Genomic DNA, 144,179 nt, shown 5'->3' on the forward strand with positions numbered 1-144,179 from the left:
CTGTCTTCTGTTTACACTAAAGGGAAGACAGACAAGCCCTAGCAACGGTCTTTTAACCCTTTCAGGACCCTGCCATTTTTCACCTTAAGGAAGAGGCCATTTTTTATTTTAACCCTTTAGGTGTTACACAAAAATTAAAGGAAAATGTAGATGAAATTTTAGAATTTAACTTTTTGGCAGATTTTCCATTCTAATCCATTTTTTTCCACTAACAAAAGCAAGGGTTAACAGATAAACAAAACTCCATAATTATTACCCTGATTCTGTAGTTTATTGAAACACCCCATATGTGGTCGTAAACTGCTCTACGGGCACACGGCAGGGCGCAGAACAAAAGGAATGCCATATGGTTTTTGGAGGACAGATTTTACTGGGAAAATTTTAAGTTGCCATGTCACATTTGAAGACCCCTCCTGATGCACCCCTAGAGTAGAAACTTCAAAAAAAAGACCCCATTTTAGAAACTACAGGATAAGGTGGCAGTTCTGTTGGTACTATTTTAGGGTACATATTATTTTTGGTTGCCCTATATTACACTTTTTGTGAGGCAAGGTAACAAATGATAGCTGTTTTGGCACAGATTATATATTTTTTTGTTATTTACAATGTTCATCTGATAGGTTACATCATGTGGTATTTTTATAGCGCAGGTTGTTACGGACGCGACAGTACCAAATAGGACTACTTTTTTTGGTTGTTTGTTTAAGTTTTACATAATAAAGCATTTTTGAAAAAAATTATTTTTTAGTGTCTCCATATTATGAAAGCCATCGTTTTTTTAGTTTTTGGGCAAATGTCTTATGTAGGGACTCATTTTTTTCGGTATGAGATGAATAGGTAGGGTGCATATGACTTTTTGATTGCTTGGTATTACACTTTTTGTGATGTAAGGTGACAAAAAAAGGCTTTTTTGACACACATTATTTTTATTTTTTTACGGTGTTCACCTGAGGGGTTAGGTCATGTGATATTTTTATACAGAAGGTTCTTATGGACGTGGCAATACCTAATATGTATACTTTTTTATTTATTTATTTATTTAAGTTTTACACAATAACAAACTGAAAAGAATGGCTTGGTATTAAACAGGCAGGAAGTGCTCAAACCCACATGCAGTTGTGCATATATATACACAGGGAAGCAAATCCTGCACTTGTGGCCCGTTGCTAATGGCAATCCCCAGCAAAAATGCATACAGTGGAGGATGCCCGCAGTGAACCACAAGTACCACAATAGACATCCTACACAAGATAGCAATTATGTGGATGTGATAATCAATATAACAATAGCAAAGACAGGTGCACTCTGCAGACTTACTAAACCCTCAAACTGATTTTAAAATTGAGAGATTAGTCAACATGTCCTACGGTGTAGGACATGTCTGAGCCCGAGCACCGCGCCAAGGTTTCTCAAGTAGCTCGGGACCTTACACTCACCTACCTGTGCCGTATGGGCAATACCAGGGGCCAGTGGGCAAATTACAGGAGCATGAGGTCCGACTCACGAACAACTCACCAGTTACCTCCAGCATGTAACCATGCTAGCAATGGGAGGAGTCTGCGAGTCCCATTCAAGACTGGCTGGTATGGCCCAGGCCTCACAGGTGCACCTAAATGTAGCCTGTGGATGGAAAGCAGGCACATTAAAATTGGAGTTTATACACCTCCAGGCATCTCTATATATACAAACTGAAAAGAATGGCGTGGTATTAAACAGGCAGGAAGTGCTCAAACCCACATGCTGTTGTGTATATATATATATATATATATATATATATATACACACAGGGGAGCAAATCCTGCACTTGTGGCCCATTGACAATGGTGCTCGGGCTCAGACATGTCCTACACCGTAGGACATGTTGGCTAATCTCAATTTTAAAATCAGTTTGAGGGTTTAGTAAGACCGCAGAGTGCACCTGTCTTTGCTATTGTTATATTTTTACACAATTACAGCATTTTTAAAACCCCAAAAATCATGTTTTAGTGTCTTAATATTCTGAGAGCCATAGTTTTTTTTATTTTTTGGGGGATTGTATTAGGTAGGGACTAAATTTTTGTGGGATGATATAATGGTTGGATTGGTATGATTTTGGGGTGCGTATGACTTTTTGATCTCTTGGCATTACGCTTTTTGTAATGTGAGGTGACGGTGTTCACCTGAGGGGTTAGGTCATGTGATATTTTTATAGAGCAGGATGTTACGGACGTGGCGATACCTAATATGTATACTTTTTTTTATTTTATTTAAGTTTTACACAATAATATCATTTTTGAAACAAAAAAATATAAAAATAAATAAAAATCATGTTTTAGTGTCTCCATAGTCTGAGAGCCATAATTATTTTATTTTTTGGGCGATTGTCTTAGGTAGTGTATCATTTTTGCAGGATGAGATGACGGTTTGATTGCCACTATGTTGGGGTGCATATGACTTTTTGATCACTTGCTATTACACTTTTTGTTCTGTAAGGTGAAAAAAATTGCTTTTTTGGCAGTTTTAATTTTTTTAAAAATTACGGCATTCACCGGAGGAGTTAGGACATGTGATATTTTTATTTAGCAGGTCGTTACGGATGTGGCAATACCTAATATGTATACTTTCTTTACATTTAACACAGTTAAAGCATTTTTGAAACAAAAATAATAAAAATCACGTTTTAGTGTCTCCCTAGTATGAGACCAATATTTTTTTTTATTTTTTCGGCGATTGTCTTAGGTAGAGGCTCATTTTTTGCGGGATGGGGTGACGGTTAGATTGGTACTATTTTGCTGGGCAAACGCCTTTTTGATCGTGTTTTTTTAGCACAGTTTTTATTTTATTTTTTTGACGGTGTTTACCTGAGTGGTGAGATCATGTGATATTTTTATAGAGCCGGTCGATACGAACGTGGCGATACCTAATATGTCTACTTTTTTTTTTTTTTTTCTATTTTTTACAATTTTTTTAAACTTTATTTTGGGGAGAAAAATTTTTTTACTTGAAATTTTTAATTTTTTTGTAAATCTTTCTTTTTTTTACTTAGTTTTTTGCCCCACTCTGGGACTTCAACATTTAGGGGTCTGATCCCCTTTACAATGTATTACAATACTTCTGTATTGTAATGGATTGTCTGTAAGTGTATTTACACACTGTAATACACTTACAGCTTTCTGCCTCTGAGATCCCAGGGGGCTGGATCTCACAAGTTGTCACGGAAGGCAGCTACGATGCCTAAGGAAGGCATTGGGCTGCCTTCCTTGCCATCGGGTCCCCATCACAGCAGTGCGGACCCCTGCCGCTGATCGGGAGGGCGCAGCACCTGCACCCCTCGTACATGTACGGCGCTGGTCCTTAAGTCACGTCCACCAGCTCCATACACATACAGTGCGGGTCTTTAAGGGGTTAAGGGACAGGGGATATTAATGAAAACTGTTATAAGGTAATTACAGATCTTTTGACAATCATTGACAGACTAGCTAAGGTATACATGCCTAGCTATAATAAACGAGCAAATAAAAAAAAAATGACAGTTACCCTTTAATATAGTGCCCAGTGGCGTAACTAGAGTTCTATGGCCATAGGGCAAACTTTTAGTTGCCCCCCCTACTATCGCTTTGATTGAGTTGTAGTACAATATTAAATAGAAGAGGTAGTTGTTTAATTTCTTATTGTTACCATATAAAATATATATTCCATTTTGTCTCTCTCTCACTGTATATATTCCATTTGCCCCCTCTGTCACCTTATATATTTCCATTTGCCCCCTCTGTCACCTTATATATTTCCATTTTGCCCCCTCTCTCACTAAATTGCACAACATAATTCATGTTTGACCCTCTCTCCCTGCTGTGAGCTGAGGAGGAACACAACTAGAACTCAGTATTAGCACCAAACCAGAGGCAGAAGGTAAGGCTGATGTTTCTGTCTGATATTTATTTATGGGGAGAACTTACAAACTTCATGCAGATATTGCCCTTGGTCAGATTCGAACCTAGGACCCCAGCGCTGCAAGGCACCAGTGCTGACCACTGAGCCACTGTGCTGCTGCAGCGTCCCACTCAGGACACGTGGGAACTGCAAAATAGTTTTAAAACTGCATTATTGCATTGCATGTTATTAGCATTATATCACCTGTTGTATCCCTGTTCATAGGCTGGCTAGGTGTAATTTATACATCCCACCACTAGATGGGGATAGCACTACTCTGGGATATCCAGCCCAGCTCAGGTCTGATCTGTGGTCAGTCTGTTAAGTTTGAGAGATCTAAGTTTGTGCAGATCAAGCACCAAACTGCTTAGGTAAAAGTCTAGTCCAGGAAGGGACAAAGAAAAGAAAGACTAAAAAAAACAAAAGGATAAAAGCCACTATCCAGGCAAAGACCTTTGGGAATCCAGGTGAAGGATACTTTAGCCACGGGCAACCTCACCAAATTACACTGGTTTAGAAAGGACCTTGAAGCCAAGTTAAAACCCAGCCAAACCTATTAGGAGTGGATCAACAGAATTCCTCTAAAGAACAAAAGACTGTATTCTGTCTGATGTATATGCCGCAACTGGAACTGCAGTAAAAAAGTTGTGAGTTGTATCCTACCACTGTCTACTTCATTCTTCTTTTTAATTACAACTGGTTGTACCACCATTAACGGTACTGGCGTCACGACAAATACCACCAAGGGACCCAGCCGCCACAAGCACCCTAAACACCGCCGTCATCAAGGGCACCTCAACCTCCATCTAGGCTGGTGCTTCCCTACCACAGAGTGTGCCCCGGAGGATTTCGTGCTGTCTTCCTCAACACTGTGCTGCCGGCCCAGGGAGGCTTTCTGCTAACCGTGAGTAAACCGATGAACTGTATTATTTCTCTCATCGGCCCACCGTGCACCTCACGGGTCGCCCCTGCGGTTCTGGCTGGCTGCACAGCCCTGAGCTACAACCTGTCAACCACCACAGTGCTCCTTGTAACATACAATACTTACCTTCACAGCACGCCTTCTTCCACGTCCAGCCGCCAATCCAAAGAGGGTTTGGGTCGTCAACTCGTCATCATCATCACACCTCCCTGCTGCGAGTAGAGCGCTAGAAGGGACCTACTAAAAGGAATGACAGAATGGAATGCCCATAGACTTTAACAGGAAAGTGGAATGCCCATTGAGAATAATGGAAATGTAATATTTGAATTAGAGACAAAACCATTTGACATATCTAATAATTATTTTGCAGACTTACTCTCCAAGTTCAGTGGAATTATTTAATGTTCAGATTAAGTGAAATTATCACTTTTTTCTGCAGAATGACGAGGGTGACTGACACAAAGGAATGCCCATAGACTATAATGGAAAGAAAACTATGAGCTCATTTGCAGGTAAACCTGTGTTATGTAGGACATTAACCTTTACCGCAAGTGTTCCCTGGGTAGAGTAGCATATTGTAAAATGAAAATTACCTTGGATTATAACAGTTTTTCTATAGAATGCAAAGGTGATGGAATGCCCATAGGCTATACAGTAATGGGAATTAAAACGTGACTTGGTGCCTGAACCATTCAACATATCAAATAAATCTGTAGCAGGTTTACTCTTCAAGTTCAGTGGGATTATTTAAAATTGAGATTAAGTGGGATTATCATTGGTTTCTATGATATGAGAAGGGGGATGACACAATGGAATCCCCATAGGCTATATTGGGAAGTAAAACGTGACTTGGTGCCTGAACCATTCAACATATCAAATAAATCTGTAGCAGGCTTATTTTTTCTAAAAAAGGAAACGTTCCATTTTTAACATATGCCTGACTTTGTGAATGTTATGTACTGTATACATATATTTATTCACAATAAAAAAATTATAGAATTGTATCACTTTGCCTGAGTGCTTTTCTGGTCAGGGATTATTCAGGATACCCTTGCTCATGGAACTAAAACTCTAGGGACTCTTCCTGGGACCCCCGGGGATTGTCATGTATTTCTACCCCTTGGAACTATCATCCCAGATTTATGTGTGGAGTGGAAGTGCTGTGTCTTCCCTGTGGTGTTTTGTTTGTCACCCCTGTGTCCAGGAAAGGTACAAGGTGTGAATCCTGCAGCAATTAAGGGATTAACTCTGGACTTTGACTCCTGTTTAAGGCCTCTTTCACACTTGCGTTGTCCGGATCCGGCGTGTACTCCACTTGCCGGAATTACACTCCGGATCCGGAAAAACGCAAGTGTACTGAAAGCATTTGAAGACGGAACCGTCTTCAAAATGCTTTCAGTGTTACTATGGCACCCAGGACGCTATTAAAGTCCTGGTTGCCATAGTAGGAGCGGGGAGCGGGGGAGCAGCATACTTACCGTCCGTGCGGCTCCCCGGGTGCTCCAGAGTGACGTCAGAGCGCCCCATGCGCATGGATGACGTGTCCAATGCGATCACATGATCCATGCGCTTGGGGCGCCCTGACGTCACTCTGGAGCGCCCGGGGAGCCGCACGGACGGTAAGTACACTGCTCCCCCGCTCCCCACTACACTTTACCATGGCTGCCAGGACTTTAGCGTCCCGGCAGCCATGGTAACCATTCAGAAAAAGCTAAATGTCGGCTCCGGCAATGCGCCGAAACGACGTTTAGCTTAAGGCCGGATCCGGATCAATGCCTTTCAATAGGCATTAATTCCGGATCCGGCCTTGCGGCAAGTGTTCCGGATTTTTGGCCGGAGCAAAAAGCGCAGCATGCTGCGGTATTTTCTCCGGCCAAAAAACGTTCCGTTCCGGAACTGAAGACATCCTGATGCATCCTGAACGGATTTCACTCCATTCAGAATGCATTGGGATAATCCTGATCAGGATTCTTCCGGCATAGAGCCCCGACGACGGAACTCTATGCCGGAAGACAAGAACGCAGGTGTGAAAGAGCCCTAATTTGTTAGTCTCTTTGTCCATTTGTTTCATTTTGTTAAGGATGGGATTAACACAGCTGACTGTGTGTAGGTGTTAGACACTCAGTATTTAGTTAATCCCATCATATGTGTCTTCTCTCTTCCTATTCTTTGATTAGGGCACTGGGGAAGAATTTGTGTTAATGTCTGACCTTGCATTGTGTTAATGTGTGATTGCATTATGTTTATAGACCTCCAGAACTGTATTAATGCTGTGCTGGTTGTCAAAAAAAGTCCGTTCTTGGTCCTACCCTAATATGTTCTAGTTCTGCCTGGGTATTAGCGGAGGTTTGGGCTGTAATTATGATCTTCTGGTTCCAGAGTGGAGGAAGCTGGATTCTGATGGAGGTAAGCGGTCTGGATAACAGCTGGCCCATGATACACCCTACATATGATTATTATACAAGATTTATATAGCGCCAACAGTTTGCACAGCGCTTTACAATATAGGGAAGACATCACAATCACAATACAAATCCAGACAAGATGGTAAGGAGGGCCCTGGCCCTGAGGGCTTACAATCTAAAAGGGAGGGGGAGCTGCGTGGGAATGAGTTGTTTGAGAATGTGATAGTTGAGCGGTTAGTTTAAGGTGGGATAGGCTTCCCTGAAGAGATGAGTCTTTAGGGAATGCCTAAAGGCAGTCAAGGTGGGCAACAGACGGACGGGTTGGGGTAAAGAATTCCAGAGGATGGGAGAGACTCTAGAGAAGTCCTGGAGGCGAGCATGGGAGGAGTTGACAAGGGAGCTGGAAAGCAGGAGGCCTTGGGATGAGCGGAGCCGACCGTTAGGGTGATGCTTTGAGACCAGGTTTGAGATATAGCTGGAGGCGGAGTTGTGGATGGCTTTGTAACAGATTGTTAATATTTTGAATTTGATCCTTTGGGCTATTAGAAGCCAGTGCAGGGATTGACAGAGGGGGGTTGCAGACACTGAGCGGTTGGTTAGGTGGATGAGTCTAGCAGCTGCACTCATGATAGACTGAAGGGGAGATAGCCTGTGTAGCGGAAGGCCAATGAGGAGGGAGTTGCAATAGTCAAGACAAGATATAACAAGTGAGTGGATGAATAATTTTGCAGTGTCTTTGGTGAGGAAGGGGCGTATTTTGGAGATGCTACGAAGGTGAAGGCGGTAAGATTTGGATAGTGATTGGATGTGGGGAAGAAAGGTGAGGTCCGAGTCAAGGATGACTCCTAGGGCCTTGGCATGGGAGGAGGGCTGGATAGTTGTGTTAACAATTTCAAGGGTAAAGTTGGGGGAAGGTGCACGGGCAGGAGGAAATATCAAGAGCTCAGTTTTTGAAAGATTCAGTTTTAAGAATTGTCGTGACATCCAGACGGATATGTCAGTTAGTAGATTAGTGACACGAGGGGGTGAGTTGTGGAGTAGAAAGATAGATTTGAGTGTCATTGGAATAGAGATGGTATTGGAAGCCATGTGAGGTTATTAACTGACCAAGGGAGGAGGTGTAGCTAGAGAAGAGAAGGGGTCCAAAGACAGAGCCTTGGGGGACCCCTACAGAAAGAGGAAGGGAGAAGTTAGATTTGTAGGTGACGCTAAAGGAGCGCTTAGATAGGTAGGAGGAGAACCACGAGAGAGCAGAGTCTTGTAGGCCAAGTGAAGGGATATGGATATAACAATATAACAAATATGGATTTAACAAGAAGCTTGCTCAAAAAGGTGAATTTAACCTTTAATATTGCATATGCTTATGATTTTATAATAATCTGTCATTTCATACTCTAGCGTTTATCGGAATTCATGCTCAGTGTACATGTATCTTTTTTATGTAATCAAGTTCTCTTTAAGTCCCCATTGCTTAAGTGAATTCGGCTTTCATGTTTCATATAAATATGTTTTTTTCTCCTTACAAAATAGCTGTCGGTTTTGGGCTCTACTGACTTATGTCTTGGACAAGTGAGATTTTGAGTAGCAGAACAGACAGTTGCTATATGGAATACTGCAACCCCCTGGGCTTAGAGGTCATTCTCCAGTGCTGCTGTCTGTAATCGAGGATGGAGAAAGAGTTCACTATCCAGAACTAGCTTCTTACGGGTCTTGTCACCGGCGAAGCGGAATCAGAGTTGTATGTCACACCCTTGCTTTTTCTTCATTGAAAGAAACCCAGCATTTATTAAGAGTGGTCTTTCACACCAGAATAAGCAAGGGATTCCACCTGAACTCTAAAACCCTTCCCTCTTGAACGACCTCGGTACTGCAATGGCTTTTTGTAACAAGGCATATATGAGTGGCCGTAATGATGACCTATCAATAGAAGAAGTCTCCAAAATTCTGTGTAACACAGAATTTCAAGAAAGTCAACTGATTTCACTGCCACCTGTACTACCAAGAGGTGGAGAGGTGGATGTTTATTGCCCACCAAATACTAATCCTGATCATGAGCATGACTTCCGGTTTGATCAGTACAAATGGATATCCAAAGGATCAAACTTTCATGGTAAGCGCAAGTATCTTCCGGAAGTACTTAAAAGATACTACTACTTAAAGGATCCAAATGGAAAAAAAAAAAGATTCTCTGCGTGGTTTTCGTAAGCACGTTTACTGTTTACGGGAAAGTAAAACCGCAAGGAAGCTGTACATTCTACATTACTTGGGTGATGAGAGTTTACATCGTACAGTATGCCATGGAAACAGCAAACACTCCAAGAAACCTTTTGTTGCCACTATGAAAAATACCATCACAGAAATAAAGGAGTCTGTGCTACAGAAAGAGCCAATGAAAACTTACAAGCACATGCTAAGCAAATATTCGTTCCAAGGATCTAACAAGCACATGAGTGTGGACCGTCCTAGAAACTTAAAGCAGGTTCAAAATTTCTCCTACCAGGAAAAGAAGAAACAAAGAATCTGCAATGATGAAATATTTAGCCTTCTTGAACTGGCAGTCCACCTTGAAGATTACATTAAAAAAATATAACAATTTTCCAGATCTTCTGGTATCGTTTGGCCACCCGGAGATATTAAGTCGAGCTAGGAAGCTTATTTGGATATCTAATCAAGATCTTTGCCGCAGCTTTTATCCTATGATACCACATTTAATGTTGGCGACTTTTGTCTGTCCACAATTGTGATGAGAAATGTCACATTAATTGGTAACCCGATTTTTCCTTTGGTTTTTCTTGTTCATGAGAGAAAATTTAAAGCGTGCCATAGTGAATTTCTTTGTGACCTTCTAAACTGTTTGGATGGGAACAGGATTACAAACATTCCATTCGTTACTGACAGAGAAAGGGGTATTGCTGAACCTCTCCAGACATATTTTCCAAAGATACCTTATATATACTGCACAAACCATATATTGAGAGATGTAGATGCCTGGATAAGGAAACATGGTGGAAAAAAGGATGACTAAACATAACACAACTGATTGACTCAGGATCAATGTCAGCTTTTGACAGTCTTTACCATTTGTTCAGAAGGACATGGAGTAAAGAATTTAGAGACTATTTTGATAAACAGTTAAAGGATTGCATCTCCAAATATTCAGCAAACGTCTAAATTTGCCGCCTTTGTAAACGACAAAAACGCCACAAACATCAGCAAGCGTTTCAATAAAGTTATAAAGAACCAAAACGAATGGAAAGAACTGCCTGCTGATGTAGTCGCGCTTGCGATGTTTTACATGCAGTGTTATTACATGAATGAATTTGAAAGAGCATATTGTGAACTGGGAAACTATGAATTGAAAAAACTATTTTCACATTTGAGAAAGTGGCAGATGTAGCATTTCCTGCCTTTTACCCACTAGAGACAATAATTGATAAAATCAAAAATTCTGATCCAGAGCCAGTCAAAGGAGTGGAAAAGGGGAAACATTACTGAATGAGTCAAAGGTCTCTTGCAAAATACTGCATAGAATCTGGTGGTATTACACTCTGTCCACAGTCCTCAATATTTGTTGTACGCAGCATTTATGGCAAAAGAATACATGCAGTAAAACTTCTTCCAGAACCAGCTGTTTGTTCTTGTCCCAGCACAGGGCTGTGTTATCATATCATAGCAGCTCAAACGTCAGTTGGATTGAAGGAGGCAGTGGACAAGCAAACATACTCATTGTCTATGCTTTGCAAGAGAAAACAACGAGGCCGACCAAAGAAATCCGGAAGGAAGAAACCAAGGAAAGGAGATTATGATTATGATGTGGAGCCAGCACCAGATTCATTTCTTTACTTTTCACCGGAGAAAGGACATTTACAAGAGAAAAATTCTGGAGAACAATTATATCAATCAAAAGTAAAACAGGAGATGGGTATTTCTGACAATCTTTGAAAACCAGCCCAAACATTCTACAACAAAAAAAGAAACGACTCGAGGAAATGAAACGGTCGCACACGATGAATTGTCTCCATGGGATGTGCCAGCAACAGATCTGGATAACAGCCTGTTAGGCAGAGTGGAAAAAAAGTTTTTGCAGACATTGGATCCTGGAGAATGACTTTGTGATGAGGTGATAGAAGAAGCCATAAGCTATTTTATTTGTCAGAGGACGCTCACCGAAAAGGTTTTGATGTGTCCCACTTTCATATCCCAGAGTATGGTAAGAGGCACGGCAGACTATTACAATTTTTGGTGGAAAAATGTTGCTCTAAATAAAGACATTCTCTTGCTTCCTTTCAACATGGATGCCTATGGTCCTGGACAGCACTGGTGCCTCTCTGTTGTAATTTTTAGTACCAAGGAAGTAATATTTTTGGATTCCATGAAAGAAAAAAAAAGAACAGAGGAACATGCTGACATTGCTTTATCTATTGTTGCTGCATGTTACCAGTTAGCAAACGTATCTTTCTCCAAAGAGGAATGGAGAGTATACCTTTGTGAAGATGCAGTACAACAAAACAATAATTTTGACTGTGGTGTCTACACTGTATTGAACGCTTATTCGATTATTTCTGGACATCACTATCATAATGTTGTTAGTTAACACGTTCGAAAATGGATGGCTGAGTCAGAAGGGGGACTGTCACTCCCTTTTTTTCAAGGGTACTTTTTTTCTGCGCAGGTACAAAGATGTTGTTATTCTGGAGAGAATGCACTAGGGCAGTATTTAACTAGTGTAACAGGTAGGTCAATTGAGAATATTTTTATGTATTTAGAAACGGCACAGTTTGGTGCTTTGGACACTAGATGTTTAATCCCTAGAACTCTACAGAGGGTCTGGGATACATTGAAAACGATTTTGCAGGTGTCACTTGCTTTTCATTTCACCCCGTTGTGGGATAATCGGAATTTACTGGAATTTTTTTAAATAACTGATTACACTTATTGGAGTTGTAGGGGTATTACTAGAGTGGCACATTTGTTTGTTGCAGATCGTTTTAAAGTTTTAGGGGACTTTAATTTCACAAACACTTTTTATGTACCACCTATTTATGTACGCACGTTTAAAAGATGCACACGAAGCCACACTTAATAAAACATACATGATCAGTCAACAACACTCATTCTTTGATTATTGCTTCCTTCACTTAGGGAAAAAGATTAAAATGGCACAGATTTATTCGAAAATGCGAGAATCACTGTCCACTGTGTTCCCTTTTAAAAGTATACATAAATGGGAGCAGGAACTGAAAACCTCCCCTGGCCACAGATTTTTTAAAACATCAAAAGGGTAGTATCTGCATCCAGCTATAGATTGATTCAGTTTAAGATCTTACACAGGTTATACTATACACCGCAAATGCAGGCTAAGTTCGCTAACAGAGGTCGTGAATTTTTCTGTCAAAAGTGCGGTAGTCCCAATGTTGGATATACTCATCTTTTATGGGAATGTAGTGTGATAAAGCGCTTTTGGGAGCAGGTATTTACAGCATTGCAGGGGGATCTCCCCCAATCTTGTGCACCGGATATGATCTCCGTAATTCTGGGTGTCTCTATACCAGAAAATCCTAACTCTTCTACACATCAATTGAGCAGGCTGAAGGGCTGCCTGATCGCTAAGGCTTTGATAGTTAAGAGATGGGGCTCCCCCATTTCTCCGGTATTTGAGGAGTGGAGACGGATTATGTCCCAAATAAAGATCTATGAGGAGGTTGAGAGGCAGAGAAGGTGAGGCATGCGACTCTTTTCTGTTTTGTAGAGGTGAGATGGACTGACTATGTCGGTTTGACGGGCGGACCATCAGGACGGGTACGGGGAGTATGGGGTTCGGGCTACCAGCGACAGCAACTAAGGGAAGGGAAAGGGGGGGGAGTGGATGGGCTCAAAGGTATTAGGTTTGAGTCTATAGAGATGGATTTAATGGTATTGTTTGTAATGATGTTTAAACTATAGTAATATGTTTTTTTATATGTGTATAATCCTTCTTTGGTATCTTTTTGTTTCCGGCTCTGTTGAAAAGTTTTTGTAATAACCATTGAAGAAAATAAAATATTTAATAATAAAAAATAAATAAAAAAATGTAGCAGAACATAAGCAGTGCAACTGCAAAAGGCTGAAGACAAAAAACTCAAAGGTTCGCATATTAAAAAACACAAAACACTTCTACAAATGAACATGAAAACCGACGTCATCGAGAAGCCACTTTCTACCTACGTTTCATCTCTTCTAGATAGGGACAGCAGCAGATGGTCGAGGTGTGGGCAGAATACCTGCCCTGGGTCATTCACCCCCACCGACTGCATGGTTTTATGTTGCAAATGTCGCCAATGGTATCATGCATCTTGCCTGCTGCAAATAGCGTCAAAGCTCCCAACGTATTACCTATGCCACCAGTGCTCAGAATAAAGGGTCCTGCTGCTGCTCCTCCCAAGGACCCTTTTCTTCTCTCCCAAATACTTCCGTATTAACTCATGTTATTCCCTAGAAGAAAACAATTCTCTCAGACAATTTCAATCTTAGCACTTGACTCTGCACTTGGGGAACATCTGTAAATAAAAGCTACATTTTATACGCCACACACATTTGCCTGGAAATGAGCTAATTTTTTATTTTTTGCTTTCGCTTATACTCTATGGGCATTCCATCGTGTCACCAGGCTTGCCTTTCCAAAAGAAAACAATGATAAACCCTGTTCATCTGAATTCTAAAACATGCTAATGTGCTGAACAGCACATCTGCTTAAAAGTTATTTTAAGTGTCAAGTAATTATATACTTAAATTGTGAATTATAGTGGCTCACTCTATTTGACACCGCGGTAATGGTGCTCTGCTGCAAGTGATTCACCCAATCTCTTAATAAGTAAATAAATATAAAATAATCAGCAGGCACTCACCATCTGTATTTTACACATATATAACACATTTATTATTATTTAAAATTTGAAATATTAAAATAGATAAAAATGTTAAAAAATAAAAAATGGGTAACAATATATCTTAATTTTGCACACAGTATAGAAAGTTAATAACCATATATCAATATACACTCACCTAAAGAATTATTAGGAACACCTGTTCTATTTCTCATTAATGCAATTATCTAGTCAACCAATCACATGGCAGTTGCTTCAATGCATTAGGGGTGTGGTCCTGGTCAAGAACTCCAAACTGAATGTCAGAATGGGAAAGAAAGGTGATTTAAGCAATTTTGAACGTGGCATGGTTGTTGGTGCCAGACGGGCCGGTCTGAGTATTTAACAATCTGCTCAGTTACTGGGATTTTCACGCACAACCATTTCTAGGGTTTACAAAGAAAGGTGTGAAAAGGAAAAAACATCCAGTATGCGGCAGTCCTGTGGGAGAAAATGCCTTGTTGATGCTAGAGGTCAGAGGAGAATGGGCCGACTGATTCAAGCTGATAGAAGAGCAATGTTGACTGAAATAACCACTCGTTACAACCGAGGTATGCAGCAAAGCATTTGTGAAGCCACAACACGCACAACCTTGAGGCGGATGGGCTACAACAGCAGAAGACCCTACCGGGTACCACTCATCTCCACTACAAATAGGAAAAAGAGGCTACAATTTGCACGAGCTCACCAAAATTGGACTGTTGAAGACTGGAAAAATGTTGCCTGGTCTGATGAGTCTCGATTTCTGTTGATTCATTCAAATGGTAGAGTCCGAATTTGGCGTAAACAGAATGAGAACATGTATCCATCATGCCTTGTTACCACTGTGCAGGCTGGTGGTGGTGGTGTAATGGTGTGGGGGATGTTTTCTGGGCACACTTTAGGTCCCTTAGTGCCAATTGGGCATCGATAAAATGCCACGGGCTACCTGAGCATTGTTTCTGACCATGTCCATCCCTTCATGACCACCATGTACCCATCCTCTAATGGCTACTTCTAGCAGGATAATGCACCATGTCACAAAGCTCTAATCATTTCAAATTGGTTTCTTGAACATGACAATGAGTTCACTGTACTAAAAGGGCCATTCTTAAGCCACTGAGGAAGAGGTGAGGTCACCTCGAAACGCGTCTGGCGGACTAAAGGAACCAAACTACAGACAAAACTATCCTGCAGGATTAAAGATTAAAGAATTGAAAAAGTAAGGATCATACAAGACTTTCAACAACTTCATCTTTTTTCATTCAATACCATGTGAGACGCTGACAGCTGAACGAAATCAACATACCACACAGACAAGCGCTCTAGACCTGGGTGAGTAGCTTAACTGTGAGAGGGACGCCTCCACAGCAAGCACAATCGAATTTTATAAAAAGACTATTTATATTGAACTATTAATTCGAAAATCACCCACTGATAAACTATATAGCTGCAGTGTTCTACTGTGAATACCAGATCTTTCATGGTACAAATCAAGGAAATGTATGAAAAGTGATCGACCGAAACTAGAGCGATTATAATATATTATGAACATTCTGCAACTAACTTAGTACTGGATTACGTTGGATTACCCATAAGAATAAAAAGACAAGTATACTTAGCGAATTTTCAAAACTATAATCGAATAATATCCGAAAATTATATATGAAATACTCTAAGGACACTTCTCTGCTATTTATCAGATTTTTATTCGACCACTTATCCGATTTTTTATCTGACTATTCAATAAATTTTTTACAAATTGACTCTAGCACATTTATTCATTATATATTGATATATGGTTATTAACTTTCTATACTGTGTGCAAAATTAAGATATATTGTTACCCATTTTTTAACATTTTTATCTATTTATTTTAATATTTCAAATTTTAAATAATAATAAATGTGTTATATATGTGTGAAATACAGATGGTGAGTGCCTGCTGATTATTTTATATTTATTTACTTGTCAAGTAATTATGCCTACATGGTAAATCTATTCTACCATTATAGACCATGGGCATTTCATAGTGTCATCCACACTTGTCATTCACTCAAGAAAGTAATGATAATCCTACCCAATCTCAATACAGGGAGTGCAGAATTATTAGGCAACTTGTATTTTTGAGGATTAATTTTATTATTGAACAACAACCATGTTCTCAATGAACCCAAAAAACTCATTAATATCAAAGCTGAATATTTTTGGAAGTAGTTTTTAGTTTTAGCTATTTTAGGGGGATATCTGTGTGTGCAGGTGACTATTACTGTGCATAATTATTAGGCAAATTAACAAAAAACAAATATATACCCATTTCAATTATTTATTTTTACCAGTGAAACCAATATAACATCTCAACATTCACAAATATACATTTCTGACATTCAAAAACAAAACAAATCAGTGACCAATATAGCCACCTTTCTTTGCAAGGACACTCAAAAGCCTGCCATCCATGGATTCTGTCAGTGTTTTGATCTGTTCACCATCAACATTGCGTGCAGCAGCAACCACAGCCTCCCAGACACTGTTCAGAGAGGTGTACTGTTTTCCCTCCTTGTAAATCTCACATTTGATGATGGACCACAGGTTCTCAATGGGGTTCAGATCAGGTGAACAAGGAGGCCATGTCATTAGATTTTCTTCTTTTATACTCTTTCTTGCCAGCCACGCTGTGGAGTACTTGGACGCGTGTGATGGAGCATTGTCCTGCTTGAAAATCATGTTTTTCTTGAAGGATGCAGACTTCTTCCTGTACCACTGCTTGAAGAAGGTGTCTTCCAGAAACTGGCAGTAGGACTGGGAGTTGAGCTTGACTCCATCCTCAACCCGAAAAGGCCCCACAAGCTCATCTTTGATGATACCAGCCCAAACCAGTACTCCACCTCCACCTTGCTGGTGTCTGAGTCGGACTGGAGCTCTCTGCCCTTTACCAATCCAGCCACGGGCCCATCCATCTGGCCCATCAAGACTCACTCTCATTTCATCAGTCTATAAAACCTTAGAAAAATCAGTCTTGAGATATTTCTTGGCCCAGTCTTGACGTTTCAGCTTGTGTGTCTTGTTCAGTGGTGGTCGTCTTTCAGCCTTTCTTACCTTGGCCATGTCTCTGAGTATTGCACACCTTGTGCTTTTGGGCACTCCAGTGATGTTGCAGCTCTGAAATATGGCCAAACTGGTGGCAAGTGGCATCTTGGCAGCTGCACGCTTGACTTTTCTCAGTTCATGGGCAGTTATTTTGCGCCTTGGTTTTTCTACACGCTTCTTGCGACCATGTTGACTATTTTGAATGAAACGCTTGATTGTTCGATGATCACACTTCAGAAGCTTTGCAATTTTAAGAGTGCTGCATCCCTCTGCAAGATATCTCACTATCTTTGACTTTTCTGAGCCTGTCAAGTCCTTCTTTTGACCCATTTTGCCAAAGGGAAGGAAGTTGCCTAATAATTATGCACACCTAATATAGGGTGTTGATGTCATTAGACCACACCCCTTCTCATTACAGAGATGCACATCACCTAATATGCTTAATTGGTAGTAGGCTTTCGAGCCTATACAGCTTGGAGTAAGACAACATGCATAAAGAGGATGATGTGGTCAAAATACTAATTTGCCTAATAATTCTGCACTCCCTGTATAGATCAATGCTACTGTGCATGAAGAGTATGCCTGCTAAAGAATTATTTGATGTGTTATATGGTTCTTGTCTCCATGGCCCATCTTTTTTCCCAATATACTCTATGGGCATTCCATTGTGCTATTTACCTGTCACTCCATAGAAAACAGAAAAAATCTAAAGTTATTTCAATTGCAAAAGATGTTACTATACACGGGGAAGATCTGTGGTGAAGGATAAATTGATATTAACTCCTTTACGACCGCCTAACACACGGATGCGTCCTGGCGGCGGTCGATTCATTCCCCCTGGACGCATCCGTGCGTCATCTCGCGAGACGCGAGATTTCCTGTGAACGCGTGCACACAGGCGCACGTGTTCACAGGATCGGAAGGTAAGCGAGTGGATCTCCAGCCTGCCAGCGGCGATCGTTCGCTGGCAGGCTGGAGATGCGATTTTTTTTAACCCCTAACAGGTATATTAGACGCTGTTTTGATAACAGCGTCTAATATACCTGCTACCTGGTCTTCTGGTGGTCCCTTTTGCTTGGATCGACCACCAGAGGACACAGGCAGCTCTGTAATAAGTAGCACCAAGCACCACACTACACTACACCCCCCCTGTCACTTATTAACCCCTCATCACCCCATATAGACTCCCTGATCACCCCCCTGTCATTGATCACCCCCCTGTAAGGCTCCATTCAGACGTCCGTATGTTTTTTACGGATCCACGGATACATGGATCGGATCCGCAAAACACATACGGACGTCTGAATGGAGCCTTACAGGGGGGTGATCAATGACAGGGGGGTGATCACCCCATATAGACTCCCTGATCACCCCCCTGTTATTGATCACCCCCTTGTAAGGCTGGCTCCATTCAGAGGTCCGTATGTTTTTTTGCGGATCCACGGATTGGATCCGCAAAACACATACGGACGTCTGAATGGAGCCTTACAGGGGGGTGATCAATGACAGGGGGGTGATCACCCCATATAGACTCCCTGATCACCCCCCTGTCATTGATCACCCCCCTATAAGGCTCCATTCAGACATCCGTATGTTTTTTTACAGATCCACGGATACATGGATCGGATCCGCAAAACACATACAGACGTCTGAATGGAGCCTTACAGGGGGGTGATCAATGACAGGGGGGTGATCACCCCATATAGACTCCCTGATCACCCCCCTGTCATTGATCACCCCCCTGTCATTGATCACCCCCTTGTAAGGCTCCATTCAGACGTCCGTATGTTTTTTACGGATCCACGGATACATGGATCGGATCCGCAAAACACATACAGACTTCTGAATGGAGCCTTACAGGGGGTGATCAATGACAGGGGGGTGATCACCCCATATAGACTCCCTGATCACCTCCCTGTAAGGCTCCATTCAGACGTCCGTATGTTTTTTACGGATCCACGGATACATGAATCGGATCCGCAAAACACATACAGACGTCTGAATGGAGCCTTACAGGGGGGTGATCAATGACAGGGGGGTGATCACCCCATATAGACTCCCTGATCACCCCCCTGTCATTGATCACCCCCCTGTAAGGCTCCATTCAGACGTCCGTATGTGTTTTGCGGATACGATCCATGGATCCGCAAAACACATACGGACCTCTGAATGGAGCCTTACAGGGGGTGATCAATGACAGGGTGGTGATCACCCCATATAGACTTCCTGATCACCCCCCTGTCATTGATCACCCACCTGTCATTGATGACCCCCCCTGTAAGGCTCCATTCAGACGTCTGTATGTTTTTTACGGATCCACGGATACATGGATCGGATCCGCAAAACACATACAGACGTCTGAATGGAGCCTTACACGGGGGTGATCAATGACAGGGGGGTGATCACCCCATATAGACTCCCTGATCACCCCCGTCAGGCTCCATTCAGACGTCCGTATGTGTTTTGCGGATACGATCTATGGATCCGTGGATCTGCAAAACACATACGGACCTCTGAATAGAGCCTTACAGGGGGGTGATCAATGACAGGGTGGTGATCACCCCATATAGACTCCCTGATCACCCCCCTGTCATTGATCACCCCCCTGTCATTGATCACCCCCCTGTAAGGCTCCATTCAGACATTTTTTTGGCACAAGTTAGCGGAAATTGATATTTTTTATTTTTTTGTTTTTTCTTACAAAGTCTCATATTCCACTAACTTGTGACAAAAAATAAAATCTCCCATGAACTCACCATACCCCTCACAGAATCCAAATGCGTAAATTTTTTTAGACATTTATATTCCAGACTTCTTCTCACGCTTTAGGGCCCCTAAAATGCCAGGGCAGTATAAATACCCCACATGTGACCCCATTTTGGAAAGAAGACACCTCAAGGTATTTTGTGAAGGGCATGGCAAGTTCATGTAAAATTTTATTTTTTGTCACAAGTTAGCGGAAAGGGAGACTTTGTGAGAGAAAAAAAAGAAAATCAATTTCCGCTAACTTGTGCCAAAAAAAAAATATTTCTATGAACTCGCCATGCCCCTCATTGAATACCTTGGGGTGTCTTCTTTCCAAAAGGGGGTCACATGTGGGGTATTTATACTGCCCTGGCATTTTAGGGGCCCTAAAGCGTGAGAAGAAGTCTGGGAACCAAATGTCTAAAAATGGCCTCCTAAAAGGAATTTGGGCCCCTTTGCACATCTAGGCTGCAAAAAAGTGTCACACATCTGGTATCGCCATACTCAGGAGAAGTTGGGAAATGTGTTTTGGCGTGTCATTTTACATATACCCATGCTGGGTGAGAGAAATATCTCGGCAAAAGACAACTTTTCCCATTTTTTTATACAAAGTTGGCATTTGACCGAGATATTTCTCTCACCCAGCATGGGTATATGTAAAATGACACCCCAAAACACATTGCCCAACTTCTCCTGAGTACGGCGATACCAGATGTGTGACACTTTTTTGCAGCCTAGGTGGGCAAATGGGCCCACATTCCAAAGAGCACCTTTCGGATTTCACAGGGCATTTTCTACACATTTTGATTTCAAACTACTTTTCACACATTAGGGCCCTTAGAATGCCAGGGCAGTATAACTACCCCACAAGTGACCCCATTTTGGAAAGAAGACAACCCAAGATATTTCTTGATGGGCATAGTGAGTTCATGGAAGTTTTTATTTTTTGTCACAAGTTAGTAGAATATGAGACTTTGTAAGGAAAAAATAAATAAAATAAATTATCATTTTCCGCTAACTTGTGACAAAAAATAAAAAGTTCTATGAACTCACTATTCCCATCAGCGAATACCTTAGGGTGTCTACTTTCCGAAATTGGGTCATTTGTGGGGTTTTTCTACTGTCTGGGCATTGTAGAACCTCAGGAAACATGACGGGTGCTCAGAAAGTCAGAGCTGCTTCAAAAAGCAGAAATTCACATTTTTGTACCATAGTTTGTAAACGCTATAACTTTTACCCAAACCATTTTTTTTTTTTACCCAAACATTTTTTTTTTATCAAAGACATGTAGAACAATAAATTTAGAGAAAAAATTATATATGGATGTCGTTTTTAAAAAAAAAAATTACAACTGAAAGTGAAAAATGTCATTTTTTTGCAAAAATTTCATTAAATTTCGATTAATAACAAAAAAAGTAAAAATGTCAGCAGCAATGAAATACCACCAAATGAAAGCTCTATTAGTGAGAAGAAAAGGAGGTAAAATTCATTTAAGTGGTAAGTTGCATGACCGCGCAATAAACGGTGAAAGTAGTGTAGTGCAGAATTGTAAAAAGTGGTCTGGTCATTAAGGGTGTTTAAGCTAGGGGAGCTGAGGTGGTTAAAGGAATGACAGAGTGGAATGCCCATAGACTTTAACATGAAAGTGGAATGCCCATAGAGAATAATGGAAATGTAATATTTGAATGAGAGACAAAACCAATTGACATATCTAATAAATATTTAGCAGGCTTACTCTCCAAACTCGGTGGGATTATTTTAAACTAAGATTAAGTGGGATTATCATTGGTTTCTATGGAATGACAAGATGAATGACAATGGAATGCCTATAGACTATAATAGGAAGTAAACTCTGAGCTCATTTGCAGGTAAATCTGTGTTATGTAGGATATTAACATGATAATCCCACTTAAAATCAATTTTAAATAATCCCACTGAACTTGGAGTAAGCCTGCTACAGATTTATTTGATATGTTAAATTGGTTCAGGCACCAAGTCACGTTTTAATGGGACCTACTAAAAGGAATGACAGAATGAAATGCCCATAGACTTTAACAGGAAGGTGGAATGCCCATAGAGAATAATGGAAATGTAATATTTGAATTAGAGACAAAACCATTTGACATCTCTAATAATTATTTAGCAGACATACTCTCCAAATTCAGTGGGATTATTTAATTAAAAAGGGTTTCTACCACCAGATTTTGAGATTTTTCGCTGACTGACACGAGCGATCTGCTAGTGTCTGCACTACCTAACAGTGCTCTTCTATCACCTTTGTCTGCTGCCGTTAAGCTTAAAAACATACTTTTATTGATATGCAAATGAGCCTCTAGGTGCTATGGGGGCGTCTTTTCAGCACCTAGAGGCTCCGTCTACTCACTATTTCTGCCACCCACCGCGTCCCTCCAGCCCGCCCCGCTCCTCTTGATAGACAGCCAACCTCGCTCCATCTCGAATTCCAGCACCTGCGCCGTGCGCTTCTGTATTCGGCACAGTGACTGTCGGACAGCAGTGAAGATGCCGGCGCAGGGAGCGGTCCGACAGTCACTGTGCCTGCGCCGAATACAGAAGCGCACGCCGCAGGTGCTGGAATTTGAGATGGAGCGAGGTTGGCTGTCTATCAAGAGGAGTGGGGCGGGCTGGAGGGATTCGTTGGGCGGCAGAAATAGTGAGTAGACGGAGCCTCTAGGTGCTGAAAAGACGCCCCATAGCACCTAGAGGCTCATTTGCATATCATTAAAAGTATGTTTTTAAGCTTAATGGCGGCAGACAAAGGGGATACAAGAGCTGACTGCGGATGCTCCGGACAGTTTGATTGCGTGCGCGGCCGGCCGTCACGCTATAACAGGCAGCGTACCGCGCATGCGCTAGAAGAGCGCGATACCGGCAGCATGTCCATCTAATTGTAGAGGAGGGGTAAGGGGCGGGCTTAGCTTTACTTGAAGCAAGGAGGCCGCTGCCGCCTTGACTTCAAGCCTGACTCGGAGACAGCGCCAACCGACATTAAAACAGCGTTTTTAACAAGTATGAAGAAACACAAAGATGAAAGAAAAACATGATTAGCAACACACTGGGGGATACTGTAAGGTACTGTGGTCGGTTTAATATGCGTTTTTCAGGTGACAGGTTCCCTTTATAATCCCACTGAACTTGAAGAGTAAACCTGCTAAAGATTTATTTGATATGTTGAATGGTTCAGGCACCAAGTCACATTTTAATTCCCATTATAGCCTATGGGCATTCCATCACCTTTGCATTCTATATAAAACGGTTATAATCCAAGGTAATTTTCATTTTACAATATGCTACTCTACCCAGGGAACACTTGCGGTAAAGGTTAATGTCCTACATAACACAGGTTTACCTGCAAATGAGCTCATAGTTTTCTTTCCATTATAGTCTATGGGCATTCCTTTGTGTCAGTCACCCTCGTCATTCTGCAGAAAACAGTGATAATTCCACGTAATCTGAACATTAAATAATCCCACTGAATTTGGAGAGTATGTCTGCTAAATAATTATTAGATATGTCAAATGGTTTTGTCTCTAATTCAAATATTACATTTCCATTATTCTCTATGACCATTCCACTTTCCTGTTAAAGTCTATGGGCATTCCATTCTGTCATTCCTTTTAGTAGGTCCCAAGAATTTTACAGGTTCTATCATTTACAGCCCACTGATATGAACAGCACCCAGATGTAATCCTTGTGCTGTTTTCTTTTGTACTAAAAAAAATCCGTACAAAATGCGAGATCGGACACGGAGCAGAAGTACGGTCGTGTTCATGAGTCCTTAGGCTTCATTCACGTGACCGTATTTTCAGTCCACGTCCGATTGCACACAGACTCATTCATTTCTATGGGGCCACAAAAACCATAGAAAATGTCCTTGGACTAGAACAGGCCTTTTGACAATAGGGCCTGTAGTTTGCTGACCGCAGACTACATATGGTTGGGTGCATGACGCCTTAGACAGGTCGGGGTCCCTACAGAGAACGGCACATAGACGGCTGCTGTAGAAACAGTCTGTTCACAACCTGACCACTAGGGGGCAAAGCAAAAGAAACTTCCTCCCAGTGACGGGAAATAGTTGCTGTATAACGGAATTTGCCATCACTGGTAAGGGCGAGTCCTTATGAGAGATGTCCGGCGAAGGCTCTATGGCCATTACTTATGACGTCACTATCCGCCGTTTCTTATTGGCAGCGGCTTCTTCCCATTTTGCTCTCTCGGCACCCGTAGTGACGTCAACAGTGCCGCCAGGTGTGGGAATGCTCTATCTCTACACGTGGTATCCAGCAGTGATGTGTTAGAGCAGACTTGGGCGCATCCTCTGTTATACTGTTCATCTCTTCCCTAGGGACTTCATTGCCGCAGAGATATTCACACGTCGCGGGTGTCGAGTTCTGTGCAGGGTGATGGGGCGCAGAAACCGGCGCAACCGTAAGAGGGATCAGCGCCCTGCGGTGCAGAGGACACCCGAGGAAGAGGAGGAGAGGCGCAAGGCCAGAGAACAGGCGGTGAGGGCTCCCGTGCCGAGCTCTACCTCAGCAGCCTTCTTCCTTCCTGGTTGTCAAAGGAGAAGAGCTACCCAAGCTGTGTGCCAACCACATCCGCTTCTGTGGAGAAGACATTGGCATGGGGGGGTCATCAAGACAAACTCACTTTATGTAGTGTTCTGACCAATCAGATGCCACCTTACTGAGGAATCCTCAGCAGTCTGACCCTTGGATTGCTGTCACATTGCAGTGTGAACTGTTATCCAGGTCCTATGTGACTTACAGGATAGCGGCCTTACATCTGGTGGCATCCCATCCCTGTCTTCCCAGAATTCCAGAGGAGCAAGAATGGCCTTTAAGTCTCCTCATGTCACTAAGACACACTGCACAAGGAGAGATAGTACCCCCACAAATTCTGATTTAGGCCTCTCACCCAGTTAGGGGTCCATTCACACATCCATAATGTATTGTGGATCTGCAGATTGCAGATCCACAATACACCCGGCCAGCACCCCCATAGAACTGCCTATTCGTGTCCACAATTGCGGACAAGAATAGGACATGTTCTATTTTTTCCGGAGCCGCGGACCAGAAGATCGGCGGTGTGCTCCGGAACTGCGAATGCGCACAGCACACTGTGTGCTGTCCACATCCATTCCGTCACCATAGAGAATGAATGGGTCCGCACCCGTTCCGCAATTTGTAGAACGTATGTGGACCCTTTATTACAGACATGTGAATGGAGCCTAAGGGTACTTTCACACTAGCGTTTTTCTTTTTCGGCACTGAGTTCTGTCCTAGGGGCTCAATACCGGAAAAGAACTGATCAGTTTTATCCCCATGCATTCTGAATGGAGAGAAATCCGTTCAGGATGTCATCAGTTCAGTCACTGAATGGCGTTTTGGGCGGAGGAAATACCGCAGCATTCTGCAGTATTACCTCCGTCCAAAATTCCGGATTAGTTGCCAGAATGCCGGTATTAATTGAAATGTATTGGTGCCGGATCCGGCATTAAAAATACTGCAATGCTGGATCCGTCCTTCCGGTAAAAACGTGAAAAAAATAAATAACGGATCCGTTTCTCCAGATGACATCCGGAGAGACGGACCCGTCTACAAATGCTGTCTGTTTGCATGCAGATTGCCAGATCCGGCAGGCAGTTCTGGTGACGGAACTGCTTGCCGAATCACTCTGCCGCAAGTGTGAAAGTAGCCTAAGCCAGTACTCTCTGCTCTGCACTGATGAGGGGCAATCGCCCGAAATAGCTGTCCTCAGATGAGGTGCTGGCTTTTTTAATACCCAAGTCATGTCTCAAGGCCTGTTTAAAGGGTCGCACATTGACTTGTAGGATAGCTGCCTTACATCTGATGGCATTAGAGGCAGAGCTTAAAGTGTAACTGCCATTCTATTTTTGTTTGTGTAATGTGTAGGGCCAGTGGTGTGAACCATTTTAGTAATATACTTTAATTACTGAAATCGTACATTTCCATTAGAAAAATAGCTGTAAAGTGGCCCATTTTGAGCCTTAGCAGCGCTCCTGTCTTCTGTTTACATAACTGTGGAGACTCGCTCAACACTGACTGTGTTATCTAAACAGAAGACAGGAGCGCTGCTAAGGCTCAAAATGGGCCACTTTACAGCTATTTTTCTAATGGAAATGTACGATTTCAGTAATTAAAGTATATTGCAAAAATGGTTAACACCACTGCCCCTACATATTACACAAATAAAAATAGAATGGCAGTTACACTTTAAGAGCTCATTTGCATTCCTTCAAGGAATATGATAAAGACCTCCACTCCCGTGACTCCTGGCCCAGACAAGGCATAGCCCCCACGTGTGGACGTACCCATTTATGTACATTCCATGTGTTGTCCAAATGTAGTCCCTAAAGTAGGTTTTGTGTTTGTCTCTAAGGCCTGGGAAAGTGGCTATGCTGAAATCATCAAAGAAAACAAACTCTTTGAGCATTACTACCAGGAGCTGAAGATTGTACCAGACGGGGAGTGGGAGCAGTTTATGGCTGCCATGCGGGAGCCTCTTCCAGCTACAATAAGAATCACTGGCTACAAAAGGTACGTGCTGCTTTACACTGCATCACACCACATGGGGACACTAAAGGTCTAATTCTATGTGGCAATGATCGCCATCTGGTGAGGCCATACACGAACCACTGACCACTGTTTTCAACGTATGATTGGCAGAGGGGGAGCTGGTGTTTGGCAGAAGTCTGTGGACTGCTATTCCCTGTTGGGTGTTTGCTGTCGGAGCCGTGAGAACTAGATTTCACTGTTTTCACGCGATTAAAGGCGGTTTCTAACGGCTGAACTATTTGTTTGGATCATATCCCCTCCACCGAAGAACCTCATCATTTGGACAGTGAGTGCAACCCCAGTTCATCTAATTTATCCTCAGGATAGGTTGTCGGTATCTGATCAGTGTGGGTCGGACTCCTGGGACCCACAAAGTGGTACTGACACGTTGAGAGCTTGCAGTAGTGCTGTGGCCTTCTCTCTGCTTTTCCTAGGCCAGTGATGACACGTTCATGTGCCACGTGGCTTAGGCGCAGATCAGCCCCATAGAAGTGACTGAGGCTGAGCTGCCATACCAAGTACAGCCGCTATACGATGTACGGCACTGAGAGAAGTCGGCAATGGTGCATTCTCAAATAGCTGATCGTCAGGGGTCCTGGAAGTACATATACAGTCAGGTCCATAAATATTTGGACATAGACACAATTCTAACATTTTGCGCTCTATACACCACCACAATGGATTGGAAATAAAACAAACAAGATGTGCTTTAACTGCAGACTGTCAGCTTTAATTTGTGGGTATTTACATCCAAATCAGGTGAACGGTGTAGGAATTATAACAGTTTGCATATGTGCCTCCCACTTGTTAAGGGACCAAAAGTAATGGGACAGAATAATAATCATAAATCAAACTTTCACTTATTAATACTTGGTTGCAAATCCTTTGCAGTCAATTACAGCCTGAAGTCTGGAACGCATAGACATCACCAGACGCTGGGTTTCATCCCTGGTGATGCTCTGCCAGGCCTCTACTGCAACTGTCTTCAGTTCCTGATTGTTCTTGCGGCATTTTCCCTTCAGTTTTGTCTTCAGCAAGCGAAATGCATGCTCAATCGGATTCAGTATAGGTGATTGACTTGGCCATTGCATAACATTCCACTTCTTTCCCTTAAAAAACTCTTTGGTTGCTTTGCAGTATGCTTTGGGTCATTGTCCATCTGCATTGTGAAGCGCTGTCCAATGAGTTCTGAAGCATTTGGCTGAATATGAGCAGATAATATTGCCCGAAACACTTCAGAATTCATCCTGCTGCTTTTGTCAGCAGTCACATCATCAATAAATACAAGAGAAGCAGTTCCATTGGCAGCCATACATGCCCACGCCATGACACTACTACCACCATGCTTCACTGATGAGGTGGTATGCTTAGGACCATGAGCAGTTCCTTTCCTTCTCCATACTCTTCTCTTCCCATCACTCTGGTACAAGTTGATCTTGGTCTCATCTGTCCATAGGATGTTGTTACAGAACTGTGAAGGCTTTTTTAGATGTCGTTTGGCAAACTCTAATGTGGTCTTCCTGTTTTTGAGGCTCACCAATGGTTTATATCTTGTGGTGAACCCTCTGTATTCACTCTGGTGAAGTCTTCTCCTGATTGTTGGCTTTGACACACATACACCTACCTCCTGGAGAGTGTTCTTGATCTGGCCAACTGTTGTAAAGGGTGTTTTCTTCACCAAGGAAAGAATTCTTCGGTCATCCACCACAGTTGTTTTCCGTGGTCTTCTGGGTCTTTTGGTGTTGCCGAGCTCACCGGTGCGTTCCTTCTTCTTAAGAATGTTCCAAACAGTTGTTTTGGCCATGCCTAATGTTTTTGCTATCTCTCTGATGGGTTTGTTTTGCTTTTTCAGCCTAATGATGGCTTGCTTCACTGATAGTGACAGCTCTTTGGATCTCATCTTGAGAGTTGACAGCAACAGATTCCAAATGCAAATTGCACACTTGAAATGAACTCTGGACCTTTTATCTGCTCATTGTAATTAGGATAATGAGGGAATAACACACACCTGGCCATGGAAGAGCTGAGAAGCCAATTGTCCCATTACTTTTGGTTCCTTAACAAGTGGGAGGCACATATGCAAACTGTTGTAATTCCTACACCGTTCACCTGATTTGGATGTAAATACCCTCAAATTAAAGCTGACAGTCTGCAGATAAAGCACATCTTGTTCGTTTCATTTCAAATCCATTGTGGTGGTGTATAGATCCAAAAATGTTAGAATTGTGTCAGTGTCCCAATATTTATGGACCTGACTGTATATTTACTCCATTGGATCACACAAAATGTAGTGCTTTTAAGAAAAAAAAAGCTCCTGTCTACCGCGCTAATCCATTCTGTTTTTAATGCCGTGCACTGATGTATATGACGCTAAAAGGACTCTCTTTTGGCCTCCTGACTAATGTAACTTTATGGACACGTTGAGCGTGTGCGTTGGGAGCTAAAACTAGATCCACAACATCATGTGAGCATATCCTATTGTGTCCAGTGACGGTGGTGACATGGGCTCATTAGCTTAGTCCCACCACCTCGAGTCACGTGTATAAAGGTAGAATTATCCCTGCCGATAAGAATCGTACTAGAAGCGGCTTCTTCTGACAGCCCTGGACATATTGAGGGCTGTTCACTAAGGGAGGGTTCACATCACGTTTTATGCCTCCGTTTGACGTATACATTCCAAGAAAAGATACAAAAATGCAGCTAAGGCTACTTTCACACTCGTTTGGTGCGGATCCGTCATGGATCTGCACAAACGCATCCATGATTCAGATAATACAACCGCATGCCTCCGTTCAGAACGGACCCATTTGTATTATCTACAACATAGCCAAAACGGATCCGTCTTGAACACCATTGAAAGTCAATGCAGGATGGATCCGTTTTCTATTGTCAGTGAAAACGGATCCGTCCCCATTGACTTGCAGTGTGTGCCAGTTTGGCTCAGTTTCGTCAGACGGACACCAAAACTCGGCGAGCAGATTGAGCGGTATGGAGACGGAACGGAGGCAAATTGAGGCAAACTGATGCATTCTTAGCGAATCCTTTTCCATTCAGAATGCATTAGGGCAAAACTTATCAGTTTTGGACTGCTTGTGAGAGCCCATGACGGATCTCACAAATGGAAAGCCAAAACGCCAGTGTGAAAGTAGACTAACCACGTTCTTGTATCCTGCACAGTCCAGTAGAAATATATATTTTTTTTTCAATAGAACAGTGGTGAACGGAGGGCACTGTATGGCATCAGTCTGATGCAGCTGTTTAATGTATATGTTAAAAGGATGGGAAAAACCTCATGTGAACCCACCCTTAGGCCTCATTCAGACGGCCGTATGCTGTCAGCAAAAATACTGAATGCTATCCGTTTTTTTGCGGATCCGTAGAAAAATGGATAGCATTCAGTATTTTTGCGGACCCATAGACTTCAATGAGGCCATGTTCTGATTTTCACGGACAAGTATAGGACATGTTTAATTTGTTTTGCGGAACCGTGGAATAGAAAAGGGCCCCATGAAGTGAATGGGTCAGCATCTAATCCACAAGAAAATGGATCCACATTTTTGCGGATAGCATACGGCCGTCTGAGCCCTTACACTGGTGTTTTATATGCCAGCGTTAGTCTTTCTCTCGCTGGCTTATTGCAGTTGTTTTGTATTATGTATGTATACGCCTTTTCATATGAACAGCGCTTTGATTATAAATAATAATGTGCCGCCATTATTACTCTGTTCACAAGGCAGTTTCAGAATTGCTCCATTCTGATTATTGGTGCAGGGTATCTGTATGTCGGTGGTCAGAAAACTTTCCGATTGAAGGAGACTGCATCGTCATACTAGAAATCCTAGCGAAATGGGAGTTAACACCTTAATGGAAAACTTTCCTTAGAGGGCTTCTGTCATCAGAAACGGGGGTAATAAACCAGCTGACGTTAGACATGTGCTAATGTCAGCTGAAGTTAACAAGGTTGGTCTCTTCCTCCTGCGCGGCCTTGTTTTTTAAGAAATGTAACTTCCATTTTATGAAAACGAGCCTCTAGGAGTAATGGGGGCTCCGCTCTCCCTCCTCCTGCCGAGCCTTGCTCATGTTGATTGACAGGCCCAGGCAGTGTTCACACCATCCTGCCTGTGCCATACCGTTCAATGAGGTGCACAGGCTTGTTAAACAAATCTTTGAACTTCCCTCCTGTGCCCGCGGCACATTGGTCACAGTGCACAGAGAAAATGTATGTGGCAGAGTAGGGACGTCCCATTAACAATGAACACTGGGTAGCCAGTCTATGGAATACTGCCATATCACGTCCACCGCATTTGGTTATAGCCATATAGTCAGAGCAGAGAACAGATGCAAAGAGCGTCTCTTGCTGTAGAACAGTGGTTCTCAAGGGGTACACATTGCGGGATGAATGCTGCGTTATGGTGGGCTCTACTATTACTGGGGGCATGCCAGGAGAAATTATTACTACTGGGGTGCATTGTGGTGGGCTTTATTGCTGCTGGGGGACCATGGGGAACATTAACGCTATGGGCACTATGGACAAATCAAAACATGTGGGGCACAATGGGAAACATTACTACAGGGGCACTCTTACGGCTAAGGTTGCCATTATTTTGGGCGTACACTTTCTGGCACTATTTTTTGGGCAGTTATTTTTGAGGGCACTGTGTGGCGATAATTATTGAAGTAGGCAGGCGTATTAGAGACCATCCATCCGCTCAGCACTCGACTGCTAAAAGAACACTTACATAGCGCATGCGTGGCGGCTTCCTCTTCCTTTCAGCCATCTGAGGTCGCCATGGCTCCTTTGAAAAAGTCCACAACCAAGGGTAGCAAGAAGAAGCAGCTGCAGAAGTTCACCTTGGACTGCACACACCCTGTGGAAGATGGCATCATGGATGCTGCTAACTTTGAGCAGTTCTTGCACGATGGCATCAAAGTGAATGGGAAGGTTGGCAATCTAGGTGGTGGTGTTGTCACCATCGAAAGAAGCAAGAGCAAAATCACAGTGACGTCAGAAGTACCATTTTCCAAGAGGTACTTAAAATACCTGAAGAAGAGCAGCCTGCGAGATTGGCTGCGCGTGGTTGCCAACTGTAAGGAAAGCTATGAATTAAGATATTTCCACATCAACCAGGATCAGGATGAGGAGGAGGAAGAGGACGAAGATTAAACTTTTTAGATATGTTTTGTATTACCCACAATAAACATGGGAACTAAAAAAAAAAAAGTAGGCACTGTATGTGGTACTAGTATTTTCAGAGGCTCTGTCTTCTGCTTCTATTGGGGAGCACAGCAAGGGTGTTCAGAAGGTGGGTAGGATGATGGAAAAGTAGGAACTTAACATGTTTGTGTGACAAACTTTGCATAGATGAGACGTGGCTTTCTGGTCTGAATGGAGAAGATGAGGAAAGAGAACATGTATATCAGAAGAGACCTCACTGGATGTAAAGGCCCCTTCACACTGCTCAATTGAGCACAACTGCCTGCACGTCAATTTAGGAGACCATTGTATTTACATGCAGCAATCTCCTCCACAGTATGGGGAGGAACGATCGCTAATGCCATCACTCATCCCCATACAGAATAATTGTTTGCAGGCAGCAGAACGTGTTTAGACAGCGCAATCTGCGGTGATTTAGGAGTCCGCACAAACTATTCTCTTACCCAATGAATGAGCGTTCTTGCTTGTTAATTGGCAGCACCTTTACTTGCGAGAGATAATCTGCAGTCCAAAGGGGCCTTTGAAAGGGGTTGTGTCACCAGTTACAGGGAGAGCTGCAGCAGAAAGGACACACCCCTGAGCTACATGGCTGAAGATAATCTAGCAGAGCAGTGAATGTCACTGTGCCCATCTGAGGTACAGGGCTGTTTCTAGCTGTGTTAAAAGGTATTGGCATGTACTAGGTGTCTGATTTTTTTTTTTTTTTTCCATTTTTTACATCATTCGTGGCTTAACCCATTTGAGGTATGTGGTGCTGTATCCTCCTGTATGTTTGGTAGTGCAGGATGTAATTAAAAAAGTAATATGTCACTTGGACAGGAAGATTTCAGGCTGAAAGGCTTTCAACAGAGCCTGACAGCGGCATGAGAATAGCGTTATTTTATTAACATTGATCACTGTTCGATTCCTTGGGGGTACTTGGTTCGGACTTCATGCCAGTAGGAGGTACCAGGCATGAAAAGGTTGAGAACCACTGCTGTAGAGGACCAAACCTGTTCATGCATAAGTCTTTATTTCAGTAGAAGCTAAGTAATGCTTAATTTCCCCTGTGGTGGCGCTGCAGGGAAAGTGAGTATTTGCTGCCAAGTTCACTGACTCCTTCTGATCACTGGGGTGCCAGCAGGGGCACAGCCTGTGATTATTTTGCCGTTGGGGCATTCTTCTGAAATACACATTCAAATGGAGAGGATGAAGTCGGGCTTGAACAAATAATACACTTGTCATAATTTTTCCCCTTAGAACCCTATTCTGTTATGATTGTTCCTTATTGAATACAGAGTTTACATAAGCGGTTATATTTTTTGTTAATATGTTTGACCTATGGATCTTCACCTCTTTATAGTCATGCTAAAGAAATCCTACATTGCCTGAAGGAGAAATACTTCAAAGAGCTGCAGAATATAGAGGTTGACGGCCAGAAGATAGAAGCTCCCCAGCCACTTAACTGGTAAGACCGTTTTACAGTGAGATTTTTAATTTAAGATATACAAATAAATGTAAAACAGTTTTCCGACCTGAGGATATGCAGCCATTGTGTGCTCAGTTGTGGTTTGATCACTGGTGCCTTCCCCGATGAAGTCTACAGCTTTTCTAAGGGTACTTTCACACTAGCGTTTATCTTTTCCGGTATTGAGTTCCGTCCTAGGGGCTCAATACCGGAAAAAAAACTGATCAGTTTTATCCTAATGCATTCTGTATGGAGAGAAATCCGTTCAGGATGCATCAGGATGTCATCAGTTCAGTCACTGTACGGTTTTTGGACGGATAAAATTCCGCAGAATGCTGCGGTATTTTCTCTGTCCAAAATACCGGAACACATTCCGGATCCGGCATTATTTTACATTGAAATGCATTAATGCCAGATCTGGCCCTAAGTGTTCCGGATGACAACCGGAGAGACGGATCCGGTATTGCAATACATTTGTGAGACAGATCCGGATCCGTCTACAAATGGTATCAGTTTGCATACAGATTGCCGGATCCGGCAGGCAGTTCCGGCGACGAAGCTGCCTGACGGAATCCAGCAACGCTAGTGTGAAAGTACCCCAAGACATGTTAGATATGTTTGTGGCATTGCAGCTTTACCTTACCCACTTGTACTCCTCTGCAATACCAAATGCCACCCATGGGCATATGTGGAAGGGAGCAGCAATGTCTTTTAACCCTGAACAACCCTTTTTATGCTTTTGGTTGAGAGCAGGGATTTGACTGGAAAAAAACAAAGCTCAGTGTCTGTGGTGCATCCCATGGGTGATGTGATTATCAGGGGTTTGCTCTTTTATATATTCGACATATGGCCTAAGTAGGAACCACAAGGTTGTCATATGCTGTACCCATCCCTGTTAGGCTGTCCTATGCATAGGAATAATTTGCTAGCCTACACATTATATATCTGAGTAAATCTGTAGTGGTTAGTCCTTAGCCATACACACTACATAAATGTTATTCGGATTGGCCGGCATCTGTGTTTAGGGGTGGTCCGACTGTTCCCTGGAGATCTGGCATTGAACGAACAAAAGATTGGGTGTGTTTGAGTGCCAATTTTATGTATTTGAATGTATTTTTTGGGAAGTCATGGCTGTTGGGTGAAAGATCTCTTTAGTGTATGCCCCGAGCGAATGGTAGTGGTGGTGTGCACTTGGCTTTCTCCAGCAGGTCCGTAGAAGTGAATGGGAGTGGTGGTCACACATCTGCACCACCTCCATTCACACAGGAGTCTGGGGGACCTGAATTCTCATGATTTATGGGGGTCCCAGCAGTTGGTCCCCTATCCTGTGAATGGGAAAACTCCTTGAAACGCTGGTGTACTTCTTAGAACACATGCACACGACCGTATATATTTAGCAGTCTGCAAAACACAGATCTGCAAAAAATACTGATGACGTCGATGTGCATTCTGTATTTTGCGGAACAGAACAGCTGGCCCCTAATAGAACAGTCATATCTTTGTCCGTAATATGCACAATAATAGGACATGTTCTAAATTTTCACGGAATGGACATATGGAAACAGAATGCACGAGTCACTTTGTTTTTCTCGTGAACGGCATTGGGGGGACACAGCACCATGGGTATATGCCCAGCTGCCACTAGAAAGAAATAGTGTTGGCTCCACCCAGATGGGCTATACCCTCTGCTCAGACACTAAACTAACCAGTTTTAGTCTAATGTCCGTAGGAGGCAGACATGACCTGCTGTTTTTTTGCAGGTCTTGCTCCTTATTGTTTATTTTATTTTATTATTTTTTCTTCTCTTCTGCAGGTCTCGGCCTGCTGCAGTATGGGGGTCCATCGTGGGTATCCACTTTAGTTGCACCCCCTGCGGGCGCGTTCTGAGTACCTCACCGTTCACCCAGTCCCCCTTTACTGCATCCGCAGTGGCATGCCGGCAAACCCACATCTGTGATGAGTTTGCCAAAGGGGTGAACCTGCGGCGCCTGAAGATGCTGGGCACTGAGTATCTCCCCTGTCCCTTCTCTCCACATGGGGGGGGGGGGGGGGGGGGGGGCAGCCTTGTTCCCCCCTCTCTTTATTAGTATTATCCCTGGCCACCCCCTGCCACTCTTCTACTTTAGTCTTCGGCTTCTGCCAGGGACTAGGCCGTATCTTCCCTGCCCTCTCCTCAGTCCCCTGGTGCTCTGTTTGCCCTGTTTTTTCCCTCCCTGAGCGTCGCTTCTCCCCAGGAGCCCCCCTCACCTTGTGACCTAGCCCTGTCCTGTTGGACTCTCCTCTTCCGCGGTCATCCTGTCTGGATTCAGACAGACAACTCCACTGCGGTGGCTTATTTGAACCACCAGGAGGCACCAGAAGCACGCCAGTCCTAAAGGAAGCCTCTCGCATCCTGCGGTGGGCAGAGGGCCACATTCCCGCTCTCTCCAGTCGACAATTGGGTAGCCGACTTCCAGTCACCAGCGTCCCGACCCGGGCAAGTGGTCTCTCCATCCAGAGGTGTTTCAACAGCGTTGGTGAATCCCAGACGTGGATCTCTTCGCCTCCCGTCTGAATCACAAGCTCTCGCTTTACGTCACCAGGTCTCGGGATCCTCAGGCTCTGGCGGTAGACGCCTTGGTGCTCCCGTGGTCCCAGTTCAGTCTCCTGTATCTTTTGCCTTCCGCTTCTTCCTCGGGTACTCAAACGCCTCAAAATGGATCGGCTTCTGGCGATATTGGTGGCTCCGGACTGGCCCCGCAGGGCGTGGTACGCAGACCTAGTCTTCCTGCTCGCCGACGCCCCATGCCGGCTACCTCTGTATCCCGACCTCCTTTCTCAAGGTCCGATATTCCACCCGAGTTTACCTCGGTTTCATTTAACGGCGTGGCTGTTGAGGTCGTGGTCCTGAGGTTCCGCGGTCTCTGAGTTAGGCCTCATGCACACGGCCGTGTTCCGCGGCCGAGTGAGTATAGTGTATTACTGTAGTGCAGCGGCGACATGAAGCGCACGGGGTCATAGCAACCAATGACGCCGTGCGCTCCTGCTCTCAACAGGAATCCAGGCAGTGTTACTACGGACCGCTCTCGGCCGCGGAACACGGCCGTGTGCATGAGGTCTAAGTCATCCAGACTATGCTTCATGCACGCAAACCCAGTCAGCCAGGAGTTACCATCGTACCTGTAAGGCTTATTTTGCTTGGTGTGAATCTGGCGAGGTTCACCCTCTCCTTTTTTCCGTCCCTAGGATTCTTGCCTTTCTTCAGGCCGGCTTTGAGAAGGGTCTCCGCCTGGCCTCCCTCAAAGGTCAGGTCTCGGCTTGTCTGTCGTTTTCCAAAGGCCCTTGGCTTCTCGTTCCCAGGTTAAGACTTTCCTTCAAGGGGTGGCTCATCGTGTCCCTCCCTTCCGTTCTTTAGTGGAACCCTGGGATTTGAATTTGGTCCTAGATGCCTTTCAGTCCTCTCCCTTCGAACCCTTGAAGGAGGTCTTCCTTTCTTATGTCTCCTTTAAAGTTGTGTTTTTAGTCGCGATTACTTCCATTCGCAAAGTCTCCGTGTCAGTCCCCCTTTTTGTTTTTTTACCAGGACAATGTTCTCCTCCACCCAATTCCCTCTTTTCTTCCCAAGGTGGTTTCTTCCTTCCACATTAATGAAGATTGTCCTAACTTCGTTCTGTCCGAACCCCTCTCATCCCAGAGAGCGGTATCTTCACCGTCCGGATGTGGTTCGGGCGCTTCGGCTGTATCTCCAGTTATCTAACTCTCTTTGTCGTCCGAGGGCTCACGTAAGGTTCACAAGCCTCCAAAGCTACCATCTCCCGCTGGATTAGGTTGGCTGTCAAGGAAGCCTATGTGGCGAAGGGTCGTGAGCCCCCCTCCCCCCTTCCGGTTGACCTCTCACTCCACTAGGGCGGTCGGGGCATCATGGGCGGTCCTGCATCTAGCCTCTGCTTCCCAGGTCTGCAAGGCCGTCACCTGGGCCTCAGTTCACACCTTCTCCAGATTCTACCATATTCATTCCTTGGCCTCTGTTTATGCCAGTTTGGGTCGCAAGGTTCTGCAAGCGGCTGTGCGCTAGGTTCTTTGTATGTCTGTTTCTTCCCACCCTTGGGGACTGCTTTGGGACGTCTCATTGTGTCCCCCAATGCCATTCCCGAGAACTAGATTTTTGTACTTACCGTAAAATCCTTTTCTCGTTGGATGCTTTGGGGGACACAGATCCCTCCCTTGTTGTTGTTTTTTTTTTTTTTCTTCGTTCAGGTTTTCTGGATTTCCTGGGACCCTTTGAGAATGGTCCACTTTCTGGTTTAGGACATGTTGGCTTCACTGTTCGTCTGGTTTTTTGATGCTCCTACTGCTTTCAGACCAACTGGTTAGTTTAGTGTTTTAGCAGAGGGTATAGCCCATCTGGGTGGAGCCAACACTTTTTCTTTCTAGTGTCAGCAGGGCATATACCGATGGTGCTGTGTCCCCCAATGCATCCAACGAGAAAAGGATTTTACGGTAAGTACAAAAATCAATTATTTAAAATTTTATTTTGCGACCCTATTGAAATGAATGGTTCTGCATATGGTCTGCAAAAAATACAGAATGGACACAGAAAGAAAATAAGTTCGTGTGCATGAGGCCTTATTGGTACACCAGTATATTTCTGTGTTTGATCCCCACTTGCATCAGACTGAGGCATGAAGTCATAATTGTTAAAGCTGTTTTTTTTTTTTGTTTTTTTTTACCCGCCCTATAGGTACCCTGATGAGCTTGCCTGGCACACAAACTTGAGTAGAAAGATCATTCGCAAGTCCCCTGAATTGGAGAAGTTTCATCAGTTTCTTATCAGTGAGACAGAGTCGGTAAGATACCTTCAGAAAACCGTTAAATGGTTTTTGCAGTTTTATAATATTGATGACCTATTCTCAGTGTTGTCATCAATATCAGATTGTACTGGTCTGATTCCCGCCACCCTGCCCAACAGCTGTTTGTAGGGATCGCGGCACTCACGCGAGCACATTGTCTTCTTTAATGTTTAAGTGCACATCCTATCTGCTCTTCCCATTCCCTTTCAACTCCCAGCACCCCCGCCAATCTCGTATTGATGACCCATAGTGAGGATAGGTCATTAGTATTATACCACTACACAACTCCTTTGATCACCAGCAAATTCACTGTTAAACCAGGCACCGTGCCTTGTAGGACCAGCTCAGCTGAATGTGATGATACACTTTACTTAACGATCCTCTGCTTCATTCTGGAAAAGGAGAAAAAGTACTTTTATCCATATGCTAATAAGCAGTTAAGTGCATGGAGGACAGCCCAAACCACTCTGTGTACCCTGCACCTCCGGATTCCTCTGCCAGTCCCTCCTTTTTAAATGATGTGGCCAGACGCGACTACATTTACACTGCCCAAAGCGGTGTGGGCGTGGCCAACAAGGAAAATGAGCAGAGCTTTTGGTGCAACTGCAAAGCTCTTGTTGCACCAAGGGGCTTATTTGCATGAAATGAAAAGCTTTATTTCTCGCCCCTATTCATTGGGGGACACAGAGACCTTGTGTATAGCTATGTCCTCTAGGAGGCGTTGACACTAGTAAAAGCTGTTAGCTCCTCCCCTGGCAGCTATACCCCCTCCAGCCTGGAGAGAGAGCTTCAGTTTTTTCTAGTGTCAATAGGAGGCAAGACCTCCCTGCTCTGCAGGGATCTCCTGAAGATTTTTTATTTGTTTATTTTTTTCCTTCTTTTTCAGATGGGACTACAGTGGTCGCCTCGCCTCCCTGTTCTCCCGGGGTCGAGTTGCGCCAGTGCTGGTCATCCGCACTGCTGCCTCCCCCACAGAAGACAAGGTGGACCAGGGCAGCCTCGTTCCCCTGCATCCCGCCAGCCAAGGGGTCACCTAAGTCCGCCAAAAAGAAGACCCTCCCGCCATACCAGACTCCTGCCATTCTGGTGCCAGCTGCTGAGGAGGTGACCCTGCTTTAAAAAGGTACCTTACGGGCCCACTTAGGGAGGGTGAAGAGAAGAGGAGGAAAATAGGTGAGTACGGGACTAGGTGAGTATGTTAACCCCCTACCTCCCCTTCCTATTAACGGGTTCTACGGAAAGGCTCCCTCTTTGGCCAGACAAGGGCTTCATTTATCACTAGCCCAGCTCCAAGTCTTTCTTCCCTCCCCCTCTGTAAAGTTTATATTCGGGCACATAAAGGGGTTAATGACCAGCTCCCCGCAGGCGCTATCATATTATACAGCGGGCTCCGTGCGCACCGCTTTGGTCGAGTGTGGGGACCGGACGCAGAGTGCCTGCGCAACTCGCTGACACAGGGGTCGTTTATAACCTCTGCTCCCCTGTGATATTCATCCCTGGAAGCGGGCGCCTAAATGCGCAACGCTCCAGTAACCTAACGCCAGCTTGGCTCCGGACACCACTAATCTGGCTCCGCCTTCACTCCGACCTGCGCTCCCATATGCGGGCGCATCGCTCTACAGTCTGGTGCCATTCTAAAGCGCTACCTGCGCTTACAGCGATGTGTGTGGTACACGCCGGACCTTTTCAACTGCGCATTCCGATTCGGCCGGCGGCGGTCATACACACATGTTGTCCCCACAGCCCTCGGTGCACTGACGGTACAGTCGGCCGGGTCCCATAACTTTAGACCCCAGCTTGCGGCCTACTAGCCCACAATTCTTCTTCGGGGAGGGGGGCGGTCTGGCGCGAATTCTTCCCGCCTTGCCTTGCCTTCCCCTCCCCCTGTAGCTCGCAGAGCCCGCCCTCGGTCCTCAGGCATTTAACCCTTCCTGGTCAGCCTTTTCCTGAAGCTGACACAGGGTTATATGGGGTTCTGGCTGAGGGGCTTTACTGTTGAGGGACTTATCTCCTCTGCCTCTTGCTCAATTGAGGTGAGCATCCTAGTTTAAAAAAAAAAAAAAATTATTAAATGAACACAAAAAAGGCCAGTCGGGTCCTCCCTCTCAAACTGTGTCAGACTGGGCCTGGGTCCTATCACGGTCAAAAGAGGACCCTTCAGTTTTTCCACACTCACCCTCTGGGGCCGTGTGGTTGCCATGCGCTGCCTGCGCAATCCAACGGTGTACATACGGACCTTCCCACTCACCCTCCGGGGTCGTTTGGTTGATAAAACGCTGCCTGCGCAAATCCAATTGTGTACATCTGGACTTCCCAATCACCCTCCGGGGTCGTTTGATGAGCACCACCTGTGCAATCCAATACTGGACATCCGGACCTTCCCAATCACCCTCCGGGGTCAGTTTGGTTGATAAAGCGCTGCCTGCGCAATCCAATGGTGGATCTCTGGATCTTTCCAATCGCCCTCCTGGGTCGTTTGCTGGGATATGCACCGCCGGCATAATCCAATGGTGGATCTCCGGACTTTCCCAATCCACCCTCCGAGGTTGTTTGATTAAAGAACAAATGGAGGACCTCTGAAAATTCCCATTTCACCCTCTGGGGTCTTTTGGTTGATGTACCTGCGCAATCCGGTGAGTGAGCCTCTAGACGTTGCCATTCCACCCCAAGTAATTTGGTTGATAGATTCCACCGGCGCAGTCTCAGCTGCCATGGGCGTATTCTTGTGAGGCAGGATTGCACATAGTGGGCCAGAGCGCGTTATATTCCTCCTCTGTCACCTCCACACCCCCACCCTTTCTCCCTAGGGTCATGCTCAGGCGCACCCTCCCTCCCTGGAGAGGTTTGGTCTCTGCCGTGATTCCGGTGCGATCTTCCAAGATGGCGTCCGAGGAGACAGCAGTACTTGTCGTATGCATTACCCCCTTCCTCAGGCGGAGTATTTGCACTACTACTGGATGCAGTACTCCCTTGGTTGTTACCTTCGTCTGTTGGGGTCTAACCGCCCTAGCATGGTTTCAGTGCCGGCAGGAGGCGGGGGAACTGTTTTCCCACTGGGGACAGTACTTATGGTAGGCATTAGCCTCTTGTATAGGTGGCGCTATGGCATTGTCCCTGGTTCAGTGTTTGCTGTATGTATTACCCCTTTACGTAGGTGGGGTATGGATACGGCACTCTCCTTATGCCTTGCCCTTTCCGTAAGAGGCGTACTCTCTCTACTTGGATTCAGTTCCTGCTAGATGCATTACTGCATCGCCACCCTCATGATGGAGTATTTGCACTACCACTAGTGTAGTGCTTGCCGTAAGCATTACCCCCTTTTAAATGGTGGGATCATTGCAACATCTTGGATGTTGCACTTCAACTACGCCACGGTTATAGTTGTCTTGGCTTCTTTTGCAAGTGGAGCGTAGCGAGTATCGATACACTCTGGGGCCCTGTATGCTTCTTCTAATGGTATTTCGGTGCCGCCAGGGATACTGTGGCTGTTTCCACGTTGTGTCTTGTTCTTGGTACCATTTTAGGGGATGACTATGACAACCTCTCTCCAATATGGGTCTTCAACAATAGGTAGTGCGTACACCATGGCACGTAATGTTGTGATTACGTTTCAGCAAGTTGAGTGTTAGACTGACTCGATATTCCCTATCCACCATCTTTGATATGGAAAGTAGTGGTGCTGGCACTCTGGTTTAGCATTGCAGCGTGTTCTCCTCCGCTGGTGCAGATTTTTTACGCTGATATTAGCGTTCGCAGTCGCTGCAGTGGGTCATTCTCTCCGGTAGGGGTTCTACTCGGACGCTGGCTTGGCGGTTGTTCCTGTCTAACGCCTTTCCCTGGTGAAGTATTTAAGGTTAGCTCTCCTTCCTGAGGCAGTATGGTACCATGGCCTCTACCTGATCCCTCTAGTCTGCCCCTCAGCTTGGGCTGGCGGGCGCCCTGAGACTACTACAGTACGGGGGTCCTGGAGTAGCCATTACATACTCTGGCTCCTCCTACAAGGCTCCTCCGTCAGTTGACGAATTCTTCTATCGCTAGATTTGGTGGCGTGCGCTGCATGGCCCCCTCTTTAGGCGGAGTGTGGCACTGCCACTATCATCCTGTGGCTACTTCGGTGTAGTGCTACTCTCAGATGGGGAATGGACTTCGCCTTGTCTCTTTATTTATTTATTTATTTATTTATTTATTTATTCCGATTTTTCTTTTCCTTTTCTGGCTCAGGGTTCACGGCCACTCCGCAAACCTTGGTAGCTCCTACGCTACTACTTCCCCTCATCTATGTGGATGCAGGGTATTGATTCCGTTTTTTTTTTTTTCCTCCAAGTCCTGTTCCGGAACGACAGTTGGGCTGTGATGTTTTTTTCCAACTCCTCCTACCTGTTGGTCCTGGGTGTACTACCTGTATTTACAACTACCTCTCAAGTCTTGACTAGTAACTGCCATGTCAGTCTGATGTAGTCATGCCTTTTCACTGCACGTTCCGTGGCTAGACTACGAGACTCGCAACGCCAGGCTGAGCAAGGGTGCTGTCACGACTGTTGATGGAGTTTTGTTTCTGGAACGGAACACCCCTTCTTTTTTTCCTCTTCAAGGCAGGAGTTTTTTTTTCTCTCGTATTGGTCTGTTCGAAATTTCCTGTCGAGCAGTGTTGCTACTCCGTTAATACACCGTCGTTGACGGAACTCCACCGCCGGTGATTCTCATATCGCCTCGGATTTTACCTAGCCAATGTGTTGTTTCCTGGGCATATGCGGTTCCTCCATACCGTTCTCCTTTACCGCCTTGGGATCTGACCTTTAGTCGTTTCAGCCATCCGGAATTCTCCCCTTGAACCCTTGCGGGACATGTCTCTCCGACTTCGGTTCTGGAATGTGTTTTTTTCCTGTGGCTATCACATCCATCAGATGGGTGTCCGCGTTGGGGCTCTCTCTTGTGGAGAACCTTCTGGTCCTAACAGGGATAAGCGGTTCCCCGGCCCGTTCATTCCTTTCTCCGACGGTGGTCTCTGAGTTCCATTTCAATGAAGAAACTGTCCTTCCATCACTGTGTCCCTCCCCTTCTCCCCCTAGGGAACGGGAGTTAGATCATTGGAAGTTGTCAGGGCTCGGACAATTTATTGCTACCCTCTAATTCCTTCCGGGGTACGGACTCTCCTTTTTTTTGTCAGCACGGAGGGTCCTCGCAAGGTATTGGCGGCCTCCAGGGGGCAATTGCACATCTACATTTGCTTAAGCGTACTGCACCCGGGGCAGGGTCCCGCCCTTCGTTGTCACGGCTCACTCCACCAGAGCAGTGGTGCTCTTGGGCTCGGATGATTCAGAGTTCGGCCGCGCAGTTGTGCAGGGCGGCTACTGTCCTCCTTGCGCACATTCACAAAGGTTTGCCAGATGCATGCTTATGCTTCGGCGGGCGCCGCCTTTGGACCACTTGGTCTTACAGGCGGCAGTTCTTAGTTATCTGCAGGGGTGTTTGCTCCATGGGTCTGTGGTTTTTCCTCCCTGTGGACTGCTCTAGGACGTCCCAAGGTCTCTGTGTCCCCCAATGAATAGGGGCGAGAAAACGAGATTTTTGTAAAACTTACTTGTAAAATCTTTCTCGCTCTTCATTGGGGGACACAGCACCCACCCAATGTTGTTGTTCGACCACAGTTGTGGCTGTTGCTGGTTGGAACCTGGTTCGGTTCTTGGCATTGTTGCTGTTCCACGTTTTTTCGTTGGTTTACTTGCTTCTCCTACTGCTTCTCACAAACTGAAGCTCTCTCTCCAGGCTGGAGGGGGTATAGCTGCCAGGGGAGGAGCTAACAGCTTTTACTAGAGGACATAGCTATACCCAAGGTCTCTGTGTCCCCCAATGAAGAGCGAGAAAGAGATTTTACAGGTAAGTTTTACAAAAATCTAGTTTTCTCAAAATAGGGGGTATGGATAAGGCTGAGTCAAAGAGCACATCTAAACATGCAGCTAGTTTTAGTTCCAGCTGTGTGGTGACAGATTTCCTTTAAATCTAATTAGAAAAATTAACATTTTTTTCCCTTCAGACGCATGGGCTGTTATACAGTGCGTGTTGTACAATATGTATTAAAAACTATATTTCTTATATCTAGAAGTACTAGGACTAGAGTTAGTGTGCAATAAAGATTTATTATATTGTCTCAAAGTATAATTTTCAAACTCCTGCTTTCGTCTTTAGGGCAACATAAGTCGTCAAGAAGCAGTCAGCATGATTCCCCCTGTTCTTCTTAATGTCCAGCCACATCACAAGGTGAGATGCAATCTGGTTAGTAATCTAGTGAGAGAGTACTGAAACACAACTTTTACATTTTTCACCTTATTGCTCTTGGAAATGCAATTGTTTTGTAAGTCATTACCTTTCTGTAATGTAGTTCTTCATATTGGTAATAATAATTGTTTTTCATGCCTAGATCCTGGATATGTGTGCAGCCCCAGGATCTAAAACAAAGCAGCTTATTGAAATGTTGCATGCCGACATGGATATTTCATTTCCTGGTATGCCTAGCTTGCTCAGTCTCGCTTTACCCGAAAGTTACCTTTATATCTGTACCGATTTGTATGCTGAGTTTATTTTGTTATAAATTAATGCCATTTAATGTGTAGTTAAAGGGCTTCTGTCACCCCACTAAACTCATTATTTTTTTTTTGTCTACTTATAATCCCTATCCTGCCATATTGCCATACATTATGTTATTAATAATTTTCGTTCAGTAGATTTAGCAAAAAACTTACTTTTATGATATGCTAATTACCTTTCTACCAGCAAGTCGGGCGTCTACTTGCTGGTAGCAGCCGCAGAAAACCGCCCCTCCTTCTGTTGATTGACAGGGCCAGCCGCGATCTCCTCCTCCGGCCAGCCCTGTCAGCATTTCAAAAATCGCAGGCGCTCTGAGATAAAGAGGCTCGCCTCCTCGGCACTCCCTCAGTGCGCCTGCGCCGATGACGTCACCGAAAGAGAAGACGTCATCCGCGCAGGCGCACTGAGGGAGTGCTCAGGAGGCGAGCCTCCTTATCTCAGAGCGCCTGCGATTTTTGAAATGCTGACAGGGCTGGCCGGAGGAGGAGATTGCAGCTGGCCCTGTCAATCAACAGAAGGAGGGGCGGTTTTCTGCGGCTGCTACCAGCAAGTAGACGCCCGACTTGCTGGTAGAAAGGTAATTAGCATATCATAAAAGTAAGTTTTTTGCTAAATCTACTGAACGAAAATTATTAATAACATAATGTATGGCAATATGGCAGGATAGGGATTATAAGTAGACAAAAAAAAAATAATGAGTTTAGTGGGGTGACAGAAGCCCTTTAAGATTGTGTCTATTCTGTTAAGATAATGCACTGATCAGCGACAACATTAAAGGAATTTTCCCATCTCAAAATTTGTGACCTATAGCTAGCTAGGAGATTCCACACTGCTCTGAGCGCTGCATTCACTTGACATTGCTGAGATGTTCTGTCAGGCTGCTCAGCCTGACAGTATATTCCATGTTCAATGGCTTCATTACTACCTATTGTAGAGCAGGAACACTCTCCCTTTACTTGTGTGGCTGCTAAGCCATGACAGATGGTCTCATTTTTTAGCATCTATTTCTTTTGTAGAGCAGAGTTCCTGCTTTACAACAGGTTGTAATGGAGCCATTATACAGGAGATATATGCCATCAGGCTGAGCAGCCGCACAGCACATCACAGCAGTGTGAAGTGTATACAGTGCTGGATTGCAGTGTAATAAAGCCCCACCCCTCACCCCTCACCCCCCTAAACAGCAATGGCAGTGGTAGCAACCCAGCCTAGTCATATTCTAGGATGAGTTGCTGGGAGTCGTCATTATATTCCTGGAGAACCCCGTTAATTCTTTAGCTGCAGACTCGTCAGAGTGCTCATACTGACCCCTTTCCACTGCCAAAATCATAGGTATCGCCGCCTGTGAAAATGCTCGTACTATTAAAATATAAAAATATTTATCCCATACGGTGAATGACCTAATGGAAAAAAAATATTAAAATGTTTTTTTAATTCCACCCCATTTTAAATTATTTTCCGGCCTCCCCACTACATTGTATGCAATAATAAATGGTGCCATTAGAAGGTACAACTTGTCCCGCCAAAAACAAACCCTCATATGGCTATATAAATGAAAAAATAAAGTTGTGGCCTTGGAAAAGCTGGGAGTAAAAAAAATAGAAAATGGTCCAGTCTTGAAGGAGTTAAGCTGAAGAGCTTGTTTCATATTTATGATGTCAGAGAAGGTTTGATTTGTAACGCTCTCCTGGACATATGCTTTAGCCTCTGAATTCTGTCACTGTTCTGATCTGCATAAAACTTTTACTGGATATGCTGCAAACACCTTCAAAATATGTTCATAAAGCAGCATATTTTACCTGACTGGTTTAGTTTAACCCCTTGCTAACAGCCGCCATACATGTACAGCGCTCCAATCAGGTGGGTGCAGAAACTGCGCCCGCTTGATCAGAGGCCTGGCTGTTGCTGACAACAGGGCTGCTTCTGCATCTGCTGGCATCGGTGAAAACACTGATGCCGGTGCATTAATGTTCTCTATGCCGTGGGCACTGTGCTGCAGTAATGGGGATCCCCAGAAGTTGATGTCCCACGGGGGGACAAAAATAAAAAGTAAAAAACTGTGTTTTTGAGAAATGAAAAGTTAAAGGGGTTTTCCGGGTTCAGAGCTGATCCCGGAAGCCTCCGCCTGGCGTGTGTTAATGTAATTAAAGAGCCCTTGCCCTGCGCGATGCAGCGCAGGGAAAGGGAGAGCATCGGAGCATGAAATACTCCAATGCTAATAGGGCTGCATGATATATCGAAAAAATTATCGAATCACGATAATCGCCAAATGCGATATGCCGACCCGAAAATGCAGCGATTTATATATGAAGGGGCCCTGCGCACATAACTGGCTTTGTGTGTAAAGTATTTTACTACTGTCTGAAACAAGCTCTCTCCTATTGATAAAATGGCCAGCCTCTGTACTCACTTTCACTATGAATGCACTGCAGCGAGCGGAAGCGAGCTGGCCGGCCGGCGCATGACTGACGTCACTTAGTAACGCTCCTGCTTCCTGAATTAAGTGGGAGGAGCGTTACTAAGTGACGTCAGTCACGCGCCGGCCGGCCAGCTCGCTGCAGTGCATTCATAGCGAAAGTGAGTACAGAGGCTGGCCATTTTATCAATAGGAGAGAGTTTGTTTCAAACAGTAGTAAAATACTTTACACACAAAGCCAGTTATGTGCGCAGTATAGGGCCATGAGGGGGACCAGCATAAGATGCTATATGTGTGTCTTATGCTGGCCCCCCTCATGGCCCTATGTGTCATAGCACACATCCCCTATAACAGCGTCATCCACAGGTCCCCCATAAGTGTCCTCCACAGATCCCCCCCTAACAGTGCGTCACCCGCAGATCCCCCCTAACAGTGCGTCACCCGCAGATCCCCCCCTAACAGTGCGTCACCCGCAGATCCCCCCCTAACAGTGCGTCACCCGCAGATCCCCCCCTAACAGTGCGTCACCCGCAGATCCCCCCCTAACAGTGCGTCACCCGCAGATCCCCCCCTAACAGTGCGTCACCCGCAGATCCCCCCCTAACAGTGCGTCACCCGCAGATCCCCCCCTAACAGTGCGTCACCCGCAGATCCCCCCCTAACAGTGCGTCACCCGCAGATCCCCCCCTAACAGTGCGTCACCCGCAGATCCCCCCCTAACAGTGCGTCACCCGCAGATCCCCCCCTAACAGTGCGTCACCCGCAGATCCCCCCCTAACAGTGCGTCACCCGCAGATCCCCCCCTAACAGTGCGTCACCCGCAGATCCCCCCCTAACAGTGCGTCACCCGCAGATCCCCCCCTAACAGTGCGTCACCCGCAGATCCCCCCCTAACAGTGCGTCACCCGCAGATCCCCCCCTAACAGTGCGTCACCCGCAGATCCCCCCCTAACAGTGCGTCACCCGCAGATCCCCCCCTAACAGTGCGTCACCCGCAGATCCCCCCCTAACAGTGCGTCACCCGCAGATCCCCCCCTAACAGTGCGTCACCCGCAGATCCCCCCCTAACAGTGCGTCACCCGCAGATCCCCCCCTAACAGTGCGTCACCCGCAGATCCCCCCCCTAACAGTGCGTCACCCGCAGATCCCCCCCCTAACAGTGCGTCACCCGCAGATCCCCCCCCTAACAGTGCGTCACCCGCAGATCCCCCCCCTAACAGTGCGTCACCCGCAGATCCCCCCCCTAACAGTGCGTCACCCGCAGATCCCCCCCCTAACAGTGCGTCACCCGCAGATCCCCCCCCTAACAGTGCGTCACCCGCAGATCCCCCCCCTAACAGTGCGTCACCCGCAGATCCCCCCTCTAACAGTGCGTCACCCGCAGATCCCCCCCCTAACAGTGCGTCACCCGCAGATCCCCCCCCTAACAGTGCGTCACCCGCAGATCCCCCCCCTAACAGTGCGTCACCCGCAGATCCCCCCCCTAACAGTGCGTCACCCGCAGATCCCCCCCCTAACAGTGCGTCACCCGCAGATCCCCCCCCTAACAGTGCGTCACCCGCAGATCCCCCCCCTAACAGTGCGTCACCCGCAGATCCCCCCCCTAACAGTGCGTCACCCGCAGATCCCCCCCCTAACAGTGCGTCACCCGCAGATCCCCCCCCTAACAGTGCGTCACCCGCAGATCCCCCCCCTAACAGTGCGTCACCCAGCCGCGTCAGCGGCTTATATGGGAAAATCCAAGCAAATAGACCTCTAGCACAATTCCCTTAAAATATCGCATCGCATATCGTTATCGCAATTTTTAGGGCCCTAATCGCAATCGCACAATATTCCCATATCATGCAGCCCTAAATGCTAACATCAGGGGGGCTGCCTGGGTGAAATTATGGGTTTGTCTGGGTTCTGCCCTGAACCCGGACAACCCCTTTTAAGTTTAAAGCAAAAAAATAAAAAGCCCTTTATTCTAATCAAGCTATATAAAAAAAATACACATTAGGTATCACCGTGTCCGTAATGACCGGTTCTTTAAAAAATATCACATGGTCTACCCCTTCAGATAAATGGTGTAAAAAAAATAAATAAAAAAAAAATACAAAAGGCTGCAAAAGAACATTTTTTTCGTCACCTTGCCTTACAAAAAGCATAATAGCAAATGGTCAAAAAGTACTATGTACCCCCCCAAAATTTTTAGCTCCTACACAAGACAATCGTCACAAAAATAAAATGTGGTTCTCAGAAAATGGCAACACAAAAAAACAGCATAGTTTGAAAAAAATATAAAAATTGTGTAAGATTGCAAAAAAAATTAGGTATCGACATGTCCATAACGACCAGCTGTATAGAAATATAATGTGCTCTACCCCATCAGATAAACGCCATAAAAAAGCAATTTTTTTTGTCACCTTGCCTTACAAAAAGCGTAATAGTGAGCGTTCAAAAAGTACTAAGTACTACCAAACTTAAAGTAGACATATGGTAAAAGTATTTAGAGGTATCACTATCCGTCTTGAAAGCAAGTTTTTCCAAATTTTCTGTACACTTAGAATTTTTTTTATCGACTCAAATTTACCGGGCCTTTGTCATAAAGTACACTGTGTCACGAATACAAACGATCTCAGAATGGCTTGGATAAGTAAAAGCGTTCTAAAGTTATTACCACATAAAGATTTTCAAAAATAGGCTCTGTCAGGAAGGTGAAAAATAAGTACACACAATTTTAAAGTCTTGTTGTCTGTCTGCTTTATTTAGAGGGATTTGTGATTGCCAATGACGTGGACAACAAGCGGTGTTACCTGTTAGTTCATCAAGCTAAACGACTCAATAGTCCTTGTGTCATGGTTGTGAATCACGATGCCTCCAGCATTCCTCGACTCCTGGTTGAAAACAACGGTGTCCGGGAAGTTTTGTTCTATGACCGGATACTCTGTGATGTGCCGTGCAGGTATTTCGGTATTTTTCTTTTTTTTTCTTTTCTTTGTAACGCTGTGCTATCAAGGGACCATAGAAACGTCAGACAGTGGGCAAAGCGATTTGCTGATTCAGAAATGCATCTGAAATCTTGCAGTTGATTTATACATGGCATTTCAGTTGCCAGTGCCAAAAAGTCGAACGGGTAAAACCATTGCCTAGTCTTTAGTGAAGAGGTATGCAGCGCAGTAGTAATCAGGGTTTCCACAACTGGCCATTTAACCTCTTCAGCTTTAGGGTATTTTTACGTATAACGAAATTTCTATGGATTCTCTGTCTGGATTTTTGGTTGGAAACTCTACACCAGAATACAATAGTAACAAACTGGATGAGATTTAAAGGGAATGTGTCATCAGAAAATAACCTATTATTTAAATCATGTTTTTATGTTTAAAGGGGTTGTCCGAATTATGAAAAACAATACATAGCACTGTAAATCTGATGGTCAGCAATATATAAGTAAGCTAAGCAACTTTTCGGCAAAAAAATATTTTCTCATTTCACTGGTTCTCTTCTGGCCCTTTGTTTATCTGCAATAACAACAATCTCTGCCAGCACAGTGTCATCTAGTGTACAGACTCATATCTGATCTCTCAGGCTTGTGCACAAAAAATCATCAGAGCAGGGAGAGAAGCTGACATCACAGGTCATGTGACCCTCAGTGAAATCTGAGAAAGCAGCAACTGGAGATAAATGAAGTGAATTGTAAAGCCCTTACATTTGTCTAGTTAGAAACATACAAAGAACAAAACAAAAAAATTGCTGGCGGTCCTAGATAGGGTCCATCACGAGAGAGGGGAAGACCCCAGCCATGCTCAAATTAGACGCTGAGAAAGCATTTGATAATGTCAGGTGGGCATGGCTGGGGGCGGTCCTGGATAAGATGGGTTTTTGTGGACCTTTCAGGGTGTTCCTGTCCAAGTTGTATAGCAATCCTAGATCGAGGGTGTAAACTCAGGGTTTCCTTTCCAAGCCCTTTCATCTTCAGAAGGGTACACGGCCGGGGTGCCCTTTATCGCCCCTTCTTTTTCACTTGGCACTGGAACCCCTGGCAAGGAGTCTGAATCAATCGGATTTATTTGAAGGGATAACGATAGGAAACAAGCAGCTGAAGACAGCTTTGTTCGCTGACGATATAATTCTCTTTTTGGCTAAACCACAGAGATGCATTGAGAAAATCTTTTGAGGCGCTAAGGGTCTTTGGCTCTTACTCGGGGTATAGGGTGAATACGTCCAAATGCAAGCTTTTGACATTATTCCCGGAAAAAAGGATGCCCCTACAGTGGCCGTCTCGACTCTGTTACACAAGCTGATTCTCATGTTACATACTTGGGTTTTAAAATAGGGAAACATCCTTATTCTATATATCAGTTAAATTACCCTCCGTTGATATCCAAAATAATGGCAGATGGAAGAATCTCCCGTTATCTTTGGCGGGGAGATGTAATTTAATTAAAATGATGATGGGCATGTCTAGGCTCCTGTATCCGTTACAGACTATCCCGTTACTACTTCGACATGCGGACATTAAGTTGCTGGAGAGCAGGTTTATCAGTTTTTTATGGAATGGGAAGAGGCCAAGAATCTCGTTAGAAAAGCTAAAATTGAGGAAAGAGCATGGGGAATTGAACTTTCCAGACGTACAATGCTGGTTGCAGAGTGCTATCACATTTGTATTGTACGAGGATATAACTTGACATGTATAACCAGACATATTTTGGATTGGATCAACAAGACGTCATACTACTCAAATCTAGCCTTAGAAAGACAGCTGGCTACGCCTTGGGATTTGGTAGCCTTGATGCATACTAGCTTACCCAGGCTCCCGATCTCAATAAAAAGGTCACTGAAACTGAGAGATACAATATTAACATGGAAGATTTTAAGGAAACCGTTTCATTTATCTGATCAGTTTTCCAAGCACCTTCCGTTGACACACAATCCTGGCTTTGAGCCGGGAAGTAACAGTAAGCTCTTTAAGCAATGGGTATTAAAAGGGATAACCAGAATGGGGGATTTATTTAAAGAAGGAGAGCCGTTGGGCCACGCTGCAGGAGCTAGAGGAAAGATGTGGGTTGCGGGGACCTAATTATCTCGCTTTTCTGCAGATTAGGAATTATAGTAGGAGTCTTGTTAGGGATCTCTCTCAGGAGTGGAAACAAAATGACTGATTCTTTCCTTAGTATTAAGGCTAGACCTACAATAACACTGTTTTATCAACTGTTAAGAGACAGATGGAGGTCTTAGGATCGCGATAGTTAACGAGGAAGGCGATAGTTAACGAGAAGTGTCGAGAAACCCATATTAAAATATTGCACCACGCAATTTATGGCTTTAATCTGCCTTGCCAGAGAGGGGATTTAGAAAGATTGACAGCATGTCCCAAATGTCAATGGGGGGGGAACCTACAAAGGTTCTATCGTAGGTGGGCCATAGGTTATTGATGATAGCCAAGCAAAGTTTATTACGGTGGTGGCTTAGAGCTGAAGTCCCGACTAGTGAAATGATACTCACCCAACTTAGACATGTATTTCATTTGGAGTGGCTGGAAGCGCTCAATAGCAAAGAGATTTTCGGTAAAAAATTATATCCGTTTTGGAAAAGATTCCTTTTAGCATATGTCTCGGAGTTGGAATATCCAAAGATAATGTCCCCTTTTAAACTGGTGACCTTGGTATTTGGTAGAAGATCTGAAGGATGGGTTGGGGAAATTGAAAAAGTTGAAAATCTGGTCAATCAAGACAGGATTTTTGCCATAAATGTTCCACTGAGATGTGGGTTTGAATAAGGGAGTGGGGGGGGGGGGGGGGGGGAGAGGAGGAGAGAGTTATCTTTTCAGTTTTGGGTTATTTGAATTTTTGTCAGCTCTTCAGAAATTTTGCCTATACGATGTTCCTTTTGTCGTTGAATACAACAATGACTCTATTGTATTGTATACTTCTATTTGGCAATGGAAAATTCAATAAAAGAAATGTGGAAAAAATAACCCTTTTAACATGCATTTAAATAATTTCAGATGTTTTTAATTTTCCATGCCAGTTTCTCTATTTAAACAAAAACCATACAATTCTGTACTTCTCATACTGGCCACTAAGCCTAATAATAGGTGCCACCTCTTGGTCTGTACACATCACTTTACTGCAGTTATCTGCTTATCTATACACAGAGGGGATATCCTTACCGGCAGAATGAGAGTGACAGATATTACAGGGTCCACTATTCATAATAGGGATTGTACAGGGAAAGAATAGATAAACTGTGACAATGACCTGCACAGGTCACAGAGCATGCCTAAGAAAACTGTTAACAGCAGCTCAGGCAAGATGTCAGCCCCTATAATCGTGTTCAGGAAATAAAATCTGTAATCTGAAAATAAAAATAGATTAGAAAAAAGGATATGTGTTACTATATGGTTTTAACTGGCAGAAACATTTTTTGGTGACACATCTCCTTTAACCAAATGAAGCAAAAACAATTATCTGTGCGGAAATTGACACGTGGTGTCAGTTTTTAAATCTGTTTTACCCAAATTTGTGGCAGTTGTTGTAAAAAAAACTATTGCAGATAATTCTAATATAAAAAAAATCAAATTTGCTTTCCTAATCCTGTGCCCTTCCTTTGGTAATGCTCGCCTGGCCCCAAACTAGTCTTTGGCCCTGATTTATCATGCCTTCACTTCAGAATTCTGGCTTAAAAGCCTCAAACTAGTACTTTTGTGACTTTTTGCACTTGCATTCACTGCAATTATGAAATGTGAGTGGGCAAGTGGATGTGGTTAGCTATGTTAATGAGTTTCACTCCATTTGAGGCTTTTAAAAAAATACAACACACAAAATCACAGTACGCCAACACAGACTTAAAGGGAACCTGTCACCAGGATTTTGGGTATAGAGCTGAGGACATGGGTTGCTAGATGGCCGCTAGCACATCCGTAATACACAGAGCTATGGGGACTGGGTATTGCGGATGTGCTAGCGGCCATCTAGCAACCCATGTCCTCAGCTCTATACACAAAATCCCAGTGACAGGTTTCCTTTAAGCAAAACTGACTTCAAATATTAGCCTCATGATAACCCCCCCCCCCCCCCCCCCCCAATTTGTGCAGCTGTTTTTGTTCGGCCCAATCCCAGTATATTTGCTGAGTAGTAGCCGGATCCCCATTACACTCAATGTGGGTTGTGGGCGTTGTGGTAACACACGGTTATGCCGTATCATGAGAGCTCCGGCAGGCTGTTCTCCACCACAGTGTGAAACTAGTCTAATTCATCGCACTGCGGTATATTTCACTTTATGCTGTTTTTTTTTTTTTTTTTTTAGGTAATAGTGTCATTCTATACATGAGTATAACTGACAGCTTTATACTACATATCTACCCGTTTTATGAAAGGTTTTTGCCTATGTGTGTGTATATATAATGTATATCTATATCTCCTTTAAAAGGTGATTTGAGGTTGAACAGTCTTGTTCTTCTTACATCCTTGCAGCCATAGGTGATATTCCTTTTGGCTTTGTGACATTTCCTATGTGAAGGACAAGAATCCCGGTAATTCATTGGCTTTCCTGCCATTACGCTCGCTGTCGGCCCATTTTCGTGCAACTGCTATTGTTTTGCTCATTCCTCCGCTGTGCCAGCCCTGTAATGTATGTTCTCAATCCTATTTATACACAAGACCGCCACATTGTGAACTATGCGCTTGGGACATTCCGCGAGCGGTGTCTAGTGGTTTAATTAGGTCTATACAAATATTCCGTTTCTTTGTCTAATATTCTGTGTTTCTATGCGAGTAGTTTTCCTGCAGTTCTGACCCAAATGCACTCTTCTTGTTACAGCGGCGATGGGACTTTGAGGAAGAACATTGATGTTTGGAGGAAATGGACGACGTTAAACAGTTTGCAGCTGCATGGGTAAGTGTTCTCTCTCGCTGTCCAGGATTAGAGAAACATGGCTGCTTTCTTCAAAGAACAGCTCCACCCGTCTGTGGGTTGTATCTGGTATTGCATTTTGGCTCCATTGGAGTCAGTGAAGCAGAGCTGCAATACTGCACACAACCTGTGGACAGGGGTGGTGCTGTTTGTGGTAGAAAGCAGCCATGTTTTTCTGATCCTGGACAACTCCTTAAAGAGTAAACTTTTATAATAATTTTTAATATGTTGTCCCTAACCCCTAAACTTTTCAAATATACTTTAATTATTAATTTGCTATTTTTACTACACTTTTAGAACCCTAAAGCGCACCATTCATTGCACGACTGTTCTCTTAGCGGAGCAGGCAGAAGCAGGAGCCCGTTCCTCTCGGCTATTCCTGGCATAGCACATGGGTGCAGGGTACCCATGTACTATGCCAAGAGTTAGTAATTCACAATGTCAGTAAGGGAGCTCACTGGAATATGGCACGGCCTGCTAAACCACCTAGCTGCTTGATACGATTAATAAACAATGGCCGGCTCTTTGTCAATTCTATATCCACATTTATTGTACCCTTCTAAAATAATATAAACTATACATAAAGCAAAATAATCTTTATAGAAACACAATAAAAAAACTAAAAAAATGAGCATAGAATAGTATACATTCACGGTCCCTCTATGAGCAGGTAGTGCGGAGCTCACGCACTACTCTAAAATCTAAGACGTTCCACAGCAGTATTAAAAGGGGTTGGCCAAATATCTTGGTGATATAAACTTTCTCGCTGTAATGTTCTTAAGTAGTTTACCTTAAAATTGATATGGCCATTAGATGTATCCAAATGTAGCAGTCATAGTCTTATAGTTGCCACTTATTAAATTGGTTCCATATAAGACACGCAATGATAGTTAAGTGGTATTGCAGTCACTATTTGATCAATGTATTTGGCGAATGATATAATTATTATGCGCTGTGATCAAGCAGATTGTGATGTTAACTGCTTACCGAACATGCTGCTATGTTGAATGGTAATTAATACATACGTGACTTTGATCGACTTTCAAAACCACTTAACTATCATTGCGTGTCTTATATGGAACTACTTAAAGGGAACCTGTCACCGGGATTTTGGGTATAGAGCTGAGGACGTGGGTTGCTAGATGGCCACTATTACATCCGCAATATCCAGTCCCCATAGCTCTGTGTGCTTTTATTGTGTAAAAAAAACGATTTGATACATATGCAAATTAATATAAGTCATATCTTGTGTGCCCAGAGAAGAGTCATATTTTCAAGCTCTGAATCATCTCAGGTTAATTTGCATATGTATCAAATCGTTTTTTTTTTTTTTTTTTTTAACAATTAAAAGCACACAGAGCTATGGGGACTGGGTATTGCGGATGTGCTAGCAGCCATCTAGCAACCCATGTCCTCAGCTCTATACCCAAAATCCCGGTGACAGGTTCCCTTTAAAGAGGACCTTTCATCGGTCCAAACATTGTAAGATAATTAAGCTGTGTAGAGTGGCGCCCCGGGATCTCACTGCATTTACTATTCCGGGGCGCCGCTCTGTTCTCCTGCTATGTCCCCCGGTTTTTTCCCAGAATGGGTTATACTAGGCGGAGTCTGCCCTGTTTCTCCCTGGGCGTTCCTTCTCCCAGGCTGTAGCGCTGTACAACCGCAGCGCAGAGCTCACAGCCAGGGAGAAAAAAAACAAAACTCCCAAGCTGTGAGCTCTGCACTGGATTGGACAGCGCTACAGCCTGGGAGAAGGAACGCCCAGGGAGAAACAGGGCAGACTCCGCCTAGTATAACCAATTCAGCGTAAATACCGGGGGACGTAGCGGGAGAACTTACATAAGGTGCACAAGGGGGATGTCCTTTCCTAACTTGGTGCCCAGCCGCACCCCTCGGTCCGGTGCCCAGCGCCACCTTCCTGAGTCCAGCGCCGCCTCTAATATAATATATTCAAGAGCTGGCGCGCTGATGTAATCCCTGAGCCTGTTTGAAATCCCGTGCGTGCGCACTACACACTGTGTAGTCTGCGCCTGAGCACAGGGGATTACGTTAGCGCGCCGCCTCTTGAATATATTATATTAGAGGTGGCGCTGGACTCAGGAAGGTGGTGCTGGGCACCAAGTTAGGAAAGGACAATCCCTTGGGCACCATGTGAGTCATTAGCATATCACTAAAATCGATTTTATAAAAAAATAAATCAAGACTATTAGTTAATAATGTCATCATTTAATACAGCTCAGGGAGACCTACAAGTAGCTGTTTTACTGTAGGGGGTAAAATGTGGTGACAGAATCCCTTTAAACATTTGTGATATATTCTGAAGTAGGACCCATCAACTGTCCTGACATGTCTGTGAAAAGGTAAATGCATATAAAAAGGCTGGATCATCTTTTCTTAAATTACTAGTGTTCCATTCCTTAGGGTTCACCCCAATGGTGCACTTGGCCGTATGCAGCCAAACAACTGCCACAGACTTCCAAACGACACAGTTGTATGGCTGTTGGCTTCTGTGTATGTGGGTTTGCTCCATGTGGCCACCTTCACTGTTGGGTTGTACTTTTCCTCCTGAAAACGTAGGAGTAAATAGTGATTTCCCTTGTCATCTCCCTTTTCAGAAAGGTGTGTTCCTAAGTAATTTCCTGCTCCCTGTTGTCACTGATTGATAGCTGCCAATATGTACAAGAAATACTGTATTTTTTGCCCTATAAGATGCTCCTAGGTTTAAGAGGAGGACAATAAGAAAAAAAATATTTTTCATTAGACCTCCTATCAGACCACTAATGTTAATCAGACCTCAGCTCACAGCCCCAATCAGACCCCCAATGTTAATAAGAACCTGACATCAGATGAGTATGTTATTAAGACCCCAATAAGACCTCAGATCATCCTCAGATCCCAATGTGAATGACCCCCAATCAGACCTCAGATAAGAGCCCCAATATAAATAAGACCTCAGATTAGACCCTCATATGTCTTTTCAGACCCTGGCCTCAGATCACATAAAATAAAAATTTTACTTGCCTCTCCTGCTCCGGATGCTGCCGCTCCTCACCTTCAGCGCTCTCTTCTTCCTGCTGTCGGCTGTGCTGTGACCCAATGCACTCGGCTTGAGGTCACAGAAACCCTCACGTTGTGCGCAGCCACAACACAGCCGACGGCAGAGGACCCAGAAACTGTGAGTACAGAGCCTGGGGAGCGCTGCATTCACTCCTTCCCGATCCTCCAGTACTAAAGAGCCCTTCCATAATGGAAGCGCTCATTAGTATTCGCCCTATAAGATGCAGTAACATTGTTCACCAACTTTGGGGGAAGAGGTGCGTCTTATGGGGTGAAAAATGTTACATCAGCAGCCAGCACGCATAAGGCAAAAATCTGTTTACAGATCAATTTATTTCCTGTTACTGGTATATACAGCGTGAGAGCCCTGAAAAGAGTGGCCAAAAGCACCAAGACTGAAACCTTACCTCACAATGATCAACACACTCTTGTGTTAAAGGATAACTGTCACATTTAGACCCTAATTTCAATTTTCATATATGTAGTTACTAATAACATGATATTCCAGAATCAGTTACTATTAGACTGACTTACCCCATATTTAATAAGATTCAGCCCTTAGCAACCAGTCTGCATAAAACTGCAATCTCACTATCCAGTTAAGATGGCCGCCACTGCCCTCACCCTGAGGCTAATCCCGCCTGCCCTCACTAGCCAGTAACAATAGCCCCCCAAAAGTGTCAGTAACCAGAGCCCTCCCCCCTAAAGGGTTAATCTCCTGCAGCACAAAGCACCAAGACCACATGTTGCTTCCATTTATACACTGAGCAGATGGCAGAGCTCCCTTCCCTGTTGTGCGCTGCTCCAACTCTGCATTCTCCTGCTCTGCTGAGCGAGGGAGTGTCTGCCAAGCGCAGGGACAGGGAGAAGTGCACACAGCCCAGGCACTGTTATCAGCTGCTGGGGAGGACCTGGCTTTAATCATTTACTTACAGTCCCTGGCTGTCAGTGATCTGACCTTGCACGCAGCCTGCTTCTGCGTCCTCCGTCCTTCAACAGATAGACGGACCATGCCTAGCAACCTGATTTTAAGCACAGGTAAAAGTAGGCAGTACAGGGAACAAAAATGTGGAATTAAGGGGTAATTGAATACACAGTGAAAAGTTGAAATAGGGCCACCAAGGTGATATTAATCACCACAATCCAATACTCCCAAAAAATATTATACGACAGTTATCCTTTAAGGCATTAATAGTTGACCCCGACATATAATAGTGCAGCATATTTTCATGGCTGTTATCCCATGATTAATAAAAAAAAATGCAAGTCGGGCATCATATAGTACATCACAATCTTTCTAAGAAAGCTAGAACCAGCCCTGTACCTCACATGGATCCAGAGATCTCCCCATTCAGTGCTCTGCTAGATTTATATCAAGCTGGCAGCTCAAGGGGAGTGTCTTTTCTGCTGCAGCTAAGGGGGCGTGTCTCAGCTCTGCCTATCACAGCTAAGGGTGTGTGTCTCAGCTCTCCCTATCACAGCTCAGGAGGCAGTTGAAAGATGAAACTGAGCATGTGCGGCCTTCTCAGTGAGCAGGTCAAAGAAATAAAATAAAAAAACAGCAGGTGGCAGTATAAAGATACATTTTATTGAATAACTCAGTGCTGGTTTGAAAACTAGAATATTTTTTTTTGCCGGACAACCTCATTAAGTTCGGGGTCACACTTGACAGAAAATCCAGTTTTTTGCTGCTTTTTCACAGCAAAAACCTCAACAAAAGTACTCTTATTACATGTGGTATTTGCTACGGAAAAGCCAGCAGATTCCACCCTCTCCACTGAGAAGGGTGAAATCCGCTAGGCAGCAGATTTAAAATCCACAATACTGCTGCTTTTCTGCATGGGGATGAAAATTCTGAAATTCCCTTTCACTTTTCTGGTACTGTACAAAGCTGTGGAGTTGCCGCAGCTCATCAGTCAGGTGGGACCCTGGCTTTAAAGTCGCCCCTTTCTGTCTGCCTTCAGTTGTTTAGTCAGAGACATATTGTCCTTGAAAATCAGAAGAGGTCCGGGGGCTAGTTTCAGCTTTGATGTACATGTATATGCCATATGTTAGACAGTATCCATCAGTATGAGGATAGATGGGGGTCCAGAGCAAGCTATGCCCCTCTGTAATGTCCTTGGGCCCTACTAGGGCATAGGGACAAGGGTCGTCCTCCTAAGGCAACCCCAGTAAAATGGAATAGGAGCCATTCCTTTCTACTGGATTAGTAAATCTTCTAGTTTATCATAGATATATAGACTAGATATGTCATTGGTGTACCTGGAGAAGCTGTAAAAGAATATAGATGAGATTACCTGCTGGTAATGGCACTCGTGGGACATTCCTATATCTTCTGCTTAGCATTCAGTATCCTACAGGCATTTAAACGGTTGTGTAGTAAAAGGTTATGGTACGGTCTGTGGCAAAAAGGTAGTTAGAACCCAGATCTTAATGCAATACTTAACCAAACTAGAAATAATGTTTAGAATTTTGTGGCATTATTTCCCATTGATTTTATTTTCTCATGTGAATGTATTGGTTCATTCAGATACGACTCGCAGCCTGCAGTGCCGTTCTGTAAAAATCTTTTGAAATCTGCTTAAGTTGATGTTAACCTTCATTTTGCTTTTTCTAGGTTGCAGATTAGGATTGCTACCCGTGGTGTTGAACAGCTGGCAGAAGGGGGGAGGATGGTGTATTCAACGTGCTCTCTGAATCCCATTGAAGATGAAGCTGTTATAGTCTCCCTGCTGGAGAAAAGTGAAGGCAAGGCCAAGCGCTCTCAGTCTTGTATAACCACAACACAATGTACCGAGAACAGCGTCCGCCATTAGCTATGATAATGGATCTCAGTGGATGTGTAGTTCTCCACAGTGTTCTCATTAGGTATGGTAGGGAAGCCACAGGTCGACCTATGACCATAGGTGTATTATGTGGTGATACTATAGGATGAAAAAAAAAAGTTTAAATGTCCCCCTTATATTGTTAACTGACTTTAAGATCCACTCCTGGTTTTTGGCTTAAAGCCCAGTCACGTCCTCCTAAAACTGTAGCACTTGGGATCCTTTTATATTTGACCCTCCACTAATCTTTTGCCTAGAACCAAAAAGAAAAAATGTCAGTCAATGAGCCCAAGAGCTGGCGTTTTTTCTGGATATGGATAAGTCCTCTAAATACTGTTGAGTTATTGTGTGAATAAGTCTTTATTTTTTTTGAAGTGTACCAGGCTCATTAGAGATTCACATTTGTGCTCCCCATAGATGGTTGAACAACCCCTTTTAATGTTGTAAACATTTTGCCTGAACCTGAATGTGTTCCTCTTCCTCTAGGATCTCTTGAGCTTGCTGATGTATCTTCAGAGCTTCCTGGCTTAAAATGGATGCCTGGGATAACCCACTGGAGGGCAAGTGTTTCCATCTCGTGTAAATGTGATGCTCTGTATTCCTATGGAGTGCAGCCATTGTGCTCCAAATGGTTCTCGGCCACGGCTAGGACTACACTCTGTACTATTCCTCTCCTCTGGCCCCCTGTTCTCGCCTAGAACTGTGCCTGCTGCCCCCATGAACCAACAGTTTTCTTGTACTGTAGAAAAAGCAGTTTTGATGGCGCTGCTTGCTATCAGCACTTATACAATAGAGGTGCCAATTCTGGATGTAAACTGGGAAACTGATCTAGGGAGTCTGTTGGTAGGAAGCCATCTGAGCTTCTTCTGCTCCCAGAGCCAGTCTATTAGGGAGTCTGAATAATAGCCGGAAGACATTTTGCCACCTTTCATGCAACACCTAAAGCTATCCTTTCTCCTAACAGGTAATGACAAAAGAAGGTCAGTGGTTTGATAAGTGGGAAGATGTGCCCACGAGTAGACATACCCAAATTCGACCAACGATGTTTCCTCTGGATGAAACAAAGATGAAAGAAATGAACTTGCACCGTTGGTAGGCAGCTTTTATTGCTCTATTGCAGGAATCGGCAACCTTCGGCACTCTAGCTGTAGTAAAACTACAACAACTCCCAGCATGCACACCTGCCAACCCCCCATAGAAGTGAATAGAGCAATCTGGGAATTGTAGTATTGTCAAGCTGTCAAATGTATATTTCTCGCCCATATTCCTTGGGGGACACAGGAAACCATGGGTATAGCTCTGCTCCCTAGGAGGCGTGACACTAAGTGAAAGCTGTAAGCCCCTCCTCCATCAGCTATACCCTTCAGCCTGGAGAAGAGACTGCCAGTTTTTTGCTTAGTGTCCAAGGAGGCAAGACACCCCCTGCTTATGCAGGGTTGTTTTCCTATGATTTTTTATTTTTACGTTATTTGTTGTTTTTAATTCGGTTTTTTTTTCTACTTACAGGGACAACAGAGGCGCATTAGACCCCTCTGTTTCTCCCGGGGTTGAGTTGCGCCAGTGCCGGTAATTCCGCACTGCCGCCTCCCCCACAGAAGACAAGGTGGACCAGGGCAGCCTCGCTCCCCTGCGTCCCGCCAGCTCAGGGTCGCCCGCACGCCAAGTCCCTCCCCCGGCTTGCTGCCACTGCGGTGCCAGGAGCTGAAGGGGCGACCCCGCTGGATGGATTGAGGGTGAAGACAGCGTATGGTGAGACAGGCTGCTCCAGCCTCCCCTTCCTCCCTCCCACCGCTGCTACAGGCCTCCTGGGCTCCCATGGCCACTGTTACTACATGGCCACTGCTACATCGTGCGCCCACCCCTCCCCCCCCCCCCCCCGATATCGGACCGTTACCGGGCAAGGGAGTTTATCTGGGCAAGTCCTTGGCAGGGACGCTGCCTTCTGCCACATCCAGGCGCGGAGGGGGCCGCTTTCTTGGCGTGAACGGCGCCATTTCAGGCCGGCACTTCATTATCCTTGGGGGTTAAGTTCATTTTGCCGCGCGCGCGCGGCTCTGCTTCAGAGCGGCAGGGAGGGGGCGGAGCTTCCTACATGCGCTCCGCTACTTCCGGGTTCATCGCACAGTGCTGCGTGGAATCCTCTCTGCAGTGCGATCCGAAGCCGGTGCTGCTGCCTCTCCTCCACAGCCTCCTCAGTCTGTTCCCCCTTACCGCTGCCGCTTGCATCATCCGGGTCTGGTAGGACTTTTAACCCCCTCCGTGCCACAGTACTGTCGCTTGGGTGTTATCCCCGTTTCTTTCCTTGGGGTCTCCCACTTTAAGTGCAACATCTTGTTCCACCATGTCAGACCCTTCTGCAGCCGCCAAGCCTTGGTACCATGCCTGTACTGCTTGTAGGGAACCCTTTCCCCGGGGGCAGTCTGATCCGCACTGTACTGCATGTCGGGCTCCACCGCAGCCTCAGTCGCCCGCTGTGTCGCTCCCTGCTGCCTCTGACCCGCCTGACTGGGCTAGATCCCTGTCCCAGGCCGTGGAAAGCCTCACTCATGTCGTGGGCCGCCTAATAGACAGGCCGCCTACCCCGCAGGACGCCACTCTTACTGTCGCGCCCTCCGGGTCCACCGCTTCTGCCGCTGCAGCGGGTTCACTCTCCTTTAGTGACCCCTCCCGAGCTAGGCACTCTCAGAAGCGTATTAGAGTAGAGCGAGCCTCCTCCTCGGATGCCTCCCTCTCCCCGCCACGCGTGCACACCCAGACGAGCCTCTCCTCCCCAAAGGATTCGCTCTCTGAAGGTGAATTGGCGGTTTCAGATTTGGAAATGGACTCGGCCCTGCCGTCCAAGCTAGCCTCAGCGATGGGTCAACTCATCTCTGATATTCGTGACACCTTTAAGGTGCAGGATGATCCCCCTAGCTCGGACGCAGCTAGCGTCTCATTTATCAGACCCAGGCAGGTCTCAAAAGTCTTCCCAATCCACTCTGATTTCTCCTCTGTGGTGTCTAAGGCTTGGGCTCGACCGGACGCCCGTTTTGTCAGCCCCAAGAAGCTGGACATTTGCTATCCTTTTCCAGCAGATGTCGTGGCCACATGGTCTTCCCCACCCAAGGTGGACCCCCCTGTGGCCCGGCTGTCGAAGAACACGGCCATCCCTGTTCCCGACGGGTCCTCTCTTCAGTCAGCGGAGGACCGTCGCATGGAGACCCTTTCTAAGGGCATTTTTGCTGCCTCCGGTTCGGCTCTCAGACCGGTTTTTGCCTCTGCTTGGGCAGGGAAAGCAATCTCTGCTTGGGGTGCGCAGCTGGAACAGGAGTTGGACTCGGACGTCCCTATCCAGGACCTGCGTTCCTTGGCCCAGCTTATTGTTCGGGCCGGGAATTTTGTTTGTGAGGCCTCCCTTGATGCGGGAGCCCTTATTGCACGCTCCTCCGCCCTGGCAGTTTCCGTCAGGAGGGAGCTCTGGCTGAAGGTTTGGAAAGCGGACGCTGCCTCCAAACGTTCCTTGGCGGGGCTACCGTTTGCGGGTTCCCGCCTTTTCGGGGTCCGCCTAGACGAACTTATTTCGGAGGCCACGGGTGGTAAAAGCACCCATCTTCCTCAACCCCAAGCCAGGGGCGCCCCCCGCGGACGCCCTGGTGCGTCTCGTTTTCGGTCCTCCCGCAGGGCCTCTGGGGCTCCCACCACAGCTGCCGCTTCGGCTCCTCCCCAGGATAAGCATAGGAAGCCGTTTTTTCGGGCGCAGCCCTCCTGGCGCAAGCCGCAGGCTGCCCGCACACCCGCAGCAAAGCAATCCTCTGCCTGAAGGCGCGCCCCCACCCACCCGGGTGGGGGGCCGGCTCCTCCTTTTCAGGGACGTCTGGTTGGCTCACGTCTCCGACGCCTGGGCCCTCGAGATTGTGTGCTCCGGATACAAAATCGAATTTGCATCCTTCCCTCCAAATCGGTTCTTTCGCTCCCGCCTGCCACGGGACCCGAAACGCGCGGTTGCGTTCTCCGCGGCCGTTCAAGCCTTACTGGACAGGGGGGTGATTACCCCCGTTCCTCTAGAGGAAAGGTTCCAAGGGTTCTACTCGAACCTCTTTGTAGTTCCCAAGAAGGGAGGTTCCATGCGGCCCATTTTGGACCTCAAAAAGCTCAACCGTTTTCTCCTCCTTCGACGGTTTCGGATGGAGTCCCTCCGTTCCGCGGTGGCTTCCCTGGAGCAGGGAGATTTCATGTCTTCCATCGATATACAGGATGCCTACCTCCATGTTCCGGTAGCCCGGTGTCACCATCGCTTCCTCCGGTTCGCCGTGGGGGACCTCCACTTCCAGTTTGTCGCCCTTCCCTTTGGGCTGGCAACAGCCCCCCGGGTGTTCACCAAGGTCCTGGCCCCGGTTTTGGCCTTACTCCGTTCCAGGGGTGTTTTTCTGCTACCGTACTTGGACGATATCCTCATCAAGGCTCCGTCCCTTTCTCAAGCGGTTGCCAGCGTGGATCTCACTCTAGAGACTCTGACGAGGTTCGGTTGGGTCATCAACTTCCCCAAGTCCTCCCTTCCCCCCTCCAGACAACTGGTCTTCCTGGGAATGCTTTTAGACACGGGAGCGGCGGAAGTACGTCTTCCTTCGGAAAAACGTCTGATCCTCCGTGGGGCGGTTCGGGGTCTCCTTCTCCACCGTCGACCGTCCTTCCGCTTCTGCATGCGGGTATTGGGGCAGATGGTTGCCTGCTTCGAGGCGATCCCGTTTGCGCAGTTTCACTCCCGCCCTCTCCAACGGGCGATCCTCTCCTCCTGGGACAAATCGCCGCAGTCTCTGGATCATCCCTTCCATCTATCGCCTCCGGTGAGGTCATCTCTCCGCTGGTGGTTACAGTCCCCTCTTCTGGGCAGGTCTTTTCTGCCACTCAACTGGTTGGTGGTTACAACCGATGCCAGTCTCTTGGGCTGGGGAGGCGTGTTTCCTCCCCGATCCGTCCAGGGCATTTGGTCTCCATTGGAGTCCAAACTCTCGATCAATGTCCTGGAGCTGAGAGCGGCCCTTTTGTCTCTACGACACTGGACTCATCTGTTGAAGGGTCATCCAGTTCGTGTACAATCGGACAACGCCACGGCTGTGGCGTACATAAACCACCAGGGGGGCACTCGCAGCGCTGCTGCAATGAGGGAGGTCTCCAGCATTCTCCGTTGGGCGGAAGCTCACGTCCCGGCCCTATCGGCAATTTTTATTCCAGGGGTGGACAATTGGGCGGCGGACTTCCTCAGTCGCACCACTGTCGACCCCGGCGAGTGGTCTCTTCACCCGGAGGTATTCGAGGCCATTTGCCTTCGTTGGGGCATACCGGACGTGGACCTCATGGCCTCCAAGTTCAATCACAAGGTCCCCGCCTATCTGTCCAGGGCCAGGGATCCGGGAGCTTGCGGAGCCGACGCCCTCGTTCTTCCTTGGCGAGGCTTCGCGCGTCCATACATATTCCCTCCCATCCCACTCCTGCCCAAGGTCCTTCGGAAGATCGCGGCGGAAGGCGTCTCGGTGATTCTGGTCGCTCCGGACTGGCCCCGCCGGTCTTGGTATGCCGACCTCATGCTGCTCCTGGCAGACGCGCCCTGGCCGCTGCCCGCCAGGGAAGATCTTCTCTCTCAGGGACCGATCTTCCACCCGCGTTTAAGGTCCCTACGTTTGACGGCGTGGTTGTTGAGACCACCGTCCTGACACGTAGGGGTTTTTCTGCGGACGTCGTCCGCACCATGATCCGCGCCCGTAAGCCGTCCTCTTCTAGGATCTATTATAGGACCTGGAGGACCTATTTGGGGTTCTGTGCCGATCTAGGGATTCCTCCGCTCCGCTTTTCTCTCCCCACCGTTTTGTCCTTCCTGCAGAGCGGACTTGCCCAGGGTCTGGGTCTTAGTTCTTTGAAGGGTCAGGTGTCTGCGCTGTCCATTTTGTTTCAGCGCCCACTGGCCCCCCTTGGTCCTGTCAAGACCTTCCTTCAGGGCGTGGCTCACGCGGTTCCCCCGTACCGGCCTCCGGTACCGCCCTGGGACCTGAACCTGGTTCTCTCAGCGCTCCAGGCTTCTCCTTTCGAGCCTCTGCGGACGGTTTCCTTGCGACTTCTGTCCTGCAAGGTTATTTTCCTTGTAGCAGTCACCTCTCTTCGGAGGGTGTCCGAATTGGCTGCACTCTCCTGTCTGGAACCTTTCCTAGTGTTCCACCAGGACAAGGTAGTTCTTCGTCCGGTCCCTTCCTTCCTTCCTAAGGTGGTCTCCGCCTTTCATCTGAACGAGGACATCGTTCTCCCCTCTTTGTGTCCTTCCCCTTCCCACCCTAGGGAGAGGGAACTTCATCGCCTAGACGTTGTCAGGGCGCTCAAGGTTTACCTGGAGGTAACCGGCTCTTTCAGGCGTACTGACTCGCTCTTTGTGGTTCCGGAGGGGTCGCGCAGAGGGTTGGCGGCATCCAAAGTTGCTATCGCCCGTTTTGTCAAGATGGCTGTTACTGAGGCTTATCTCGCCAAGGGCAAGGTTCCGCCCCTCGGTGTTACCGCTCATTCCACTAGAGCGGTCGGGGCTTCCTGGGCTCAGAGAAATCGGGCTTCTACGGAGCAGATTTGCAAGGCGGCCACTTGGTCCTCCTTGCACACCTTCACCAGGTTCTACAGGGTGCATACTCATGCGTCGGCTGACGCTGCTTTAGGCCGTCTGGTGTTGCAGGCGGCAGTTGATTGATGCCTCCGGTGTTGGTCTAGTTTGTTCTGGTCCCTCCCTTCTGGGACTGCTCTGGAACGTCCCATGGTTTCCTGTGTCCCCCAAGGAATATGGGCGAGAAAAGGAGACTTTTGTATTACTTACCAGTAAAGTCTCTTTCTCGCTCTTCCTTGGGGGACACAGCACCCGCCCTTCATTTGGGTTTACAGTTGTGGTTCCGGCTTGGTTGCCCCCGTTGGGGCTTGACGGTTCTTTTTCCGGTTGGTGGTTATCTTTCACTACTTGGACACGCAACTGGCAGTCTCTTCTCCAGGCTGAAGGGTATAGCTGATGGAGGAGGGGCTTACAGCTTTCACTTAGTGTCACGCCTCCTAGGGAGCAGAGCTATACCCATGGTTTCCTGTGTCCCCCAAGGAAGAGCGAGAAAGAGACTTTACTGGTAAGTAATACAAAAGTCTCCTTTTTTGCATGAAATTTAGGAATAATTTTGGGAACATGTTGTTGTGTGCTGACCTGTTGAAAATGCTGTGAATTTTTTTACCTAGAAATAGTTTGTGGGTTTGATTTATTGATTACCCTTGGCTTAAAGAGGTTGTCAGAGTTGAAAGTTTTTATGTGAAAGTGCAGAGAAGCTGCTGAAATAAAATCATCCAATAGTAGAAATACCCCACCAAAATGCCTGGGCCCCACGCATAGACGATACTTACCCGGTCCCTTCCACCCACGTCGCTCCAGATCCCTGCACTGCTGACACTGCATCTTCCAGTTGTGCGGATCAAAACATCCGATGATGGGGAGACCAGCCAATAACAGTTCGCCCAGGTAACCAGCCTCCCTAGGATCACGGGTGACGCTGGGGAGGCTGCTCACTGTAGCGGCCTGCTGTTGGCTGCTCCCACCCCCACCCCCCGTCGCTGGATGTTTTGATCAACGCGCCTTGGGGGATGCAGCGACGTGGGGGCCGGGTAAGTATTGTTTATACTTGGGGCCCAGGCATTGTGGGGAGGTGTGGCTCTACTATTAGATTTAGGGTCCAGCCGGCACCCCTCGTAGAACTGCCTATTCTTGTCCGCAATTGCAGACAAGAATAGGACATGTTCTAATTTTTATTTTATTTTTTTGCGGAGTGTGCTCTCCGCATCTCTTCCGGCCCCATAGAGAATGAATGGCTCTGCACCCGTTCCCGATATTGCGGAACGGATGAGGACGTGTGAATGGACCCTTAAACTCTCCTTTCAGAGCCCCCTCCGATAGTGCTGCTCAGTCCTCTTTGCCAGGCTGTAGCTGGGATGTCACCATTACAGCCAAAACAATGTCACAGCTGCAGCACGGATGATGCAGCACTTCTAGATCGGAGGATGCCTCCTGCATTTTACACACAAAACTATTAGAGGGGTTCTTCAGGACACAAAAACACTGATAAAAACATAAATGGATTCCTAAATGCCTTTAACCCGCAGGATACCAGTGCCGTACATGTACGGCGCTAGGAACAGGTTCACAAATCCCAGCGCCGTACAGTTATGGCGCTCTGATCAGGTGGGCACAGGAGGTGTGCCCTCCCAGTCAGCTGCAGGGGTCCGGCATTCACTGATAGCCTGTATGCGACAGCATCGGTGAAAACACCGCTGACCGCGGCATGTGTGGTACCCTGCCTGGTGTCCATCGGGTCCCCGTGCTGCTGTGACGGAGACCCAATGGCTTGGACGGCAGCCCAATGCCTTCCTTTAGGCATCGTGGCTGCTTTCCGTGTGAGCCTGTGAGATCCAGACCCCTGGATCTCACAGGCAGGAAGGCTGTAAGTGTATTACACTTACAGCCAATGCATTACAATACAGAAGTATTGTAATGCATTGTAAAGGGGATCAGACACCCAAAAGTTGAAGTCCCACAGTGGGACAAAAAATAAAGTGGAAAAAGAAGTAATAAAAAAAGTTTTACAAAAAAAAAATTCTAAGTTTCAAGTAAAAAGTCCTTTGCCCCCGCAAAAAAGGGATACCGAAAAAAGTAGACATTAGGTATCGCAGCGTCCGTCTCAACCGACTCTATAAAAAAATCACAACCACCCCATCAGGCGAACGCCGTAAAAAAATAAAATAAATAAAAACCGTGCCAAAACAGCCATTGTCTGGTCATCTTGCGTCACAAAAAGTGTAATACCAAGCGATCAAAAAGGCATATATAGCCCAAAATTGTACCAATCAAACAATCCTCTCATCCCGCAAAAAATTAGACCCTACCTAAGACAAACGGGCAAAAAAAACAAAACAAAACTATGGCTCTCAGAAAATAGCAACACAAAAACAAGATTTAATTCTGTTCAAAAAGGCTTTCACTGTGTAAAACTGTAACAACCTGCTCTATAAAAATATCACATAAGATGACCTCTCCGGTGAATGCTGTAAAAAAACACCTATGCCAAAAGAGCTATTTTTTTTTTCACCTTGCCTCGCAAAACGTATAATCCCAAGCTATCAAAAAGTCTTATGTACCCCAAAATGGTACCAATGGAAACTGTCACGAGCCAGCAGGTGTTAACCCACTGTGCCTCGTATCCTACCTCAAACCCCAGATGGTGGGGATAGACTTTCCCGAGGGTAACACCAGGTCGCTACCTCTTGAGGAGGATAGATACACCAGGTAGCTGGTCCAGGCAGACCAGGAGGTACCTGAGAAAGTTACCAGAAGTACAGGTGTAGTCAAATTATGGGGTGCTTTTTCTCCAGCTACCCCTTGTAAAAGATGAAGAATTTGGGGCTAAAGCAACATTTTATTGGAAGAAATTCTTTTCATTTTCACAGCTGAAATTCCGTAAAACGCTTAGCTGGTCAAAGTGCTCGGTACCACCCTTAACAATTTTGAAATTTCACCTCCATTTTCCTTCAATTCTTGTGGAACACCTCAAGGGTTAACAATGTTTGTAACATCAGTTTTGAATAATTTGAGGGGTGTAGTTTCTAAAATGGGGTAATTTATGGGTGGTTTCCATTACGTAAACCCCTCAAAATCACTTTATAACTGAATTGGTGCTTTAAAAAAATGGTTTTGGAAATCTTGTTGAAAATTTGAAAAATTGCTTCTAAATTTCTAAGCCTTCTAGCGTCCTAATAAAATGACATTTACAAAATGATGCAAACATAAAGCAGACATATGAGGAATGTTAAGTAATATTTCATGAGGTATCACTTTCTGTTTTAAAAGTAGAAAAATTCTAATTTAGAAAATTGTGACTTTTTCCAAATTTTGGGTACATTTTTGATTATTTTATAAATAAAGGTGCAATATATTGACTCAAATTTACCACTGTCATGAAGTACAGTGTTTAACGAGAAAACAGTCTCAGAGCGGCTTGGATAAGTAAATGCGTTCCAAAGTTATTCCCACATAAAGTGACACATCTCAGATTTGCAAAAATCGGCCTGGGATTTAAGGTGAAAAGTGGCTCGGTACTGAAGGGGTGAATTATTTATAATGGCTCTTTTAGTTTAGTGGAAAAATTAAAATGGCTGCTGATTACTGAGCACAGCAGGATGGCCTATGTCAGAATACAGAGCAGGAGCACTGTGAGGCACCATATCACGTGCAGATCACACCTGAGATCAGCGCTCATCTGTGTCCATGGGCCTCAGAACAGAGCTCCTCTCACCTCATACTCGCAGGCGGAAGTATAGGAAAGAAGACCACCTGAGAGTATGAGGTGAGGGGAGGTCCATGGGCACATAATGTGCTTCACAGTGCTGATGCCGGCAGAGACTGGAGCTTACATAGGGCTTCTGTGCTATGCATTTTGACATAGGCCATCCTGCTGTGTGATTAGGACGGATTCCATGCTAGTAATCTGACAGTGGCCATTTTAATTTCTTCACTGATTGCCCCCTAGACTAAATGAGCCATTATATATAATTAAGAATTCGATCTAGGAATCTGTTCATAAAAAATAAAAATATATATACGGTATATATATTTTTTTAATCAAACATCCCCCTTTAAAAGAAATGCATGTATCTCTACAATGATTGGTTTAGTAGAACCACAGGATTGCATGTAAAGATTTACGAAAATATTAGGGAAATGTTTTTTGGCAACTCAGACGTCATGACTTCACTTTCTCTATTTCAGTCTAAGAATACTGCCACATCATCAGAACACGGGTGGATTTTTTGTAGCTGTATTAATAAAGAAGGCTGCTATGCCTTGGAACAGAAGACAGCCCAAGGTGAACTGTAATATACTATTGTAGAAGTGTACATTACTTTGATCCCCGCTACAGCCATATGCTGTCATCCGCTTGGACTGCCCATTCAGCCAGTCAATGTCCACAGCAGTGACCCACCTCAGCAGTGTCCCGTCCCCCCTCCCCCCCCCCCCCCCCCCCCCACACACACACTTCCCCAATGTACAGAGACATTGGCGTTTTTCAAATTCAGTTTAGTAAAGGTGATAAATGGAACTGCTGCTAAGTTGGTTGCCACTTTCGAATTAGACCTTTTTCTGGCATTGTTTGTGAACCATGTTTGAATATGCCCCAGTAAAGATCACCAAAAAAGATGTATATGCCGAACCCATCCATAGCGCCCCATCAATTTGGCAAATGCCAAAAGTTTTTTTTTTTCTTTTTTTTTTTTCTTTCCTTCTCTGTATAGAATTGCATTGAAGAATTGAAGGAAATCAGTGTGTGCCTATACATATGGCACTGCCATCTATCAGGGGATGCTCTTTAAAGGGGTTTTCCGGGTTCTAGGCATTGATGTGAGCATCCTTAGGGTAGGTCATCCATATCAGAACTGTGGAGGTCTGACGCCTCAAAGACAGTTTTGAATTTAACAAGTTTCCATGTGTATTAAAAAATAAATAAAAAAATAGCAGCATATTTGGCTTTTTGAACTCCTTTTCCTGTAGGAGTTTGGTTTGTTTGTATCTATTTGAAGGCATTCTGAATAATAGTTTTTATCTGTTCTTTAAATACTATTCCAATAATGACTGCCATGGGAATTTTCCTGCTCAACTCCAGATAACATGTGATACAAACTGTTTTAACCTCCTCCTGACCCGAAACATGATCTGCTTTTTTGCAGGCACTGCGGAGGGCTCCCGCTGCTGTGCCAAATGTACCAGTAGTTACTGATGTTGCGGAAGAGGTCACAGAATCAACATCTGAGCCAGCACTGGTTACAGCTCAAGTGGAGAATGAGGGCACCAAACCTGAGAGTGATTCTGTTAAAAAAGACAGTGTGTGTGGGTAGGTCATTAAAATCTTTAGTATTTATATTTTTTTAATTTACCACCTGAATCTATTTAAGAGGTTGTCCACTCACATAAAGTTTTTTTTGTAAGGCACTTTTCAGTGGTCTAAAATAACAAGAGTAAAAAACAATCCCATGCCAGCTCTTCACTGGCCCCACTGCCTGTCTTTACCGGGCTCTAGCAAACTGTTGACTGGAGGGTCGTAGAGGATTGGAAAGGTGAGCGCTACTTTATTTTGTAAACAGTTTGAAAAAAATGTTATGTGGTTGGACACCCCCTTGAAGACCATAGAAATAGAGATGCGGGTATCTCCATTGGTGCCTTTCTGTTGTTGCATAAAACTGTAAGGAAAGGTATTTGGGGCAATAGTTACATTTCTGAATGTATGTTTAATGATTCAAACTTAAAAAATAAGTATCTGAACTGAATGTTAACAAAATTTAAAATTTGGGTATAGCTGCTGCTGCCACAAGGAGGAGACACGAAGCAAAAAAGTGTTCGCTCCTCCTCTCAGCTATTCCCCTCCTGCAGAGACTGAACTAATCAGTTTTAGCTTAGTGTCTGTAGGAGGCAGACCTCCCTGCAGGGTAACTGCTACCGTTTTCTTTTCTTATTTTACTTTCTCCCCCTTTAGGTATGGGAAAAAGATGCTTCGCCTCTGTTTACCCGGGGAGGAAGGCCAGTGTCAGTTCTCCTCACGGCCCAACCTTCCCCAAGAAGGCAATGTGGAGCAGGGAAGCCCAGCTTCCCTGCATCCCACCAACCATGGGGTCACCTGGATTTCTGCAGTCCCCCTCTCACACCTCGGTGCTAATGGTTGAGGAGGTAACCCTGCTGGTTCCCCAAGGGGGGGGGGTGTGAAGAGAAGTAAGATGGAGTGAGTATGGTGAGCACAGGGTAAGTATAACCCCCACCATCCATTCCTCTCTTCCTCCCCCATTCCACTGAAGTGCTTCTTTCAGCCTGCAATTACCTCCCGGCCTTGGTTTTCTCCTTTGTGCGCCCCCCCCCCCCCCCTTCACCTCCGGGGCCGTCCGATAGCATTTCCCAGCGGTCACATTCTCTCCGGGGCGACTGCTGCATCTTGCTACCGGGTGTCTTGTATACCCATCTCTGGCTTCTTCATCTATGATTTGGCCGTCTCATGGCTGTTCATCCCTGCTGGAAGTTCTTCCGGTCGGCTCTTTCCTACGCGAGTCCCCGGCTTCGCTGCCTACTAGGCCGCAACTTACATGACTGTGTATGGGGGGCGGGAACTGCTCCCTGGGTGAGATCTCTTTGCACCTAGACATTCCCCTCCCCAGGAGCCTCCTGAGCTCTGCCCCATGTCCTCAAAAGAGAGAATAAATAAATGAACCCTTCCTTGCCTGCCACCTTTTTGAGTCCGGCACCTATTGTGACTGGGTTTTTTAGCTTCACATACATAGATCATAAATATTTAAACCCTCCCTGCCTCTTCATCCACTTGAAGCTGGGACATCAAATGTCAAATTATTGATAAAAAAAAATATATATTAACCCTGGTGCTAGCCAGCGCTAAGCATGGGTTTGAAACAGCATTAACCCCTTCTGCAGTTGGTGCATGTACGCTTTCGCCTCATGCGGTTAATCTACCACATTTCCCTTTAATCCACTGGATGTGGTACGTGCTGGCTCATCCCACCCTCCCTTCCACGTTCGTAGTATTTGCACTATCACTGGTTACTGTATATCCAGTTGCATTACCCCCCTCCCATAGAAGGAATAACTGCACTACCAATGTATACTGTACATTCTATCATATTCTATTATTCCCCCCGCCACAGGCGACATAATTACCACTGGATACCGCACTCTCTGTTGCCTTCCTTAGGTGGCGTAGTTGTATTACCACTGGATACGGTACCTGCCGTAGCATTAGCCCCTTCCATAGGTAGCGTAATTGCACTACCACTGGTTAAGGCACAGCTGGTCCCATTACCCCCTTCCATAGGCGTGCAATTCCATAGGAGTAATTGCACTACCACTGGATGCTATCCTGCCTGTCGCATTACCATTACCGTACATCCTGTTGCATTACCTCCTTCCACAAGTAGAGTAGTTACACTAATGGGTGACGTAACTGCACCAACTACGCCACAGCACCAGATACTATATCTCCTATCATTCCTCCTCTTTCCCGGGTGGGGTGTTGCAAGAGACAGTACCTACTAGTGCTCTATACTTCTCGTCTGGAGTATTGCACTACCACTAGATATGGCCCCATTCTCAGGTGGAGAATTTGCCTTAGCCCTAACCTTGTTATCTGCAACTGTCTTGTTCCCTTCTCAGGCTCAGGGTTTACTGCCACCCCGCTAGCCATGGTGGCTCCCACGCTGCTCCCTTCCCCACATCTTGCACTGGGTATTGGTTTTGTGATTTCTAACACTTGGCCTTCTGTTCCACCCTGGCTTGTAGGCTGTAGCTCCTACTGCGTCCCTCCTTCTACAGATGAAACCTTCACACTGGTCCTAGGTGTGGTGATTGTATCTACATTTCACTCTTAGGTGGACCTCCTGCTCATTTTACGCTACCAATGAATGCTGTTGCTCCAACAAGTGTGGTCTTTCTCCTGGCGCTTGGCGTTGTAGCCGACATGCCCATTCATTCCTGATGACATGGTCATCTTGATTACTTCCTTCATCAAACCAGGCATTTGCAATAGCATGAATGCTATAGCTGATGAGCCCCCTCACTTTGGGTGCGCACTATTGCGGTGTTCTTCAGTTGGCATAGCCTCCTCGCTTCTATGGCACTTGTCTACCACATTGTTTCCGTCACAAGTGGGACATGGGCGCTAACAGTTGATGCTGTGACACTACCTCTCTTAAGACATGAGTAATGACTGACTTCTTCACGGCTCATTCCGTAAGTCTGCTACCCCCCCCCCCCCCCCCCCCCCCCCCACCAGGCAGAGCGGGGTTGTTGTCTCTTCTTGCCACCTCTAATAGAGGTTTCATTGCTGGAACGCAACACCCTTTCCACTTTGTCCCTCCGTAAGACTGATGATTGCGCTCTCCCCCAAGATACTGTTTGTCTACCTGGCTAGTATCCATACTCATGAGGCTGACGTCTTACTGCTCTGGAATACCGGCACTATTTTTTTTTTGTGACCAGTGTTTCTCTGGTACTGTTGGGACATTGGATATCGTCATCACACTCCCTCCTGGAGGAGTACTTCTATTATCTCTGACACTGATGACCACATTCTCCACTTCAGGCAGAGTTGCTACACTGACAGTATATGGTCTCTGACGAGGCTTCCCACCTCCGATGTTTCTGGCGTCTGCTTTGCTTCTACCTATCACCAAGGTATTTTGTTCTTTGGCCTACGTGTGGGCATAATCAGAATACTGCTTGTGTTACACGTTTGTCTTTACATGGAGTTATGTTGCTGAAATAAACTGAAGATTTTACTGCAAAGCATCTATTGTGCCGGACTTCTCTTCTTTTTACCACATTTTGGATTCACTGGTCCTTCCGTGCACGCAGAGTATTAATGCACAAGGTGAGCTGGAATTGCAACTCCTTTTCTACGGGTGGGCATGTCCGATTCAGGCAGTTTTCTCTGTGGAGTATGAGGCAGCTTCTCTCGTTAGAAGTCTCACGAGGAGTATCCTGCGGTCCTTACCTTTTTGATTCTGCTTCCATGAGTGTATTCCTGGACAGAGTATGTACTCTCTCTCTCATGGATCGTAGCCCGCTCTGTTTTCACAGTGCGGTTGTCTTGTCTCTGCATCGTTTTCTCAGGCGGTCTAAAGCCAGTCGTGTTATGGTTCTAGATCCAGCATCACTCGCATTCTTCCTCTTGTCCAGTGACAGTGGTTATTTTGGCCACACCCTTATGCCGCATTCCTCTGCTGCACAGCTGGGATGCTATTGATGCCCTGAGGACAATGCTTTTTCCTCTGACTTCTCCCCAGTGGGCTATGGCCTATCAATTTATACACTGCTCAAAAAAATAAAGGGAACACTTAAACAACACAATGTAACTCCAAGTCAATCACACTTCTGTGAAATCAAACTGTCCACTTAGGAAGCAACACTGAGTGACAATCAATTTCACATGCTGTTGTGCAAATGGGATAGACAACAGGTGGAAATTATAGGCAATAAGCAAGACACCCCCAATAAAGGAGTCGTTCTGCAGGTGGTGACCTGACCACTTCTCAGTTCCTATGCTTCCTGGCTGATGTTTTGGTCACTTTTGAATGCTGCCGGTGCTTTCACTCTAGTGGTAGCATGAGACGGAGTCTACAACCCACACAAGTGGCTCAGGTAGTGCAGCTTATCCAGGATGGCACATCAATGCGAGCTGTGGCAAGAAGGTTTGCTGTGTCTGTCAGCGTAGTGTCCAGAGCATGGAGGCGCTACCAGGAGACAGGCCAGTACATCAGGAGACGTGGAGGAGGCCGTAGGAGGGCAACAACCCAGCAGCAGGACCGCTACCTCCGCCTTTGTGCAAGGAGGAACAGGAGGAGCACTGCCAGAGCCCTGCAAAATGACCTCCAGCAGGTCGTAAATGTGCATGTGTCTGCTCAAACTGTCAGAAACAGACTCCATGAGGGTGATATGAGGGCCCGACGTCCACAGGTGGGGGTTGTGCTTACAGCCCAACACCGTGCAGGACGTTTGGCATTTGCCAGAAAACACCAAGATTGGCAAATTCGCCACTGGCGCCCTGTGCTCTTCACAGATGAAAGCAGGTTCACACTGAGCACATGTGACAGACGTGACAGAGTCTGGAGACACCGTGGAGAACGTTCTGCTGCCTGCAACATCCTCCAGCATGACCGGTTTGGCATTGGGTCAGTAATGGTGTGGGGTGGCATTTCTTTGGAGGGCCGCACAGCCCTCCATGTGTTTGCCAGAGGTAGCCTGACTGCCATTAGGTACCGAGATGAGATCCTCAGACCCCTTGTGAGACCATATGCTGGTGCGGTTGGCCCTGGGTTCCTCCTAATGCAAGACAATGCTAGACCTCATGTGGCTGGAGTGTGTCAGCAGTTCCTGCAAGACAAAGGCATTGATGCTATGGACTGGCCCGCCCGTTCCCAGACCTGAATCTAATTGAGCACATCTGGGACATCACGTCTCGCTCTATCCACCAACGTCACGTTGCACCACAGACTGTCCAGGAGTTGGCAGATGCTTTAGACCAGGTCTGGGAGGAGATCCCTCAGGAGACCGTCCGCCACCTCATCAGGAGCTTGCACAGGCGTTGTAGGGAGGTCATACAGGCACGTGGAGGCCACACACACTACTGAGCCTCATTTTGACTTGTTTTAAGGACATTACATCAAAGTTGGATCAGCCTGTAGTGTGTTTTTCCACTTTAATTTTGAGGGTGACTCCAAATCCAGACCTCCATGGGTTTAAAAATTTGATTTCCATTTTTTTTTTTTTGTGTGAATTTGTTGTCAGCACATTCAACTATGTAAAGAACAAAGTATTTCAGAAGAATATTTAATTAATTCAGATCTAGGATGTGTTATTTTTGTGTTCCCTTTATTTTTTTGAGCAGTGTACTTCTGACTGGCTCCCATTGTGATTTTTTTCATCTCTTTGCCGTCCTTTATCTCTTATTGATGAGTGATCAGATTCCATAATTTTTATTCTCTCCTCGTGCTGGATCTTTTCCAAACGGGTGGCTACTCTGTTTTTCTCTTGCAAATTGTTCCACAGATGTCGCCTCATCTACCTGGGAGATTGCGAGAGGACTGGTGATTCCTTCCAAATTACTAAGTTTTTTTCCTGTGTTGAAATATCCCATCCGAATGCTAACACATTTGATAAGATCTTGTCTGGGTCCCCTTGTTGCTCGTTTGCCGGTTCTCGTTCATACCCGGATTCTACAGACCCATTTCCGTGAGTTGACCTCCCTCGGTTTTTTTGTGGGGCCTATTGTCATGCAAGACATCTTGGCTTTCCAGTCCCGGCTTTTACCGCAGTTTTGTGATCCTTGATATCCAAATGAACCTTCCAGACATGGTCTTGAGTCGTCAGACGCGCTTATCCTTCTTGTGGATATTCTATGCTGCTCTGAAGTCTCTCGAGTCCTTGGGCTTCCTTTAACTGGGCTTTTCTCTTTCTACCCAGTCTGAGCCACTGCATGTTCTTCGCTGTCTGGCTGGACTTTCAGCTTCATGCATGGTTTCCTGTGTCCCCCAATGATACGAGAGAGAAAATAGGATTTTTGTTCTTACTTGTAAAATCCTTTTCTCGCTAAGTTCACTGGGAGACACAGAACCCACCTAGAACATAAATCGCTGGCTTTTCCTGATGGGTCCCACCTGTTCTTGGTTCGGACCCATCTCCAGTTCTCTTCTTACTCGTGTTTTCTGTTGGCTTCTTCTGGAATGCTCCTACTGATTTTGTACAAACTGATTAGCTCAGAGTCTGCAGAAGGGGTATAGCTGAGAGGAGGAGCTAACTTTTTTTTGCCTAGTCTATCCTCCTAGTGGCAGCAGCAGCTATACCCATGGTCTCTTGTGTCCCCCAATGAACTCGGCGAGAAAAGGATTTCTCGCCCATATTCCTTGGGGGACACAGGAAACCATGGGTATAGCTCTGCTCCCTAGGAGGCGTGACACTAAGCGAAAGCTGTAAGCCCCTCCTCCATCAACTATACCCTTCAGCCTGGAGAAGAGACTGCCAGTTTTTGCTTAGTGTCCAAGGAGGCAAGACACCCCCTGCTTATGCAGGGTTGTTATCCTATGATTTTTATTTTTACGTATTTATTGTTTTTAACTCGGTTTTTTTCTACCTACAGGGACAACAGAGGCGCATTAGACCCCTCTGTTTCTCCCGGGGTTGAGTTGCGCCAGTGCCGGTAATTCCGCACTGCCGCCTCCCCCACAGAAGACAAGGTGGACCAGGGCAGCCTCGCTCCCCTGCGTCCCGCCAGCTCAGGGTCGCCCGCACGCCAAGTCCCTCCCCCGGCTTCCTGCCACCGCGGTGCCAGGAGCTGAAGGGGCGACCCCCGCTGGATGGACTGAGGGCGAAGACAGCGTATGGTGAGAGTGGCTGCTCCAGCCTCCCCTTCCTCCCTCCCACCGCTGCTACCAACATGGCCACTGTTACATGGCCACTGCTACAATCCCGGACAACTCGGCCCTGCCGCCCCCCCCCCCCCCCCGCCCCCCGCCACGGAATATCGGGACGTTACCGGGCTTAGTTGGAGGGCAGTCCTAGAACGCTGCCTTACAGGGACGGCTGCAGACATGCAAGCCGTCTGCTACATCTAGGCGCGGTGGGAGCCGTTTTCCTGGCATAAACGGCGCCATGTCATGGCCGGCACTTCAACATCCTTGGGGGTTAAAATCATTTTGCCGCGCGCGCGCGGCTCTGCTTCGGCTTCAGCGCGGCAGAGGGGGGGCGGAGCTTCCTTACACATTCAGCTCCGTGCTGCTGCGCTCCGCTACTTCCGGGTTCATCTCTCTGCCGTGCGATCCTGAAGCCATTCAGCTCCGTGCTGCTGCCTCTCCTCCACAGCCTCCTCAGTCTGTTCCCCTTACTGCTGCCGCTTGTATCTCCGGGTCTGGTAGGACTGTTTAACCCCCTCCGTGCCACAGTACTGTTGCTTGGTTCTCACTTTTAAGTGCAACAGCTTTCCACCATGTCAGACCCTTCTGCAGCCGCCAAGCCATGGTACCATGCCTGTACTGCTTGTAGGGAACCCTTTCCCCGGGGGCAGTCTGATCCGCACTGTACTGCATGCCGAGCTCCACCGCAGCCTCAGTCGCCCGCTGTGTCGCTCCCTGCTTCCTCTGACCCGCCTGACTGGGCTAGATCCCTGTCCCAGGCCGTGGAAAGCCTCACTCATGTCGTGGGCCGCCTAATAGACAGGCCACCTACCCCGCAGGACGCCACTCTGACTGTCGCGCCCTCCGGGTCCACTGCTTCTGCCGCTGCAGCGGGTTCACCCTCTCCTAGTGACCCCTCCCGAGCTAGGCACTCTCAGAAGCGTATTAGAGTAGAGCGAGCCTCCTCCTCGGATGCCTCCCTCTCCCCGCCACGCGTGCGCACCCAGACGAGCCTCTCCTCTCCAAAGGATTCGCTCTCTGAAGGTGAATTGGCGGCTTCAGATTTGGAAATGGACTCGGCCCTGCCGTCCAAGCTAGCCTCAGCGATGGGTCAACTCATCTCTGATATACGTGACACCTTTAAGGTGCAGGATGACCCCCCTAGCTCGGACGCAGCTAGCGTCTCCTTTATCAGACCCAGGCAGGCCTCAAAAGTCTTTCCAATCCACTCTGATTTCTCCTCCGTGGTGTCTAAGGCTTGGGCTCGCCCGGACGCCCGTTTTGTCAACCCAAAGAAGCTGGACATTTGCTATCCTTTTCCAGCCGATGTCGTGGCCACCTGGTCTTCCCCACCCAAGGTGGACCCCCCTGTGGCCCGGCTGTCAAAGAACACGGCCATCCCTGTTCCCGACGGGTCCTCTCTTCAGTCAGCGGAGGACCGTCGCATGGAGACCCTGTCCAAGGGCATTTTTGCTGCCTCCGGTTCTGCCCTCAGACCGGTTTTTGCCTCTGCTTGGGCAGGGAAAGCAATCTCTGCTTGGGGTACGCAGCTGGAACAGGAGTTGGACTCGGACATCCCCATCCAGGACCTACGTTCCTTGGCCCAGCTTATTATTCGGGCCGGGAATTTTGTCTGTGAGGCCTCCCTTGATGCGGGAGCCCTTATTGCACGCTCCTCCGCCCTGGCAGTTGCCGTCAGGAGAGAGCTCTGGCTGAAGGTCTGGAAAGCGGACGCTGCCTCCAAACGTTCCTTGGCGGGGCTTCCGTTTGCGGGTTCCCGCCTTTTCGGGGTCCGCTTAGACGAACTTATTTCAGAGGCCACGGGTGGTAAAAGCACCCATCTTCCTCAACCCCAAGCCAGGGGCGCCCCCCGCGGACGCCCTGGTGCGTCTCGTTTTCGGTCCTCCCGCAGGGCCTCTGGGGCTCCCACCACAGCTGCCGCTTCGGCTCCTCCCCAGGACAAGCGTAGGAAGCCGTTTTTTCGGGCGCAGCCCTCCTGGCGCAAGCCGCAGGCTGCCCGCACACCCGCAGCAAAACAGTCCTCTGCCTGAAGGCGCGCCCCCACCCACCCGGGTGGGGGGCCGGCTCCTCCTTTTCAAGGACGTCTGGATGGCTCACGTCTCCGACGCCTGGGCCCTCGAAATTGTGTCCTCCGGATACAAAATCGAATTTGCATCCTTCCCTCCGGATCGGTTCTTTCGCTCCCGCCCCACGCGAGACCCAAAAGACGCGGCTGCGTTCTCCGCGGCCGTTCAAGCCTTACTGGACAGGGGGGTGATTACCCCCGTTCCTCTAGAGGAAAGATTCCAAGGGTTCTACTCGAACCTCTTTGTAGTTCCCAAGAAGGGAGGTTCGGTGCGGCCCATTTTGGACCTCAAAAAGCTCAACCGTTTTTCTCCTCCTTCGACGGTTTCGGATGGAGTCCCTCCGCTCCGCGGTGGCTTCCCTGGAGCAGGGAGATTTCATGTCTTCCATCGATATACAGGATGCCTACCTCCATGTTCCGGTAGCCCAGTGTCACCATCGCTTCCTTCGATTCGCAGTGGGGGACCTCCACTTCCAATTTGTCGCCCTTCCCTTTGGACTGGCAACAGCCCCCCGGGTGTTCACCAAGGTCCTGGCCCCGGTTTTAGCCTTACTCCGTTCCAGGGGTGTTTTTCTGCTACCGTACTTGGACGATATCCTCATCAAGGCTCCGTCCCTTTCTCAAGCGGTTGCCAGCGTGGATCTCACTCTAGAGACTCTGGCGAGGTTCGGTTGGGTCATCAACTTCCCCAAGTCCTCTCTTCCCCCCTCCAGACAACTCGTCTTCCTGGGAATGCTTTTAGACACGGGAGCGGCGGAGGTACGTCTTCCCTCGGAAAAACGTCTGATCCTCCGTGGGGCGGTTCGGGGTCTCCTTCTCCACCGTCGACCGTCCTTCCGCTTCTGCATGCGGGTATTGGGGCAGATGGTTGCCTGCTTCGAGGCGATCCCATTTGCGCAGTTTCACTCCCGCCCTCTCCAACGGGCGATCCTCTCCTCCTGGGACAAATCGCCGCAGTCTCTGGATCATCCCTTCCATCTTTCGCCTCCGGTGCGGTCATCTCTCCGCTGGTGGTTACAGTCCCCTCTTCTGGGCAGGTCCTTTCTGCCACTCAACTGGTTGGTGGTTACAACCGATGCCAGTCTCTCGGGCTGGGGAGGCGTGTTTCCTCCCCGATCCGTCCAGGGCATTTGGTCTCCATCGGAGTCCAAACTCTCGATCAATGTCCTGGAACTGAGAGCGGCCCTTCTGTCTCTACGACACTGGACTCATCTGCTGAAGGGTCATCCAGTTCGTGTACAATCAGACAACGCCACGGCCGTGGCGTACATAAACCACCAGGGGGGCACTCGCAGCGCTGCAGCGATGCGAGAGGTCACCAGCATTCTCCGTTGGGCGGAAGCCCACGTCCCGGCCCTATCTGCAATTTTTATTCCAGGGGTGGACAATTGGGCGGCGGACTTCCTCAGTCGCACCACCGTCGACCCCGGCGAGTGGTCTCTTCACCCGGAGGTATTCGAGGCCATTTGCCTTCGTTGGGGCATTCCGGACGTGGACCTCATGGCCTCAAAATTCAATCACAAGGTCCCCGCCTATCTGTCCAGGGCCAGGGATCCGGGAGCTTGCGGAGCCGACGCCCTCGTTCTTCCTTGGCGAGGCTTCGCGCGCCCATACATATTCCCTCCCATCCCTCTCCTGCCCAAGGTCCTTCGGAAGATCGCGGCGGAAGGCGTCTCGGTGATTCTGGTCGCTCCGGACTGGCCCCGCCGGTCTTGGTATGCCGACCTCATGCTGCTCCTGGCAGACGCGCCCTGGCCACTGCCCGCCAGGGAAGATCTTCTCTCTCAGGGACCGATCTTCCACCCGCGTTTAGGGTCCCTACGTTTGACGGCGTGGTTGTTGAGACCACCGTCCTGACACGTAGGGGCTTTTCTGCGGACGTCGTCCGCACCATGATCCGCGCCCGTAAGCCGTCCTCTTCTAGGATCTATTATAGGACCTGGAGGACTTTTTTGGGGTTCTGTGCCGAGCTGGGGATTCCTCCGCTCCGCTTTTCTCTCCCCACCGTTTTGTCCTTCCTGCAGAGCGGACTGGCCCAAGGTCTAGGCCTTAGTTCTTTGAAGGGTCAGGTATCTGCGCTGTCCATTTTGTTTCAGCGCCCACTGGCCCCCCTTGGCCCTGTCAAGACCTTCCTTCAGGGCGTGGCTCACGCGGTTCCCCCGTATCGCCCTCCGGTACCGCCCTGGGACCTGAACCTGGTTCTCTCAGCGCTCCAGGCTTCTCCTTTCGAGCCTCTGCGGACGGTTTCCTTGCGACTTCTGTCCTGCAAGGTTATTTTCCTTGTAGCAATCACCTCTTTTCGGAGGGTGTCCGAATTGGCTGCACTCTCCTGTCTGGAACCTTTCCTAGTGTTCCACCAGGACAAGGTGGTTCTTCGTCCGGTCCCTTCCTTCCTTCCTAAGGTGGTCTCCGCCTTTCATCTGAACGAGGACATCGTTCTCCCCTCTTTGTGTCCTTCCCCTTCCCATCCGCGGGAGAGGAAGCTTCATCGCCTGGACGTTGTCAGGGCGCTCAAGATTTACCTGGAAGTAACCAGCTCTTTCAGGCATACTGACTCGCTCTTTGTGGTCCCGGAAGGGTCGCGCAGAGGGATGGCGGCATCCAAAGTTGCTATCGCTCATTTTGTCAAGATGGCTGTTACTGAGGCTTATCTCGCCAAGGGCAGGGTTCCTCCCCTTGGTGTTACCGCTCACTCCACTAGAGCGGTCGGGGCTTCCTGGGCTCAGAGAAATCGGGCTTCTTCGGAGCAGATTTGCAAGGCGGCCACTTGGTCCTCCTTGCACACCTTCACCAAGTTCTACAGGGTGCATACTCATGCGTCGGCTGACGCTGCTTTAGGCCGTCTGGTGTTGCAGGCGGCAGTTGATTGATGCCTCTGGTGTTGGTTGAGTTGTTCTGGTCCCTCCCTTCTGGGACTGCTCTGGAACGTCCCATGGTTTCCTGTGTCCCCCAAGGAATATGGGCGAGAAAAGGAGACTTTTGTATTACTTACCAGTAAAGTCTCTTTCTCGCTCTTCCTTGGGGGACACAGCACCCGCCCTTCATTGGGTTACAGTTGTGGTTCCGGCTTGGTTGCCCCCGTTGGGGCTCGACAGTTCTTTTTCCGGTTGGTGGTTATCTTTCACTACTTGGACACGCAACTGGCAGTCTCTTCTCCAGGCTGAAGGGTATAGCTGATGGAGGAGGGGCTTACAGCTTTCGCTTAGTGTCACGCCTCCTAGGGAGCAGAGCTATACCCATGGTTTCCTGTGTCCCCCAAGGAAGAGCGAGAAAGAGACTTTACTGGTAAGTAATACAAAAGTCTCCTTTTTACAGGTAAGGGTACTTTCACACTAGTGTTTGTTTTCTGGCATTGAGTTCTGTCCTAGGGGCTCAATACCGGCAAAAAACTGATCAGTTTTATCCTAATGCATTCTGAATGGAGAGCAATCCGTTCAGGATGCATCAGTTCAGTCCCTCTTATGTTTTTTGGCCGGAGAAAATACCGCACCATGCTGTATTTTTCTCTCTGGCCAAAAATACTGAACACTTGCTGGAATGCCGGATCCGGCATTAATTTCCATTAAAATTTACCACATTGACGGATCTGTTTATCCGGATGACACCGGAGAGACAGATCTGGTATTTCAATGCTTTTGTCAGACGGATCCGCATCCGGCTCAATCTGACAAATGCATCTGTTTGCGTCCGGAACTGCCTGCCGGAAGTGTGAAAGTAGCCCAAGCACAAAAATCCTATTATTGAGGCTAGTTTATTATTAAGGCCTACCGAATCTGTATTACAGTGTACACACGTGTGCTGTCGGAAATCCACCTGGCCCTCTTCACTATAATGGGGAGCGGTGTAGAGGCGGCTGGACAAATACTGCTGCACGCAGTGTGAAACTGGCCTAAAAAAGTTTGTGTAGGTGTCATTTTTTTCAACCTATTAAAGGGAATGTGTTTTCAGAAAATGACCCATCAAGTTTTTGTTAGTTTTTTTAAAAAAGTTTTTAAAAAAATATATATATATATTTTTTTTTTTACATTTTCCATGTCCTTTATCTTATTTAGTAGAAAAAAAAATCCAAAAATCTTGCAGATTTCACACAAGCCCATAGGCCTAAAATATTGAAGATTTGACTTCTATAGGAGAGTTTTCTAGACATGCTCTGTGACCTTTGCAGAGGTCAGGAGGGAGTAGATGAGCCTTGACAATTGCCTGTTGTGAATCGTGGATCCTGCGTTATCTATACAGAGGTGATGTATGATGTTGTAATTCTGCCTGTGATGGCTACGGAAAAGTTAGGCTACTTTCACACCTGCGTTAGGTGCGGATCCGTCTGGTATCTGCACAGACGGATCCGCACCTATAATGCAAACGCTTAGATCCGTTCAGAACGGATCCGTGTGCATTACCATGAACAAAAAAAAAAAAAAAATATATATATATATATATTTTTTTTTTTGTTCATGATAATGCAAACGGATCAGTTTTGACTTTGCATTGAAAGTCAATGGGGGACGGATCCATTTGAAAATTGAGCCATACTGTGTCAACTTCAAACGGATCCGTCCCCATTGACTTACATTGTAAGTCTGGACGGATCCGTTTGCCTCCACACGGCCAGGCGGACACCCGAACGCTGCAAGCTGCGTTCAGGTGATGCATTCTGAGCGGATCCGCATCCACTCAGAATGCATTAGGGCTGGACGGATCCGTTCGGGGCCGCTTGTGAGAGCCTTCAAACGGAACTCACAAGCGGAGCCCCTAACGCTAGTGTGAAAGTAGCCTTACCTGTGCAAGACAGGAACATTTTACAATTTTAGATTTTATAAATTTAGCTAGTGACAGAAAATCGAAACTAAAATCACAAATATTTCTAAGAAGTATGTAACATTAAAAACGGGATTTAAACAACAGGTTGTTTTCTGATGACACATTCCCTTTAAGTTACTGGTTTCCCTTGGACATGGCATAGCAATGTCCTTCTGAGGAAAGGTCTAGGATATTAGAAGACTCATCAAAAGAATTTAGCTTAAATGCGTGATTGAGCTGTCAGAGAACTAGAGATAAGGGCTACAGATCAAGCCATCAGTGCAGCTCTTATCTACAGATAAGTAGAATGCAATAATAAAAATATTTTCCCAAAGTGTCCATAGCTTTTAAACATTTTACTCCTGTGTATAGGCCTCCACCAGCCAAAAAAATGAAGTTATTTGGATTTAAAGAAGATCCATTTGTTTTTCTGTCAGAGGATGATCCAATCTTTCCCCCTATACAGTAAGTGTTTTTTTTTTTTTTTTTCCCCCAACAGAATTGTGCATTATACACTGCATGCAGAATTATTAGGCAAATGAGTATTTTGACCACATCATCCTCTTTATGCATGTTGTCTTACTCCAAGCTGTATAGGCTTGAAAGCCTACTACCAATTAAGCATATTAGGTGATGTGCCTCTCTGTTATGAGAAGTGGTGTGGTCTAATGACATCAACACCCTATATCAGGTGTGCATAATTATTAGGCAACTTCCTTTCCTTTGGCAAAATGGGTCAAAAGAAGGACTTGACAGGCTTAGAAAAGTCAAAAATAGTGAGATATCTTGCAGAGGGATGCAGCACTCTTAAAATTGCAAAGCTTCTGAAGCGTGATCATCAAGCAATCAAGCGTTTCATTCAAAATAGTCAACAGGGTCGCAAGAAGCGTGTGGAAAAGCCAAGGCGCAAAATAACTGCCCATGAACTGAGAAAAGTCAAGCGTGCAGCTGCCAAGATGCCACTTGCCACCAGTTTGGCCATATTTCAGAGCTGCAACATCACTGGAGTGCCCAAAAGCACAAGGTGTGCAATACTCAGAGACATGGCCAAGGTAAGAAAGGCTGAAAGACGACCACCACTGAACAAGACACACAAGCTGAAACGTCAAGACTGGGCCAAGAAATATCTCAAGACTGATTTTTCTAAGGTTTTATGGACTTATGAAATGAGAGTGAGTCTTGATGGGCCAGATGGATGGGCCCGTGGCTGGATTGGTAAAGGGCAGAGAGCTCCAGTCCGACTCAGACGCCAGCAAGGTGGAGGTGGAGTACTGGTTTGGGCTGGTATCATCAAAGATGAGCTTGTGGGGCCTTTTCGGGTTGAGGATGGAGTCAAGCTCAACTCCCAGTCCTACTGCCAGTTTCTGGAAGACACCTTCTTCAAGCAGTGGTACAGGAAGAAGTCTGCATCCTTCAAGAAAAATATGATTTTCATGCAGGACAATGCTCCATCACACGCGTCCAAGTACTTCACAGCGTGGCTGGCAAGAAAGGGTATAAAAGAAGAAAATCTAATGACATGGCCTCCTTGTTCACCTGATCTGAACCCCATTGAGAACCTGTGGTCCATCATCAAATGTGAGATTTACAAGGAGGGAAAACAGTACACCTCTCTGAACAGTGTCTGGGAGGCTGTGGTTGCTGCTGCACGCAATGTTGATCGTGAACAGATCAAAACACTGACAGAATCCATGGATGGCAGGCTTTTGAGTGTCCTTGCAAAGAAAGGTGGCTATATTGGTCACTGATTTGTTTTTGTTTTGTTTTTGAATGTCAGAAATGTATATTTGTGAATGTTGAGATGTTATATTGGTTTCACTGGTAAAAATAAATAATTGAAATGGGTATATATTTGTTTTTTGTTAAGTTGCCTAATAATTATGCACAGTAATAGTCACCTGCACACACAGATATCCCCCTAAAATAGCTAAAACTTAAAACAAACTAAAAACTACTTCCAAAAATATTCAGCTTTGATATTAATGAGTTTTTTGGGTTCATTGAGAACATGGTTGTTGGTCAATAATAAAATGAATCCTCAAAAATACAACTTGCCTAATAATTCTGCACTCCCTGTATAAAAGGTGAGGAGGTATGTGGGCTCGTTGTACCTCACAGCATTCTGTAGATCAATGGTATACATTTCAGAAGGGCTTTTAGCACATACAAAACATCCTCAAAATTATATTGGTCAGGTTTACATTGCATGGAGCATTCTGTACCCAGCAGTGTGTCCTGTCCTATAAGACGCATCTAGGTTTTAGAGGACAATAAGAAAAAATAGATCAGACCTCGGCTAACAGCCCCAATCAGACCCCCAACAAGACTTCAGCTCAGACCCCAATGTGAATGACCCCTAATCAAACCTCAGCCCCCATTGCCTCATATCGGCCCTTCGGCAGCCCCCATTGCCTCATATCGGCCCTTCGGCAGCCCCCATTGCCTCATATCGGCCCTCGGCAGCCCCCCGCTCATTAGTATTCGCCCCATAAGACACAGGGGGAAAAATGCGTCTTATGGGGCGAAAAAAACTGTACCTGCCGAGTGGGAAATGGATTGACATTTTTAATGTATTGTAAAGCAAAAAAGGCCTACACGATAATTTGAAGTTAAATCTGGCTGCACATTTATTTCCTGATATTGTTAAGATAGCCATACACATTAGGTTAATGTCAGCCAAGCCCACCAATTTCGCAAACCGACCTACCAACCAGTGTGTAGGGGGATGTCCCACCTTTTTCCCGATAGCAGATTGAAATACAAGATGACTGATCCACTTGTTTTCAGGGGGGATAAGCCACTGCTAGAGGTGTCTGGCAGCTGCTTACTCCCCTCTCCACATGCAGAACACCTGCATATTTGGCCTAGCCAAGCATGCATATGTATAGGGGGTTAGGAGGAACAGCTGTTCTCCAACAGCTGTCTAGTGTAGACTAGCTATAGTTACTGGTTAGTTCTCCCCTGTATTAATGTGCTAACACAAACTAAGGTGACTCTATTAGGGCTTCTTTACAAATGTCTGACTTAACAGGAAATGATATATATGGCAACAAATCTATTTAAAGTTGGAAGCCTAATGACCTTTTAATTTGGCAGGAAATTCTATGCCCTAGATTCATCTTTCCCACAGCGAAATCTCTTGACTCGCACCCAAGAAGGGAAGAAGAAACAACTGTATATGGTCTCCAAGGAACTGAGAAATGTGCTGCTTCATAATAGCGAAAAGATGAAGGTATTTTTCCACATTTTGAACCCCTCCCAACGCAGAGGCGTTTTGGTGTACTTCTCATTTTCTGTTTTTACCAGCAATCCTTCATCAATAAACTATGGTACTTCTGTGGCCCCTTCAGTATCTGGAATAGTGAACAAGACTTCAGTAGTTGTCCAGTTTAGAAAACCCAGGTCATCTGTTGTATTAGGAAATTGTACATTTCTTGGCCACAGTAGAGTGGTTATAAAGAGCGTCTCTCTCTTTTGAGGATCTGTCCTGTCCTGTCCTGCATTATGCAGACTGGTTTGAATGGCCACTAGTTGATGTTTACTTTTCTTTGTGATGGGGGCACTAAAGATTATATCTAGGGCCAGATTTATCATTAGCTCAAGTCAAAATAATGGAATGAAAAAGTCGCAAATTTTTGCGCAATCACTAAAACTTTTATTGGCTCTGCTCGCCAGTTTTCTGAAAGTGGGCGGGTTTTCTTATGTAAATGAATCTCTAGACAGATTTACTATTGCGACTATTTAAAAAGTCGCAAAAAATAGACCATGCTTATCTTATGCGACTTTTAAATAGAACATGCGACTTTTTCGTAAAGACGTGCGACTTTTGTAAAGCCGCTTACTAAAGGATAAACTGCTACACATTTATCACAGTATTAAAGGACCATTAATAAATCTGACTTGGCCAAAAAGTGACTTTGCAAGAAAAAGTATGTGAACCCTTTGGAATGATATAGACTTCTGCACAAATTGGTCATAAAATGTGATCTGATCTTCATCTAAGTCACAACAATAGACAATCACAGTCTGCTTAAACTAATATTGAACACACCATTTGCTTTTCTCAAAAAGCATTGCCTGATGTGAATGATGCCTCACACAAAAGAGCTCTCAGAAGACCTACGATTAAGAATTGTTGACTTGCATAAAGCTGGAAAGGGTTATAAAAGTATCTCCAAAAGCCTTGCTGTTAATCACTCCACGGTAAGACAAATTGTCTATAAACGGAGAAAGTTCAGCACTGCTGCTACTCTCCCTAGGAGTGTCCGTCCTGTAAAAATGACTGCAAGAACACAGGACAGACTGCTCAATGAGGTGAAGAAGAATCCTAGAGTGTCAGCTAAAGACTTACAAAAGTCTCTGGCATATGCTTACATCCCGGTTAGCGAATCTACGATACGTAAAACACTAAACAAGAATGGATTTGATTGGAGGATACCACAGAGGAAGCCACTGCTGTCCAAAAAAAACATTGCTGAACGTTTACAATTTGCACAAGAGCACCTGGATGTTCCACAGCAGTACTGGCAAAATATTCTGTGGACAGATGAAACCAAAGTTGAGTTGTTTGGAAGAAACACACAACACTATGTGTGGAGAAAGAGGCAAAACACACCAACATCAAAACCTCATCCCAACTGTGAAGTATGGTGGTGGGGGCATCATGGTTTGGGGCTGCCTTGCTGCGTCAGGGCCTGGACGGATTGCTATCATCGAAGGAAAAATGAATTCCCAAGTTTATCAAGACATTTTGCAGGAGAACTTAAGGCCATCTGTCCACCAGCTGAAGCTCAACAGAAGGTGGGTGTTGCAACAGGACAACAACCCAAAGCATAGAAGTAAATCAACAACAGAATGGCTTAAACAGAAGAAAATACGCCTTCTGGAGTGGCCCAGTCAAAGTCCTGACCTCAACTCGATTGAGATGCTGTGGCATGACCTCGAAAGCGATTCACACCAGACATCCCAAGAATATTGCTGAACTGAAACAGTTCTGTAAAGAGGAATGGTCAAGAATTACTCCTGACCGTTGTGCACGTCTGATCTGCAACTACAGGAAACGTTTGGTTGAAGTTATTGCTGCCAAAGGAGGTTCAACCAGTTATTAAATCCAAGGGTTCACATACTTTTCCCACCTGCACTGTGAATGTTTGCATGGTGTGTTAAATAAAAAAATGGTAACATTTAATTATTTGTGTTATTAGTTTAAGCAGACTGTGATTGTCTATTGTGACTTAGATGAAGATCAGATCACATTTTATGACCAATTTGTGCAGAAATCCATATCATTCCAAAGGGTTCACATACTTTTTCTTGCAACTGTATGTAAAAGTGGAGTAAGATGTAAGTGTAATGATAAATCTGGTCCATAGCGTGATGATGCTTTCCTAGTACGTGAGCAAATTGTGGTATGTGATTAGAAGACAACTCCATTAGCTAATATTAGACATTTACAGCTTCTTTAAAGGAATATTCCACGTACAGGATGTTAGCCCCAATCTATTGGAGAGGTAATAATTGTTGGTGGGGATCCAACCAGTCCCATCAAACTTTGAATGGGGCGGTAGTGCGGTTGCTTAACCATTGGTTCCATTCAAATGGGGAGCACAGGTCTGCTGTTCTTATAATTGTGGGGCCACCAGCAGTTGGACACCCATCGCTATAACTTGCTACTGGAATACAGTCAGGTCCATAAATATTGGGACATCGACACAATTCTTACATTTTTGGCTCTATACACCACCACAATGGATTTGAAATGAAACGGACAAGATGTGCTTTATCTGCAGACTGTCAGCTTTAATTTGTGGGTATTTACATCCAAATCAGGTGAACGGTGTAGGAATTACAACAGTTTGCATATGTGCCTCCCACTTGTTAAGGGACCAAAAGTAATGGGACAGAATAATCATAAATAAAACTTTCACTTTTTAATATTTGGTTGCAAATCCTTTGCAGTCAATTACAGCTTAAAGTCTGGAACGCATAGACATCACCAGATGCTGGGTTTCATCCCTGGTGATGCTCTGCCAGGCCTCTACTGCAACGGTCTTCAGTTCCTGCTTGTTCTTGGGGCATTTTCCCTTCAGCAAGTGAAATGCATGCTCAATCGGATTCAGGTCAGGTGATTGACTTAGCCATTGCATAACATTCCACTTCTTTCCCTTAAAAAACGTTTTGGTTGCTTTTGCAGTATGCTTTGGGTCATTGTCCATCTGCATTGTGAAGCGCCGTCCAATGAGTTCTGAAGCATTTGGCTGAATATGAGCAGATAATATTGCCCGAAACACTTCAGAATTCATCCTGCTGCTTTAGTCAGCAGTCACATCAATAAATACAAGAGAACCAGTTCCATTGGCAGCCTTACATGCCCACGCCATGACACTACCTACCACCACCATGCTTCACTGAGGTGGTATGCTTTAGGATCATGAGCAGTTCCTTTCCTTCTCCATACTTTTCTCTTCTTATCACTCTGGTACAAGTTGGTCTTGATCTCATCTGTCCATAGGATGTTGTTCCAGAACTGTGAAGGCTTTTTTAGATGTCGTTTGGCAAACTCTAATCTGGCCTTCCTGTTTTTGAGGCTCACCAATGGTTTACATCTTGTGGTGAACTCTCTGTATTTACTCTGAAGTCTTTTGATTGTTGACTTTGACACGCATACACATACCTTCTGGAGAGTGTTCTTGATCTGGCCAACTGTTGTGAAGGTTGTTTTCTTCACCAGGGAAAGAATTCTTCGGTCATCCACCACAGTTGTTTTCCGTGGTCTTCTGGGTCTTTTGGTGTTGCTGAGATCACCAGTGCGTTCCTTGTTATTAAGAATGTTCCAAAGAGTTGTTTTGGCCACGCCTAATGTTTTTTGCCATCTCTCTGATGGATTTTTTATTTTATTTTTTTAAGCCTAATGATGGCTTGCTTCACTGATAGTGACAGCTCTTTGGATCTCATCTTGAGAGTTGACAGCAACAGATTCCAAATGCAAATAGCACACTTGAAATGAACTCTGGACCTTTTTATCTGCTCATTGTAATTGGGATAATGAGAGAATAACACACACCTGGCCATGGAACAGCTGAGAAGCCAATTGTCCCATTACTTTTGGTCCCTTAACAAGTGGGAGCCACATATGCAAACTGTTATTCCTACACCGTTCACCTGATTTGGATGTAAATACCCTCAAATTAAAGCTGACAGTCTGCAGTTAAAGCACATCTTGTTCGTTTCATTTCAAATCCATTGTGGTGGTGTATAGAGCCAAAAATGTTAGAATTGTGTCGATGTCCGAATATTTAAGGACCTGACTGTCTTAAGGTTTTAATTTTAAAGAGCAGTTGGTCTAAAATCTTTTTATACTGAGAATTTATACAACCTATTCTATGATGGTATACAAAATGACTAAAAACCCAATACGGATAAAATTTCATTAAATGAGTTGTTGTCAATAGTACTCGGGTATTTTTGGAACTCCCATAGAAGTGAATTTTTTCTTAAAGTTACTTTCTCGCCCAGTTCCTTGGGGGACACAGGAAACCTTGGGTATAGCTCAACTCCCTAGGGGGCGTGACACTAAGTGAAAACTGTTAAGCCCCTCCTCCATCAGCTATCCCCTCAGCCTGGAGAGAGAGACTACCAGTTTTTGCTTAGTGTCCAAGGAGGCAAGACACTCCCTGCTCATGCAGGGTTCGCTCTTTGTCCTTTCTTTTTGTTTTTTTATTTTATTTTTATGCTTTGTTCGCAGGGATAACAGACGCCTGGACCTCTGTTTTCCCGGGGTCGAGCTGCGCCAGTGCCGGCAATCCGCACTGCTGCCTCCCCCACAGAAGACAAGGAGGACCAGGGCAGCTCAGCTCCCCTGCATCCCGCCAGCGTAAGGGTCGCCCACCCGACAAGCCCCTCTCCAGCTTCCTGCCACTGCGGTGCCAGTTGCTGAAGGGGCGACCCTGCTGGAATGGACAGAGGGCGAAGACATCAGAATGGTGAGAGTGGCTGCTCCAGCCCTATTCCAGCAGTACCCCTTCCCCCTCTCCACACGCTGCAGACCTCCAGTGGTAACATCTCATGACCCACACACCACTTATCTTTTCAAGGATTTATCTGGTTCCCCATGAGTTAGGGACCTCATTTTGCCCTCCCTAGCACCTTTACTTAGGGCACCCTAGTTCTGCAGTACGGGCAGTAGCTTGCCGGCTGCGCGGCAGCCGCCGGCATACCCTTTCACTGCCGGCCGACATCGCGACCACTCAGTGCGGCGGCCGGTGCACAAATCATTCTCCCCTTACCCTGCGGCGGTGGTGCGGCGCATCTAGGATTCCCCCGTTCATCAGAGGGCCTCTGGATGTCCGGCCCTTCTTATTCAGCGCCGGCCGTGGAACTTCAGACCGGCGCCATTAGTTTCAGTTTAAATTGCGCGCGCAAGAAACTCAGTGCGATCGTCGGGGGGGGCGGTGCTTCGCTTCCCGCGCTCCTCGAATCCCTCCTAGCACAGTATGCACCGCAGAGCCTGACGCCACCGCTGCTGTCTCTTGCCCTTACTCCTGATGCATCTGGACCTGCAGGATCCTCTGGCCGTCCCTCCTGCTCCTGCTGCTGCTGTCATTGCTGCTACTGCTGATACTGCTCACTCCTGTGATCTCTGGGTCTGGTAGGACTGTTAACCCCTTCCTAGTTTCAGCGGCCCTAGCCTTCCTTTTGGCCCCTCTTACCTGCCCAATTTCACCAACATGTCCGATCCCACTGGGGCCCCTAAACCCTGGTACCATGCCTGTACCTCCTGTAAGGAACCTTTTCCACGGGGACAGTCTGATCCGCACTGCTTTGCATGCCAGGCCTTATTACAGGATCTGCCGCCCGCCGTGCCGCATCCTGTTTCCTCTGGTCCACCCGACTGGGCTAGGTGTCTATCCCAGGCCGTGGAAAATCTCACCCATGTTGTAGGCCACAATCAGCCGACTCTGCAACCCGCCACACCCCCTGCCATGCCCTCCGGTTCTGCTGCTTCTGCCGCCCTGTCTGGGTCTCCTGGTCCCAGTGTAGCTTCCAGGGCCAGGCACTCCCAGAAGCGTTCCAGGGTAGATTGTGCGTCTTCCTCAGATGCGTTCCTATCTCCTCCACGCGTGCGGACTCAGTCGGGCCATTCCTACACTCAGGACATGCCCTCTGAGGGAGAACTGGCGGATTCTGATTGGGACATGGACTCAGCACTGCCGGCCAAACTAGCCTCTGCAGTGGGTCATTTTATCGCAAATATTTGCAATACCTTTAAATTACACGATGACCCTCCCAGCGTGGACCAAGCTGGTGTGTCCTTTTTCCGCCCCAAACAGGCGTCCAAGGTCTTTCCTCTTCACGCCGACTTCTCAGTGGTCTCTAAGGCTTGGGCTCGACCTGACGCCCGTTTTACCCCCCCCCCCCCCCCCCCCCAAGAAGCTGGATATATGCTATCCTTTTCCGGCGGATTGCGTCTCCACTTGGGCGTCCCCACCTAAGGTTGAGCCCCCTGTGGCCCGCCTGTCTAAGAGCACTACCATTCCTGTGGCGGACGGCTCCTCCCTTCAGTCCACTGAGGACCGCCCTATGGAGTCCCTTTCAAAGGCTATATTTTCGACCTCTGGGTCAGCCCTCAGACCGGTCTTTGCCTCCGTCTGGGCGGGCAAAGCGGTCTTGGAATGGGGTTCGCAACTTGACCAGGAACTGGGCTCGGATGTTTCTATTCAGGACCTCCGGTCGCTGGCCCAAGTGATGGTTCAGGCAGGGAAATTCGTTTGCGAAGCCTCCCTCGACGCGGGTGCCCTCATAGCCCGTTCTTCCGCTCTAGTGGTTTCGGTTCAAAGGGAACTTTGGCTGAAAGTTTGGTCGGCGGACGCCGCTTCCAAGCGCTCCCTTGCCGGTCTGCCTTTTGCGGGCTCCCGTCTATTCGGAAATCGCCTAGACTAAATCATTTCGGAAGCCACGGGTGGCAAGAGCACCCATCTTCCACAATCCAGACCTAAGGGTGTCACCAGAGGTCGCTCTGGTTTCTCTCGCTTTCACTCTTCACGCAGGTCCTCCGGCACTCGACCTGTGACTAGTCCCTCCCCTGGTCCTTCCCAAGACAGGTGGAAGAAGCCCTTTTTTCGCCCGCAGCCCACCTGGCGTAAATCCAGAGGGCCCCATCCTGCACATCCCTCCACGACCAAGCAGTCCTCCGCCTGAAGGTGCGCCCCCACTTTTTCAGGGACGCCTGGCAGGCACACATCCCCGACGCCTGGGCGCTCGAGATTGTATCCTCCGGATACAAAATCGAGTTTGCGTCCCTATGGATCGTTTCTTTCGGTCCCGTTCTCCGCGGGACCCCGAGTGTGCGGCCGCCTTCTCCGCAGCCATTCGCGCCCTTCTGGACAAGGGGGTTATCGTTCCCGTTCCTCAGACGGAACGTTCCCAAAAAGGAGGGTTCGGTGAGACCGATTTTGGACCTCCAAAAGGTTAAACCGTTTTCTCCGGCTTTGCCGATTCAGGATGTAGTCCCTCCGGTCCGCGGTAGCTTCTCTGGAGAAAGGGGATTTCCTGGCGTCTATCGACATCCAGGATGCCTACCTTCGCATTCCGATTGCTCGATGTCACCATCGCTTCCTTCGCTTTGCGGTGGGGAGCGATCACTTTTTTGTCACCCTTCCCTTTGGCCTGGCGACAGGTCCGCGGGTCTTTACCAAGATCCTAGCCCCTGTTCTGGTCTTACTCCGCTCCAGGGGTGTTTTTCTGCTTCCTTACTTGGACAACGTCCTCATCAAGGCACCATCGCTCTCCCAGGCGTCCACAAGTGTGGAGCTCACGCTGCAGACCTTGGAGCGGTTCGGTTGGATTATCAACCTTTCCAAGTCCTCCCTTACCCCCTCCAGACAACTCATCTTCCTGGGGATGTTGCTGGATACAGAAGCGGCGGAGGTACGTCTCCCACGGGAAAAGCGCCTGGCCCTCCACCGCTCGGTTCGGATCCTTCTTCTTCACCGCCGTCAGTCCTTCCGGTTCTGCATGCGGGTGTTGGGACAGATGGTGTGCTGCTTCGAGGCGCTCCCGTTCACGCAGTTTCACTCTCGCCCCCTCCAAGGGGCGATTCTGTCTGCCTGGGACAAGTCCCAGGAGAGACTGGACCGGTCTTTCCTTCTACCTTCCCAAGTTCAGACCTCCCTCCTCTGGTGGTTATGGACCCCTCTCCAGGGGAAATCCTTTCTGCCGATGACCTGGTTGGTGATCACCACCGACTCCAGCCTGCAGGGTTGGGGAGGGGTGTTTCCTCCCCGCACTGTACAGGGCACTTGGTCCCCAGCGGAGTCCAAATTGCCGATAAACATACTGGAACTGAGGGCGATTCTCCTATCTCTCCGCCACTGGACTCCCCTGCTTCAGGGTCATCCCGTCAGTGTACAATCTGACAATGCCACACGTAAACCACCAAGGGGGCACTCACAGTGCTGCGGCTATGCGGGAAGTGTCCCACATCCTCCTCTGGGCGGAAATTCATGTTCCGGCCCTGTCCGCGTTTTACATTCCGGGCGTGGAGAACTGGACGGCAGACTTCAGCCGGACCGCCATCGACCCGGGCGAGTGGTCTCTGCACCCCGACGTGTTCGAGTCCATTTGCCTCCGTTGGGGTCGTCCGGATGTGGATCTCATGGCCTCCAGGTTCAACCACAAGCTCCCCACCTTCCTGGCCAGGGCCAGGGACCAGAGGGCATGCGGCGCAGATGCTCTCGTTCTTCAGTGGACAGAATTTTCCCTCCTGTATGTGTTTCCACCCCTCCCCCTTCTGCCTCGGGTTCTCCGGAAAATCGCGTCAGAGGGCGTTCCCACGATCCTGGTGGCTCCGGATTGGCCTCGCCGGTCTTGGTACGCCGACCTGATACTGCTCCTCGGAGACGCGCCTTGGCCGCTGCCTCCAAGAGAAGACCTTCTTTCTCAAGGGCCAATCTTCCACCAGCATTTACAGTTACTGCGTTTAACGGCGTGGCTGTTGAGACCGCAGTCTTGACGCGACTGGGTTTTTCTGCGGATGTGGTTCGCACCATGATCCGCGCACGGAAGCCGGCCTCGTCCAGGAATTATTACCGGACTTGGCGATCTTACCTAGGATTCTGTTAGAATCTGGATGTTCATCCTCTGTTTTTCCCTCCCCACGGTCCTGTCCTTTTTTACAGTCTGGCCTGAACCTCGGTCTGGTCTCTGCTCTGTCTATCCTCTTCCAGCGTCCTTTGGCCCCCCTCGGGCCTGTCAAAACCTTCATCCAGGGAATTGCTCACTCTGTTCCTCCCGTATCGCTTTTCCATTCCGCCCTGGGACCTTAATGTTGTGCTCTCGGCGCTTCAAGCCTCCCCCTTCGAGCCGTTACGAAAGGTCTCTATTCGCCCTTTTGTCCTGCAAAATCATGTTCCTTGTGGCCATCACGTCTCTCCGACGGGTGTCTGAAATGGCGGTGCTTTCTTGTACTGAGCCCCTTTTGGTTTTCCACCGGGATAAGGCTGTTCTCCGTCCGGTCCCTTTCTTCCTCCCGAAGGTGGTCTCCGCATTTCATCTCAATGAGGACATCGTCCTCCCTTCCCTTTGTCCGTCTCCTTCTCACCCTCGAGAACGGGAGCTGCACCGCCTGGATGTAGTTAGGGGCCTGAAGATTTACCTGGAGGTCACCGGTCCCTTTCGCCGCACGGACTCTATTTTTGTGGTTCCTCTATTGCCCGCTTCATCAAGATGGCTATTGCTGAGGCTTACTGCGCCAAGGGCAGGGAGCCGCCCTTTGGTGTTACCGCTCATTCTACCAGAGCGGTCGGTGCCTCTTGGGCTCAGAAGAATCGGCTTCGGCTGAGCAACTGTGCAAGGCAGCCACCTGGTCTTCCTTGCACACCTTCACCAAGTTCTACAGGGTGAACACTTATGCATCGGCGGATGCTGCTTTGGGCCGCCTGGTCTTACAAGCGGCGGTTTCTTGATACCTCCGGTGGTTTCGTCTTGGGCTGTGGTCCCTCCCCTATTGGACTGCTCTCGAATGTCCCAAGGTTTCCTGTGTCCCCCAAGGAACTGGGCGAGAAAACGAGATTTTTGTATAACTTTTGTGTTACCTTCCTTGGGGGACACAGCACCCACCCATTGTTCTGGTTCTGCAGGTTACGGTTTAGTTGCCCCTGTCGGGTAGTTGATTTGTTTGGTTCCACTTGGTTGGTCATTGCCTTTTTTCACTACCTGGACACGCAACTGGTAGTCTCTCTCTCCAGGCTGAGGGTATAGCTGATGGAGGAGGGGCTTAACCGTTTTCACTTAGTGTCACGCCTCCTAGGGAGTTGAGCTATATCCAAGGTTTCCTGTGTCCCCCAAGGAAGAGCGAGAAAGAGATTTTACTGGTAAGTTATACAAAGATCTCCCCTTTTTATTCAACCAGCAAGTCATTTTTTGACGGGAAATGACATAGGTATCTCCCAAAAGATAAGACTATGTACAAGAGGCATTATTGTGGAAAAAAAAAACATTTCTCAGCTTTTATTTACATTTGAGCAAAAAGTGTCCAGTCCAAAATTATTCATACCCTTCTCAATAATCAATAGAAAAGCCTTTATTGGCTATTACAGCAATCCAACACTTCCTATAATTGCAGACCAGCTTTTTGCATGTCTCCACAGGTATTTTTGCCCATTCATCTTTAGCAATGAGCTCCAAATCGTTCAGGTTGGAGGGTCTTCTTGCCATCACTCTGATCTTTAGCTCCCTCCACAGATTCTCAATTGGATTCAAGTCTGGACTCTGGCTGGGCCACTCCAAAACGTTAATGTTGTCTGCTAACCATTTCTTCACCGCTTTTGCTGTGTGTTTTGGGTCATTGTCATGCTGAAATGACCACTGGTGCTCAAGGCCAAGTTTCTCTGCAGACTGCCTGATGTTGTCATTGAGAATCCTCATGTATTGCTCTTTTTTTCATGGTGCCGTTTACTGTGATTAGGTTCCCCGGTCCATTGGCTGAAAAACCACCCCAAAGCATTAGGTTCCCACCACCATGTTTGACAGTGGGGATGGTGTTCTTTGGGTTTAAGGCTTCTCCTTTTTTACGCCAAATAAAGGAAACCTCATTTGTGACCAAACAATTAAATTTTTGTTTCATCTGACCATAAAACAGAAGACCAGAAGTCATCTTCTTTGTCCAGATGAGCTTTAGCAAAGGCCAAGCGAGCTTTTGTGTGCCTTATCTGGTTAAGTGGCGCCCTCCTTGGTCTGCATTGTGCAGTGTCCGTTGGATTGTCTGCCTTGAGACATTGCCACCAGGATGGCCTTGGTGGTGATCCTTGAATTCTTTTTCACCTCTCTAACTATCCTCCTTTTCCACAGTGCTCAAATGTAAATAAAAGCTGAGATGTTTTTTTTCCACAATAATGCCTCTTGTACATCGTCTTATTATCTTTTTGGGAGACACCTATGTCATTTCCCGTCAAAAAATTACTTGCTGGTTGAATATAAGTAACTAAGTCAAAATTTGCCAGGGGTATGAATAATTATGGGCAGCTGTGTGTATATATGTGTGTATATGTGTATATGTGTATGTGTGTATATATGTATGTATGTATGTATGTATGTATGTATATATATATATATATATATATATATATATATATATATATATATATATATATATATATACACATATACATATACATATACATATTCTATAAGGCAAGTAAGGCTACTTTCACACTTGCAGTAGTGTGATCCGCCACTGACTGAATGCATTGCAAGGACGAATCCGTCTCTCCGCTTGTCATGCGGACAGACGGATCCGTCCTGTATCTCTTTTTTTCACATTTTTACCGGTCTGCGTATGCGCAGGCCGGAAGGATGGATCCGGCATTCCGATATTTTGAATGCCGGATCCGGCACTAATACATTCCTTTGAGGAAAAATGCCGGATCCGGCATTCAGGCATGTCTTCAGTTTTTTTGGCCGGAGATAAAACCGTAGCATGCTACGGTTTTATCTTTTGCCTGATTAGTCAAAACGACTGAACTGAAGACATCCTGATGCATCCTGAACGGATTACTCTCCATTCAGAATGCATGGGGATATGCCTGATGAGTTCTTTTCTGGTATAGAGCCCCTGTGACGGAACTCTATGCCGGAAAAGAAAAACGCTAGTGTGAAAGTACCCTAAGAAGCCCAAGGAGCTGTTACTAACGTTTCTGGAGCCCAGCCACGCCCCGCATACTCCGAATCTCCTCCTTGCTCCCCGACGTCACAAAGCTAGAGCGCTGTAATCTCTCAATGCGCGAGCTAGCGCATGCGCAGTGTCGGCATAGTCTACCTTCCCTGTGCTGGCATCAGTCTCAGGGAACAAACTGCGCATGCGCTAGCTTGCGCATCGCTAGATTATGGCGCTCTAGCTCTGGGACGTCAGGGAGCAAGGAGGAGATTCGGAGGATGCGGGGCGTGGCTGGACTCCTTCACAGTGGGCGGTGCTGGGCTCAGAGTCGGAGAACCCTGGACTCCTCTCTCAAGCATGGAGGAGACCGGACTCCTCTAAGGTTCATTTACATATCTATACAATTTTTGACACAATAAAAGCAGAGAGCGCTGGGGACTGGATATTGCGGATGTGGTAGTGGCAATCTAGCAGCCCATTTCCTCACCTCTATACCCAAAATCCAGGTGACAGGTTCCCTTTAACAAACTGGATAGGCACAAATGGCAAAAAAAGGCGATGCAGATAACTATATTAGCTTACCATCTGCTTTGCTTTCTATTGCAGGTAATAAACACTGGCATAAAAGTGCTGTGTCGGAATAGTGACGGGGAACAGTATGGTTGTGCTTACAGGCTTGCACAAGAGGTAATTTGTGCATGAGTATATTTACATATATAATTTTTTTTTTATGTGGATACATGCAGCTCTATAGAATAAATGTTCTTATTTTTCATTTTCAGGGAATTTATACAATTTATCCTTTTATTAAGTCAAGAGTGGTAACAGTATCTGTAGATGATATCAAGATTCTTCTCACTCAGGAGAATCCCTTTCTGAGTAAATTCAGCAGCGAAACTCAAAAGCAAACTAAGGATTTAGGTAAGTCTGATAATTGTAGTCTATCAGTAGTAGCTATACCTACCGAGACTTGGTCAATGAGGACCTGTGCCTTTTCATCCCATCACTCCTTCCCCCTGTTCATTCATTCAGCTGTTTGGATTAGGAGAGATGGGCTAATGGACCGCCTGCAGCTCACTTTCTGCAGATACATTAACACTAATGACCACTTGACTGGTTGAGGGCTCATCTAATGAGGTTTGCTTGAGGCCTTCCAAGTTCTGTCACAGGGCAGCTCAAAGATGCTGTTAATGTTTTGCTCCTATGTTGTGTTCTCTTTAGCCATACATTCAGTGCTGATTAATGTCTTAAACAGTATTCCAAACTGTACACCTTTGTAAGGAAAGCAGTAAAACTATACACAAAATAGGTCATCAAGCACGACCGCTACATTTAGTGCTTCATGTACATGACCATATTTATATATATATATATTTTTATTTTTTTTACTGTTTTGACGAAGACCCATTCTTTTCTACGGCGTCCACATCCATGTGTCCGTCCCACAAATTATAGAATGTGTCCTATTCTTGTTGCAAACAAGAATGGGCACTTCTATTGGGCCTACAAAAAATGCAGAATAAACACAGCCGGCATCTGTAGTTTGTAGGTTTGTGGTTTGCGGACCACAAAATACAATATGCTCTTGTGCACAAGGACTAAGGGTAAGACCAACCAGTGGGGCTGAACACATTCAGCTAACCAAGCCTACATGCAGCAGAGAATTGCCACTTGATTGGAAAAATTGCAAGGCTTTTGCTGCTACATTTGGGTGCTGTTTGGTCACGTGCGTTCCATCGCATTGTGTGTCCGCACCCCAAGACTGGGTCTACATGTTGCAGCTGCACCTCTCCCACTAAGTTCCTGCTACATGTAAATGGAATTTTGAAAACCCCATTAGCTTGACCTTTACTGTAAATTGTCACATTTTTGGTAGAGCATTGAGAACAACTGAAAAAAATGCACAAATCTGCAGCAATTGAACTTCATTTTCATTATGTGCTTGGCTTTTGTTATTCTATATGCTTACTACTTAGTCTGGCCATACACATTAGAAAACTGATAGGCTACTATCTCCCCTGACCTCCTCCTTCCTTATACACCTGCTCGCTTGGCCTAGTTAGCAGTGAAGGGAGAAAGCTGCTGCCAGACATCTCTTCAGCTTATCTCTCGAGAGAACAAAACGATCGGCAACTGAAATGCAACAGCCCAGTCCTCATCTCCCTCATACAGATGGTCAGCTGGTCCTACCGACTGTTTGGTCAAAGTGTATCTAATGTGTATGGCCAGCTGTTTGAGGGAACTGGGCAACATAGGTGGCATTCCAGCATGGTGATCTTTAGTTCATGCCAGTGTTGCCTTAGAGTAGATTTGATTTTTTTACACTGCCCATGGATCTCCTCCTACACAGTAAAAGCATACTGATAGGTTAGGCTACTTTCACACTAGAGTTCGGGTGTCCGCTTGTGAGCTCCGTTTGAAGGCTCCGTCCAGTCCTAATGCATTCTGAGTGGAGGCGGATCCGCTCAGAATGCATCAGTCTGGCAGCGTTTGTCCTCCGCTCCGCTCAGCAGACGGACACCATAACGCTGCTTGCAGCGTTCGGGTGTCCGCCTGGCCGTGCGGAGGCAAACAGATCCGTCCAGACTTACAATGTAAGTCAATGGGGACGGATCCGTTTGAAGTTGACACAGTATGGCTCAATTTTTAAACGGATCCGTCCCCCATTGACCTTCAATGTAAAGTCAAAACCGATCCGTTTGCATTATCATGAACAAAAAAAATAAATAAATAATCATTTTATTTTTTTTTGTTCATGGTAATGCAAACGGATCCGTTCTGAACGGATACAAGCGTTTGCATTATAGGAGCGGATCCGTCTGTGCAGACATCAGACGGACCCGCTCTGAACGCAAGTGTGAAAGTAGCCTTAATTGACTCCTTCCAGTTGGCTTTGACAAATGTAAGTATTGTAACCGGTTCAGGATGTCTTTTCTGTGGACTCCCAATGCTGTCTGTCTTGGTTGTTATGTAATACAATTGTGTCAAAGAGCTTAAAAGACAGCAACAGAAGGACCTGGGATTAAAAAGGCCAAATCTATGTTTGATTTTTCTCCTGCATGCCACATAAAGCATTTCTTCTCAAGCGTTGTCCGTGTGCCAATCTCGATTTTATAACAACAATGCTCCCTAATTGCAGTTTAACTAATCTTTTCATGTTCTGCAGGCTTCCCACAAACATTTTAATCCTCCAGTACTGAATAGTGTGCGTTGGCTAGAACAGAACTGGACTATAAATATATATGGTTATTTTATTCCTTTTTTTTTTTTTTTTATCATTCTAGCTATGGGAAGTATCATCCTAAAATTTGAGGCAGATCCACAGTAAGTAATCCTAAAGTGTAATGAACATAGGAGACCTCCATGTTATGTGTATTCTTTTATTTCTTTAAAAGGGTTTTCAGGGGGCGAACATTTTGTTTTTAAGAAGAATCGGTTAAAATAAAAGTAAAGTTAAAAAATAAAAATAAACCTCACTTATACACTGCCTATGCCGTTTAACACTGCTCAGATCCCTTCTGCTCTCACACACAGTAAATAGCTGGAGATGCCCACTTGGCCAATTACTGGCTGCAGTGCTAACCTGCGCCTTTTTAACGTGACTATTTTTGTTTTTGCATTACATTAGATACATATTTTATTCTATATACACTACTCACAAAAAGTTAGGGATATTTGGCTTTCCGGTGAAATTTATGGAAACTTGAACAGTTCACGCTACAGTGATATATCATAAAAGTAAGGCATTTAAGTAGAAGCATGCAATGGTGATTTCCTCATCTCAAACAATTTATTGAAACAAAAGCCAACAGTGGTGGGTTATACCCCCACAAAATATGTCAGTGTCTCAATAACTTGTCATGTGGCTTTGAACATCAGTTACAGCTTGACAACGATGTCTCATGCTGTTCACAAGTCAACTTTTTGTCTGCTGAGGCATGGTATCCAGGTTTTATTGAAGAGCGGCCCTCAGGTCATTGAGGTTCTGGGGTACAGAGTTACAAGCCTCTGCACGGTGACTCAGCTGATACTATAGGTTTTCAATGGGTTTCAGGTCTGGAGAAAGTGCAGGCCACTCCATTTGAGGTACTCCAGTCTCCAGCAGCCATTCCCTAATGATGCGACCTCAATGAGCTGGCACATTGTAGTCCATGAAGCTGAAATTTGGCCTGTGTTCATGCAGAGGCACAATAACTGGATTTATGATGTTATTCGAGTAGTATGGGCTTGTCACTGTACCATTTACAAAGTGTAGGGCAGTTCTGTATTCACTAGACACAGTGGCCACAGTGGCTGGTGCATAGCTCTCTCCTTGACGTCTCCAACATCGTTGGCGGCCATCATTTCTGCTGAGCATAAATTGACTTTCATCAGTGAACAGCACTGAGGCCCGCTGGTTCCTGGCCCATGCAAGACCATGACTCCTGTGTCAGGTACCCTTGCAGGTCATTTAGCACAAAGACCACGCTGATGTAAACTGTTTCAAATGGTCTGATGTGACACTTGGGTGCCTCTCGCCTCCCTTTAATATGCCTGGAGTTGTGTGGCATTCATCATCCGGTTCCACAGGGCATTGTTCACAAAGTAGCGGTCATCAGTGTGGGATGTGGCCAAAGACATCCACTTCTATGTCTTTCTGTGACTCTTCCAGTTTCTCTGTTGCAACCTGCTGATGAGACACTGTCACACACTAAGCTCAGTTCCCACTTCTTTCTGAGAACATCCTGCTTGAAGTCTCAGAATGGCGAGGTACTGTTGATCAATTATTAGGTGTCGTCTTGGTCTCATGATGTCAAAATGTGAACGGCATGATTAGGAGGACTGTTTAAATACCAATTCTAATTGAACCAGGAAATTTATTGGGCGATTTATGGATCAAATGCTTGTGTGTGGTTTTGCAGTTAAGCTCCTTGTTAGAGAACAGAAAGTTATGCAAAAAGTACTGAAACATTGAACAGTTGGACATGTGCATTCAAAGGTTTAGAGAAGGTCGCATTAAGTTTACCTGTAAAGGTTTCAGTGCATTTTAGGTTCATTCTGAAATTTCACCCACAAGCCAAATATCCTTAACTTTTTGTGAGTAGTATATATGTGTATACAGTGGTCCGGTCCGTATATATATATATATATATATATATATATATGTGTGTGTAAACAATGGCCTCAGGATACAACATTTTTAACATACAACTGTCTTTTCTGACCCATTTTAAGGCTACTTTCACACTTGCGTTTGGGGTTCCGCTTGTGAGATCCGTTTGAGGGCTCCCACAAGCGGCCCCGAACTGATCCGTTCATCTAATGCATCAGCTTGGCTCCGTTCCGCCTACATTCCGCTCTGGAAGTGGACACCAAAATGCAGCTTGCGGCGTTTTGGTGTCCGCCTGGCCGTGCGGAGCCAAACGGATCCGTCCTGTCTTACAATGCAAGTCAATGGGGACGGATCCGTTTGACGTTGACACAATATGGTGCAATTGCAAACGGATCCGTCCCCCATTGACTTTCAATGTAAAGTCAGGAGTCCTTATTAATATACGATCGGATCTGAGTTTTCTCCAATCCGATGGTATATTTTAACTTGAAGCGTCCCCATCACCATGGGAACGCCTCTGTTAGAATATACCATCGGATTTGAGTTAGATCGTGAAAACTCAGATCCAACAGTATATTCTAACACAGAGGCGTTCCCATAGTGATGGGGAAGCTTCAAGTTAGAATATACTAAGAACTGTGTAATAACTGCCCCTGCTGCCTGGCAGCACCTGATCTCTTACAGGGGGCTGTGATCCGCACAGTGCGGCACCTGAGGGGTTAATTGTGCGTATCATAGCCCCCTGTAAGAGATCAGGTGCTGCCAGGCAGCAGGGGCCAGACCCCCCTCTCTCCCCAGTTTTAAATTCATTGGTGGCCAGTGCAGCCCGCCCTCCCTCCCTCCCTCCCCAGTATTAAATTCATTGGTGGCCAGTGCGGCCTCCCCCCTCTCCCATCATTGGTGGCAGCGGAGAGTTCCGATCGGAGTCCCAGTTTAATCGCTGGGGCTCCGATCGGTTACCATGGCAGCCAAGATGCTACTGCAGTCCTGGCTGCCATGGTTACTTAGCAATTTTAGAAGCATTATACTTACCTGCGCTGTCTGTGGCCGGCCGGGCGCTCCTCCTACTGGTAAGTGACAGGTCTGTGCTATAAGCAATGCGCCGCACAGACCTTTCACTTACCAGTAAGAGGAGCGACCGGCCGGCCACAGACAGCGCAGGCAAGTATAATGCTTCTAAAATTGCTAAGTAACCATGGCAGCCAGGACTGCAGTAGCATCTTGGCTGCCATGGTAACTAGGGATGTCCCGATACCATTTTTTTAAGACTGAGTAAGAGTACCGATACTTTTATTTAAGTACTCACCGATACCAATTACCGATACTAATTTTAACAATAAAATACACACACGTATTTTCTGACTACTGACCAACCAAAAGGCCCAAAAACAGAACTATAACATTTCAAGGAAATATTACACTGAATGGGCGCCACAAAGAGACATTATACTGTATGGGGGCCACAAAGAGACATTATACTGTATGGGGGCAGCTACAAGGAGACATTATACTGTATGGTGGCAGCTACAAGGAGACATTATACTGTATGGGGGCAGCTACAAGGAGACGTTATACTGTATGGGGGCGGCTACAAGGAGACGTTATACTGTATGGGGGCGGCCACAAGGAGACGTTATACTGTATGGGGGCGGCCACAAGGAGACGTTATACTGTATGGGGGCGGCCACAAGGAGACGTTTTACTGTATGGGGGCGGCCACAAGGAGACGTTATACTGTATGGGGGCGGCCACAAGGAGACGTTATACTGTATGGGGGCGGCCACAAGGAGACGTTATACTGTATGGGGGCGGCCACAAGGAGACGTTATACTGTATGGGGGCGGCCACAAGGAGACGTTATACTGTATGGGGGCGGCCACAAGGAGACGTTATACTGTATGGGGGCGGCCACAAGGAGACGTTATACTGTATGGGGGCGGCCACAAGGAGACGTTATACTGTATGGGGGCGGCCACAAGGAGACGTTATACTGTATGGGGGCGGCCACAAGGAGACGTTATACTGTATGGGGGCGGCCACAAGGAGACGTTATACTGTAAGGAGTCAGGACAACAATTTTTGAAGCCCCTCCCTCCTCAGTATAATAGTCTTGTGGCCATCATACAGTAATGTATATTTCTTCTTGCCCTAATGCCTGCTTTTAGAGATCAATGTGCAGCTTGCAGGAAGGGAAGGACCAGGGCCATAGAAGACAGACACAACACCTTTATTTCTTTCTGTCTGTGACCACTCTTCTAACTAAGCTTTATACACTTACTAGGGCCGGTTCCTATAACTTTTTTAAAACTACTGGCAGGCGAACTCTGTTTGAGGAGGCCGGAGGGTGTCTGGACTCTGGAGAGGCATTTCCCGTAGAGATGGGAAGTTCGGATCTTTTTCATGAATCGGTTCATTCGAATCAGTTCATTCAAAAGAACCGATTCGTGAATCGAATCTTCGGTTCACTTGCTGAGTCGGCTCTCAAGTGAACCGAAGGTCAGGAGGGACTCGCTCCTGGCAAACACAACTCTGCTGCAGTGAATGCAGTGGAGCAGACTGTGATGTAATTACAATGTATAGTTATTGCAGGGACTCAGAGAATTGTCTGAGAGTTTATTAGTTAAAAGAATCGAATGAGTCAGAGACTGTGTCACCGAGTCCCTACCAGACTTCCTGCTCTGCTACATGCACCCTGTACACACACAGCTCCGCTACATGCTATACTAATAATGCCACCCCTTTCCCCTGGACGGACTTACAGGGAGCCGCTGAGCAGGAGGCCTGGCAGGGACTCGGTGACACCGTCTCTGACTCATAACTAATAAACTCTCAGACGATTCTCTGAGTCCCTGCACCCTGCACGACTCCCCCTGTGCTGTGAGTCAGTGCTGGTTTCCTCTGATTGGTTGGAGGGAGGGGCGGGGCTAGCTTCCACTGTAGGCTCCTATTACACTGCCTGCTGCTGCCTCTGAAGCTGTTAGCTTTGCGAGATGCAGGGGCAGGCCGCGGACGGACACAGACACATTTAGAAGCGGCGCACAGGTATCGGCAGTGGTATCGGGGACATTTGCACGAGTACATGTACTCGTGCAAATGTCCGGTATCGGTACATCCCTAATGGTAACCGCTCGGAGCCCCAGCGATTAAACTGGGACTTCGATCAGAACTCTCCGCACTGGCCACCAATGAATTTAATACTGGGGAGGGGGGCCGCACTGGCCACCAATGAATTTAATACTGGGGAGGGAGGGAGGGAGGGAGGGGGCGCCGCACTGGTCACCAATGAATTTAAAACTGGGGAGGGAGGGGGGTCTGGCCCCCTGCTGCCTGGCATCACCTGATCTCTTACAGGGGGCTATGATACGCACAATTAATCCCTCAGGTGCGGCACTTGAGGGGTTAATAGTGCGGATCACAGCCCCCTGTAAGTAGGGGTGCACCGAAATTTCGGCAGCCGAAAATATCGGCCGAAAATGCACCTAATCCACTTCGGCCGATATTGTTACATATCGGCCGAAAATATGGGGTGTGGGATTTGTCACCCACCATCTGCGGGCGGGCGCCGGGCGGGCGGTTTACTTTGTCACTGCATCTTTATTTTACCTTACAATCGTGAGGCTCCAGTAACTAACAACTCTGCAGGCAGAACGGAGGGCGGCGTAACGTCACTTACTCACGTGACGCGCCTGCTCCGCCTCCTTCATTCATAAAGTGGGCGGAGCAGGTGCGTCACGTGAGTAAGTGACGTTACGCCGCCCTCCGCTCTGCCTGCAGAGTTGTTAGTTACTGGAGCCTCACGATTGTAAGGTAAAATAAAGATGCAGTGAGTGATGCTGTGAGCAGCAGGGCCGGGGCTGTTATGGGTAGGGGGATCGGTCTATGGCACTGCTATGGGGAGGGGGGATCTGTGCACTGCTATGGGGAGGGGGGATCTGTGCACTGCTATGGGGAGGGGGGATCTGTGCACTGCTATGGGGAGGGGGGATCTGTGCACTGCTATGGGGAGGGGGGATCTGTGCACTGTTATGGGGAAAGGGATCTGTGCACTGTTATGGGGAAAGGGATCTGTGCACTGTTATGGGGAAAGGGATCTGTGCACTGTTATGGGGAAAGGGATCTGTGCACTGTTATGCCCATAACAGTGCACAGATCCCCCTCTCCATAACAGTGCACAGATCCCCCTCTCCATAACAGTGCACAGATCCCCCTTTCCATAACAGCGCCACCCACAGATCCCCCTCTCCATAACAGCGCCACCCACAGATCCCCCTCTCCATAACAGCGCCACCCACAGATCCCCCTCTCCATAACAGCGCCACCCACAGATCCCCCTCTCCATAACAGCGCCACCCACAGATCCCTCTCTCCATAACAGCGCCACCCACAGATCCCCCTCTCCATAACAGCGCCACCCACAGATCCCCCTCTCCATAACAGCGCCACCCACAGATCCCCCTCTCCATAACAGCGCCACCCACAGATCCCCCTCTCCATAACAGCGCCACCCACAGATCCCCCTCTCCATAACAGCGCCACCCACAGATCCCCCTCTCCATAACAGCGCCACCCACAGATGAATTTCATTCATGAAAAAGAATTATTAATAAAATCATTAAAAAAAAAGTATTTTAAAAGTATTTGGGCAAAAAGGCAGTTTCGGTTTCGGTTTCGGTTTTCGGTCAAGGGCATCCTGAATTTTCGGTTTCGGTTTCGGACCAGAATTTTCATTTCGGTGCACCCCTACCTGTAAGAGATCGGGTGATGCCAGACAGCAGGGGGCAGTTATGTACACAGTTCTTAGTATATTCTAACTTGAAGCGTCCCCATCACCATGGGAACGCCTGTGTTAGAATATACTGTCTGATCTGAGTTTTCACGATGTGAAAACTCAGATCTGAAAAAGCTGTTATGCAGACGGATCCGTTCTGAACGGATGCAAGCGTTTGCATTATAGGTGCGGATCCGTCTGTGCAGATACCAGGCGGATCCGTCTGTGCAGATACCAGACGGATCCGCACCGAACGCAAGTGTGAAAGTAGCCTTAGTTGAAACTAAACTCAACATACAGTGCCTCAAATAAAAATCATCAAGGCTGCTTCTCTGGTAAAATAGCTGTATTAGTTGCTAGTTAGCAGTTATTCCTGACTGTTATATGTAAGGACTTGTTTTATCTGTTAGTTATCTGCTTATTTTTCTCAAATCTTAATTTTCTTTTCTTTGACATTTTGGGGCTTTGGGACCCATTACTCAAGTTATAATGGTTTCAACATACAATGGTCGTCCTGGAACCAATTAATAATGTATCTTGAGTGACTACTGCATATAGAATGCTATGCTATTGTTTAGTAAAATGATAGAGACCATTTATAGTAATTGGTGTCTGTTGGTCACATGATGTCCACTATGTGACAGATTTGTCTTTAGCGTGCATTCTATTTTTCTGTTCCTATTACGGAACAGAAAAATGGAGTGTCCGATGCAGATGTGAATGAAGACTTGTAATATTTGTCTATTGTCTTGCACTGTAAAACTCAAGTGACATCTGTTTTTAGGAAACCTGACACTCTTCAGTGCCCCGTCGTTCTGTGCGGGTGGCGAGGTAAAACATCAATTCGTTCGTTTGTGCCAAAAAATGAAAGAATGCATTACTTGAGAATGATGGGAGTGGAAGTTTTCAAGAACAAGGAAACTACAGAAAAGACATCCACAGAAGCTAATGCTGGACTGGATCAGCAGGACACTGAGGATATGGACGTTGGTTGCATGAAAGAAGATGAAGAAGAATTATTGGCAGGGGATGGGGATCTAGATCCTGATAATATTGACAGCAGTGATGTGAAGCAAGATGATGCCTCAGCATGTACAGATGAGTCTACTGCCAATGGCACAAGCAGTGAGAATCGCTAAGAACGTGAACAATCACTGCAGTGGACCAAGTAGCCCTTTATGGATGTGACTGTTTAGTTTTATGTAACAAATAAAAAACATTTTCTGTAAGTATTCTTTAATTTTTCACTCCTGAGGTCAAAACTTGCTAATGCTCATTTTATGTTTTTGTTCTTAAAGAACCAAGATGAATTAGTTTCAAAATAAAATTCTTAAACCTATTGCTGTGTTTGAGTTGCAGAATTGTTCAAGAGGAAAGGGAAAAAAAATATATAATAGAAAAGAGATGCCAGGTACCAGTTACATAAAATCTGAACCTGGGTTAACTATATTCGCACGTTCTTTGTTGTCAGCTTTTGGTTACATTTCTGTAATCTGGCATAAAGTGGATGTGAAAGGTGTATAAAATTTCTCAACTGACTTGTATTGGGAACGCTTCTGTGTTTAGAATATACTGTCGGATCTGAGTTTTCCTTAGTGAAAAATCAGATCTGAAATAAACAGTTATGCAAACGGATCCGTTCTGAACGGATGCAAGCGTTTGCATTATAGGAGCGGATCCGTCTGTGCAGACACCAGACGGATCCGCACCTAACGCAAGTGTGAAAGTAGCCTTACACTGCTTGGCCTTCTCAGTCAGTCTCATAGGTGGTGAATGGAGCAGCAGAGCACATACACGACCACTGCTTCTTTCAAATTGGGGACACAAACCCCCATTCTCATTATTGGAGGTCTCTGGTAGAAACCCCAGATATCAAATACTCAAAACCTATCCTCGGGATAGGTGATAAGTTGCTTTGGTTGCTCAACAACTTTATGTACAATAGGCATGCTACACATGCAAAACATGCAGCATGTATGTGAACAGGATCTTACCGCTGCAGCAAAACCATTTTTCTGTTAAGTCACGTGTATGCATTAGTTGGTGAGGATTCTGCATAGAAAATCCCTACATTAGTACAGTGTAGTAGAGGGGAGTTTAGGAATCCTTATTTCTCGCCCATATTCATTGGGGGACACAGGAACCGTGGGTATAGCTATGTCCTCTAGGAGGCGTTGACACTAGTAAAAGCTGTTAGCTCCTCCCCTGGCAGCTATACCCCCTCCAGCCTGGAGAGAGAGCTTCAGTTTTTTCTAGTGTCAATAGGAGGCAAGACCTTCAGAGCTCCAGAAGATTTTTTATTTTAGTTTTTTATTTTCCTTCTTTTCAGGTGGGAAACAGTGGACGCCTTGCCTCCCTGTTCTCCCGGGGGGAGCACGCCAGCGTTGGTTCGCCACGCTGTCTCCTCCCCCCACAAGAAGACAAGGTGGACCAGGGCAGCTTCGCTCCCCTGCATCCCGCCAGCCAAGGGGCCACCTAGGCCCGTCAAAGAGAAGACCCTCCCGCCATACCAGACTCCTGCCACTCCGGTACCAGCTGCTGAGGAGGTGACCCTGCTGGAGAAGGTGACCTTATGGGCCCACTTAGGGAGTGTGAAGAGAAGAGGATGAAGATGAGGTGAGTACACAGGATTAGGTAAGTATGTTTTAACCCTCTTCCCCCTCCCTCTCTCTTTGGTGGCAGGAAACAGGCACGAGGCTTTATTATAGTAACTAGAGGGGTTCTGCCACAAGATATGGCGGACTTACTGTTAATTTGGCCTCACTATGTTCTGCCAAACAAAGAATGGCTTACAATAGCCAAGTATGGACCCTCAGATATTAGGTGTCAGCAGATCTGTGCCACACTATTGTGTTATAGCACCAGGGCCCCCTCTTACTTCCCCTCTAGGCCGACGGCTACGAGGCGACTTAGGGGATTAATAACATCCTGGCAAGGCACTGTGGTGTCCCAGGCCGCTCCCGCAGCTACCACCGGGATCCACCCTTTCGGGAGCCGGCACCAGGTAGCGCCGCTCCGGAAGGGTTAACGCCGAAGTCGGCCGCAGCAAGAAAATTCCGGCCCGCGATCTTCCCAGTCCGGGGTTAAATATCGCACTCTGAACTCGGCCCCCCGGCCGGTGGGCACACGCGGCCTCTCTGCTCAGGTCTCTCTGCGCCCCGGCTGACCGACAGCTCCGGTCAGCCGTGCGCGAAAACTTCGGCCCGGCCACAATGCCGGGCCGGGACCATGCACTGGTCGGACATGCAAGAAAGGGAGCGGAGGAGGCCCCCCACTCCCCCTATGTGATCCGCTGGGGCACTTAGAGGGTTAATCACATCTCTAGACAAGGGGTGGGGGTGCACTGTGGCGCGAATTCTTCCCGCCTCACTTTTCCTCTCCAACAAGCCACAGGGCCCTGCCCCCGGTCCTTTACACAGCTTAAGCCCTTCTGGCCGGCCACTTCTGTAGCCGACACCAGATGTCTGGGCAATGTGAAGGGAGGACCGCTCCTTAACGTTCAAACAGTTACCTCTTCCTGCCTCTCTGCCCCACAGCTGGGCATCCCAAAAAAGGAAGAAAAAAATGTGCTATACGGACAAAGGAGGACCTCTCATAGTTTCCAATCGCCCTCCTGGGTCGTTGGTTGATATTCCTTCACCTGCGCAGATCCAGGGAGGACAGCTGAAGTATTCCCAATCCACCCTCTGGGTCGTGTGGTTGATAGTTCTCCAGCACAGGACCTCTGGATTCCCAATCCGTCCTCCGGGGCTGTTTGGTTGATAATTCTCCACCTGCATGATCCAATGGAGAACCTCTGAAAGTTCCCACTCCATCCTCCGGGGTCATTTGGTTGATAAAGCTCCACCTATGCAATCCGGTGGATGGACCTCTAGAGTCCCACTCCACCCTCTGGGTAGCTGGTTGATATATCCCCACCGGCGCGGCCTACAACTGCCACGGGCAAGTTTTTTTCCTTGTTCACCTGCACACCCCCAAGGGTCCCGCTCAGACGCACCCTTCCATCCCTGGAGAGGTTCGGTCCGAGGGGGGGGGGGGGGGGAATCAGTGATTCGGGCTCTGACTCGAATCCGTTGCAATCTTCCAAGATTGCGCCCACAGTAGCGAGCAGTTCTTGTCATCTGCATTACCCCCTTTCCTCAGGTGGAGTATTTGCACCACTGCTGCATACAATACCTACCTTAGGCATTACCTCCTTTCATAGGTGAACTAACTGCTAGAGCACTGTTTTCAGTGACGCCTGTAGTTTTTTCCCCTTTCATTGGGGACGGAATTGCATTTCCACTGGGTACAGTCCGTACAGTATGCATTAGCCTCTTCCATAGGTGGTGTTATGGCATTATCACCGGTTACAGTGTTTACTGTAGGCATTACCCCTTCCTTAGGTGGAGTAATTGCACTCACAAGGTGCTGGATTCGCCATATGCATTACCCTTCCGTAAACTGCGTAATCTCTACCGTTGCATTCAGTTCCTGCTGTATGCATGACCACTTCTGCTGCAGTACTCTTTTATGCATTACCCCTTCCATAGGTGGAGTAATTGCACTGCTACGGTTACAGTACTTGCCTTATGTATTGTCCACTGCCGTAGGTGGACTGAGTACAATCACACTGGTTTCAGTGCCGGATGTATGCATCCCCCCTCGGTAGGGGGCGTATTGCATTTCCACTGGGTTCTGTACCTGCCATATGCATTAGCCTTCTCTCATCACTGTGCTTCCTGTTGCATTTCCCCTTCCACAAGTGATCCGCTTACAGATGCCTTAGGACATTCTTTCACATTGGGGCGTGGCAACAGTCGATACCGCAGGTGCTGGTGCTCTGCATCTGTGGTGTATGGGTGCCGCTAGTGGATACGGTAGCTGTTTCCACATGGACTCCTCCTTATCTTTCGGTTCTGGTTTGGAGCATGGTTGTAACATCCTCTGTCTTCTCAGAGGGGTTGCCTAGCAACACTGTGTCCTAGAGACCACCCATCTCTATGGGCCTCCTCGGCTCCAGTCGGTCATGATATGGTCCTCATCAATACGTGCTGCATTCGCCATTGCGAATAATATGGGGAGTATGTTCCAGCGAGTTGTGTTCACTGACTGTAGTCCCCCTCAGCTGGAGGTTCTGCCCTGACGCTAGCTTGCTGTGGCTCCTGTTCAGAGCCCTTCCAAGGTGAAGTGTTCAGGCTAGCTCTGCTTAACTGGGGCAGTATGGTACCATGGCTTCTACCGGATAGCCTCACGCCTCCCCCTCAGTTTTGCGCCAACAGGGCGGGTGCTGGCTACTTCTGGGGGAGTGGTATTTGTGTTACCACTACATACTATGGTTCTTACTGCACAGCTCCTTCGTCAGGTGGTGGATTCTTCTAGCACTGAATTGGTGGCCTCTGCGGCGTGGCCCCTCCTCCGCTTGGGTATGGGCTAGAGATACAGTTGTGGCTCCCCCTGCTTGACTTCCTCCTCTGGCGGAGTTTTGGCACTAAATGCCTGGTGGCAGCTTCATTTGCACGGGGTATTTTTTTCCGGACCTGGCTGGTGGGCTGTTGCACACTCCACATCTCTCCTTCTACAGGTGAATCCTTCCCATTGGTCCTGGGTGTGCTACCTGTATCTACATTACCTCTCAAGACATGTCTAATGTCTAGGTCACCTCAGCCCTCTGGTGATCATACTTTCCACCGCCCATTCCGTGGGTAGGCTACGAGACTCTCCACACCAGACGGAGTGGAGTTGCTGTCACGTCTTGCCGCGCTGATAGACGTTCCATTCCTGAAACGTAACACCCTTCTATTTCTTCTTCCTCCTTGAACAGAATGGCTGCCGGCCTCTCCCTTCTGTATTCCGGGACGAAGCAATCTGTCTGCGTTGGAGTCGCCCAGACGTGGACTTCCCACCTTTCTCTCCCCAACAAGGGGTTTGGAAGCTTGTGGCGTGGACGCCCTGATTTCCTACTACTTGGCAGGCGTTCTCCTTACTTGCTTTTATTTCCCCCCTTCTCCCTCCTTCCCAGAGTTCTACGGAAGATCAGGATGGAGGGTATTCCGATTTATCCTAGTCTCCCTGGGGATTGGCCGTCGCACGTGGTGCGCCCACCTTGTTCTCCTTCTAGGAGACGTCCTTGGTCACTGCCACACAGAGATGACCTCCTTTCGCAGTGTACGGTCTTCCATTAGTATTTCAGGTCTCTTCGTTTGTCGGCGCGGTTATTAAGACCGCCATTCTACGCGAAGAGGTTTTTTTCGGCGGATGTCATCCGCAAGCCTGCATCGTCCAGGATCTATTCAGGACCTGGAGGTCCTTCCTGGGTTTCTGTGGAACTCAAAATGTTCAGCCACTTTGTTTTATCTCTCCCCACGGTCCTGTCCTTTCTACAATCGGGGTTGGACCTTTGGTCTGGCCCTTAGTTCTTGAAGGGTCAGGTGTCGGTCCTGTAAGGACCTTTCTTCAGGGAGTGGCACATACGGTTTCTCCGTTCCGTCCTCTTTTACCGCCTTGGGATCTGAATTAGTCCTCTCAACGTTCCAGGTTTCCCCTGGAGCCCTTGTGAGAGTTTTCTCTGACTCCTGTCCTGGAAGGTAGTTTTTTCTGGTCGCTATCTCTTCCATCAGACGGGTGTCTGAGTTAGCAGCGCTCTCTACAGAGAATCCTTCCTGGTTTTTCATAGGGACAAGGTGGTTCGCCGGCCTGTCCCTTCTTTTCTTCCGAAGGTGGTCTCTGACTTAAATTTTAACGAGAAAATTGTCCTTCCCTCACTGTGCCCATCTCCTTCACACCCTAAGGAAAATGAGTTACACCATTTGGACGTTGTCAGAGCCCTGAAGATCTATTTAGCAGCCTCCGGTACCTTCCACCGTACGGATCCCCTTTTTGTCATTCCGGAGGGTCCTCGAAAAGGAATGGCGGCTTCCAAGGTGGCAATCGCATGCTCAATTCGGTCTACAATTGCTGAAGCATACTGTGCCCAAGGCAGGGTTCCGACCTTAGGTGTCACGGCTTACTCCACCAGAGCGGTGGGCGCATCTTGGGCTCGGAGGAATCACGCTTTGGCTGTACTGTCGTGTAGGGTGGCTACTTGTCCTCCTTACACACATTTGCAAGATTTTACCAGGTGCATACCTTTGGCCACTCGGTCTTGCAGGCGTCAGTTTCGTAGATGCCTGCAGGGATGCTTGCTTCCATGGGTCTGTGGTTTTCCCTCCCTGTGGACTGCTTTTGGACGTCCCACGGTTCCTGTGTCCACCAATAAATATGGGCGAGAAAAGGAGATTTTTGTATAACTTGCCAGTAAAATCTCTTTCTCGCTCTTCATTGGGGGACACAGCACCCACCCAGTTTTATTGTTCGACCGCAGTTGTGGCTGTTGCTGGTTAGAACCCCGTTGGGTTTTCGACATGTTTGATGTTCCATGTTTTTTCTTGGTTGGCTTGCTTCTCCTACTGCTTCTACACAAACTGAAGCTCTCTCTCCAGGCTGGAGGGGATATAGCTGCCAGGGGAGGAGCTAACAGCTTTTACTAGTGTCAACGTCTCCTAAAGGACATGGCTATACCCACGGTTCCTGTGTCCCCCAATGAAGGGCGAGAGAGAGATTTTACTGGTAAGTTATACAAAAATCTCCTTTTTAAAAACCACAACAAAATTAGGGCTACCAATTTCTCTTGGATTTGCCATGTATTTGACTCATTAGATTTGGGTGTAATTGTTCATAATCAATAATAAAAAAAAAAATTATACTGCATAAAGAATGAACATGTTTTTTGTTTTTCTCTCTAGGCATGGCATCTAGAGAAGAAAGTATTTTACAGTTTCATAAAGCAACTGGTGCAACTGCATCTTCAACATGCAATCCAGTTTTGGGCACCAGTCCATTATCTATATTGCTGTTAATTTTTTTTTTTTTAGGAGTTCAAAGAATATTCGCCTGCTTCCAGGTCCATGTGGCCACGCTGCAAAAGATAGGACATGTCTTATCTTTGGCCACAACAAATAGTGTGCTGTCCTAATAGGGGCCAGAATTTTAGTTTTCAAATGATGCCATTCTAAGTGCCATAAGTTTGTGGGCATAGTACCCACTTGAAGTTTTACTTTCCAGCTGTGTATGTTTATAAAGTATCTGTGGGAGGATTGAAGCTGCGAGTGACTTAAGGAAGAAAGATCACTTGGAGCGTATATGCTCTGCTCTGACTGTCACACTGGGAGTGTAGAGAAAAGCAGTTGAGAGTATGGTCACCCCTGCACTTAATCTGGTCACTTGTCAAGCTTGTATCTGAAACGTTTATGCTAACTGTGGCTTGAACTCTGTAAATCTAGAACATTTCTTTTTAGGAGTTCTAGGTCTTAGGTTCTGCTTGAATCTACTTGTATCCAGAAAAGTTTTCAAAAGAACAATTCAGCATCTGGTGAAAAGGCTTTTGGCTTCACTTTTCATGTCCCAAAACTTTTAATTCTTTCAGTACTGAAGTGAAGCCAAGAGCCCTTTTACCATATGTTGAATTGTTCTTTTGGAAACGTTCATGTTTGCCACATGGTCGAAGTGGGTTTCAAGCACATGATGAAAGGAGGAATACAAATTTGAGCTGGTATTCTTTATCTTGTAAGTATTGTATCCACAAACAAAAGTTTTTTTTATTTTTGCATTTTATTACAAAATGTTATGTTTTGGTGCAGAATTGCAGGAAGGTACCTATGAGTGTGACCGTTTTCAGTGTGCCAGATTGTTATGGGGGTAAAAGTTTATATAAAATTCAGGTTATATTTGTGTCTGGCAAAATAGTCCTGGCAGTAAAACGGTTTGTTTAAAATATGCAGAAAAGAATGTAACTCCTAATAAATGTGGACTACTTGGTTAGAATCGTCAAAACTGGTGCTATCTGAAGGATTTTAGTATTGTTTATCTCAGTGAAGGAAATCAATCTCAGACCTCATGCACATGGCCGTTGTCGTTTTGCCATCCATAAAAAAGATACCAGCCGTGAGCATCCCGCGCTTTTTTTGGTCCTTGGAAATGTCCATTCTTGTCCACAAAATAGACAGGAATAGGACATGTTCTGTAATTTGTGAATTGCCGTACAGATGTGGAGAGCACATGGATGACATCAGTGTGGCGTCTGCATTTTTTGCGGCCCCATAGAAGTGAATGGACCCGCGTGAAAACAACAAAAAATGCAGGTCGGATGATTTAACAGTTTTTGAGGCAAAACCAGAAGTGGGTTGTAAGGGAATATAAAGAAAGTACTTATACTTCTCATCACTACTGAATCCACTTTGGACATTGGCTCAAACTGCCACAAAAACGTGTGGGTAACACCAGTTTAAAAGAGGTATTGTCATCAATGTCATTGATCACCTATTGTTTGTGTATCAGAAAATAACTAGTGGTATCCAAACATGATGAAGCTGCATGCATCACACATGAGCTTTAGGGGGCAGCATTGCTTCACTGACTAGTTCATTTCTCATTGAGCATTCAAAAGGTGTTCCTTTTACTCCACATCAGTGTAATTATATGTTTTCTATTTAATGTGATCCTTGGTTTGATGTTTTTTTTTACCTCCCCAGCAATGTAAAACACAACTACATTCTTAATGAAATGCCCTCCGTAAATTGTTAATAAGACAATCTAATGTTCATGTTTACCATGCATATGAAGAACATTTGCTTTTTGGGTGATTACATTCATGCTAGTATTCACAAGATCTATTATGAGACAAAGAAGAAATTTCTCATACAGCAATGTTCAAATTGACCTTTTAATATAGAATAGCAATTGTCTGCCGAGTGCTCATTGATCTGTCAAAACCACGGTACTTCCCACCCTGAAAACAAGTTGATACGACCTTTGTATACAATGAAATACATTTGTTTTGTTTCTGTTTTCCAGTGGTCACATTTAGATGGGTGTAACACTAACAAATTTTTAGGAAAAAGGAGAATTATCCTCTAAGGGTCCACAAATCGCTGATCTGCAAAAGATGGGTAACTGTAGAGATCCTGTCACACACTATATATATATATATATATATATATATATATATATATATATTTATTATAAATCATTTTTTTTTTTCCTGCAGAAATGTCCTATTGTCCTCAAAACGGACAAGAATAGGACATGTTGTAAATTTTTTGTGGGCTGTGGAACGGACTTATGGATGCGGACAACACAGGGGTGATTTGCAGCCCCATTGAGATGAACAGGTCCACATCTGATCTGCAAAAAATGCAGATCGAATGTGGACCAGGACCAGGTACGTGTGCATGAGCCCTAAGACAGTCAGTTGAAAATTCAAACCATTCTGCAGGCAGCAGCTTGTAGCACAGGGGAAGCCCGAGCAGATTGACGTATAGTTTTGTAGTAAAGTATTCAGTATAACTTAATTTTTTCTGATCTTGTAAATCTCTGCTCATTTAGGGTTTAGGAGTCCAGTGGGCAGTAGTACAGTGCTAAAAACAAAAGGTGTGGGAACCGCACTCTAAATAAACAATAAATGTCAGTGATGAACTCCTGCAGATACGGTAAATTATGAAACTCATCCAATTACCAGAGATGAATTCGCTGAACCTTATTGTTCATGCGGGGATGGTAACAAATTCTTCTACTATTGGTCCATGGATAATGTAGTGAGTCTCAAATAACTTTAACCAAGCTCCGAACCCAAATAGAAGAAGCAAATAAGTATTGGTCTCAAACACCTCGTGCTGATCCACAGATCTCGTGCTGGGCATTTCTATGTGCAAGTTTTAATCTTACTACTTGTAAGTATAATAAATTCCTCACCATTGAAGATACCGAGGGTATTGCACCATTTGTGTTATTCCTTTTGAAGGTCCGGTGTTTGGATTCAGTGGTTGGATTCCCAGCACGAGATCTGTGGATCAGCACGAGGTGTTTGAGACCAATACTTATTTGCTTCTTCTATTTGGGTTCGGAGCTTGGTTAAAGTTATTTGAGACTCACTACATTATCCACGGACTAATAGTAGAAGAATTTGTTACCATCCCCGCATGAACAATAAGGTTCAGCGAATTCATCTCTGGTAATTGGATGAGTTTCATAATTTACCGTATCTGCAGGAGTTCATCACTGACATTTATTGTTTATTTAGAGCGCGGTTCCCGCACCTTTTGTTTTTAGCTATTTAGGAGACTGAACCTACTCCCTTAAGGGTACCGCTGCTGTTTGTTCATTACTTCCATACCAGATAACACTATTGTTTAGTAGTACAGTGCTGGCTGATTGTATGCATGGTCCTACCTGACAGGTTGTGAGTAATTAGGGATCCTCTATTTTCCCATAGAGCGTGGGGAGCTGATGGTTTGCCATGGCATTATGCTTATTAGGTGTGGTGTAATAGCTTACATATAAATTTTATACAGGCAGTAATGCGCTAGTTTACAGCATATACCTATTGAATTGATCAAACAATTGCATTCAATTAAAATGCAAGATGGCGCCGTCACAAACATCCATGGCCTGGCGTCAGAGCGTGCGTGTCACCGCTCTGCGCAGGCGCAAGATGGAGCCGTCACTCGCAGCCCGATCTGGCCCTGACCTATTGCACCTATTGCGAGATCTTGCTTGAGGAGGTGTGGTTGAGCAAATACCTTGTGATCCATACTGTTATCGCTACTGGTGCATAGTACGGGATGCGTTGCCGTGGGGATAGACTAAGCATTCTCCCTCTAATCACGCCAGCGCAGGATCAATTATCTGAGAGTCTATCAACTACTTACTAGCTGATGGGTACAATAAAAAATGCCTAAAATATTATATGAATTCTGCAATTTATCTGTCAGTTTGATTCACGGTCATAGTAGAAATGCACATTAATTCATGTGACAGTAAGGATATACATAGGCTCCGGTCTGTGGTCTGTTTGGGCACAAAAAATATATAATAAAGGTGGCTCTCATATGGGAGACAAAAGGTAGAAAGGGGATGAAAAGGAGTATACAATATTAAGTGTATTAACCCTTTTCCCCGGCGCCTCCACAACGGCACTCCAGGAGGGTGTCTCTGCCTCCCCAGGACAGGAAACAACATAGAAGCTCAAGTTTAAAAGGCCTGCTTCAGTTTGTTTCCTGTCTTCGTGATTGAGTAGAAGTCGTTCCAGCCGCGGCAGGGGTTAAAGTGGATGTCTCATGGCCTATGGATATTGCCCCATTCCGGGAGGGCTGTGCAGAGGACGGGTACTGTAGGGGCAACCTCTACCCGTGCCTTTGGCATAAGTCCTTCCATAAAGGCAGCCCCGGTTTTCCATTTCATCCACCATGACGGCTATGGATGAGATTGATCCATTGACCTCTGTAGAAGTAGGAAATACATAAGAGAGTTTAAGAAGCCCCCACCCACCCCCAGTGTTTTTCCTGTCCCTATGGGGCAAGCTGCACAGAGAAGACTCCTGTGGGAGTTGAGTTTATTGTTTTTTTCACTAAAAGATTGGCTTACCAATCTCCTCCTCAGCCCTCCCGCAGTTTATGCCAAAGCTGGGCTGGAGAGGTTGACGTGGATCTCGTCTCTGATAGCGGGAGACCTGATTTCACTGATGCTTGTAGGGTTTCCTTCCTGATTGTGTGGAAGCAGACAAGCACAGACGCCGAACGCTGCAAGGCAGTGCTCAAGGCTCCGCTGTAATCCCGGCTATTTCCGGAAAGGGCGGAGCTTCATGGGGCACGTGTCATCACGCTGGGTCGGGCTCCTGAAGCAAACCCTGATGACGTCAGACGCCGAGCTTCAAAACAGCACGGCAGCGCTCAGTCAGCGTCTCCTCTGTCTGCAGCGACTATGGCTCCGGAGGCTCCTGGGACCCGTTTTGAATGTGCAGACCCACCTTCGGTAACTCCATCCGTGAGTCTCCCAGGGGGAAACCTGCATCCCTCTCTGTAAATGTTTTCTTAAGTTAGTTCATGGGCCTGATTGGGGGTTGCTCTTTTACCTAGGTTAAGGAAATAAAAGCAAAAACAAAGTATACCAAATGTGTTAATTGCTCAAAAAAAATTACCTGAAGAAACTCTGCAAAAATTGCAATAGCGACCTTTTGAAGGAAGAGCAACAGTCTATCATGACGTAATTAAAACCATGATTCAGGGTAAAATCAGATCCTCATTGGCGTCTCTTACCACCCCTCAAAACGCACCTCCTACGAAAAAGCCAAGGTTCTCCGTTCCATCCTCCTCAGATTCTGAGGACATGGAGGAAGGTGTGTCAGCGTTCAAACACGATCTTGATGAAGATCAGTTGTCGGATGGGGAGATAGTAGAAGATATGGATGAACTTCTTAAGCTGTAAGGGGGACCATAGGTATCGAAAACGTCCAAAAAACAAGATCTGTACAGGGCGAAATGTTTGGGGGATTCCGAAAAAAAAAAAAGCTACAGTCTTTCCCATTAATGAAAATATAAAAGAGATGATGTGTACGTTGGACCGGCACTCAAAACACTATAGGAGAGATGTGGAACCAGACAGATTTATTTAAACACAATGAAATCTAGATACTAATCATCTATTATACAGTCTATCGATTTATAGAATGTCGATTATAAAAATCGATCAAATAAAATCGAATACATAAAATATAAAATACAATGACCTAAACATCAGTACAACATTCTAAATCGATGTTGAGTTTCTTGTGGAGACTTATTTATGTAGGTGAAAGTCCCAGTGCAAAAGACTCGTATGTATAAGTAAGTCCCAGTAATGGATATCAATCTGAATATCTAGGACCTCTGGTCTTTGTTTAAAGGGCACAATTTTGCCTAAATTTCATTGCATACTTAATCAGTATAACCCGCTTTCAAGGATAAATGTACACTTTTGTTACTAACAACCCATTGCGCTGATCAAAAGGTTCTTTTTCTGCGTGTGGAAGTTTTATTCAGGTGGCGTCCCACCATTCACATCACGATCCAGCAATGTTGGTTTCTCTTTGCAGCAACTTTCAGGATCTCGTCTCAAATCTCGTGGGACTTGGTCCGTCTGTAGGTTTCGTGAGTAAAGCGATATTTTGCTCCTTTAGTGGTAGGACTTAATACATGGCCATGTATGATTCGCAGTTGAATTAACGCACAGGTATTCCGTCCAGACGCGTTTCGAGATAACTTCTCTCTTCCTCAGTGGGTCACCTGTGGTCTGGACATCGACTTTTAAACTCTCCTCATCCATCCTTAATTATTCACATTGGGTTTCAACATGTGTTGATAATTTCATTGAGTGGTTAAAGTATCCGATTTTTTTCAAAGAGAGGGTCTCCGAATTTTCAGAAATATCCGATTTTTTTATTTGTTCGTTCTCCATAATTACAAGTGTTCTACCAAACTCATCGAGTACAAAAAGAATATATATCATATCCGCATTAAGAGTCGTGATCATAACTGATTTCTACAGTATACAGTTCTACATTAAAATATTCTGTAGTTCTTGCGTTTCTTGAACAAACCCCAAATCTATTTCTGGTCGATATTTTTGCCGTTAATCGAGCTCATTCGATTTTTTTCGATCTTCTTTTTATTTTTTTAAAACTCATCTTCATAGTGCGTTTTTGATGCGTTTTTTTTTCGGTGTGTCTGCGCTTTTTGTACTATATGTGCAAAAATTGTTACTTAGTGTTCTGTATGTGGGATTTTTTCAAGAACTTAAAGTCTATTTAATCCCATTTAAGGTGAATAACTGGCATAAAATGTGTTCATAGTGTGTGGTTTTGAAGTGAAAAACACTACATTGACTCATTGTGCGTGACTGTGATCCTACCATATAGCGCACAAGCTAAACAGGTGCGCCACATTATTAACCAACACTGGCATTTCTTATTGAGGGATAAGACCATTGGCCCTATGCTCCACACCTCCCCCTTGATTACATTCACCAAGGTACCCAATTTAGGGTTAAAGATTGAACCCTCCATTAGAAACCACATAAAGAAAGATGGTACCACCCTTCAAAAATGGTTAAACATGAATGGCTTCTATAGATGTGGGAAATGTTTGGGATGTAGGAGTACAACATTCCCGAAAAAAACAACTAAGGTCCAATCTACCCAGAACGATTTTGTCTTAGACATTAAGGGTTGTCTGACATGTGATTCCTCCAGTGTGGTCTACCTTGTCCAGTGCCCCTGCCGAAAACAGTATGTTGGCAGAACGAAGAGACCCCTGAAAGTAAGGCTCTCAGAACATCTGAACAATATAAAGAAGGGCTTCAAAAATTACTCGTTGTCGAAGCATTTTAAAACTGCACATAATAGTGACTTCAGGGGTCTCTCGTATGTGGCCCTGGAGAAGGTGGACACACACTGGAGAGGAGGCAACCATATCATGAAAATGTCGCGAGCTGAGTCTAGGAGAATCTATGACTTTGGTAGCCTTCTTCCAGCAGGTCTGAATTCTGACCTAGAGATCTTTGGGTTCAATTGAACCTTTAACTCATCACTATAGAGACCATATTGAATTTTCACATGACAATTAGGAATAACCCATTCAGGGTTTAAGTATAGTAACATAAGTGTCACTGTCACGCACAATGAGTCAATGTAGTGTTTTTCACTTCAAAACCACACACTATGAAAACATTTTATGCCACTTATTCACCTTAAATGGGATTAAATAGACTTTAAGTTCTTGAAAAAATCCCACATACAGAACACTAAGTAACAATTTTTGCACATATAGTACAAAAAACGCAGACACACCGAAAAAAGCGCATCACTACTATGAAGATGAGTTTTAAAAAAAATCGAAGATCTAAAAAATCGAATGAGCTGGATTAACGGCAAAAATATCGACCAGAAATTGATTTGGGGTTAGTTCGAGAAACGCAAGAACTACAGAATATTTGAATGTAGAACTGTATACTGTAGAAATCAGTTATGATCATATATATTCTTCTTTTTGTACTCGATGAGTTTGGTAGAACACTTGTAATTATGGAGAACGAACAAATAAAAAATCGGATATTTTCTGAAAATTCGGAGACCCTCTCTTTGAAAAAATCGGATACTTTAACCACTCAACGAAATTATCAACACATGTTGAAACCCGATGTGAATAATTAAGGATGGATGAGGAGAGTTTTTAAAAGTCGATGTCCAGACCACAGGTGACCCACTGAGGAAGAGAGAAGTTATCCCAAAACGCATCTGGGCGGAATACCTGTGCGTTAATTTGACTGCGAATCATACATGGCCATGTATTAAGTCCTACCACTAAAGGAGCAAAATATCGCTTTACTCACGAAACCTACAGACGGACCAAGTCCCACGAGATTTGAGACGAGATCCTGAAATTCGCCGCAAAGAGAAACCAACATTGCTGGATCGTGATGTGAATGGTGGGACGCCACCTGAATAAAACTTCCACACGCAGAAAAAGAACCTTTTGATCAGCGCAATGGGTTGTGAGTAACAAAAGTGTACATTTATCCTTGAAAGCGGGTTATACCGATTTAAGTATGCAAGCCTGAAATTTAGGCGAAATTGTGCCCTTTAAACAAAGACCAGAGGTCCTAGATATTCAGAGTGATATCAGTTACTGGGACTTACTTATACATACGAGTCTTTTGCACTGGGCCTTTCACCTACATATATAAGTCTCCACAAGTAACTCAACATCGATTTAGAATGTTGTACTGATGTTTGTCATTGTACTTTATGTATTCGATTTTATTTGATCGATTTTTATAATCGACATTCTATAATCGATAGACTGTATAATAGATGATTAGTATCTAGATTTCATTGTGTTTAAATAAATCTGTCTGGTTCCACATCTCTCCTATAGTGTTTTGAGTGTCGGTCCAACGTACACATTACATTTTTATTGAGAGCAAGGGGTGGTTCCTTTTGACCAGAGCACCAGGCGTGATTGTTCAGTGAGCCATCTGTTTATTGCATCCAGATAAAAGAGCTGATTATTGATGAATGGTCGGATCCTGAAAAAAGACTGGGGGTTTCTAGAGAATTCAGAAAGAGGTTACTCTTTGACAAATATGGTTGTTTGAGATGGCTCACCTGACTATTGCATATGAGATTAGTGCTCCAACCAATATCGACACACCCAGTCTATAGAAAAAAGATCAATATAAAGTATAGAGTGGTTGTGCGCACCTCATTTGGAGGGGTTCATCAAACGTTTTTATATAAAACCAATTACTGGTGTAGAATAATAGCAGTTTTATTTTAAATAGGTTAAAAACTGATGTGTGACAGTATCCAATGTGTAGGGAATTTCAGAGATATTCAACGGTACGGACCAGGGTCAGGTGGACCAAAAAGTATTGGGGTCTCCGTAATGAATATCTCTGATAGTCCTCAAGTAGCTATATAGCCCTCTGACAGTTCAGGAAAAGTAAAAAAGGTGTATCAACACTCATCAGATAGATACAGACATTAGCCAGAATTCATCAATATAGTGATCAATAATTCATCAATATAGTAATCAATAATTCATCCACAGTGGGACCAAAGAGAACAATAGTGAAAAAACAGTAATATATCCACAATGGGACTACAAAGAGAAAACACAAATGTGAATGTATAATACAAAAAATATTAAAGTAAATACATAAAAGTGAGTCCACCTGTTTAAGGGCTCTTTCACACTTTCGTTGTCCGGATCTGTCGTGTACTCCATTTGCCGGAATTACACGCCGGATCCGGAAAAACGCATCACAACGCATTATTTTTTCTTTCTGGATGCGTCTTTCCAGCTTTTTATGGAAGAGACTGATCCGGAAATCCTGAAGCCAACATCAACGTTTTTTTTTCCGGATCAGTCGTACGGATCCGGTATGGGGCCGGATCCGTACGACGGATCCGTTGTGTACTGATGAGCGGATCCGGTATGTAAATTAATTCTTATCAGAAATTTAATTCTTATCAGAAAATTTCTAGTTTTACAACCAATAAAATATGCAAATATTTTGGTCTATAAAAAGTAAACCTAGGTGACTACCTCAGATTCTGCTTAGGATTGTCACAAGGATGATGCCTGAACAAGAGTTTTCTTTCAAAGCCCTGATCTTTGTTTCAAGATGGAGGAAACAAGAGCGAGATAGACGTCGTCTTCGTCGGTATTGGGTTCATCCAATATCATTGGCACGGATTAATGAAGGAGCATTCGAAGTCCTGTCCCCGGAGTTACGTCATTATCCCGAAAAATTTTATAACTATTTCCGCATGAATATGGCTACCTTTGATGAGCTCCTAGATCGAGTATCACCGAGACTGGCAAGAATGGATACGTTCTTCCGCAGGAGTGTGTCACCAACAGAACGACTCATGTAGACCATCCGGTAAGATAATGACATATAGATATATAAATTTTAATAATTTCTATGTGTTGTTTAGTATTTAGATTTCATTTACCATTTTTATAGCAGCTATAATAATCTGTCCGTATTTTATATAAATATTACTGCCAGTAAATATATATTGATCCTTTCAAGTATAGAAAAATTTTAATTATTAAAAGGATATTTATGATAATCATAGTCATTCAGGCCATATCAAATTTTACAAATCCATATTATTAAATTTTTCTGTATTTAAAATTAATAATCTAATATTTAATTATTTTTTCCTCAGCTTTCTGGCTACAGGTGACAGTTTCACCTCGCTACACTATAATTTTCGGCTCGGAATTTCAACTATTTCAACAATTGTCAAAGAAACCTGTCAAGTTTTATGGGAGCAACTGCATGAGGAATTTATACCTACTCCCAATCGGCAGAGATGGCTACAAACTGAAAAAAAATTTCACGAGGTGTGTCAATTTCCGCATTGTGTCGGCGCAGTGGACGGAAAACATATTCGTATAATAAAGCCGCCAGGTACCGGATCTGAATTTTTTAATTATAAAAAATATTTTTCAATTGTTTTAATGGCCATTGCTGATGCTGAGTACCGGTTTGTGGCCGTTGATATTGGTGCATATGGCCGCACCAACGATTCCATGATTTTCAAAAACTCTTTCATGGGACGGAGCGTGTACAATAGGGAATTTGACTTTCCACCTCCTAAACCTATGCCCGGAACCAACAGTCCACCACTGCCATACGGATGAAGCCTTCCAAATGTCTGTAAACCTGATAAAACCCTACTCCAGCCGTGGATTCGATGCCACCAAACGCAATTTCAATTATCGCTTAACAAGGGCACGAAGAATGGTCGAGTGCACCTTTGGGATCCTTGTATCTAAATGGAGAGTGTTTGCAAAACCTATTCAGTTGAAGATCGAAACTGTAGACGAAGTGGTAAAGTGTGGGGTAGTACTTCACAATTTCCTACGGACTAAAGAACCCGCCATTGAGCGAATAATGGAGGACAGCCAAATGACAAGTATTACAACTTTTGAACAACGTGGTACTGTGGCAGTGTCCGCCATGCGCGATTCATTTGTTACCTACTTTAGCTCAGATGCTGGACGTTTACAGTGGCAGGACCAGAATGTATAATATTGAAATATTTTCATGTTTGTTTTACAAAATTTTTCGATAATAATGTTTATTAAATTTTTCAAATTAAATATAGTAGTATGGTGTTTCTTTTTAGGTAAATAATTTAAATTATTTTTACAAAAACTATTACCGCATGAGTAGCCATTATCATTGGCTGGCTCCCCAAGCGGTGGGAGAGCATGTCAGGCCTTTATCCACCACACCCTCTCCCACCGCCTGGAGAGCGACACAGTTCCAGTGTCGCTCCCCAAGCGATGGGAGAGCATGTCAGGCCTTTATCCACCACACCCTCTCCCACAGCCTGGAGAGCGACACAGTTCCAGTGTCTGCTCCCCAAGCGGTGGGAGAGCATGTCAGGCCTTTATCCACCACACCCTCTCCCACCGCCTGGAGAGTGGAGAGTGACACAGTTCCAGTGTCGCTCCACAAGCGGTGGGAGAGCATGTCAGGCCTTTATCCATTCACACCCTCTCCCACCGCCTGGAGAGCGACACAGTTCCAGTGTCGCTCCCCAAGCGGTGGGAGAGCATGTCAGGTATATTTTTATTTTATTAAATAAACACAAGGACACATAAAACGTTTAAAAGAATTTTACAGATTTTTTTTAAAGAACGATATAAAACTATAAATAAAACAATAAAAAATAAATCAACAAAATCCCAAATCCCGGTATTGTGGATTTGGAGGAGGAGGTTGGGGGGGGGAAGGGTGGCAGGCAGTGTATGGCTTGATCCCTCTCCACCTTCATATGTTCTGGTGGACACTAAAATGTGCGATGTGGGAGAGACTGCGGGAGTATGCAACCGGGATGGGGGATTGGGTGAAGGAGTTGCCCGAGCCAGCGAAGGAGTGGTGAAAGTTGTTGGGAGGAGAGAGAGAACAGTGCTGAAAAGGCTCGGGTGTTGGAGAATGGGGAGGTGGTTGAGGTGGACGGGTTGGAGTTTGCGGAGGTTGGAAGGGGTGAGGAGTTTGGAAGTGGTGAGGATGTTGTGGTGGGGGATAGGAATGGGACGTGGGATAGGTCGGTGGTTGGGGAACGGAAGTTGTGCGGTGTCTCAAATCCCACACCGCATCCTCCACCCTACGTCTGAACTCCAACACCTGGTCGGGCGTGAAGTCCGCCACCAGTTGATTAACTGACGGCCAATAGGTTTGTAGCTGGCCCTGCTGAAAAAACTGTGCCACACTCTCCCGAAGACTTCTCAGCTCAGCCTCCATGGCTACAATCCTATTGCTGTAACCACACAAGGTCTCATACAAGAGCCTTGTGAGGTCTTCATAATCAGCTTGGCGGCTTCTACCAGCCCTCTGGTGACGCATCAACACCTCAAAAAGTGGCGCCATAACGGCCATTGTTGTGTCACCCTAGGGCACCAGTAGAGGACGATTTGGATCCTGACCAGGTGCTGGACGAGGTGGAGAGGGATCCGCGGGGGGGCAGCTCAGCAGGGACCGCCTCTTGATCACTTTCACGACGAGGTTCTGGCGCCCGAGTACTGCTAGTAGTTCTGTTAAAAAAATATATATATAAATTAGCATGTTTTGAAAATCTACCTCTACATTCTACCATTTTTAGATTTTAGATTTTTTTAACTACCTTCGCAGCTGAAGGGTTCTACGTAGGAACCCTAGGGCAGCCACATAGCGGTACCGCTGCCGGCGGGTTCCGCCAGACCCACTCGGGCGATTGACCACCTCGTTATAATCTTTTTTGTAGCGGTCCCTTATTGAGCGCCATCGCACCATGACTGACGTCTCTGAAAAATATAAAAATAAACATTACTCTCAAATTACAGCCATTACCAAACTGCAGCCCTACAGCTGTTGCAAAACTACTACTCCCAACATGCCTGGATAGGGCATGCTGGGAGTTGTAGTCTTGCAAGAGCTGGAGGGCCGCAGTTTGGACATCACTGATAATTAATCAATTTAAAAAAATTAAGGCTACTTACTGCAATCTTCCTGTTGGCCTTCACGGAGGTTGTCCCAATCCGGCACTATTTTGCAACAAATCTCCATCCACAGACTCCGGGTCAGGTGATGGTCTGCACGGCGGCGGTCGGTATGGTCCCAAAGTGGGACGCGTTCCTCCACCAGATGGATGAGGAGTTCATTGTCAATATAGAATCCGGATAATTCCTCCTCATCCGTTCTGGCAGAGGCCCTTGAACCCTAAATAAATGAGAAAATAAATTTAATAATTAAAATTAAAAAAATCCTAATAAGAACATTCAATACGGAGATATACTCACACGTCCCCGACCGCCGCGTGCTCCCCGGCGCCTTGTGGGTGGTTGCTGACGACCTCTTGAGGCAACAGGAGGATTAGACTAAAATAAAAGAATATCAAACTTAATACTCAAAAATTTGAAAAAATTATAAAAAACCCCAAAAATGTAGCAAAAAAAAATAAATTACCGCTTCCAGGTGTTCACCCCCCGACTTCATCCTCTCCCACTGTCGTAGCTCCTCCGTTGACTATTGCTGTGAAAGAAAATTTTTTTATTTTATTTTGGATATGGGATAATAAAATAAAGCTTTAAAACATGACATACCGTATCCAATTGAACTCGTTGGCTTGGAGGAGAGTTCCCGGCCTCACTTGAATAGCCTATTGAAACAATTAAAAACAATTAAACCATTACTTTTTAATGATTTAAAATATTTCATTAAAAATGATACTTACTGGACATTTTTTATGTCTTTGCAGGTCTCCCAAAAAATATAACCTAAACAATGAGACAAAAAAAAAGAAAATTAGCAAATTAGTATTAAACAACAGTACTACCTTAACCAGGGGACTACTACCCCCATCATCCTCCATGCAGTCACCCCAGCTGCAGTCCCAAAGCAAAAGCACTTGGGGCTGCAGCTGGGGTGACTGCACGGTGGCTGCTGGGGGATAGCATTCCCCAAGGGGACTACTACCCCCAACATCCTCCATGCAGTCACCCCAGCTGCAGTCCCAAAGAAAAAGCACTTGGGGCTGCAGCTGGGGTGACTGCACGGTGGGTGCTGGTGGATAGCATTCCCCAAGGGGACTACTACCCCCCAACATCCTCCATGCAGTCACCCCAGCTGCAGTCACAAAGCAAAAGCACTTGGGGCTGCAGCTGGGGTGACTGCATGGTGAGTACTGGGGGTAGCATTCCCCAGGGGACTACTACCCCCAGCATCCGTTTATGCCTCCTACATGCATCTACTATGTCTAGGACATAGTAGATGCATGTAGTTAATGTTTTTTTTTTGAAGGGACAAACACACACAATACTCACCTCCAGGAGCTTTTTTCACGCCCTGTCTTCTCCCGCGCGGGCTGTCTAGTGAAAGTTTTAGCGCCAGCCAAGACCTTCCTACTCCCTGGCGCAGGCGCAGATGCAACTTCCGGATCCGTCGTTGCATCGTAACAACTGAAGATGTTAGGACGGATCCGGAATAATACATTTCAATGGGCTATTATTCCGGATCCGTCAATGCGCCAAGTGTTCAGGATTTTTGACCGGAGCAAAAAGCGCAGCATGCTGCGGTATTTTCTCCGGCCAAAAAACTTTCCGGTCCGGAACTGAAGACATCCTGATGCTTCTCTCTACATTCAGAATGCATGGGGATAATCCTGATCAGGATTCTTCCGGCATAGAGCCCCGACGACGGAACTCTATGCTGGAACAGAACAACGCAAGTGTGAAAGAGCCCTAAGAAATATTATAATATTATAATTATTATATCCATTTGTTACAATAGGCAATACGGTCTTCCTACAGTGGATGAACTATTTGCTACATTTTAACCCCTGCAGCTCCACTGTGGATGAAGTAGCCATTGGAGAAACTTTCTGCACTCCCCCTCCCCCTTTTAGAGGTGGAATCCTCTTTCTTTTTTTTACAGGTGGAACTATCGTCCATATTGGTGGAAATAATTCATACATAAACACTAGGTCTCTCCAAGTGATTTTATAATATTTCTTAAACAGGTGAACTCACTTTTATGTATTTACTTTTATATTTTTTGTATTATACATTCACATTTCTGTTTTCTCTTTGTTGTCCCATTGTGGACATATTACTGTTTTTTCACTATTCTCTTTGGTCCCATTGTGGATGAATTATTGATCACTATAGTGATGAATTCTGGCTAATGTCTGTATCTATCTGATGAGTGTTGATACACCTTTTTTACTTTTCCTGAACTGTCAGAGGGCTATATAGCTACTTGAGGACTATCCGAGATATTCATTAAGGAGACCCCAATACTTTATGGTCCACCTGACCCTGGTCCGTACCGTCGAATATCTCTGAAATTCCCTACACATTGGACACTGTCACACATCTGTTTTTAACCTATTTATAATGAAACTGATATTATTCTACACCAGTAATTTGTTTTATATAAAAACATTTGATGAACCCCCTCCAAATGAGGTGCGCACAACCACTCTATACTTTATATTGACCAGGTTACTCTTTGACCCTGCCGAATGAAAAATTTTCAACATTACTCCTTAAATCGACGTTCAGGTGGCAAAAGTAGTAAAAAAAGACTTCCCTGCCATTTGAAGACGCATCCCAATTGCGTGACCCTATGGAACGGAAAGCGGATTCCCTTCTAAGGAAATGTTGGGAAGCTTCTATGTTTGCGGTGAAAAGAATATTGCAGCTACCTCAGTGGCTAGAGCCATGTATTTCTGGCTTAATGAACTGGAATGCCATATAAAAAAATAAAACCCCCAGAGAAGAAATCCTTCAGTCTATTCCCCTCTTAAAATCCGCCACAGCATTTTTAGCAGATGCCTCCGCTGAATCGGTTAGATTTGCTGCCAAAGACGGCGCCTTCTCAAACTCTGCCAGGTGCGCACTTTGGTTGAAATCCTGGGGGGGGAGGTGATAAAATCGCCAATCCTAAACTTTGCTCCATAGCATTCTCAGGGGAATATGTTTTTGGATCGGTACTAGATAAAATACTAGAAAAAGCCGCCGACAAAAAGGGCTTTCCTGAAGAACAAAAAAGGAAATTTTCGCTGGAGCGAGCTGGGCGGCAGAAATGGTGAGTGGACGGAGCCTCTAGGTGCTGAAAAGACGCCCCCATAGCACCTAGAGGCTCATTTGCATACGAATAAAACCTACGTTTTTTAGGGTAACCGCTGGAGAGAAAGGAATTACAATAGCATGGTTAGGTACAGCAGACACTAGCAGATCGCTAGTGTCTGACAGCTAATTAGGTCAAAATGTGGTGGTAGAAACCTTTTAAGAGCGGTCTGGGAGGCTCTAAAATTAAATCAATCTATTAAGCGAAAAACACCTAAAAATATTCTCCTACAATACAATAGCAGTCGCTTACCTGAAGCATCAAGGAGGCACAAGGTCCCAAAAATTAAGATCCTTAACAACAAAAATATTTTCTTGGGCAGAAAGAAATGTTTCATCCATCACAGCCATTCACTTGAAAGGATCGGAAAATACTGAGGCAGATTTTCTAAGCAGACAAACTCTAGACCCAGGAGAATTGTTCTTAAATCCAGACATATTAAAAAAATTAATAAACCGGTGGGGCCAAATAGACTTATTCGCCTCAAAAAGAAATGCAAAGGTCAACCGGTTTTGCAACCTGAATCCCAGGGAAAATCCTTGGGCGGTGGACTCCTTCTCAGTAAAATGGAACTGGAATCTAGCATACTCGTTTCCCCCCTATGGGCATTAATCCCCAAGGTTCTGTAGAAAATCCTCACAGACCCAGTTATAGTGATACTAATAACCCCATATTGGCCCAAGAGAACCTGCTTTCCCATCCTGAAAAACTTATCCTTGGAAGATCCATGGCTGATTCCTTTCCAGAAGAATATTCTCTCACAGGGCCAATTTTACATCAAAACCCGGGTCTCTTCAAGCTATCGGCCTGGACCCGGAAAGAGAGATCCTAAGGAGCAAGGGCCTCTCAGATTTAGTAATTGGTACCCTAAAAGCCAGCAGCAAAAAAGTTACGGACGCCATTTATCCAAAAATCTGGAAAAGATATTGCTCATGGCTGGGAAAAGAGTTTACCGATCTATCATCTCCTTCCATACAAGAAATCTTAGAGTTCTTACAAAGAGGCCTAGACTTGGGCCTTAGGCCTAGTGCCTTGAAGGTACAAATATCAGCCCTAAAGGTTTCTACGATACTAACCTAGCAAACCATAGATGGGTTAGAAGATTTATTAAAGCCGCTTCTATACTCAGACCTTCCTTAAAGCTTAACACGCCACCATGGGACCTAAATTTAGTCCTTAATGGGTTAACAAATTCTCCTTTTTCCCCAGTAACAGAAATTTCCCTTAAACATCTCTCTTTCAAGACTGCTTTTCTAATAGCAATTATATCAGCTAGACGCATTGGAGAAATCCAGGCTTTGTCATGTAAAGAACCATATTTATCAATTTTCCTGATAAAATTGTATTGAGACTAGATCCGGGTTTTCTGCCAAAGGTAGTTTCTAATTTCCATAGGCACCAGGAAATTATTTTACCTTCCTTCTGCAGTGATCCAAAAAAAAACTCGGAAATAAAATAGCATCTTCTAGACGTAAGGGAGACCATTATCCAGTACCTAAAAGTTACAGCACCCTTTAGGAAGGATGATAATCGTTAATTTCTAACGAAAATTTGTTTTTCCTTAGTCCTAACAGCAGCACAGATGGGGTTAACCACCCCCCATGGACTGGTAGGACCGGCGGAATTTTAATGAGCCCCAGTAATAATTAAACACTTAAACCTCTCCTATAAAGGAGGGAATCACCTCCAGCCCATTGTGTTATAGCAAGAAAAAACTAGTCTTACTAGGGTGGGAAATTTGTGTGCTGCTGTTAGGACTAAGGGAAAACAAATTATCGTTAGAAATTAACGATTCCCTTACGTCCTACCAGCAGCACAGATGGGGAGATAGCAAGAAGAACCTCTAGGGAGGGCCATCATGCCTGGCAGAACTAAGAATAGTCTGCCCAAAGGCCGAGTACTCAGCTAATCTGGCATCTAGTCTATAATGGGAGATGAATGTTGATTCAGAGCTCCAGGAGGCAGATTTACAAATCATGTCGAGCGGAAGAAGACTCCTCTCGGCAAAAGAAGTAGCTACAGCCCTCGTAGAATGGGCTTTTACAAACCCCGGAGGGTCTAGAGATTGGGAAACAAAAGGATTCCCCATTAGCCTCCTTAATCCATCAACTGATGGATGGTTTAGACGCCTTACGGCCTTTAAACTTACCGGCAAACAGGATTAGAAGATTTTCATCTTTCCTGAACTCCTTGATCTATCCACATAGATCCGGAGGCATCTCAAGACATCCAAAGGATGTATAGCAGGTTCCTTGGAGGAGGTAGAAGGTCTAGAAAGAACCGGGAGGGATGTCACCTGGTTGATATTCTGGAAAGAAGGAACCTTAGGCCTAAAGTACGGGAGAAATCTTAAAAGGACCCGGTCTTGCAAAAAAATTGTATAGGGCTCGTGCGCTGATAGAGCTTGAAGCTCAGAGACCCTCTTGGCCGAAGTCACAGCAAGAAGAAAAAAACAAGTTTTCATGTGACAAACTTGAAATCTACCTCCTCCAAAGGCTCAAAGTGGGGAGATGCTAACCCCCTGAGAACTACTGATAAATCCCATTGAGGGATGGGTTTCAGTACTGTAGGCTTTAATTTTTCAGCTCCTTTAAGGAACCGTTTTATGAGCTGGTCCTGCGAAAAAGACTTGTTGAAACAAGCTGAAATGGCTGAGACTTGACCCCTCAAGGTAGATGGAGCAAGGCCTTTGTCACGGCCATCTTGCAGAAACTGAAGGATGATGGGGAGGGGCGGATCTGCAGACGCCACCTCCTTTGAGGAACACCAAGAAGAGAATATCCTCATAATCTGTGAGTAGGCTCTCTTAGTAGAGTCTGCTCTTGAATGAGACTGCGTTCTCAGGACCGACTCTGAAAGCCCTTCTATTCTGGGAAGGGACTGATAAACCTCCAGGCTGTCAGGTTGAACCTGTGCAGATCTGGGCAGAGGTGAGTGTCCCATGACACCAGGGTCTGCTGTGGGGGGAGCCTCCAATAATGTCCCCGACTCATCTGAATGAGCTGGGTAAACCAGGATCTCTTGGGCCAAAACGGTATGATGGCTATTACCGAGGCCTGATCCTGACAAATTTTCATCAATACCCTCGGTATCATGGAAAAGGGAGGGAAGATGTAAGCCAGCCTGAACCTCCAGGATATTGACAGAACATCTATCGCCAGGGGGTTGTCCTCCCTGTAAAGGGAGCAAAACCTCTCCACCTTGGCTTTGAACCTTGTTGCCATAAGATCCACCTCTGGCATTCCACACTTGAGGACTATCTGCTTGAATATCTCCGGATGTAAAGACCACTCCACTGTTGGAAGACCGCGGCTCAACCGATCCGCTATCATATTGAGGGAGCCTCGAATGTTGATCGCAGATAAGTGTGAAAGGTTCAATTCTGCCCAATCCAGAATCACCCCTTTCTCTGATAAGAGGGTAAGTGATCTTGTGCCTCCCTGCTTGTTGATGTAAAGTACCGCAGTCATATTGTCTGACTTTCACCGCTTTGCCCCAGATCTGAGGGGCGAAGTGAAGGAGGGCTAGCCGGATAGCTTGAATCTCGCGGAGTTTGGATGAGAGGAGACCAGGATCTGTGCACTGGAGAATCGTCTAGATGAGCACCCCAGCCTACTTGGGACGCATCTGTTGTCAATATGACCCAGGTTGGCTGGGTCATAGACTTCCCGTCTAAAAGATGGCTCCACCATCTGAGGGAATGCCGAGTTTGCCAAGACAGGGAGCACAGGGAGTTCAGCCCGGCGGGGCTGCCATTCCATTTGGAGAGAACCTCCGACTGCAGCGGCCGGAGGTGCCATAAAGCCCAAGGGACTGCTTACGCAGATGCTGACATGAGCCCCAACATCTTCATGAGAGTCCAAATTGGAACTAGCCAAGGCACGGATAGGAATTCTGCCATGTTCTGTATTCGGGATCTTCTTTCTGGAGTCAACCGGAGAGATCTCCCAACGGAGTCGATTTATGAAGCCTAAATATCTTACTGAAGTCGACGGGCTCACGTTCGACTTCTGCCAGTTGATGATCCACCTTAGGTGGAACAGAAAGGAAATCGCTACATGAAGATGGTGGGTCAGGACCACAAAGGAAGAGGCTTTTAAAAGCCAATTGTCCAGATAAGGAATGATGGTCAGCCCTTGGAGTGCTAGCCGCCACCACAGAAACTACCACCTTGGTGAAAGTGTGAGGGGCAGAATAAATGCCAAAGGGAAGGGCAACGAACTGAAGGTGTCTAGTGACACCTGGACTGTGATCCTGAGATATTTCCTGGAAGCAGGATGAATCGGGATGTGCAAATATGCATCCTTGAGGTCCAGGGTTGCCGTCACATCTCCAGGATTGAGAACGGGAACCACTGACCTGATGGTTTCCTTACAGAACCTTACTTTCCTTACGTATCGATTTGAAGAATCTCAAATCGATAATCATCCGAAGATCCCCTGATGCCTTGGGAACCAGAAACACTGGTGAGTAAATCCCTAAGCCCCGTTCCCCTGCCGGAACCTCCTCCAGAGCCCCCTTGTGGATGTAATCCTGAATGTAAGGCTCCAGAACCGACTGCCTTGCGGCCTGTGGAAGTTTGGTTCTTATGAACCTGTCCGGAGACAGAGAAAGAAGATTGATTGAGAACCCCTCTGATATGACATCCAGATGTCCTTGAAGTGGGAGAGTTGACCTCTGATGGGAAGATGAGGCAGGGGAGTGGGGAAGTCTTCTGGCAGGATGGCAGGAGTCACGGGAGTCATCCAAGAGCCTTGAGGAGGCCCGTAGTCAGGAGGTGGATTTTTTATCCTTGGCTCCTTCATGAGAGCGCCTCGAACCTCTTCGCTGCGCTCCCCAGTTCCTCCAGGCTCTTGACTGCTGGTCAGACCTACCACCACGGTTTTGTCTGCCCCGCCCCCGAAAGGACTGTTGGGGAAGACTCTTCCCCTTTTATTCTGACAGGTCTTCCATAATCTTATCCAACTCTGAGTCGAACAAACGGTTGGGCTCAAAGGGAAGGCTACATGGAATTGTCAGCGACCCAAGGCTTAAGCCACAAAGGCCTGCGGGCCGCTGACTTTAGGGTTATGGTTTTGGCCGCCAACTTCAGCTGTTGTTGCGCTGTATCAGACAGTAAATTCATCGCCAGGTTGACAGTCTTGAAAGCCGCCAGAATGTCGTCCCGAGACACCTTATGATCCACATCCATCTGGATCTGGTTTAATCGAGACCGGAGGAAGGTAGAAACTTCTGTAGCAGCGATAGCCGTAGACGTGGAAGCTGCAGCTGCCGTATAACCTCTCCTGAGTGTGCACTCTGCTCTCCTGTCAAGGGGATCCTGCAGACTCGACCCATCATCCGCAGGAACCAGAGTGCGCTTGGACAGTTTGGCAATCGCCATGTCCACCTTGGGAATGGAACCCCACGATTCCACCAAGGGTTTAGCCATCGGAAACATGGTTCTGAATCTTTAGTTAGAATCGGACCCCTTTCAGGTTTCTTCCACTCTGTGCGCATGACAGAGAGGAGGGTCTCATCCGCTTTAAAGACACGATGTGCCCGACTAGCGGGATCAGAGGGCTCCCCCAGGTCAACATCATGGTCCCCCGACCTAATGGACTTAAGTAACTTTGCGTCTTATCAGGAGGAAAGAAGCATGAAGTAAGCTCCTCCTCATCTGAGGAGGAACTCAAGGAGACTACGGACGGTCTCTCTACTGGAGCCGAAGACTCCATAGGAGTCTGAGTAGGAAGCCTCTCATCCAGCAGGCTTATAACCCCTTTGATGGATCCATCAACATAGGTCTTTACCCACTGACACACATATCCTGCATCGTAGGTTCGGTGGAAGGTTGAACCCTCGGACGGCAGCCGTCACACCTGGAGTAGGGACAGCTATCCTCCAAAAGCGCGCTACAATCATAGCACGAAAAATGTTTCTGCTTGGAAACCGCCTTTCTGCCATTCGAATCCCGTGGAGGCTTTTTTTTTTTTTTTTCTTAAAGTCAACGGAACAAGGGATTCCCAACCAGTCTCCCAAGCTGGTTCCTACCAAGCCCCAAGCTGCTTATCTTCTGCGATCTGACGAGTGCAGGTAAATTCAGCTTAGAATAACTGTTGACCGACCTCACTGCGGGAAAAGAGAAAAAAAGGATAAGTAAAACATTTGTAAACAACCAATAAATGTTTCAGGAGAAAGGCAGACTGGCGGATAGCTGAAAATGAGGACCAGAAATAAGGCACCAACAAGTGGAGGAACACCAGCTTATGGGACTCTGGGAGCTAGCTTAAAAAGCATGTGCAGCCAGAGAACGACCTGGTTCACAATGTTTCCTTAAATAGGGGAGGGAGTGGGCTCAGAGCAGAGTCCCCGCCCCCAGAGGAGAAAACACATAACAGTAAATAAAAAGGTTTCCCCCCAGGAAGAAATGCAATAAAACCTCCAACCGGAGGGAAAACCGCGGATTATATACAGTACAGACCAAAAGTTTGGACACACCTTCTCATTCAACGAGTTTTCTTTATTTTCATGACTATGAAGGCATCAAAACTATGAATTAACACATGTGGAATTATATACATAACAAACAAGTGTGAAAAAACTGAAAATATGTAATATTCTAGGTTCTTCAAAGTAGCCACCTTTTGCTTTGATTACTGCTTTGCACACTCTTGGCATTCTCTTGATGAGCTTAAAGAGGTAGTCCCCTGAAATGGTCTTCCAACAGTCTTGAAGGAGTTCCCAGAGATGCTTAGCACTTGTTGGCCCTTTTGCCTTCACTCTGCGGTCCAGCTCACCCCAAACCATCTCGATTGGGTTCAGGTCCGGTGACTGTGGAGGCCAGGTCATCTGGCGCAGCACCCCATCACTCTCTCCTTCATGGTCAAATAGCCCTTACTTTCAAAGTTTTCCCAATTTTTCGGCTGGCTGACTAACTGACCTTCATTTCTTAAAGTAATGATGGCCACTCTTTTTTCTTTACTTAGCTGCTTTTTTTCTTGCCATAATACAAATTCTAACAGTCTATTCAGTAGGACTATCAGCTGTGTATCCACCTGACTTCTCCTCAATGCCACTGATGGTCACAAACCCATTTATAAGGTAAGAAATCCCACTTATTAAACCTGACAGGGCACACCTGTGAAGTAAAAACCATTTCAGGGGACTACCTCTTGAAGCTCATCAAGAGAATGCCAAGAGTGTGCAAAGCAGTAATCAAAGCAAAAGGTGGCTACTTTGAAGAACCTAGAATGACATATTTTCAGTTGTTTCACACTTGTTTGTTATGTATATAATTCCACATGTGTTAATTCATAGTTTTGATGCCTTCATAGTCATGAAAATAAAGAAAACTCTTTGAATGAGAAGGTGTGTCCAAACTTTTGGTCTGTACTGTATAATAATTTTTTATTTATTTTTATAAAAATGATGGAAACACATTTAAACATGTATATATACCCACTTTGGTATCGGGTACACACTGAGGGTGAGAGTGGGTGGGGGCTTCTTAAACTCTCTCTCTGTGTATTTCCCCTACAGAGGTCAAGGGGTCAATCTCATCCGTAGCCGTCATGGTGGTTTCAAGGAAAAAGAATTACCGGTAAGTCTAATTACGGTTTTTCCGTTCCCCTGCTTCAGTCATCGCGGGGAACCCAGGGATCGTGCGCATGCGCAGACAGGCCGGAACACTCTGGGCCGAGAGTTCTGCTTGCCAGGCCTCTGCGCTTCACTTCCGGTAGCAGATGTCAGAGGACTGGCGGATATCAGGGAGGCCGGGAGCAAGGAAAGATGCGTTTCTGATGTTCGCAGCGTGTGCATAATGTCGGCCCCAGTGGATGCCCCTGTAACATCCTGCAAGCCCAGAGCCCGCTAAGCCTCCTTCCAGCCATGTCAGATTGTACCCTGCTTGTGTGGGTGGGGGGTCACTTGTACCTCTAGATCTCTATCCGTCTCGCTAACGCAACTAGAAGAGCACCTGGCAGCAGGGACCCTAAGGGAAG

At 46.1% G+C, this 144,179-nt stretch overlaps 2 protein-coding genes across 3 annotated transcripts; both read left to right on the forward strand.

Moving 5' to 3' along the window:
* Positions 1–24,084: 24,084 nt before the first annotated feature.
* Positions 24,085–113,025, forward strand: NSUN2 (NOP2/Sun RNA methyltransferase 2). Of its 2 annotated transcripts, XM_040432484.1 has the most exons (20): positions 24,085–24,218; positions 24,316–24,475; positions 26,373–26,530; positions 33,106–33,210; positions 37,931–38,036; positions 44,226–44,297; positions 44,458–44,542; positions 49,789–49,981; positions 54,838–54,912; positions 60,605–60,735; positions 61,299–61,372; positions 61,777–61,904; positions 71,614–71,710; positions 72,570–72,733; positions 87,037–87,129; positions 89,761–89,896; positions 102,422–102,502; positions 102,598–102,736; positions 105,100–105,139; positions 112,460–113,025. In XM_040432484.1, exons 2-20 carry the CDS (start codon positions 24,374–24,376, stop codon positions 112,812–112,814), a joined length of 2,334 nt encoding a protein of 777 aa, XP_040288418.1. In that variant the 5' UTR covers positions 24,085–24,218; positions 24,316–24,373; the 3' UTR covers positions 112,815–113,025. The 2 variants fall into 2 exon arrangements, with proteins under 2 accessions (XP_040288418.1, XP_040288417.1); XM_040432483.1 differs by lacking the exon at positions 24,085–24,218 and having other exon boundaries at positions 24,225–24,475.
* Positions 31,306–31,712, forward strand: LOC121001423 (60S ribosomal protein L22-like). The gene has a single exon (XM_040432485.1). It carries the CDS (start codon positions 31,338–31,340, stop codon positions 31,710–31,712), a length of 375 nt encoding a protein of 124 aa, XP_040288419.1. The 5' UTR covers positions 31,306–31,337.
* Positions 113,026–144,179: the final 31,154 nt, after the last annotated feature.

The sequence above is a fragment of the Bufo bufo genome, chromosome 5, assembly GCF_905171765.1.
Source record: "Bufo bufo chromosome 5, aBufBuf1.1, whole genome shotgun sequence".
NCBI lineage: Eukaryota > Metazoa > Chordata > Amphibia > Anura > Bufonidae > Bufo > Bufo bufo.

What these genes read in the sequence shown, in the direction of transcription:
- NSUN2 (XM_040432484.1), top strand. Translation starts at nt 24,374, where the DNA reads ATGGGGCGCAGAAACCGGCGCAACCGTAAGAGGGATCAGCGCCCTGCG. An exon ending in AACAGTTTGCAGCTGCATGG is followed by an intron (nt 54,913 to 60,604) that starts GTAAGTGTTCTC and finishes TGCTTTTTCTAG; the next exon opens with GTTGCAGATTAGGATTGCTA. An exon ending in AAATTTGAGGCAGATCCACA is followed by an intron (nt 105,140 to 112,459) that starts GTAAGTAATCCT and finishes ATCTGTTTTTAG; the next exon opens with GAAACCTGACACTCTTCAGT.
- LOC121001423 (XM_040432485.1), top strand. Translation starts at nt 31,338, where the DNA reads ATGGCTCCTTTGAAAAAGTCCACAACCAAGGGTAGCAAGAAGAAGCAG.